Source organism: Prionailurus bengalensis, chromosome A3 (genome assembly GCF_016509475.1).
Source record: "Prionailurus bengalensis isolate Pbe53 chromosome A3, Fcat_Pben_1.1_paternal_pri, whole genome shotgun sequence".
NCBI classification, from domain to species: Eukaryota; Metazoa; Chordata; class Mammalia; order Carnivora; family Felidae; genus Prionailurus; species Prionailurus bengalensis.
In genome coordinates, this window is record NC_057354.1 from 27665981 (window position 1) to 27809028 (window position 143048).

Genomic DNA, 143048 nt, shown 5'->3' on the forward strand with positions numbered 1-143048 from the left:
ACCGACTGAGCCACCCAGGCGCCCCATGAAGTGTATTATGTCTTCAAGACACTACAATGTAGGCTCTTCTCCCAGAGAAGGATCTTTCCGGCCCAGGGAGCCATCACCCAGATGAGTGGCTCGTTTGTCATTCTCATAGGCAGCCGGATTCTTCCGCTTGGCTTTCACAAACTCCTGGGTCCCCTGTGTGTAGACAGGATAAAACGCTACAAATGGCGGCACGACATCCAGGATGCATGCCCGAGTGTGGCACCGCATGCTGGGGATGGCCTTGCCGAAGTTGTGCGGGAAGGCGGTGCTCGCAGGGCAACAAGGCTGTAGGTGGTCACGTGCTGCACCCGTGTCAGACCCCGGAACTCGTGGCCCAGGGTTGCGGCAATGCCTCAGTCCCGCACAGGGGTCACTCTGCCCTCCCCGGTCATGGGGACCACTGTCCGTCTGAAGGAGGGAGGCTGGGCCATAAAACATACCATGGCTCCTGCCTTGCTCTCCAGGATCATCTGCTCTTGGGAAAGCCAGCAGCCATGTTTCAAGGACACTCAAGTAGCCCTTCGGGGAGGCACAGGTGGCAAGGAATTTAGACATCCCGCAAAGCAGCGCCAACCAGGTATAGGCGTAGCTTTCTCGAAGGCCGATCTTCCACCCTGGTCAAGCCTTCAGATGACTGAAGCCTCAGCTAACATCTTCACTAAAACCGCTGAGAGACTTTGAGCCAAAACCACCTAAGAAGCTCCCGAATTCTTAAACCCCGGAAACTGTGTGAGATCTACATGTTTGTTGTTGTTCTGAGCCCCTAAATTTTGGGGTAACTTGTTAGACATCAATAACCAGGAACTGAGACAGATCCTCAAAAGAGCCTTACGAAGGAGGGACCATCACGATCACCATTGTACAGAGGAGGAAGCTAAGGCCCAGAGAGGGGGGATCTTGTCCAGGGTCACGTACATCATGAACAGCGGGGCTGAACCCAGGTTTGAATGACCAAAGAGTCTCCCCACGGGGTTGAAGGATGTCCAAAGTGACTGCCAGCTCTGCCCTTGAAGGCCCAAGGGTAGGACAAGAACACCTGAAAGAAAATATCTGCCCTCAATACACATTTGTGCAGGTAACCTCAGGGCTGAAGGGACCACGACCGTCAAAACCCAGCAATGGTCACCAGAGGAAAACAAGGCAACAGAAGTGAAAATCAGCAGAAACAGACACTCAGAGTTCAGATGGCAATATTACCAGACACAGATCAGGGGCAGCTGGGTGGCTCAGTTGGTTAAGTGAAATCAAGAGTCAGCCACTCAACCAACTGAGGCACCCAGGCACCCCAGTAGTATATGCTTTAGAAAAAAAAAAAATGAAGCCAGGAAGGAGGATATAAAATGCTGGAAAGGGGAATCTGGGTGCCTCAGTCGGTTAAGTGTCCAACTTCGACTCAGGTCACAATCTTGTGGCTGGTGGGTTCGAGCCCCACATTGGGCTCTGTGCTGACAACTCAGATTCGGATTCTGGAACCTGCTTCGGATTCTGTGTCTCCCTCTCTCTCTGCTCCTCCCCGCTCACACTCTGTCTGTCTTTCTGTCTGTCTCTCTCAGGAAATAAACATTAAAAAAAATTAAATGCTGGATGTATGTGGGTGTATGAAACTTCAGATAGAGTGACCAGGGAAGAGTTTTGGGTAACGACTAAACTAAAGGGAGAGAGCAAGCCATGACGATACTGGGGTTATGGCACATGCAAAGATCCCGAGGTGGAGTGTGTCTGCCTTATTCCAGGACCTAGGAGGCCAGTGGGTTTGAGTGGGGTGAGCCATGGGTTGAACATTCCTCCCGGAAGTGGAGTGGGGAATCCAGGAAGGGGAGCTCTGACAGGTACCACTGCGGAGGTCTATTATGGGAAGAATTGTCAATTACATACCCCAACAGAGTCCTCAACAGGAAAGACTCAACTACAAGCCCAACAGGGAAAAGATGTGCATTGGATCTCCTACAAGAAATTCACTACCTCTGTAACTCAGCCAATGAGAAAGTGTCATCACCCTGAACTCTTGCTTTTCTCCAATGGACTTTGGCTCAAAACATGCCTCCCAATTCCCTCCATCTCAGTAATGTTTCTATGCGTTGTTAGATTTGCCCATGGCTTTTCACAGCTTGAATGTCCCAAACTGCAACTCTTGGCTATTCCTGAATAACCCCCCCCCTTTTTTTTTTTTTGGAAAATAACTGGCTATTTTATTTTTTAGGCTTAAAGTAGTAAGAGGAGGGGAGGCAGTTTGCAGCTGTGGAGAGGATCTCGGTTTTTACTTTGCTATGAGAGTGTTGGAAAGAATCGGGAGTGTTTTGAGGAGTGACGCGGTTTGATTTACACTCTAGGGACTGTCTGGCAGCAGGCTGGGGCCCTGTTGGGGCCAAAAGGAGAAGCAAGAAGCCTAATGCGGATAGAGCCTCGGTTTGTGTTTCGCAAACGGAGCTGAGGATGGGGCTGACCCTCCTGGGTGCCGGTGAGTATGCAGGGCTGAGCCCCGCCCCCATCCCGTCCAATCCCCGCCCCCGGCGGCCACTGCCCCGCCCCTCCCCTCCAGACCCTCCCCCCGCCCCTTCCCGCGGCCGTGCGGGCGCGGCCTGCCGGGTGAGTGAGGGTCAGGGAGTCCCGGATCAGCCCAACAGGGGTCACCCCGGTCAAGGTCCTTGAGCACCCCGGACCACCGCGACCCCGGCGCAGGACGGGCGCCGCCGGGGACTGCGTAGGTGCCAGTCGCCGCCGGGTGTGCCGGGCGGTTGGGGGGGAGGGTGTCCGGATGTCCCGACAGTCTGCTGCCCCACTTCCGGGGCCTCCACTTTCACTTTCCCTTTCGCTGTAGCTGCTCCCCTCCCCTCCCGACTGTCTGGGGCCGCCCCGCAGGGGAGGGAGTGTGGCTGCAATCCCTGGCGCCAGGGGTGTTCCCAGAAGCGAGAAGTTGGGGGGAGGGCCCTCCCCAGGGACTAACAGCGCCCGGCTGTGCGGCGTCACCCTCATCCCTGCACCAGGTCTGTCCCGCTTCCTCTGTCGCCCATTGTGGGCTTGGCTCGGTGCCCTTTGCCCTTTCACCTCCCACGCAGGGTCCCAGCCCGTTCCCATACCCGGTCTCCGGTGCTTGTGATGTTACCCGATCCCATCCGGGGACACCAAGGCATAAAGAGGGTTCGGGCCGGGCCGGAGGCCACCGGCCGCGACTGAATTACTTGTGGTCATCCGCCCTCTCCCAGGTGACCCAGGGATAACATTTCTCCGGAGCTGCTGCCCCCGCCTGGGGGCATGGGCGCAACCACACCAGATGGACGAGAAGACCAAGAAAGGTGGGCACAGCCTGGAAGCGGCTGGGAAACTTCCTTTAGGCGGTGGGCCCCGGCAGGACCTGGCCTCCCCTGCCCTGAAGGGTGGGAGAGGTGGCTTTAACCGCACCCTCCCTCTATCCACCTGCCCCTCAGTTTCCTTCTTTGGGGCCTGGTTGCTTCTAGGGGCTGGTCCTTCAACTATGGCGTGTCCCTGAGGCCACCACGAGCCAGCACTGTGTTGTGATGGTGTGGAGAGCTCCCAGAGAACACAGGAGATCTCTCAGGCCTGGTGCAGGAGACAGATCTCAGTTGACCTAAATACCAGGGGTCCTTGCGCCCCCTCTTGCCCCCTCCACCCAGCATTGTAGAACATGTCAGGTCATGTCATCACCCTGCTCAAAACCCACCCTGTGTCCCTCTATGTTCTTAGGCCAGAGCCCTCGGTTAGCCCACAGTTCCCTTCTGGCTTCACTGACCTCACAGTCTTACCCCATTCACCCCCTTGTTCATTCTGATGGAGCCCCACTGGCTTCTTTCTGTTCCCATCCAATCATTTCTGGCTCAAGGCCTTTGCCCTGACCTTTCTCTCCACCAGGAATACTCTTCCCTAACCGGGTTTGGACACATCTAGCTTTTCCTGGTCTCAGCTTCAGTGTCCCCTCCTCCTAGAGGCCTTCCCTGATCTCCTTATGCTGTTTATTTCCTTGCCAGCGTGGTTCACAACCTGAATTCTTTTCTGTTGTCTATCTCCTTGCTGGGCCGGGAGGTCCGTCAGCACAGGGACCCATTTATCTTACTCACTGCCGAATCCCAGTTTCTGGGACAGCAGCTGGTACACAGTAGGAGCTCAGTAAATCCTTGTCACATAAATGAATGGAAGTTTGGGGGCCTGGGAGTCTGAAGGACAAATAGAACTAAATGAACAGGGAGGGGGAATGGGGAGTATCAGAGAAAGGGATTTTTAAGCTGGGTGCTAAAGGATATGTAGGAGTTCACCAGGGAGACAGAGGAAGCAGTAGGTGCAAGGGACTACCACCTCCCTCTCCCCCAGCTCCTGGAAAATAAACCGTGTGCTAACCTGCTTCCATTGTACTGGATTTCAGCCGAGGAGATGGCCCTGAGACTCACCCGAGCAGTGGCAGGCGGGGATGAACACGTGGCAGTGCAGTGTGCCATCTGGCTGGCAGAGCAACGGGTGCCCCTGAGTGTGCAACTGAAGCCTGAGGTCTCCCCAACACAGGACATCAGGTGAGGAGGGCACGACTGGCCTAAGTCTTAGGGCTTCCTGAAACCCAGTGGGCCGCAGTATATTCTTGCCGGTTATTCTCCTTTTAAAAAATTTTTTAATGTTTATTCATCTTTGAGAGACAGAGCATGAGCGGGGGAGGGGCAGAGAGAGACGGAGACACGGTATCCGAAGCAGGCTCCAGGCTCCGAGCTGTCACCACAGAGCCCGACGCGGGGCTCGAACTCACGGACCGCGAGATCATGACCTGAGCCGAAGTCGGAGGCTCAACCGACTGAGCCACCCAGGCGCCCCTCTCGCCAGTTATTCTTAATGGCAGGTTCTGGTGTCAGGAGACCTAGCTTCAAACCCGAGCTCTGTCTGTCATCCACTGTGAGATCTATAGCAAGTCACTTCACCTCTCAGAATTTTCAGAGGTTTTTTTATTTTAAAAATGAGGCAATAATAGTAAGCCATCTCATAGGATTGTTAGAAGGTATATTAGAATGTTAGTCCTCGGGGCTCCTGGATGGCTCAGTCGGTTAAGTGTCCGACTTCGGCTCAGGTCACGATCTCGTGGTTTGCGAGTTCGAGCCCGGTGTTGGGTTCTGTGCTGACAGCTCAGAGCCTGGAGTCTGCTGGGTATTCTGTGTCTCCCTGTCTCTCTGCCCTTCCCCTGCTCGTGCTCTGTCTCTCTCTCTTTTTCCAAAAATAAGTAAACATTAAAAAAAAAAACCAACACATATAGAATGTTAGTCCTCATATAACAGAAAAAACATAGTAACGGTGGCATAAATAAATTTGATGGCAGGCAGTCTGTATGTGGGGGCTGTGCTTCCTGTAAGTCCCCGGAGACTCAGGCTTCTGTCTTGTTGCTCTGCCATTCATGGGCTCCATTCTGCGGTTCGCTTCATGGTCTAAAATGGCTGTTCCAGCTCCGGCCATCCCATCAGCATTCTTGCCGGTAGGGAGGAAGGTGTGGTGTCTCCCAGCCAGATGGGGGCCCCCAAATGTGGGGCGACCCAATTGGGTAGAAGCTGGCTGTGCAGGTGCAGAACAAAAGAGAACTGTATTGAAGACACCACCAGGGAGCGGTGGGCAGGACAGCAAAGCAGGGACTGTCTGTGGGGGGCTAGAGCTACAGGGGAGAATGAGAGAATATGGGGACGTTTGGAGTTTCCCCTTTTTTGGCCACTGTGCCTGGTGTGAGTGACCCCTTTGTCAGCGGGGGCTTAGGGATATTTCGAGGTGGGTCGCTTAATGAGCCTGTTTGCATTCACCGCGGTGATGGTCGCTGTGGCCCCTTCTGTCTGTCTTAACTCAAGTTGCCGTTCAAGCCTGTTGGCCAAAAGCGGCCTTGCAGAAGGGAAGAGGGACCCCCGCTCCCACCCTTGAGGGCACAGCTCAGAGAGTTGCACACACTTCTTCCACTCAATTCCTGCGGACCAGAAGGTATTCTCACAGCCACGCTTGGCTTGAAGGGAGGCTGCGAAACACGACCAGGCATCCAACTAGAACTCAGGGTTTCTTTTTTTTTTTTTTTTTTTTAATTTTTTTTTTCAACGTTTATTTATTTTTGGGACAGAGAGAGACAGAGCATGAACGGGGGAGGGGCAGAGAGAGAGGGAGACACAGAATCGGAAACAGGCTCCAGGCTCTGAGCCATCAGCCCAGAGCCCGACGCGGGGCTCGAACTCCCGGACCGCGAGATCGTGACCTGGCTGAAGTCGGATGCTTAACCGACTGTGCTACCCACGCGCCCCAAACTCAGGGTTTCTGTTAGCAAGTAGAGGCAAGGGAGAACGAGACCGAATTGCTCTCGGAATGCTTAGCACAATGCCTGGCACATGTCACTCAGTGAATCGTGGTGCTTATCTCCCCCCCCCCCCCCCCCCCCCGCTTTTTCATTGCTGCCTAGTAACTTTCTATCGCCTTGTAAAGGACCCCGGTCAGTGCTTTTATTTGTAGTCTCTGCTCATCTCCCTCCCTTTCCCCAACCCCAGCCTTATCTCCAGGGACTTGCCTCGTCTGGACATTTCGCAGAAATGGAATCATACTGCATGTGGCCTCTTGTGTCCGGCTCCTTTCACTTAGCATCCTGTTTTCTCGATTCATCCGTGTGGTGGCACGTATCAGAACTTTATTCCTTTCTGTTGCTCGATGATAACGTATTGTACGAATATACCACATTTTCTCTATTAATCATTTGCTGGACATTTGGGGTTTTCCCGCTTGGGGGCTAACGTGAATAATGATGCTGTGAACATTCGTGCCTAGTCTTCTTTTTGAGTTTTACCGAGCTGTAATGGACACAGGACATTGTATTAGTTTAAGGTGTTGTGATCTTGTGATTTATAATAAGGAATATTTTCTTGGTCTTTGTCCTTTCCTGGCACAGAGCTCCTTGGAACTTCTTACGTTTTTTCGAGTGGTAAAGGTGCGTTTTGTTGTGCAAATGAGGTGACCTTTGGAATCTCCCTAGATCACCTAAGGATGGGGGCCGCTGCTCACCAGAGAAACCAGCCAGTGTGATTAGAGGGTTGGAGTGTACAGTCCCATCCCCCTGACCTCCTGGGAGGGGACGGGGACTGGAGGTATAGAATCAGTCCCCAGTGGCAGTGGTCTCATCAGTCACGCCTATGTAATGAGATTTTCATAAAAACTGAAAAGGGCGGGGTTCAGAGAGCTTCTGGGTTGGTGAACGCGTGGAGATCTGGGGACGCTAGAGCACTCCAGAGGGCAGGGAAGCTACCACCCTTTCCCGGATGGTGTGCCTCGCACTGTGCATCTCTTCCAGATTCTTCCATCGGGCTGTCCCCGAATTATGCCCTTCCATAACAAACCAGTGGTCTCGTAAGCAAAATGTTTGAGTTCCGTGAACTGCTCTAGCAAATTAATGGAATCCCAGGAGTGGGCTGTTGGAACTCCCGATTCTGTATCCGATGACGCAGTACCGGCTTACGACTGCCATTTGAGAGGGGGCGGTCTTGTAGGACTGAGCCCTCAAGCTGCCGACACTGCTGCTGTTTCTGGGTAGATCGGGTCAGAATTGAGTTGAAATGGAGGACGCCCTGCTGGTGCCTGAGAATTGCAGGAGCCTCCCTCTTCCCATCCACACGTTGGAAATCGAGTCTCGGAACCAGTTTAGATGCACAACATAATGACTTGGTACATGTATGTAATTGGGCAGTGATGAACACAGCAAGTTAACATCCATTGCCTCACATACTTACGTATTATTTTTTTAAGTATTCTCTATACCCCACATGGGGTTTGAACTCACCACCCTGGGATCGAGAGTCACATGCTCTACCTGAGCCAGCCAGCCGCCCTTATTATTTTTATCGCCTGCAGTTTCAGATACATGAGGCAGAAATGTTAATGATAGTCACCATGCCTGTACATTACCTCCCTGTGACTTGCTTATTAGCCTCAATACCATTATCACATCTAAAAAATTAAGAGTAATCCCTTAAACTCCCCTAATACAGTTTATAGTATAATTTCCCTGATTATCTCATTGACAGTTTTTATAGTTGGGTTATTCCAATTAGGAGCCAGAGAAGATCTACACAGATCCTTTCTTTCTTTCTTTCTTCTTTTTTTAAACACTTATTTATTTTTGAGAGACAGAGCATGAGCAGGGGAGGGGGAGAGAGAGAGGGAGACACAGAATCTGAAGCAGGCTCCAGGCTCTGAGCTGTTTGTTAGCACAGAGCCCGATGCGGGGCTCGAACTCATGAACTGCGAGACCATGACCTGAGCCGGAGTTGGACGCTCAACCGACTGAGCCACCCAGGCGCCCCGACATGTATCCTTTCTTAATCTTGTCTTTTTAATTCCTCCTCTTTATTTTTATGCCATTAATTTAAGAACCTTGGTCTTGGACCTCCAGAATTCCCCCACATGCTGGATTTATTAACTGCCACCTCGGGGTGTCATTTAAGTATCTCCAGTTTTTCTTGTGAACTTGTAGTTGGATCTAAAGGGTAGGTTAGTCCGGAGTCACTTTGTACATTTCCAGGAACTCGTCCTCATTTACTGATTGTTTCTTGCTGTTCTTGTTCTGTGCTCTGATGTGTCTGTGTCCTTTGGGATCCAGTTCTGGTTTGTTTCATCGTAGCCCTTCCCTTTCGTGCTTTTGATCTTCCAGAAATGTTGAAGGGTCCTTCCTTGAGAAAGCTGGTGTTTCTCTGGAATAACACTGGGTTGAAGTCCTGCCTCTCACAGTCTCAGTGTTACTTGGTAGCCTCAGCGTAACCTGTCCGTGCCTCGTGTTTTTATCTGTAAAACAGCAGTGACAACAGTATCTGCCTCCTGGGTTTGTGGAGAGGATTAAACGGGCTAAAACATACTAAGTGCTGGGGCGCCTGGGTGGCTCAGTCGGTTAAGCGTCCGACTTCGACTCAGGTCACGATCTCGCGGTTTGTGCGTTCAAGCCCCGCATCGGGTTCTGTGCTGACAGCTCAGAGCCCGGAGCCTGCTTCGGATTCTGTGTCTCCTCCTCTCTCTGCCCCTCCCTGCTCATGCTCTGTCTCTCAATAATAAATGTTTAAAAAAATTTTTAAAAAGAAACATATTTAGTGCTTTGAAGCATCGTGGCATATAGTAAATAACAACGATTGGTGGTTTGGCTAAAGAGCAAAGGCTCCAGGAGGCTGGAGAGTAGGGAGGGGCTCGGATCACGGAGGCCCTCGTGTGCCGCAGTGAGTCCGGATTGGATTCTCAGAAGAGCGTGGAGCCACCGCAGGGGTTTAAGCAGCGGGTTCTGATTCAGGAGGAAGCACAGGGCTGCGGGAATCCAGGAAAGGCCCCCTAACCCAGACTGGGCGTCTGTGGGTGCGTGCGCGTGTATATGTACACGTGCAGCTGCGTGCACAAGCGTGCAGACAGGTACGTGCCAGCAGCTGGTGGCTGAGGTTGGACCTGTGACCTTCTCCGCAGGCTGTGGGTGAGTGTGGAGGATGCTCAGATGCACACAGTCACCATCTGGCTCACAGTGCGTCCGGACATGACAGTGGCTTCCCTCAAGGACATGGTGAGTTTGGGGGGGGGGGGTGCAGGCGGAAGTGGAGGGGGTACACGAAAGGGAAACATCAAGGCAGACGCTTCCCATTTTACGTCCACTTCTCTTTACTCTGGTCCTCCCTTTCCCCTCTCCCTCTCTCCATGTCCCCGCCAGGTATTCCTGGACTACGGCTTTCCACCCGTCCTACAGCAGTGGGTCATTGGGCAGCGGCTGGCCCGGGACCAGGAAACCCTGCACTCCCATGGGGTGCGGCGGAATGGGGACAGCGCCTACCTCTACCTGCTGTCAGCCTGCAACACCTCACTTAACCCTCAGGAGCTGCAGCGGGAGAGGCAGTTGCGGATGCTGGAAGGTGAGACTCTGCCTCTGAGTGGCACGGGACTCATCTGAGGTCGCAGGGCAAGAGGGAGCAGAGTCCGTGGACTTTTGGTCAGGAACTCTCGCCAGGAGGACCTTATCCATAGTGCACAAAGGACACCCCCCCGGAGGGAGCCATTTCTGAAGCCGGTGGTCTGGGGGAGAGGGGCTGAGTCCAACCCCCGGCCCCAGCATTTATCAGCTGTGTGACCTTGGGCCAGTCCCTTCCTGTCTCCACTCCTCAGCTTCTAAATCTGTAAATTGGATACCATGATAATAATAGCATTTATTCTCAATTTTTAAAATTTTTATCTGGAAATCGTTCAGACAGACAGAAAAGGTGCAAAGTTGTACGAAGAATTGCATAACAAATTCCCAAGGACCTCTCGCGTGTATTCCCCCAAATGTTAACATTTCACCACAGCTGCTTTGCTTTATCATTCTCTATACACAACTGTTTTTATATGCATAAATACTCCTGTTTTCTGAACGGTTCTGAAGTGCAGACATGATGTATCCCTCTCCCCTAAAAGTTTCAGTGTGCATTTTCTTTAAAATAGGGTCATTTTCTTACATTACCACATACAGCTACCAAATTTAGGAAACCAACAATGATAAAGTACTGTTATCTAATCCACACATGTTACCCAGATTTGACCAGTTGTCTCACTAATGCCCTTTATAGCAGGAGACCTGGCCGTGGCATCGTGTCTCCCAGGGTCTTTCAGTCTTTGGTGCCCTAGTCTTCCTGTGACTGTCCTGATACTTGAAGACTCCAGCCAGTTGTTTTTTTTTTTTTTTTTTTCCGCTTTTCTGTCCGATGGCCCTTCATGAATGGATGCAGATTCAGGATTTGGCAGGAGCAGGACTGAAGTGTTTGTCCCTCTAGGTGCATAACTTGAGCATAGGAGGCCTGTCTTTAGGCGGTGGGGTTTTAAGCCGGGAGCACGCGGGAGCATTCACGGGTGGAGGAGGGACTCTGACTTTGTGGGAGCCCGACACTCAGCCAGGTCTGGGCTCACCTGGCGAACCGAGCTGGAGACTCCCCCAGGGAGGAGGGAGAGGACCGAGGAGCGGAGCTGTGCGGGGCGCGCGGCCGGCACAGAATGTGCGCCAAGTGGGCTGCGTGGATCTGCCACGCCCTAAATCCTCCTCCCTAGATCTGGGCTTCAAGGACCTCACGCTTCAGCCCCGGGGCCCCCTGGAGCCAGCCCCCACCAAGTCCGGAGCCCCCCAGGAGCCGGGGCGGGGCCAGCCCGAAGCCGCGCCCGAACCCCCGCCGGTAAGCCGCCCCCACCTCGGCGCGCGCCCTTGACCGCGCGCCCCGCCCCCCGACTCCGCCTCCACGCTCCCGGACCCCTCCCCGCGCCGTGCTCAGCCCCTCACCCTCCGACTCTGCCCCCAGGTGGGCTGGCAGTGCCCCGGCTGCACCTTCATTAACAAGCCCACGAGGCCTGGCTGCGAGATGTGCTGCCGGGCGCGGCCTGAGGCCTACCAGGTTCCCGCCTCGTACCAGCCGGACGAGGAGGAGAGAGCGCGCCTGGCGGGCGAGGAGGAGGCGCTGCGCCAGTACCAGCAGGTGGGCGCGGCGGCCTCGGACCAAACACCTGTGGACCGGGCGGGGAGGCGTACGGTGGGACGGGAGGCACCTCCGCATTGCCGCTCCAACCCCGTGGCTGCCTTGCCCCCTCCTGACCCCCCCGCTGCTGTTGACCCCGCACTTGACTGTGGCCCGCCCTCTCCTGGAGGTCTTAAGTGCTGAGACCCTGCTCCCAGGCTGTGATCACATGCCCCGCCCCCACTTCGGCTGTGGCTCCGCCCCTAGCTTTGACACACACCCACTGTGCACACGACTGCCCCAGGCTGTGACTCCCGCACCCTGTTTCCGACCACGCTCGTATCCACCTTCCCCTTACCCACCTGTGATAGTTACTGCTCCACTTAGACATGACCTCACCCTGGACCCTGCTACTCCCGACCTCCTCCCTCCCTGTTGGGGTTCACCCCTGACTTCCTAGGAGCCTGGACCGGGCCCTTCACTGCTCCCTGTAAGATTGGCCCCGCCCTCTGTCCTGCCCCTTCCGTAGTTATGCCCCCCGATCCTGACACAAGCCCTGATTACACAGATGCCAGACCCTGAGTGTCCCCCATTCTGATTGGATGCCCCCCACCTGCTTTCTCCTCGGACCCAGTGCTGCCCTTGCCCCACCCCAGCCATGACCTCATTCGTGGTCTTACCTACAACCTTGGCCCAGACCCCGTCCTCTCTCCGGTCTTGCTTTGCTCTCTAGCTTTATCACCACCCGCATACCCCTGACCCACTCTGTGACCTTGACGGGCTCCGACTCCACCACCCCCCGCCCTGCTTCTGGGCGGGGATGTGAACTCTCTTAAGACCCCCAGACTACCTCCTCAGACTCCTTCCCTTCACTATTGCCATCACTCCCTCTCGTGGCTTGACCCCTGGTTGCAGCTCCAACCTGCCTCTGCCTGGCCCGCCTCCTGTCATTGGCTTCCCCGCCTCCCCTCCTGCCCTGGCCCCATCCTTCCCATCATCTCGTCTCCCGCCCACTGCCAGGCCACCTCCACCCCCACCCAGGGATCCTGACTCTCCCCCAGCTTTGCCCCGCCTCCGGGGTCTGACCTGGCCCCCTGGTCCTGCCCCCTTCCTGGTCTGACCCTCCCCCGAGACCCTGACCCGCCCCGCGGCCCCGCCCCGTGTGCCCAGCGGAAGCAGCAGCAGCAGGAGGGAAACTACCTGCAACACGTCCAGCTGGATCAGAGGAGCCTGGTGCTGAACACCGAGCCCACCGAGTGCCCCGTGTGCTACTTGGTGCTGGCGCCCGGCGATGCCGTGGTGCTGCGTGAGTGTCTGCACGCCTTCTGCAGGTGCGGCCCCCAACCCCACCCCCAGCAACGCAGCGTTTGTCGCAGCCGCCGATTACCGGAGGGCTGAGAGTGGGTGGGGCCTGTGCGCTTACATCTCATTGGACGCTCACAAAAACCTGCGAGGTAGGCGCTGTCTCCCCATTTTGCAGAGGGGGAATGTGAGGTTCGGAGGCCAGCCGCTTGCTCAAGGCCACACTGCTCAGGCATTCTGGTTCCAGAGCCTGCGCCCTTTGCCGCTCTCTGCGGCAGGCCCAGCCAAGGGCACTGAGGCCCTAGCGCCGGCAGACTGAGCCAGCCCCGCTCTCCGCCTGGCTGGTGGGCAGACCGTCCTTCTCTGAGGCTCCGCCAGGCCACCGGTCCTGGGCTGTGCAGACCATGTCCGCCTTCACCACAGCGGACATTCGCACGGCCCCTGGGTGCCAGGGACTGTGCCAGGCCTGGGGATCCAGGAGGGAACAAAGAAGCTCAGTTCCTGCCTCCTTGGAGCTTACGTTCCGGTGGAGAGAGTCTGATATTAATCGAATAATCGCTGATGGAATTGTAAATTGTGTCAAATGCTAAGCACCAGCGGATTGTGATTAGTGGATTCTGATCAAAGAACAGGGGCCCTGCTCCAGGAGCGGGTCAGGAGAGCCCCTAAGGGGGTAGCATTTGAGCAGAGACCCGGGGGTCTGCTGCAGCGGTGTGCCCGGCCTGTCTGTGGCCAAGCAGGTGTCGGTGTGGCTGGAGCAGAGATGGACCGAGAGATTAGTTAGAGAGGACAAGTCCTCAGGGCTCTTGTAAGCCATAGCGAGGCGAGCAGGTTTGTTCTGGGCGGATCCGGATGGGGGGCTGCTGGGGATTGTGAGGCCAGTGTGTTGGGAATGGTGTCGGAGGGCGAGGTGGGCCCAGGGAACCCGGGAAGGATGCTTCTGCTCTGCTCCAGGCAAGGAGTGATGGGGGCCTGGACCAGAGCAATGGGGGGTGGCTGTGGGGTGCACAGAAGTGGACGCTTTGGAGATGGGTTTATGGGAGGGATATGAAGGAAGAGGGGAATTGAAGAGAAGCCCACCTGGGGTCAGGCCTCACTACGTGAGGGGTGGAATCCAGGTGGATGGGGTTCAGATGACCCTAACCTCCCCCTCCCGCCCTTCACCCCCTCCAGGGAGTGTCTGCAGGGCACCATCCGCAACAGCCAGGAGGCCGAGGTCTCCTGCCCCTTCATTGACAACACGTACTCGTGCTCGGGCAAGCTGCTGGAGAGGGAGATCCGGGCGGTAAGGCCAGGGGCGGAGGGCGCACCCTGAGCTGGCAGGTGGGGATGGGGTTGGGGGCACCGATCTCAGCACACATTTATCCGGAGCCTTCTGTGTGGGCTGCTGAGGGCCAAGCAGTGAACAGGACGGGACTTGGGGGAAGTAGGCGGTAAAGAAAGCACTCTTGGGAAGGAAAGACAGCAGAGCCATTAAGAATGGGGAAATTCTGGGGCCATTGGCCTGGGTGACCTCCGGTCAGATCCTCACCCCGTGCCTTGGTTTTCTCATCTCAGCTAGGGTCGCAGTTAGCTTCTTCGAAGGTTGTGAAGAATATAGTAGAGTGTGTGTGTAAAAGACTTCAGAGTAATGGGTGAGCCCTCGCATCCGTTTGCTTTTGCCGCCTGACAAGTTATCCCAGACGTAGTGTCTTCAAACAACCACTGTTTATTTAGTTCACAAATCTGCAAGTGAGTCATCGCGGTTGGACTTAGCCAGATGATTCTTCTAGCTCCAGCTGGGCCTGGCTGGTCCCATGTGGGTTTAGCGGGTGGATCTGCTGTCACGGGCTGATTTATGATGGCCTTATTTGCAATGGCGGGGCGGCTGGGCCTGTCTCCGCTGTGCTCTGTCACCCACCGGCAGGCTGGCCAAGGCCTGCTCCCGGGCTGGTGGCCTCCAGGGTCCCGGAGCAGCCAGCAGGGAGCTCCAGTGCAAGAGTCCTTGCCACGCGTCTGCTCTTTTTACTTGCTGCCATCCCAGTGAGCCTGCTCGAGCCCATAGTCCCCGCGAGGGCACCATCCAAGGGTGTGGAGTCAGGGAGACACGAATAAATCGGGGCCCTTTCTCCAGCAATCCATTCCGGTGTTGCACACATCTGCACGAGTGTGTTCGCTGTTACTATTATGATTGTCATCAAGATCCCACCCTTCTCGGAGTCTCCATTTCCCCCCCTGGAAAATCGACTGCTGGGCCTGATTCGTGGTTTTTAAACTGCTCGGGACTGGCCTTCTCAGAATTGGGCATCTTGGGGTTCCCAGACCAAAACATGGAGGCAGGGTCAAAGTGGCTGAGGTCCAAATGGGAGACCCCCCCCCTCCCCGACAACAAGCATACAGTTGGGTGAATTTTGACAGACGTAACTCTCGTAATCAGCCCCCAATCAACATGGGGAATGTAGGCATGATTTTTACTTGTGACCAGCATAGATACACCTTTTGCTATGTTGCTATAGAACTTTTCTGAGGATTATTATAAATCTCTAGAGCATGTATCCTGCTTATATCTCTTCTCTTAATAATTCCAGTTTCTCAGTTTGTAACGAACGCTTCAAGAACTTTTTGAATGGTGTCTCTTCTTGTACATTATTTTCTTGGCATAAACCTGTAGATGGGGAGTGAGTCCTAAAGGGTCAGAGAAGTTTTGTTGAAACATAATTGCCACACGGCTGTCTCCCAGTGTCATATACCAGGATACTAGTTTAACCACATCTTCGCCAGCATTGCTGGTTATTATTTTTGTTCACTTTTCCTTTTTTTTTTTTTTTAAATTGTAGAATATACATAACAGAATTTCCCATTTTTACCGTTTTTCTTTTCTTTTTTCCCCCCATTTTTACCATGTTAAGTGTACAGGTCTGTGGCATTAAGTACACTCACATTGTGCACCTATCACCACTGTCCATCTCCAGAACTTCTAATCCACTTTTTGAATGAGAGTTTTTATTTAAAAAAAAAGTTTTTTTTTTTAATGCTTTTATTTTTGAGACAGAAAGAGACAGAGTGCCAGCAGGGCAAGGGCAGAGAGAGAGGGAGGGAGACACAGAATCCGAAGCAGGCTCCAGGCTCTGAGCTGTTAGCACAGGGCCCGATGCAGGGCTCAAACCCACGAACCGTGAGATCATGACCCGAGCCAAAGTTGGATGTTTAACCAACTGAGCCACCCAGGCGCCCCTTGAATGGAGTTTTTAAACACGGAGCAGGGCTGGGTTGGACTTCATGGGTCGAGGGCTTCCTGGAGGATATTTGGTGGCTGGGAGGGCCCTCGTCAGCTGTTCTGAACCCCGAGCAAACAAGGTTGTGGCCTCTCGGCAGCTGCTGCCCCCCGAGGATTACCAGCGATTTTTGGACCTGGGCGTCTCCATCGCGGAAAACCGCAGTGCCTTCAGCTACCACTGCAAGACCCCGGACTGTAAGGGATGGTGCTTCTTTGAGGATGATGTCAACGAGTTCACCTGCCCAGTGTGCTTCCACGTCAACTGCCTGCTGTGTAAGGTGGGGACAGGGGCCCACGCTGTCCAGTCACCCTAGTCCTGCCAGGAGCTCACTGCACCTCGGTGCTTGTTCTCCGGGCAAGGGAGCTGTGACCCCAGCCTGGTCGTTTCACCACGGACAGCCGCACGTCGATGGCGGGGCCTGGTCCGGGCCCCAAACTGAGCCTGACCCTTGGACCGAGCCCTGGCTCTCGATGGAACCTCAGCCTAGCCTGAGCCTCGGCCCGAAACTGAGCCCTGACCCTGGCCTCCTAGTCACACACCAACCCGCCCCTGGCCCCAGACTGATGCTCAACCCCTGTCCTGAATTGAGCCCGGACCCCAAACCCAGACTGAGTCTTGCCGGACCCTGACCTCAGGCCGCTCCCCGCCCTCATCGGCTCAGTGGCTGACCCCTAACGAGACTGGTCTCGAGGCCAGACGAGACGATGCCCGTCTCTGGTCTCTCCAGACTGGTCTGGAGCCTTCTCACATCGAGCCCCTCGCCCGCCACAGGCCATCCACGAGCAGATGAACTGCAAGGAGTACCAGGACGACCTGGCCCTGCGGGCCCAGAACGATGTGGCCGCCAGGCAGACAACAGAGATGCTCAGGGTGAGGCAGGGTCAAGGCTGAGGCCTGGGGATTTGGGTTCTGGGAGGGTTCGGTCCGTGGGTTGGGGGCTTCTCAGTTCTCAGAAAGGGCTGCTCACTGCCATCCAGAAGCGGGACTGCTTTAGGACAAGCGGTCACGGGGTGAGCAGCGGGGAGCACGTCTACGAAAGGCAGGAGAGCGCAGGAGAGTGACCCCACACCCCCAGAGGGCCAGCCGGTTTGTCCCTGCGGTGGGCCGGGGGTCAGGGAGGGCTCCGGCCGGCAGCCGCCCCAGCCCGGCTGAAGGCTGGCACCTGCCGTGCCCCAGTCCATGCTGCAGCAGGGCGAGGCCATGCACTGCCCACAGTGCCGCATCGTGGTGCAGAAGAAGGACGGCTGTGACTGGATCCGCTGCACCGTCTGCCACACCGAAATCTGCTGGGTCACCAAGGGCCCACGCTGGGGGCCTGGGGTGAGTCTTGGGGGCGGGCGGGCGGGCGGAAGCAGAGGCTGGGGAGCATGACGGGGAGGCGCCCGGGCGCCTCCCCCCAGAGTGGGGCACAGCCCCTGGGCCAAATCCAACTCCCTGCCTGGATCCGTCCAGGTTGTAAAGTGAGGACGGTTTTTACACTTTTTTAAACGGTTGGAAAGTATCGAGAAAAGAAGTTGTTTGGTGCGACACGTGAAAATGATGCGAGACGCGAGTTTCGCGTCCACAAAGCAGCGTGTTCTGGGAGCACGGCCGCGTGCATTCGTTGTGTACCGTCCGGGGCCGCTTTTGCACTACAAAGGCCGAGACCCGATGGCCCCAGACACCTGATGGAAGCGGCACTTTGCGGAAAAAGTTTGCTGACCGCACCCTAGAGGGCAGTGAGTGAGGATTCAGTCTGGGCTCAGAGGCAGAGCGGGTCCCCGGCTCTGGTGCACGCCGGCTGTGTGGTTAGGCTGTTCTGAGCCTCGGTTTTCTTCATCTGTGAAATGGAGATGATGGCAGGCGTCTTGCAGGCTTGTCCTCAAAACCAAATGAAAGCATGCAAGGGAAGGGCTCCGCCAAAGGCAGCGGTGTTTATCAGGGCTGAGTTCCTGGGGTCGGGGGCTCGTAGTTGTATCCGGGTGGACCCCGGGACGGACGGAGGCAGAGGGAGCGTCTCTCAAGCTGCCAATGTGCCGACCCACCCAGGATTTGCAGACAGCCATCACGTCCCTTGCCTGCTCTGGGTCTAGGGGAGCACAGACTGGGACCCTGTAATTAGGGGTGCTGCGGGAGCCCAGAAAGATCTTAACTGACTGCCTCCGCCAGGTAGCTGAGGCCAAGAAAGCCATTCGTGGCAGGCGGCCCTGCCCGAGCGAAGAGCCGGAGTGGGGGTGTGCAGGGGTTTGAGGGTGTGATGGAGCAGCGGGGCGGGCCACTGTTTTCACTGCCATGACCTTCTCTCCTCCCCATCCTCTAGGGCCCAGGAGACACCAGTGGGGGCTGCCGCTGCCGGGTGAATGGGATTCCTTGCCACCCCAGCTGTCAGAACTGCCACTAGCTGAGGATGGTCCGGTTCCCACGCTGACCCAGCCCCCCATCCATCCCCATGCTGCTGTGGGACAGGGCTGGTGCTTTGGCTCTCATTTGTGGCCTGGGAGATGCCCGTTGTGCTTGGCTGAGACGGAGGCCTTGTGGAGACCAAGGCCCCTGAGCTACGTGGATGGCTTTGTTTGCAAGGGATGTTGCAGCCTGAGCTCCCAGTGCGTGTTGTCCCTGGCTGCATCTGCCCCAGTGCCTTTGCCCTCCCTCTGGGGCTTGCTGGCCAGACCTCTCAGCTCTTCTCTGTGGCTCTTCGGAACTCTGCCTGACCCAGACTTAAACACGGCCCTGGCCAGAGGTCTTGCAGGATGGAATCTCCGAGAGCCTCGTGTGAGTCCACACTCGCTTCCACCACCCTCGTCTGCTGAACACGTGTAGCCCACCGCTTCGCCAGCGGCGTTGTGGGGCCGGCTTTTCCCTGCCTTTGCGGTCAGAGGCCTGGGGCCTCTTAAAGAACTGCTGCTAGTCCTGTTCAGAGCCCCGAGAGAGACCTGGCGGTTTCTAAAGCACAGCCCATCGGGTTCATCGTCCATGGCTCCCTCTCTGCTGCTGTGTAAGCTAATTAAAATGGCTTTTCAGGAAGGGATGAGTATGATGTGAGAGGGAGTGAAAGGGTGGTGGGCTGGGACTCTACACGCAGGCGGGATCCCCAGCCATCTGGGAATTGCAGCAGGAAATTGATAGGTTGGCCTCTGTCAGTGGTGGAGCGAAGGCGTGACGGAGCATTGGGGTCCTCGCTCCGTCTAGGCGCCCCTGTGCCCACCTTGAGGGGCAGGATGCTCTTGGGCCAATCGCAACTGGACAGGCAGTTTGCAGGGTGGCAAGGGTGCACAGAGCAGAGCCTGACTGCAGCCAAGCAGAGAGGGTCAGGAGTACAAACGGAGGGGTGCAGGGCTGGCCCAGGTTCCGGCCTCCAGCACCTTCCGTGCCAATGGGTGAAGGATCCTAGATGGGCAGGCTGCAAGTGCTCCCTACTGTGGGTCAAGTGCAGATGCCTCTACTCCCAAGGGGACAGCCCATTTCCGGGGGCCCTGACCACAGACAGCCCCGTGCCAGCTCACCAGGGCGGACTTGCAACCAAACCCCATGGGCTTTGGACTCGAGCCACCTGCCCGAGGAAGCAGCAGGAGGCCCCGTGGACTTGTGGGACTTGCGGGACAGCCTGTCTCTCCCAGAGCAGGGGAAGACAAGAGGAAGCCCGCTGCTAAGAGCAGCTGCTGCTGGTATGGGCAGGAAGCGGAGGATGGGCTTCACAGCCCCTGCCGGAGGCCACACATCTTCCTTGAGGGTCTGGGGCGGGCATCAAAGCCACTCGCTTAAAAGGCAGGAAGCTGGAGGCAAGCCCACAGGCCTGCTGGCTCACAAAGGCTGCTGGGCAGATCCCAGCACATGGAAGTGTGGAGAAAAGACTCCGAGCAACTGGAGGGCCTTTGTAAGGACAGGAATGAAGGCTGCAGGAGAAGGCGGGGCAGGGAAAGAAGATAAAGCCAGGCTGAGCCTCAGGCCCCATGGTCTCTTGGTCGGATTTGGCAAAAGCCTCCCGCCTGTTCTTCCCTGCAGGCACCGCCCGCTCCCTGGGTGAACTTGGGGGTCCTAGCTCCGGGCTGGCCAAAGGCGTTTATGGATCAATAAACGTTCACCCCCACCGAATTAGAACACTCCCAGCGCCTCACAGTTTGTACATTTCCACAAAGCTCGTCTCATTAAACCGCCCATGTGGGATGGGACTATCCCTATTTTACTGTTCTTGACATTGAGTCTCAGGGACGGTGCAACTCAGAGCAGCTCACACTGCCAGGAAGTGACACACCAGCCATCATGCCACCACTAGCTCTCTCACACCCAGTCCCAGCTCCCTTCTCTAGGGCTCAGAGCTGTCCCTGGCCTGAACCCCAAGTCCCCTTCCACTGGCATGACCTACTTCATCTCTATAAAACCACCACACTTTTCCCCAGTAAGCTCCACACCCGATGTGGGGCTCCAACTCACGACCCCTGAGATCAAGAGACGCACGTCCTCTAGCGGAGTCAGCCAGGCACCCTCCACCCACACTTTAGTCGGCTGTTGTTTTTACACTATTTCCCCCTCTACTCGCCTATCACGTGGCATTTTCTGACACCGCTTCTCCAGTTCCCCAACACCAACTGGCCCAACAATACAACTCAATTCTGACACTACCTGGAGACCTCACAGGTTAACTGGGTCCCACTTCAGATGCAGCTGCAAATGGGGCGCCCAGGCTGCCCACACTTCTCTCCGGTCAACCACAAATTCAAGGGTTTCTACAACACCCCCTCGGGTTCAATACTTTGCTAGAAGGGCTCACAGAACACTTTACTTACATTTACCGACTATAAAGGATACAACTCCCCAAACTAAAATGGAAGAGACGCAGGGGGCAAGGCTTAGGGGAGGGAGGTGCAGCGCCCCCAAACCCTCTGGGTGCATCGCCTCCTGGCACTGTGAGGTGTTCATCCAGAAGTTTTCCAAATCTCTGAATCCGGAGCTGGTGTAGCCATGGCTCCCCAGCTACTGCCCCCTCCCCCCGCCGCGCGCCCCCCCCCCACCCCCCGCCAGTCCCCTCACCTCCTTGGAAGTCAGTGGGAAGGGTAAAAGTCCCACCCTCCAAACCTGTCCATTCTGGAAACTCTAGTGATCCCACCTCATCCCCTCATTAGCAGAAACTCACAGGGAATCAAACGGAATCACCGTGAACAAAAGACGCTCCTATCGGGAAATTCCAAGGCTTTTAGGGGACAAAACGCAGTTATTTCTTCTTATGCCACACATACGCTTCCTTCAATGTTGGAAGGACCAAAATTCTCCTCTTTATATTTAACCATCAACTCTGATGAAACGGACGCCAAATCTGCCTCTCAAAACAAGTTGCTTGTTCAATGTAGCGGTCTGGTGCATGAGCTCCCATGGGCGGGGCAGTTCCCAGCCAGCCCCGTGCTCCGCATCTCGTTGGGTCAAGGGGCAGCTGGCCCGCGGTGGTGGGGCAAGGTCCAAGAGCTGAGCGGTGCCTGCTCCGTCTCGGGTGCCCCTCCCCTCTGGGCCAGGGAAACGCTAACGAGCATCCCAGACAACTCAGATGCTTCCTCCAGGATGGCCCCATCCTCAAGGTGGAGGCCACAGGCACCTGGCACTGCCCTGGGCCCCCACTACCCAACGGCTGGGAGTGTTGAGGATGTTGGAGGAGCTTGGCAAGAATAGCTCTCGATGGCTCCTCTGTGGCTGGAAATCACATGTGGAAATAAAGTTACATTCACATCAGACTCCGATGAAGGTCCCAAACCAAATGTCAGCCTTGCCTTTAGAGCCAAAGGCATCTCCAGAAATATGTGGAGAATAGGCAAGACAACCCCAGACTAATACCCCACGTGGCCTGCGCTGCTCAGCGGTGACCAGTACCCCCAGGCAGCACCTGGTGTGCGGCTGAGAGAGAAACGGCGGCAGGTAATCCCCAAGCTCCCCAGGCAAGTCAAGGCCAACCAAGAGTCTGCAGACTACAGCGCAGTCCCAGGCCCGAGGTGGAAGAAGGGAGCGCCCCAAGGCCAGGTGCGTAAGGCCAGAGTCTACTCCCCACAAGTGGTATGCAGGACACCATGTCAGGAGACTGATTAGTAACCACGTATGGCTATTTATTTTATACAGGGCACTGTACAAAATATTTACATGTATTCTTTACAGAACAGTAAACCACCTGAAGGTAAAGGATAATGCTTTCCTCTCATTGGCAGGGGGAACCCTGATATCAGCAAAGCCACAAAACAAACGAACCCCCTCCTTAGGCCACGGCGGGAGCATATGACACTTGCTTCCTGGCATCTGAAGGCCGTGGCCCTGGGACCCTGATCACATGCCCTCCTTCCCTCTTCCCCATCAATTCCTTCCAGGCCCCAGTGCTGGGGCAGGAGGCGCCCGTGCTGCCATCTGTCCGTAAAGATGACAGGGGACAAACTTGCTGGGGGGAGAAGACTGGGACTATCTGTCACATCACCACCTCAGGGTCCTGGAAGAATTTCCTTGGTCTTCACGAATCCCCCACTGTCTAGATTAACCCACCCACATTACACTCAAGCCCCAAGTGGGGCTCCTGCTACAGAGAATGACCCATCACTTTGACCTTCTGTTTTAAAGTGCTTAGTGTCACTTCACGTGACTTGGCGTAGACACCACTCCCCACTGCTCTGGGCCCGCTGGCTGCCTGGCACACTACATGCACTCCACTCTGTGGTCTGGGTACGCCAAGGGAGAGGACTTCTGGCATGTTCACGTTAAGAAAACACCTGCCAAGAGAACAGTGCCCCAGAGACCAGGGAAATGAAAGGACATTGCTGCTTCATACCATACGCCTCAACTCTTCAGAGCAGCAGAAGGCACTTTTGTTTTCAAGCCAGAGTTAATCTCAAAGAAACTTGGCTTCGCTTACAGGAAAAGCCGTCCAGGAAGGACCGAACGATCCATCTTGTCCCTTAAGTCCTGGAGGGTCCCCAAGAAGCTCAGGGCGGGAGCTGGCTGCTCTCGGCTTCCCCCAACCTCTGCAGGCTGCAGTGTGTCCCTTTCTGGTTGCTGACGAGTTTCCAGTGACATCTCCAACCAGGAAAGAGAGACCAGCAGTCGAGGGCATAAACTGAACCCCCCCAAATGAAGCCAGCGTGGTGAGCGGGTGCCTACATGGGAGCAGGAAAGTGGTCTGAGGGAAACAGGAAGGAAGGAAAGCTGGGCACGTGGGCACTCCGGAGGAGCGGGGCTGTTAGCACACAGCAACTCGAGCTCAAGGGAGGTGTTAAATAACTGGGGAGAAAGGAAGTTCAGGGTCTTAGAAGCTCATCCTTCTGATGAGAACTATTTTTCCCATGAAGGAACTATCATTTTTAAAGTGAGGGCACTTTACACGTTGGGTATGTGTAATTCTAAAAACAGTAATAAAAATGTCCTTTAAAAGCAACATCATGTGGCGTGTGCAAGAGAACAGACAGGAAAAAAAGAAACAAGGCAGGCAAAACCAGTTTGTATCTGGGCCCTACAACTTGATGTCCCTTCCTGTTCGACTGGAGATGCCCAAGTGCCTTCTAGGTTGAAAACAGGCAGGATTTACCTAGGAATCTAGTTCACGCCTGTCTGATCTCTGACCAGCTCCGCCAGCTAGCAGAGCTGCTCTTGAGAGGGGCCGGTCTTGGTCCCGGCCGGCAGCCTCTGTCCTCGCCTTTGCTCCAAGGTCCGACTTCCTCAGCAGCGGCTCCCTCTGTGTCTGACCGGCCGCCGCAGACAGAACCGGAGGAGCCGCGAGGCGGGCGCTCGGTGGCCCAGCTTACTTACCACTGGGCAGCCGAGAGGGTCCCCAGGCACCAGGCCCAGCGGGTTCCCACAGCCGTGGGCAGCTCAAGAAACCCAGTTCCTCCAACACGAGAGGTGGCAGCGGGAGGGGGTGGGGGGGGGTGGGGTGGGGCGGACGCTGAGTAACCCCCCCGGAAGGAGAGGAGTCCGCAGCCAGGCCTCCAAGTGCCGGCACCAGATGCCAGGCGGGCTCCCCTCTCGGCCTCTGAAGCAAAGGCAAACCACAGGCAGGGAGGGAGGGCCGGCAGGAATAGAAAACCCTTGACAGAAACCCTTTTAATAAAGGAAATTCCACCCCCTCCCAATCCTTCCATGGAAGGGTGAGACCTTAATGTCACGGAAGAGGAAGCGTCCTCTCTGGTGTCTAGGGGAAGAGCTGCAGTTGAAACTTCGGGGCCCACTCCAGGGCGCTCTTCACCACGGCCAGGGCGGCCGCTCCGAGCGCCACCGTCAGCCCCATCACCGCCAGTTTCACAAAGTGGTTGGTCCTTGGTTTGGTCAGGACATCTTTCGTTCGCTCCTCAGGCCGCAGAAGGCCCCGAAACCGCTGCCGCAGCACCGTGTCAGGCCTCTGCTGGGCCGACGCCAGCTCGAAGTCTTTGAAGGTAGAGGCTGCCGTCCTGCAGAGGGAAGGAGACGGAAAGAACGAGATGGCTCGAAAGAAGACAAGGAAAGAAAAACTGGATTATGAAAGAGGCTGAGGGCAGAGCCACCCACTGCTTCGAAGGCTCTTCTTGATAAAGACTCACGAAGACCAAAGTGGGGGTCCTGCTGGCGTAAGCTTAGATCTCTAGAAACACGGCCCGGCCCTGTCCCCAGCAGACACGGTCTTCACCGCTCCTGCTCACGTACGAACACCCCCGGTTCAACCGGAGCCTTGGCCTCACTCACTTCTCGGCCTGCTGCTGGGCAGCTGCATCCAGAGCCAGCTTGGACGGGGGAAACTGAACGAACAGGTCTCCGGCTCTACTGATCAGTGTCTCGTAGGGCAGGTCCTGAGGGATCTGGGACAACAGGTGGTGGACCGAGGCCATGTCGCAGTCGCAATCCAGGACCTCCTGCTCTCGATGCAACACGATCTGTGGGGAGCAAGGCCTTGCGTCAGAGACCAGAACATACGGGGCCTTCGCCACTGGCACGTCATTCTCCTTAGCGATGAATTTAAATTGGTGACAGACCGGGCTGGCCCTGCACCTTCAACAAAGTCTCGTGTCCATCTAGGAAGCAATAACGCACGTATCCGAGTGCTTTTCCCGGTGAGCTCGTCCTTCCTACAACCGGCAAACTCCCACCCCGGGATGTGGAAGGCTGACCAATAAAATGAGCGAGGTTCTTTCGGGGGGAAGAAGAGGAAAGGGGTATCGGGGAGATCCCTGGAGCTCCAACACGGAAGAAATGGATCAAAGCAGTAGAAAGAACAGGCTTGCTCCCCTCCCCAAAACAGCGAAGGGTTCCCGTGTGCTCCCACTTCCACTCTGACCTCCACGATCCAGGCCCTCCTAACTGGAGCCCCCACCAGGCCACGTCAGTGTCCTCTCGTCATACCGCACCTCGCCTCTTCCCGAGTCTGGAGCTGCGGTCTATACCACTTCCGGAAGACGTCAACAGGAACACTGACCATCCCTAACGCACGCGAGCGTTTTAAAGGTTCAGAGGAGACATGCGGTCAACAGACTGGTTTCACTTGGTCCAACCAAGCATTTAGCAAGCCTATTTTACACAGAACCTTCGTTTCCCATGACAGTCCCATTAACAATGCACGGAACGGTGTCCAGGGACGTCAGTCTGGGAAATGCTGTTTTTCCCATCTTTCCCTCGTCACCAGGTCTCCCTTGAGGGAAAATGATCATGGACGGTGAACCTAGTTGCCGGCTCACGGCCTGTACTTACCACGGCGGCAAAGTAAATGGGCATCAGCGGGTGGCAGGCGAGGAAGAAGTCGTATAACCGCACAACGTGCCTGAAGTCAGACAGGACATGCCCAAACCAGGTGATGAGCCAGCTGAGGGCAAAGATGGTTCCCACCTCGGCACTAGGGGCAAGGAAATCCAGATGTTAGGTTCCCTGCTGGGCTGTCCCTTCCCACTGTCGGGGGTGTCTTTGTCCTCCGCGCTTATGAGAAGAATTTGAGAAAGACACTCTCTGGAAAATTCAGCCACCGAGGAATTCAGCGTCTTCTCACAAAATACAAAGTCCTTAAAACATACCCACCATCATGACACTAATACTATGACAGGGTCCTGGTTGCCTTATCTCACTGGGTGTTTTCTTAATGGCCAAAAAATGTCATATACAGGAAGAAGTAGCTGTTTTCACAATGTACCATCATTTTCCTTCTGAGAAAGCCATATATCCGTCTGGGGGCACAGGCAATATACATATTCTCAGGCTTAAAGACATAATTGTATTAACTGTTCAGTTAAGAGATCACTGAAACACCTTAAGACACAGATACTATTTAAAAAAAAAAAAAAAAAAAAAAAGGGTGAGGTGCCGGTCAAAGACACATTGCCAATTACACAGAAGAGAAAAAAGTCCCGTGAGATTTGCAAAGAAATATTTCTTCTCCTTGGTATCTGGTGAGTAAAACAACCCACAGCTGACTTTGTCTTTCACGCCTGGGCATCCCACAGTAGTTATGTACTTCTCTGGTGGCAGTAACCTCAGAGTCTACCTCGGCACGCGGACCTCACCGACCTCTCCTCACCAGATGTAAAGTCCTCAAGGGCCTGTGCTGTGACATCTCTTGTATCCCCACAGGAGCACGGTACCCCCCAAATGCTCCCAGAATGTACAGAACTGGATTATCCAGGTCGCTGGCAGACAGAAAGGACGACCTGGAAGAACTTAACGCTCATCAACATACGATGATGGGGACACTGAGCCAGACTCGCGGGGAAGACACACGGGCCAGGAGAAAGCCGAAGGGGTGCGTCTGTGCGTGCACGGAGGGGCGTATATACCTCTGCATGAAGTCGTGGAGCTCTGGATTCACCTGGTCGATGATGGGCATCAGACAGTTTAATATGTGCTTGGTGTTGTCCATTGTGGGATCCATGAAATCCCTAGAGGGAGACAACGCACTGAGCTCTGTCCAACCGGACACCGGATCCGGGCTGAGGGGGCAAAACGGGGCTCCCACGCTGAAAACAATGAGCGGACACTGGGCCACTGGGCCGAGGAGTTCTCCCGGGGGCGGGGCGGGGGTGGGGGTGGGGCTCGAGCAGAGATCGCCTTCCTCCTCTGTTCCTCTGCACCGGTACCTGAGGTGGTGGGTGGACAATTTTTCTACCAGAGATGTCGCCAGCCCCTCGCCGACCACCAGCAGAAACGTGACCACGATGTCATGGTAGCCCTGATAGTAGTGCAGCTGGGGGTTGCGCTCCAAGATGAGCAGGATGATGTCGATCAGCTCCTCCTGCAGCCCCTCCCTCTGTTCCTCTGGCATGCCTGCGGAGGGGGGAGGGGAGATGCACTTGAACACAGCAAGCAGCCTGGTAACCAGGAGGTTAGGACGCACAGCAAAGGAGTTCCAAAGCGTTTAATTAAAAACAAAAACAAAAACAAAAACAAAAAACCGAATTAGGAACAATTGGGCAACACGCTGGAATCCACACACCATCGATAGCACCTGGCACACGGGAAAGAGCCAGAGAGCAGCCACCGGACTCCTTCCTAACCAGGTCCCCGCAGCGGACACTGCCAGGGGTGTGGCTATGTGACGGCACGAGCCTCCTGATGTGCGCGCCGAGAACACAGGATCGCTTCCGTGGAATTCCCATCGAGAGCGCATAAACCTGGGGCGCCTGGGGGCTCAGTCGGCTGAGCGTCCGACCGGCTCGGGCCAGGATCTCAGGGCACGGGAGTTGGAGCCCCGCGTCGGGCTCTGCGCCGACAGCTCGGAGCCTGGAGCCGGCTTCGGATTCTGTGTCTCCCTCTCTGTCCACCCCTCCCTCGCTTGTGCTCTCTCTCAAAAATAAATAAACAACAACAAAAAAAGCACACAAACCTGAATCTAATCATAAGGAAATACTAGACAAGCCCAAACCAAGGGAAATTTTACAAAAATAACTGAGTCATAAAACACAAAGGAACTCTTCCAGGTTAAAGAAGGCTAAAGAGAAACAATGACTAAATGGGAAATGAATGCATCTGTATCTCCTTTTCCTGTGAAGGACATTATTGCAGTAAACGGTGAGACCTGAATAAGATATACACGAGAAGCAGTATTTTTCAGTGTGTTACTGACTTTAATAAGTGCACTGTGATTATGTAAGGGCCTTGTTTTAGGAACCACACCTTGAAATATTTAGGGGTAAAGGGGCAGCAGGTCTGTAATTTATTCCTAAATAGTTCAGAAAAAAAAAGTGTGTGTGTGTGTGTGTGTGTGTGTGTGTGTGTAAGAAAGACACAAAGCAATATGAAAACAGATATAGTAAAATGCTAACATATAAGGACATCTGGGTAAAAGTTATGAGGAATCATTTGTCTTATTTTTGCAACTTTTCTATAGATATGAAACTACATAAAAATAAAAATTTAAGAATTGTGTGTTCCCCTTTAAGCCAACCTAAGCATCACAGGAATCTAACCTTTTTTTTTAAATTTTTTTTAATGTTTATTTATTTTTGAGACAGAGAGAGAGCATGAATGGGGGAGGGGCAGAGAGAGAGAGGGAGACACAGAATCCGAAGCAGGCTCCAGGCTCCCAGCTGTCAGCACAGAGCCTGACACGGGGCTTGAACTCACAGACCATGAAATCATGACCTGAGCCGAAGTCAGACGCTCAACCGACTGAACCACCCAGGCGCCCCCCCTTTTTTTTAAGTTTATTTTTGAGAGAGAGAGAGAGAGAGAGAGAGAGCGAGAGAGAGAGCGAACGCATGCATGTGAGGCAGGGAGAGTTAGAGAGAGAGGGAGAAAATCCCAAGCAGGCTCTGCACTGTCGGCACAGAGCCCGACACAGGGCTCGAACTCTTGAACCGTGAGATCATGACCTGAGCTGAAATCAAGAATCACGACACCTGACCAACTTAGCCACTCAGGCACTCCCCCAGGACTATATCTTGATCTAAGATATTCCAGAAATGGGGGCGCCTGCCTCAGGAGATAGTGCAGATAATGCAGCTGGTTCTGGCAGTGGTCAGTATGGCTCCTCTGCTCATGTGACTTTTATTTTTTTATTTTTTGGAAGTTTATTTATTTTGAGAGAGAGAGAGAGAGCTTGCGTGAGTTGGGGAGGGGCAGAGAAGGAGGGGGGAGGAGAGAGAATCCCCAAGCAGGCTCCCTGCTGTTACTCAGAGTCTGAGTCGGGGCTCAAGAACCATGAGATTGTGACCACAGCCGAAACCAAGAGTCAGACCTTTAACCAACTGAGCCACCCAGGCGCCTCTCATGTGGCTTTTAGTATGAAAATGCCAAAAAAAAGCGTCTGGGTAGCGGGGTCGGTTAAGCCTCCAATTTCAGCTCAGGTCATGATCTCGCGGTTCGTGATTTCGAGCCCTGCGTGGGGCTCTGTGCTAACAGCTCAGAGCCTGGAGCCTGCTTCTGGGTCTCCCTCTCTCTCTGCCCCTCCCCTGCTTGCTCTCTCTCTCTTGCTCTCTCTCTCAAAAATAAACATTAAAAAAATATATAAAAATAAATAAAAAAAAGGAAAGAAAGAAAGAGAGAGAGAGAAAGGAAGAAAGAAGGAAACTGCCAAAACGTGGCCTTGTGAGCTGCTTTGGAGGAGTGGCCCCAGCACCGCTCTCCCACACCATTAGCCCTTCCAGTTATGACAGACATTGAGAGAAAACAGTTCATGGAAGCGCCCAAACGACCCTGAACAAAGGGTTTAAGGTAAAAGCAAATTCATCTGTTGCTCGTGTTTACACCACCTCTTCTCAAAAAGGCATACTGTAAAAGATAAGCCAAAAAGAAAATGGAGCAGACCAGCTACGATGGTTAGGGAAAGTAATCAAGGCAGAGAGACTGACCTAAACTCTGAAGTTTCAGAGTAAGAGAGGTCGGCTAAGCGCAGAACAACACGGACGCGAGAAGAATACGAAAGCACGTGGAAAGGTCAGCCCATACAAAGAGCCTCACGCACCATCGGTCCACAAACGGAAGAAGCAGAAAGGGTTCCAAGGAAAAGATTAGCTGGGGGGAAATGGGGCCTTGGCCCGTGCGGTCTGATGTGGACTTGTAGCCCAGGGAAAGGGGACTGGGCCACGGGCACACGTTCTTAAAAGCTACCGGCCACACAGGGATGGCGAGTGTCACCGCCTTGGAGCAAGGCTGCAAGCGGCGAAGAAGGCGCTTTAATGGGCAAAATCTGAGCCAGAGCACGGTTTTGGAAGAGGGAGGCAAGGGGTTTAGAGGCTCTCGTCCCCTGCAGCAATTCTCCTTCCTCCCCGGACCTACGCAAAGGCGAGGCCGCCAGAGGGAGAGGACGGGATCAGAAGCACGAGGTCTGTCGCCCAGCTTCCTCTGTGGCGAAGACAGAGACCAGAGCCGGCCACTGTTCTCCTTCTCCCCAGCGTGGGAAGCAGTTTCTCAAACAGCCCCTTTAACCACGCAGGGAATGGCCTCCCTTCCAGTCCAGGGACCCAACAGAGGCATGTGGGAGAAACCCCTACTTAGAAATCCAATCGGATGAAGGTATGCCTGGCTCTTGTTAGCGCCCACTGGTCAGCCAAGCTGCTCTTTAAAGCCAGACAATGGCTACAGCGGTCCCTACGGAGTCTCTCCCGTGGCTCTGAAGGGGGAAAAACCCCTAGGGTTTTCACCCACCACCTCTAGGCCAAGAGAAAGGACTTCTGGCTCAGACTTTGGCAGTGCGGGGTCTGAAGGTGACCCAGTCGTGAGTACAAGGTCCCCGACCGGGTCCCGCTGGGTGCAGTTGGGGCGGGAGCTCCTGGGGCGGCAAGACCGAGGGAGCACTTGCTTCTCACCGGGCGGGAAGCGCCGTAAGGACCGGCGGACGTCCAGCAGCACTTGCTGGTAGTCCTTGCTCACCTGCCGCAGGTCCTTCCCTGTGGGAGGAAAAGGAACGCGTTACCGCAGCAAAGTCTGAGAAGCCGGAGCAGGGACAAGAACATTCTGCTATGGCACCAAAGGCCGGGAGGGCACACTTAAGCTTTTTCCTCAAGAGGACATATGACACGAGAGACAACGTGGGGAGAGGAACCCCCAGGTTAGCTCCAAACCCGCCGTTTCATTCAAGCTAAAGTGACCGTAAGCGGAGGGACACGGACTGTCCAGGAGGCAACCCTGAGACAGAAGGAGCAGTGCACAAGGAGTCAGGAGGCCAGGGGCCTATCGGAGGCTGCTACCGTGTGTCACCAGGGGACGGCCCTGAACTTCAAGGTCCACGTCTGTAAAATGGGGATATTTCCTTCCATATGCACCTCTCAGGTCACTGCAAGGATCAGTTGAGATCGCGGATGGGGAAACCACAGACTGCTGGAGAAACTCAAACATCTGCACAGCCTAGGGAGCACTGAGCTGCTCAGAAAGGAGTATTAAGATAAACGCACACAAAGAAGTACCTCACCTCTCTTGACCCTGAAGTTCTAGGACTGAGTGCAAACAGGAGCGGGTCCTTGTGTTCAGCTGCCAATCCAACACTGAAAATACTGCGGCAGCCTCTAGCTGCTGTATATACGCAGCAAGCGCACACTTTCCTCAACCGAACCGACTGTTCTGTAACAAGTGCGCATTTCCATCACAACTACAACCGAAAGCTACCGAGGAGCAGGTGTAACACATCCCCACATACAGACTTCATCTTATAAAGATCTGGGAAGTTTGCGATCTGAGAGAAGGACATCATCCCAGGAGTTAAGAGTGTGAATACGGTGATGTCTCTTCCTTCCAACCCACAGCTGACTGCGCCGAGGCAGCCGGTTTCAAAGAGACTAACAAGAGGCGACTTAACACCCACTCGGCTGCAGTGTGCACCGTGACACTGCGAGCTTTTGATCAGCAGAGGCTGTTTTAATCATCTCTAGTACCTGGCGCACAACAGGAGCACAAGGACCACCTGCCAAACGAGTGGAAGAATCTCCAGCACCTGGACTTCTGCTATACACGGCAGGAAAGCCACCAGTGTTGAGTGAACGAATGACAAAGCGGATTCTTTATTTCACAGTACTTTCTTCGTATGTTGTGCTATATTCCAAGAAACTCCTTCGACTGCATGGGCCTTGCAAACTAGTTAAGGAACAGCTTTTCATACAGTTACAGAATTTGAGCTTTCAAAAGAATCTTAGTATTTCCCAACAAAAAAGTTTCGTTTGGCCTTGTTTTTCTTAAGGACCGGAGAAATATTCTCTCTCCCCATGGCCTAAAGTTTCTCAAAATGGAGTTCATTTGCACCAGAACCAGCTGGGGTGCTTGTTAAAATACAGATTCCTACAACCCACCTCTAAGTGAACACAGACCAGAATATAAACTCCCCCACTTAGCCGATAAAAGCTACCTATCAACCTCGTAAAAGCTCACTCCATTTTTGAAGAAAAGTCTTATCAGTTTGGCCTTATTTTCAGAGTGGGCCCAATTTTTAGAGTGGGCCCTAAAATGCTTCAGATTTACTCATCTACAACTGGTTTAAAATGAGCATTAAGAATGAAAGATCCTGAAATTCTTTTGTCCTCGCATCTTAGACAAGTTCCCCTCACAAACACTCCCCACCATTACCTGATATAGGAGGTGGGTCATTGGTATTGACATTGAGGAGCTTGGGCCACACTTTCTGCCTGATCTCATCAGTCAGGAGCCCTCCTTCACTGATAGCCATGCGTCTAAGGGCAGCCACATCAGTGGGATCACTGTTCAGAGCCTGGTAAATCTCTGCCACTTTCTTTTTCCTTTTGGCGGTGAAGTCTGCAAAACAAAGGGGAAAAAGGCATTAGGCACGTATTCAGCATGTGTACATTTTCTGCGCAGGGCTCAATCTCCTTATTTGATTTGGGGTACAGGTATTCTTAAAGTCCACCTACAAACATGTAATTAGCACATAATGTGCAAAACACTAAGGAGATATACCATGTAAGTAACAAGCAAGGAATTACAATTACAGTAAGTGCTCATTAAACTCAGGCACATCTAACATTTACTGTTAATGTTTTAGGATAAGATAGAATAGGATAGTATAGTATAAGATAGGATAGGATAGGACAGAATAGAATACAATGCTTGTTCTTTCTTAATCCCAAACTTCACAGAACATACATATCTCTTTATATAATAATTTTTCCTGTTTATATGCATATCGCCAAAATTCAATACTGCATTTTAAAATAAAACCACGAGACAAAAATTTTCCAGTTACATGCTAATACAACTGGTAACATTTCAGAATTACACAGAGACATTTTCTTTCTTTCTTTTTTTTCCCTAAGTTTATTTAAGAGACAGAGCGAGTAGGGAATGGGCAGAGACAGGGGAAAGAGAGTGCCCCCAAGCACGTTCCACACTGTCAGCGCAGAGCCCGATGTGGGGCTCGAACTCACGAACCATGAGATCATGACCTGAGCTGAAACCAAGAGTCCAATGCTCAACCAATGGAGCCATGCAGGTGCCCCTTTCTTTTTTTTTAAGCTCCACACTCAATATGGGGCTTGAACTCATGACCCCGAGATCAAGAGTTGCACAGTTTATTAACTGAGCCAGACAGGAGACCCTACATATTTTCAAAAACAGATCAAAGGGTATACTTGGGTCTCCAGCGTGGCTGGTGATAAGACAGGCATGATAGTTGCACACAAAGCAACTGTTTCCTGATGACCATATTAAGTAAGGGTGATGTTCTAAGCATCTTACATCCCTATGTGATAGTTTATTTATACACTGGCATTTTACTGTGTTTAAATTCCTTTTTAGGAAATTGGCTGAGATTTGTGGTTGATGTGTATCATATTATAATTTTTCTATTGAAAATTATGTGGAGGGACACCTGGGTGGCTTAGCGGAAGCATCCGACTTGGGCTCAGGTCATGATCTCACGGTTCATGAGTTCAAGCCCCATGCTGGGCTCTCTGCTGTCAGCACAGAACCCACTTCATATCCTCTGTCTTTCTCTGCTCCTCCCCTGCTGGTATGTTCTATCTCAAAAATAAATACATCAACCTAAAAATAAATAAATAAACAAATAAATAAATAAATAAATAAGCCATCTCCTTAAAAGAAAAAAAAAAAAAAAGGAAAAGAAAATAACGCAGAAAACATGCTTTCACAATTTAATGTGGAATGCCTAACTTTCGGAACTGTGAACTGCAGACGCAAGTTAAACAAGCCAATACCAAAGAGATGTTACAAAGCAGTGTACCATAATTGCCCCAAAAAAGGGATGTGCGGACACCAAGAGCTCAAAGAGACCGTTGTAGGTCAGGCTAACTTGAGAAGGCACTACCGGAGAGTGCAATTTCAAAAGGAAGGGGAGGATTTCAAGAGGCAGGGGGCAGGGTAGAGAGAAGAAAGGCCGAGAGATAAGAAACACAAGTCCCTTCCATCTAACGTAAATCGACTCCTTAAAAAATGTTTACGTAGCAAATACGAGGTGCAAGACACTACACTTAATGTAAGTGGAAGGTAACACTGGAAGGAAGTTTGGGCTTTAGAGAAGATGAACGCTGGAAGTCGGTTAGGCTTTAGAAGGGCCACAAAGCCGCTCTCTCTCAACTATAAACATTAAAATAAAAAAAAAGGGGGGGGGATGCCTGGGTGGCTTAGTCGGTTAGGCATCCAACTTCGGCTCAGGTCATGATCTCACAGCTCATGAGTTCGAGCCCTGTGTCAGGCTCTGTGCTGACCGCAGGAGCCTGGAGTCTGCTTTGGATTCTGTCTCCCTCTCTCTCTAGCCCTCCTGGCTTGTGGCTTGCGTGCTCTCTCTAATATAAACATTTAAATAAAATAAAAATTAAAAACAAAAAAAGGAGAGCCACAAAGCAACTTTCCTGAGTAGTAGTTTATTCTGAGACAACAGTCCACAAACTGTTTCCGGGACAAAGACGCACATTATTAACACCAATGAAAGGTGGTCCTGGTTACCTACCTACCACAGTTGTGACACACTAACCACATAAACAGGTATCACTGCACTGCGGTCACATGCAACCAGAGGTGCAGCTACAAATGCAACACAGGTGACTCTTCACCCGGGGAAACCTGTCCTCCTGGCTAGACTGTTATTTTCACCTAGTAGGATGACCGTCTGCTCCTGTTTGTCTGAGACATTCCTGGTTTGCGCCTAGAGTCCCAGTATAATCATCCACGTAAATCCTTCCTGCCAGCTGCACTCTCAGAAACGTCCCAGTTTGGATGCTCAGTTAAATGGTTACTCTACCTAGAAATCATGAAAAAACAAGTCCTAATGCCCTCTGTTAGCAGAGCACCTAGCTAGTCAGACGTTTGTTTATAAGGTGCTTTAAGTTCTTGGCTTGAGTGTGTGTCCGTCTGTCCGTCCGCCCTTCCCTCCTTCCTTCCTCCCTTCCGTCTCCCCAGCCACTCATTAGTCTATCCATCCATGTATCAGTCCATCACCTAATGAGCATCTACTGGTAGTTAAGCACCACACTGGGATAAAAAGATGAATATGACCCCTCAGCCTTTGAGAGGCTCACGTTGGGGAGGAACACAATTATGATAGAACAGAATCATGACGAATTATGAAAATCCAGAGGAAAGAATGCCTACTCCTGGGGCAATCAGGAAAGGCTTCAATGAAAATATATTCTGCCACCTTCTTAAAGCAAATTTTGCACATGGAAGACTGTGCTGGAGAGCATTCCAGGCAGAGGAAAGAGTACGTGCAAAGACCTTATCACATGAGAGAAACACCACCATGTCCAGAAAACACAGAGAGAGTCTGTGAGGCTCAAGTGTTAGGTAAAGAGAGAAAACAGAACCTGGGAGGACTGCAGGAAATGTGGGTCATAAATGAGTCTGGGTTTTATCCTGCACTCAAGAGGAAGACAAGGAAGGAATTTTAAACTACGGGTCAAAGGGCCATCCTTTGGAGGAGAAGACATGTAGACATGTGGAAGAAAAGAAGACTTTTTTTTTTTTTTAAGTTTATGTATTTATTTTGAGAGAGAGAGAGAGAGGCTGAGCACACAAGCAGGGGAGGGGCAGAGAGAGGGGGAAGAGAGAGAATCCCAAGCAGGCTCTGCACCACCAGCACAGTGTCCAATTGGGGCTCAGACCATGAACTGTGAGATCATGACCTGAGCCGAAGTCAAGAGCCAGACGCTTAACTGACTGAGCCACCCAGGAGCCCCAAGACTTTTTTTTTTAATGTTTATTTATTTAAAAAAATTTTTTTTAAATATTTATTTATTTATTATTATTTTTTAATTTTTTTAACATTTATTTATTTTTGAGACAGAGAGAGAGGATGAACAGGGGAGGGTCAGAGAAAGAGGGAGACACAGAATCTGAAACAGGCTCCAGGCTCCGAGCTGCCAGCACAGAGCCCGATGCGGGGCTCGAACCCACGGACTGTGAGATCATGACCTGAGCTAAAGTCAGCGCTTAACCGACTGAGCCACCCAGGCGCCCCTAAATATTTGTTTTTGAGAGAGAGACAGAGACAGAGTGTGAGCAGGAGAGGGGTAGAGGGAGAGAGAGACACACACACAGAAACCTGAAGCAGGCTTCAGGTTCCCAGATGTCAGCACAGAGCCGGACATGGGGTTCGAACTCACGAACTGTGATCACGACCTGAGCCGAAACCAGATGCTTAACCGACTGAGACACCCAGGTGCCCCGAAAAGAAGACTTTTTATATAACAACATAGGCTGGGACGAAATATGGCAGGGATTGGATTAAGTTCTGGCAAAGAAAGAAAAAGCAGCAGATATAATATATATATATATATTTTTATATATATATATAAATTCCCCCCCCCCCCAATTTAGAGTGCCCTTGTACTTTCTACACATCACAAACTAAGAACACTTAGAATGATAACACTGAATACTGCTTGAGGTAAGCTGACATTTAGAAATCTTGTTAACCTACTTGTTAAGAGTGTGGAAAGATTTCCTCAATTTGTTTAGATATCTATCCATATCACCCCTCTTCCCAAGTAAGCTGCTTGGCAATCTGAGGGAAAGGAAAACTGTTGCTAGTAACTTGGGGGAAATAACACTGTCTGCAATCAGCCAGATTCCCATTATGCTTTGGCAAATAATCTGCCAGAACTTTAACTAATTCGGAACCACAGCTCCAACACTTATCTCTCCTAACACTCTACTCTGATTTTGTTTTTAATCCTGCATTTCAAAATGCACTCCTGTCTTCTTGGTTTTTGGCACTCTGTGGGAACCCAACAAATATGTGCAGAATAAAATAAATAATTTAGCTCAGCCACTGCTCCTCTGGAAAAACTGGGCTACAGCAAATGACATTCTTTTTCCCCATGCTCCTGTTAAGAACGGGCTCACTGCACAACTCTACATAGGTTTCTAGACTCTTTGGCCTTTTTCTAAAGTTACTGGTACTTCCCAGAGTAGGATACTGCTCCAATGTGGACTTTAGCTGCTGATATTTAGGGTCCAATATCAAAGGCACGCCTGTGTGTGCCACTCCCCTCCTTCAACAAATATTTACTGCACCTAATATATAGGCTCTCGTTGTGATGTAAAAAAGGAGAAACGAGAAAACTCAAGTGAATTGCAGACGGAGAAAGCACAGAGTGATAAGGTCAACTGCTAAGCTACACAACAAGGAAGAAAAGGTTAGTGGTGTCAGCTAAACAGCTAATTTGACCTCAGAGAGAAAAATCATAGTCCTATTCTGGGGATGTGCAGGAAAACACCGAGGTTTAACATCTACGATCTACTTCAAGAGAAATTTTATGTATGGATTTTGGGGTGAGACGCACATTGCTACACTTGAGACATCTGCATATAGGTCATCCAAAGTCCCCTGAATCCTTTCTTCTCCAGTTTCGTTTTGCCCCCACTTAAGAGAGAGATGTATTATCTATATATTCCGAAGCTGATACTTCCAAATTCCTTTACAGTAGAGGTCTTGGCTATCATAACCATGACAGAATGAAGTAACTATCCTACAACTGGCTGCAAAATGTAAGACATTGCTACTAAAAAAAAAAAAAAAAAAAAAAAAAAGCCTGATATCTGAAAAGTAATTCCCTCAACAAAGGGGGAACAATGATATAAGTGCTATTTGACCTGTTCTCCGTGAAAATTATTTTAATAAGAGAATTGAAACAGTGGTTCTTAACAGTTCAGAGAAGGATGGCTGAACCCATTACTTTCTCACACCTCTCTCAACTCTGGCTGCAGAACCCAGGTAAAGATCCTCTAAGCAATAAGTATCTCCCAAAACCATCTGATGTATACAGATGGTATATTAAGATGTATCTTAATATACAGGGAAAGGACAATGAGAAAAGATAAACAAACACTAGCTATGCTTCCTCTAAAAGTTTTTCCATATCAGCACAATACATATTAGTGACTTAGATGAGGTAAATGATGCTAGACACTTAATAACGAAATCTGTGTGAGAGTACAAAATTCCATACCGATTATTCGGTTTAAGTTTGCATATCAAGAATGCTTTAGCCTTCTTCTTCTTCTTTTTTTTTTTTTAAGTAAACTCTACCTCCTCAAACTCACGACTTTGAGATCAAGAGTCTCATGCTCTACCGACTGAGCTAGCCAGGCACCCTGAGAAAGCTTGACAGCTTTTAAACAGAAGTCAAACTCAAATCAAGCAACGCTAGCCTTAATCAAAACAATGGAAGGCCCGGCCAGAGGGGATAGAGAGTCCCCCTAAACAGACACGCCCCTGCCCCATCCCTTGAACTCCTAATGTTGACACTGGAAAATAACTTAAAGTTTTATGTTTGAACTTCATATCTGTACCAGATAAAGACAGTGGGAGAGAAACGCCTTACCTTACTTGGAGTAAGGTTCCTATTAAAAACAAAAGAAAACAAAGTAGCCTCTGTTTCTGGAAGTCCTAATTAGTTTCAACAAACAGTATCCAAATTAGCAGAGATCCATTAACTACCTGAAACATGAAGACAAGTATGTATTAAGAAAGACTGCTTTACCCTAACAATAAAGAAAAAATATTCTAGAGAGTAAACCACTCTGATCGTAAAGTCTACAAAGGGGGGCTTCCAGTATTAGTAACTTTGCCACCAAGTCTCCAATAGGATTAAAAACAGAACAAAAACATTTAACAAAAACAAAAACTCTCATCTCTAAATTCCTCCCATTCATCCAGAGAAGCAAAACATCAAGGAAACTAGGTCTCACAACCTAGGCACAGCCACACGATATAACAGGTCACAAAACCCATACGACTTGGGGCACTACTACGCCATGAGGACAGATGCCAGTCATACTAAAACACCAGCAAAGGGTTTACAAAGGCCAAAGAGCCCAAAGAAATAATACGAGTGAGCTCCACTTCCATCCAGGATTAGAACAGGAGAAAAAGAAAATAACAGAAAATGAGCCCAGAGAAACAAAGTGTGGACACCAGGTGCTTCACCAAAAATGTGGGTTGAATACCTGGTTGGTTCTATTCTGGGCAGCGCCCATCAGAGGACGGAAAGGTGGGAAAGTTACCTTAGTCTTAGGGGACAAAGAGATTATTTTACTCGGTACAGAGTAAACGTGAATAATTTTACGTGCCGTATTTTAACTGTCCGTAAAACATATTCAAAACCAGTGCACAATGAAACCATGGTTTCACAGAAATTACTGCTTGGTATGAAACTATGAAAACTTGGGAGAATCGCTTTCTCCTACAAAATTAAGTAACATTCAAATAGGTGGCACAGGACTGAGGCAGAAAGTAGATTAGTGGTTGCCAGGAGCTGTGGAGACTGGGGAATGGGGAGTGATGGATTTCTTTTGGGAATTAGAAACGTCCCGGAATCAGACAGCGGCTATGATTGCACAACACTGTAAATGTGCTAAGAACCAGTGAACTGGACATTTTAAAAGGCTGGATTTTTATGGCAATTAAAACAAATAGGTGGTACACGTACACCGCGTAAATCAAGCGGGTGAGCGATGAATGAAGTTTGGGAAACTTGCCTTACAACTAGGGAGGAGGCACCAGGAGCGTGCGGACGTGGCCGGACAGCCTCGGGCCGGGGGTGGAGGCTTGGCCTCAGTTCTCCGGGAGACCCAATTCTCTCCAGACGTGACGAAGCCGGACCAGATTCCCCCGCCCTTCCTTCGCACAGGGGACGCGAGTCTGCCAGCAGGGTTCCTGTGGTCTCAGCATCCGCTGACTCCCCAGTTCCAGGATCGCTTCCCTTTCAGACGTGACCGGGCCCATCACCCTTTTCCTCTCCCGCCGTCCCGACCCCGGCCCGCGGCGCTGGGCGCACCCCGCGCGGTCCCTCGGGCCCCTCCTGGACGCCGCCTGCGCCCGGGGCCGCTCCTCCGACAGCTGTTCCTTGCCTCCCCCCTTCTCCACCCGCAGGGCCGCCCCTGCCCCTCTCGTCGTCCCCGAAGGCCGCTCCTCGGCACCCCCGCCGGCTTCCGTACCTGTCTTCTCGGCGCCGCCGTCCCAGCGGCTGGAGGTGGGGCCGTCGCCTTGCGCACTCCGAAGGGCCATGTCCCGGGGGCCCGGGCCCGGGCCCGAGCCCCGGCTGGTGGCAGAGCCGAGAGAAGACGCGGCTATGGCCGCGGGACCCAGCGCCGGCTCCGCCGGACAGGGTAGGGATCGGTCAGCCCGCGGCGCGCAAGCGCGCAGGCGCGCAGGCGTCCGCGCGGGCCCCGCCCCCGCGCCTGCACGTGACCAGCCGCTACGCTAGGCCGACGGCTGTCGGGGGACACGCGCGCGGGCGCCCTAAGCGGCGAGAGGAAGCGCGCGCCCCGGAGTTCTAGCCGAGCTATAGCGCGCGGCACACTTGAGTAGGTGTGTACGGGACCAGATTTTGTCATTTCTTTTGCTTTTCCTATCTGTAAAGTGATAATGATGATAAAAGTACTGTCTTAACCAGGTCTTTGAATATAGAAAATCCCAGAAACCGAGACTCGTGATTGAGTGTAGAGCACAGGGACACAGCTCAATTCTTGTCTGCGGGAATGATGGGACCGAGACAGGCTCTCCTCCCCGTCACAGCTCTAGGGCTAAAGTGTGTGGTCCTAGCAAGGCTTGGGCCAACTTTGATGCTCTGTAAAACAGGGGAGTGGCTGGCTCTCGGGGAAAAGGGAAAGGGAAAAGCTACTGTCAAATGCTCAGCAACTGGAACAAGGTGTCCCAGAGGAGGTAACCAGTTCTTGTCTCAGGCTGGTTCCTCATCTCTGGGCAGCACGTTGTCTAACTACAGTTCGTCACCGTGAAGCTCTAAGTGAGAGCAGGACCAGAAATACCAGCCTCATAATTCCCCATGCCTATTCTTTTTGAAAGGAGCACTAGGTGGTGAACGAGAATTTTTAAAAAGTCTTCCCGGGCCAATAGAAACCAGCCTGTCGCTTGAACATTGTGATGGCCAATGCCCATTGGCCTTGGAACCTGTAGGTAAGCCAGGGCCTGCTAGGCTGGCCTGCCACGGGGCCCAGGACACCGAGAAGTATGAATATCTTGAAAGACCCTAAATCACAAAATAGAGATGGAACGCATTTCTTTGTCCAACAACTATTCGTGGTCCTTACCCACACCAGGCCAGTGTTGGGACCCCAAATAACGAAGCTTTGTTCTCTGCTCTCCAGGACAGCTCAAGTTGGTAGGGGAGGTGGACTCAACTTACAAGAGATAAGTTCTAGGAAAGCGGGAAAGAAGCTTAGAGGGTTATAGAAGCCCAGGGAGGGGCATCAGCCACACACAGAGGCAGGAGAGGGTGATGAAGAAAAATCTCCTGGGGTGGTGATTTCTGTTTATTTAGATGATGAACAGCAGGATTAAGTCAGTTGACGTAGGGAAGAGCGTTCTAGGCTAAGGAAACAACTAAGCAAACCATAGCCTAGAAATGAAGTGGTTTAATGTTCTTTCTTACAGCATAGTATGATAGGGAAGTGGACTTTGACCGTGGTGAGGGCAGAGAAGTGTGCATGGGGCAAGTCAGTAGGACCTCTTAAACCATACTTGAGTTTGGACTGGATGCAGTCAGCAGGGTGGGATTAAAGAATTTTCACAATCAGTGTGGTCCTTAAAGCCATCTAGATTAATCCGCATCCTCAGTGTAAGAATCGCCTCCACTTATCCATACAAATGTTTATGGAGCCAGGTTGTGAGCTGGGATGTAGAATGACGAATATTCGTTCGATTTTTTAGCTTCTGATGGGGAAGAGAGACAAGTAACCAGGTAATTGTAAAGCCAAGTGAAAAGAGGTCAGACAGGAAACAACCTTGAAGTCTAGTAGAACATGGAAAATTCCAGAAACGGATTCATGACGGAGTGTAAGGCACAAGGGCATCAGGTGTCTGTGGTATGCAGAATTCTAAAGTGGTCCCCAAGATTCCCACTCCATGGTGTACGTGGCTGAATAATCCCTTCCCTTTGAGTGTGGGCAGGACTTGTGGATATGATGGCTTTTTCTCTCATGAATACACAATGTTACACGGCCAAGGTAAAGGGATTACGCAGACATGATGAAGGTTCCAAATGAGTTGACTCTGAAGTAGTCACAAGGGAAATTGGCCTGGGTGGACTTCATCAGAGAAGTCCTTCAAAAGAAGGTGCAGGCCTTCCTGCAGGAGAAAGTCAAAGCAGCAGAGACATTCTCTTGTTCACCTTGAAGACGTAAACTTCCATGCTGCGGGAGAGGGACACGTGGCAGGGAGGCGAGCAGCCTCTAGGTAGGGAGGGGCTCCGTTCCACACCACAAGGAACTGAATTTGGCCAACAGTAAGCTTGAAGAGGACCCTGAGCCTCATTTGAGATCAGAGACTTGGTGGACAGCTTGATTTTAGACTGGTGAGACCCAGGGCAAAGGACCCAGCTAACCCGCACTCGGGTGCCGGAGCCGTGGGAAAGAGAATACATTTGTGGTACTTTGTTACACAGCAAGTGACTGAAAATCGCAGCCCAAACAAACTCAGGCCAAAAGCCTTATTGGCTCACAGAACTGAAAGGTTCTTGCCCTTCTGTGTCCTCTCTCCATCTCTCAGCTGCTCGCCCCTTCCTGTTGACTGCACTCACCTACAGGTCTTGGGTCACAACAGGGCTCTGGCAGTGCCTCTGGCAGGGTCTCATGTACTTCTACGTCTGACTCTGTGAAATAACAGTGGATTTGTCTTTGTCCCAGAATTCCCGAGAACAGCCAGAACATGTGTCATTGGTGCTGCCACCTGCCTGGGCCTGGACCAGTCACTGTGGCCTCTACATGCTGATTGGTTAGGCCTGAGTCTCCTGCTCCACCACTAAGCCAGGGTGGAACCCTGTACCAAACTCGGGCTGAGAGTGGGAAAGAGATGGAGAGACCAATTTTAGTGATTGACCTCGGATTTACAACACACCTCTTTAACCAGTTTGCCTTCAAAGGATATCCTGCTTCGTGTACAGTATAAGGCCTTAAAAAGTGGATTCCCATTTCTTCCCTTCTGTTCTTCATGCTGTGGTCATATACTTTATTCTTTATTACTAAAAAAAATTTTTTTTTAAAAAAAAATTTTTTTTTTTCAACATTTATTTATTTTTGGGACAGAGAGAGACAGAGCATGAACGGGGGTGGGGCAGAGAGAGAGGGAGACACAGAATCAGAAACAGGCTCCAGGCTCTGAGTCATCAGCCCAGAGCCTGACGCGGGGCTCGAACTCACAGACCGCGAGATCGTGACCTGGCTGAAGTCGGACGCTTAACCGACTGCGCCACCCAGGCGCCCCTAAAAAAAATTTTTTTAATGTTTATTTTTGAGAGAGAGAGAGAGAGAGAGAGCGCGTGCGACTGAGCACGAGTGGGGGAGGGGCAGAGAGAGAGAGGGAGACACAGAATCCGAAGCGGGCTCCAGGCTCTGACCTGTGAGCACAGAGCCCGACGTGGGGCCCAAACCCCACGTGGGGCCGTGAGATCATGACCTGAGCTGAAGTCGGCCGCTTAACCGACTGAGCCACCAGGCGCCCCTATTCCTTAAAAAAAAAAAAAAAAAAATTATGTTTATTTATTTTCGAAAGACAGAGACGGAGTGCAAGGAGGGGAGGGGCAGAGAGAGAGGGGGACACAGAATCTGAAGCCGGCTCCAGGCTCCCAGCTGTCAGCACAGAGCCCGACGCGGGGCTCGAACTCACAGACCGCGAGATCATGACCGGAGTCGAAGTCGGAGGCTCCACTGACTGAGCCACCCAGGTGCTCCTGTTCTTTACTACTTTAAATTCCTTCCTTCTCTTCCCCTTCTCCCACCCCTGGCCCCCTGCACTTGCAGAGAACTACTTAACCACATTCTGTCGCTGGAGATTAGTTTGCATTTTCTAGAATTTTACATGGATGAACTCAAACAGTACATACTTTTGCCTGGCTTTCACTCAGAGTTATTTCAAAACCAATCCATGTTATTGGATAAGGTTATTCCTTTTATTGCTCAGTATTTCATTGTACAGATATACCACCATTCATGTATACACATTTTTTATTTTTACATATGCTATAAATACACATTCTAAAGGGTGGCCCATGAGCCAAGAATGGCTTTAAAACAATTTTAAATGATTTGGGGGAAAAAGTCAAAAGCATTAACTTGTAGCACATAAATATTACATGAAACTCAAATCTCAGAGTCCACAGTTTTATTGAAACACAGCCATGCACATCTACCTATTGTCTAAGACTCATTTCATGCCACAGCGTTAGAGTGCTTACAAGAGGGCACGCAAAACCTAAAATATTTACCTGCTCCTTTATAGGCTTGCTGACCTCTTTAGACTTAAGGCAATTCAAAATTCTGAAATTTTGCTTTCATTTATTCCATTTCCGGCACTCTGTATTTCATGGTAGGCTCGCTCACATTTCTGTCTGGTTTCATATTCCTTCTGCCTGAAGAACTTCAATATTTCTTGTAGAAACAGATCTTCTGGCAATGTATCCCTCCAGTTCTTTTTTAGTTAGAAAAGGCTTTATTTGTCCTTTATTTTCAAGGATATTTTCACTGGGTGTGGGGCTCTGGGCTGATAGGTTTTCTTCTTTCAGCACTGGTCACTCCATTGTCTTCTGTCTTGCATCATTTGGTAATTTTTGGCTTCCCCGGTATATCATAAGTTATTTTCCCTCTGGGCTGGCCTCTAAGATTCTTTGTTTTAGCATTTTTGAAATGCTTAGTGTGTGTATAGATTTGTTTGGTGTTCTCTGAACTTCTTGGATCTGTGGCTTGGCGTCTGTCCTTAATACTGGAAAATTCCCAACCTTTATTTCTTCAAGTATTTCCTTGCTTGTATGAATTCATTTGGCCTCTTGTGCTCCAACAACCCACCGTGAGAAGAGCATACCCTGGGTAGCTTCGGCATGGGTCCCAAAAGGAACCACATGGAGCAAACCAGAGTCCAAAAACACAGGAACCCGGCCCAGCCTTAACCTGAAGCAGAGCTGTTTGGCTGAATCCAGTTTAGATCAGCTGAACTATAGTTACAGTTGACCTAGAGATCTGTGTGAAGAGTTAGTGTTTTTGGTGAAAGGAACAGAGAGCAAAAGAGAGAAAGAAAAAGTTTATAATGACCGGCTAGAAACCTGGACAGAGATTCTCGGCAGTGCAGCTATGGAAAGGCAGTCCAGGAAGAACTGGGCCGGGAGACATGGGGTCTGATCCCAGGTGCAGGCCGTGGTAGCTCAAACTTGCTCAGGCTGAGCCGCTTTCCTAACCAGCTCCAGCAGCCCTACCTCTGGGAAGGCTTCCTTGACTGTTCTCTCTGCCCCAAGTGCTCAGGATTCCTTTCTGCAGATTGAGTTTTTCTGACATTTATCTTAACCTCACCTCCCAGAGGCGACTACAGCTAGTATTTTATTTTCTTCCAATCTTTTTCTTAGGGGCAGTCTGTTTCAGTTTCTACCTTGAAAGGCCCTGAGGCTGTCTCCTATCTCCCTCGGGGCATTCAAACCCTACCCCCTAGCCTCTGTGGCCCATCTGTCTCCATGCCTGGGGTCTTGGGGGTCACTGTGACTTCCAAAATCCACTTACCTTCAGAATGAATGGTCTTCCCTTCTGCCACCTGGGAATTTCCATTTCTTTCTTTGAAATTGGCTATGTACTTGAAAGTAAAGTGTTATTTTAGTCAGCATCCTCATGTATTTAGAACAAGAGGCAGTTAGCTGGGTCTACTATGTTGATTGGCAATGTGATTTTTCCTGGAAACATTTTGAGTACAGGTGCCCCATTTGCACAGTTTTGTTTCCCACTTTTCTGTTTGACAAGAACACATTTCCCCTTGGGCTTATGTCTCATCTCTTTCAATCTCCACCGTTTAGCACAGGGCCAGGTTCACGAACACCAACTAATGTTTGCTGAAGGGCCTCTCATATAAACACATGACGTCTGGAAAGACCAGTCAATCAGGTGAATGTATAAAGGACACTGGGCTGAGGGGGACGGAGCTGAGTGGGTGAGCAGGGAACGGAAGAAAGTATTTATCAGAGTGTGGAGAGCTGTGGGTATGTAAGCTTCTTCGTGGGAAATTCACCGTGGGGTTCCCAGAACTGTTCATACAGAGAGAAGCAAGGTCCTCCCTTTCTGGGGACGACTACAAATCTGTAGCTGAGACTGACTCACAGGGTGAGACCAGGAAATCATTTACCAGCTGCTGCTGCTTTTCCTTTTTCTCATTAGAGAAGGCAAGAAAACTCCGTCAAAGCGGGTGATGCAAGAATGAAGTTGACTCAGAAATACCCAATCCCCTCAGGAACTTCTCCAAGAAATGGATTGGCCATTTTATAAACTCCCATCTGGAGACATTATAGCGAGACCACGAAGAATCCCTGGTGATTATCATGGCCACAGGGAGGCAAATCCACACTGAAATTTGCTATACTGCAAGATTATTTAGCTTTCAGAAGATTAATTAAAAATTCAAAGACGACAGAATGATAGTCTTAGAGGGAAATGAGTGAGATGGGGTGGGCGCAGACAAGGTAATGCTGGCCTACATGCTAATTAGAAACGACTTACATTGTTAAAAATCTGTCACATTTAATGCATGGATTTTTTTTTAATGTTTATTTTATTTTGAGAGAGCGAGCGAGTGAGCATGAACAGGGGAGGGGTAGAGAGAGAGGGAGACACAGAATCCGAAGCAGGCTCCAGGCTCTGAGCTGTCAGCACAGAGCCCGCCGTGGGGCCCGAACCCACAAGCCATGAGATCACAACCTGAGCTGAAGTCTGACACTTAACCGACTGAGCCACCCAGGCGCCCTGGATTTTTTTTTTTTTTTCCTTAAAGAAGACACTTTACAATCATCTACTGTGAAACTGTAGGGATGAATGCACAAATCTATGGCCTCCCTATACATGTGACATTGTCTTTCTGCATATGAATCTGCACAACTGTACAATTCAGAGTGGAAAGGAGCATGGAGTTCGCCTGCAGCGTGTGCCAGGCACTTTCCAAGCACTGACTGTTGAGTCTGAACCACCACCCTATGAAGCAGGTATTTAGACCTCAATTTTACAGATGCAGAAAACGTTAGGACTTCTGGGGCAGAGGGGAAGAGAGGAGGATGTGATCAGGAAATAAAGGGCAAAGGGGGCTTCATCTGTATTGGTAATGCAGACCTAACCTGAACGGTAGGCTCACGGGTGTGTTATAGCTTCTTTGTAACTGGCACAGGTCCAAAGTGTTATATGGTAATTTAAATCACTTGTGAAGATTCAGAGATTAACTAACTGACCCCAAACCATACACCCAGACAGAACTCTGTTTAGAACCAGGACACTTAAGTTCTACTAGGTTATTTCTCTGATATTTAGCACAGCCTCATAGTAAAGTATAAAATCTAGAAAGTACTTGAATACGTGAAGATTGATTCCAGAACCAGACTATCTTGTGACACCCACTATACATCTATTTTACCCAGAGAACAGCCTGAATTTCCTATTACTATATACAATGGTGGAAAGCAGGACTCCCTTAGCATCCAAGTCTACTAAATTGGTAGGGATCACTGCTGAGTCTTCAGCCACTTACGATTTCACCAAGGCCTCATTAAATAAACATTTTCTTGTCACGTTAGTTCAGTCTGGCCTGTGGCTTATAATTACAGCCGCAAACTTAAGAGCCAGATTCTTCTGATCTGAGATGCCCTTTATGCAGTAGTACTTTTATTACTTACTGTGTGTGCGCGTGCACACACGTGTGGTGGAATGTGTGCGTGTGTGTGGGAAGGTGGAAGTGGGAGCCGAGGATGGAATTACCATTTACTGAGCATCTATTATGAGCCTGGTATGGTGCTAAGCATTTTCCCTGTGCTACTCTATTCAATCCTCTTCCATCCTCAGGGATATTGGCATACTTTCTGAAAAGTTTTTATGAGGATACACAGATTAGTAAGACCTACAAGGTCAGCGGGAGTTTACGTGTAGGCCGAGAGAGACAACAATACAATCAACGTTCAGGTGTAACCAGGCAGAAGGGCAAGGGGATAGTTATGGCAGTGGGGGAAGCAGGCTGAGGGCACTTGAGACAGGGTGGAACATCTGCTCAGATCAAGGTTTTTAGACACGTGTTTTTTGAGGAGGGAACCGGGGACTTCTTTACTTCAAAGTCTTCTGGTTACTAACTTTTTCCTTAAGCAGGAAAAGGCCCCGGGGAGACAGTCTCTCTAACAAGCATGTCACCGGGGACCATCAGCCACAGTCCCTATCGCTTCGGCACAAGGTAGGAGGGGATTACCAGCAGGGTGGGTAGGCAAGGACTGGTGACTGCACAATCACCCAACCCAACCCTAATCTTGGGAGAGAATCTGCTGGTGGGAATCTGCAGGCAGCGGTGAACAGCCAGATTTTTCCAAGAGATGTCCAACGGTCAGTTCTAATTATAACCACACTTGACAACAGGTGAGGCAAGATGAAATTTAAAGACTGAGAGGAAATTAAAATCCCCCAGTCTGTCAACCAATCTCCAGTTTTCTCAACTATTTTAGGACTATGGTAATTAGCCATACTCTGAAGACAATTTTAAAAACTAGATTGCTCTGTCTCTAACGGGCCCACTCCAGCAATTTAGTCTTCCTGTCTCCTGTATAAAATGGAAATAAATTCATGAAATGAAGTTCAGGGAAATAAAATAAAGTTCATGAAAGTTAGACATTTCAGATACAAGGTATTACACAATAGTTCCTTTCACCTAAACCACACGTTTCAACGCCCAATATTAATGACATGTGGATGTCATAAAATAGTATGCAGTGAACATTTAAAGGAAACTAGAAGTTTGGGATAACAGCACTTCCTCTGATTTCAATTTTTTAAAGTTGTGGTTAAACGAGAAAGATCGAATGGCAATTCAAATATATAATCTTACAGAATTTACTCATTTGGCAGTGGTAAGCAAGTCAACTAAATTTCACCTCTTTTACCAGCCCTTTGAGTAGTTTCTGCTTAAGCTGCCAAATATGTTCCTGTAAGCTCACCAGAAACATCTTCATTCCAGGCCCCAAGACTGCAAGTTGCCTCCAGGGCTAAGGTTATCTCCAAGGCCGACCTTCCACAGGGCTTACTGCCATTCACTCAACACCGATCTTTTCTGCTAATGAACAAGCTGTCTCCATGGACCTTTTTATTTAAAACATCACTCAAACCTTCTAAAATCAGTGTTAGAGCTGAAAAGGAACTCTGAAGACACCTCACCCAACCTCACCCTGACTGAACACACAGAGGTCCCAGGAGGTCCCAAGGATGGACAGTACTGTGAATCACTTGCAAAGTCAGGACCAAGGACCAATCCTCCATACCAGGGGGCCAGGGAAACTAGGTTTATCAAGGGCGTAACAGGTGCCAGATACTTGACATTTACTCTCATTCAATCCCAAGGCAGCAGTGGCCCCATTTCATAGATGATGAAACAGATTCAGAAGTTAAGTAACTTGCCAAGTGGCCAAGTATGTGACAAGGGCAAGAATGAAACCAGTCCTGTTTAGCAACAACATCACGCCCTCTTTACTGAATCTTGATGTCAAAAACTTCCAGACTTCAGTGCTCCTCAACCAATCTTAATCCATCCCATTTCACATCTCCATCAACCCAGTATTAAATTCAAAACACACGAGACCTAAGCCATCTAACACAGACGGTGTCGGTTTTTGAGAAGCATATTGCTCAGGCTGCAGGGACATTTCATGTTTAAATGTTTTTATTTAAAAAAAAAATTAAAGACCTTCATGGCACAACTTCTTCCCAGCACAGTTATGTTTTAGTTATACCAATTACAATACAATTACAACCAATAAATCAAGGGGACGAGGGGGAGCTTCTGACTTCAAACTTAAAAAAAAAAAAAAAAAAAAAAGAGGGGGGCACTTCAAACAAAGTTAAAAATTACTTAAAAAACCTTTCAGAGTAATTGCCAACACAACTGTCTTATACTGGCATTGCGTTTCCTGCCATCTAGTCACTGCAGACACAGGCAGCGCTGAGAAATAAAGTGTCCCAGTACAAGGTATACAGATGAGGTAATTTACAACAACACAGAAGTTGTTACTCTGTAAACCCTTGCCCCCCCACCCACCCGCCCAACTGGGTCTTCTTTTTTTTCATGCTTCTGCAGTGACTCCTTAAGTAGCATTTTAAAAACTTCTATTTATTTTAAAAGGCTCTTGGGTGGCATTTCAGAGTCCTCTGCATTCACCTTCCGTCTCTTGCAAGGCCTGATGCGTGTCAGGAGGTCCAGCTGTCTGCAGCTCCCCACATCAGCCTCAGCCACAACTAGATTCTCTGAGCTACAAGGGTGGGATGTGAAGTCTCGATTTACAACCCTCCTCCCCACCTCAAAAGAAAGAATTCATTAGTCGTAAGTGTCCTGTTCAAATCACAATCCAGTGCAAACGTAATCACAAATTGCATCTCTGGCACATCCGGTGCTTTTAGCTTCTGCACAAATTCCACATGGTAACCCCCACAGCATTCTAGGGCATAAAAGGGTCAAGAACAATAAATATCCACTGTAAGTGGCCACAAGAAAGAAAATCACCCTGCCACACTGTCAGAATGTTTTCCCTATGGTCGAGAAGCGTTATAAAAGGAGGCTTTAGCTTCCTCTAAAGTTTACCATTATATTCACGAAAGCCACCACCTTGATAAAGTTACTAGAGCCAAGATGGGTTATAAAGTTAGATAAGTTCATTAAATTCAACTCCTGAAACAATTATGTTTGTCTATGGCGCCCAGGCGAGAAAGGCTTATGATCTATAAAGGTAGGAGAAAAGGGAACTAAGACTTTAGGCCTTAAAATATGTTGGAAGAATTTTTCCTAGTTCCCACAAGCAGCTACTGTAATGAAAGAATAGGAGAAAATACAGAGCTGATGGTTTTGCTATTGTGCTTAAAAAACTAGGCTTCCTCAGTGAAGCACCTGATAAACTTAGGTGGTTGGATTACAGTGGAAAATCCACTTTACACACACACAAACACACAAAAACTGGCGACTTTTCCATCCCCAATCCCTGCACTGCTGAGACACAAAATGAGTTTTATGGCAAAGGATCCTTAATCCCCAGAGACGCTTTGGCTTGTGGTGCTTTTTTAAGGCCTCTCTGCCCTGCCCGGTACCATGGGTCAAATGAGGGGTGTATAAAAATGGGGGCCTTGGGAAGCCTCCACGGTACAGGGCTGCAGGCCCCTCAGATGTGAACGTGAGACACCCACCCAGCGAGACCTTTACACAGGGAACTTAAATCTAACCTTGATAAATAAAACCAAACGTTTATTTACACCAAAGAATTCCAACACTGGATCTTTCACATGTGAAGGACAAAGTATTATATATATACACACAGCAAGGGGTGGCAGGGCTGTAACAAGAGAGTTTATAGTTTTCCCACAATTACAGGTCTACCATTTCAGTTTCACTGGAGATAGTGGCTCTGCTCCTACCTCTCAGATACATTTACAAGACTGAGGGGCAGGTCTTCTCACTGGATGGCATGTGAAGGAAGGGGAAGAAAGGAAGAAAAGAAGGCAGGAAGCTTAAAATGAAACTCCGTGTGGCCACATCTTCCATTAGCTCTGAAAGAGTTGCTAGCATGAAACCTATATAGACAATGTTTGTTTCTTTTGCAAAAAGCAATAAGTTAAGCCCAGTAACTAACTGAATTCAAAATGGCCAAGTCAAAGAAAACTGGAAAAGATTTTGCCTCCCCCTCCCACCAGCTACAGAGCATGTGGGGAGATGAAGGCGGAGAGGACCAAGGTAAGGAGACTGGGAGGGAAGGTATTAACATTTTAAACTAAACTGAAACTAGAAGTCTAAGTGAGTTGGATTTAGGGCTCGGTTAATAAGACATGATTCAGATTGAAGTTTTCAGGACCTGTCTGCACTTTGGGTAGGTGATATTCAGCATCTCAATGAAACTAAGACATATTTCCACTAGATTCACCATGACAACCCCACTGAAGCACTTGGAGTAAAGTGATAAAAGTGACCAGCAGCACAACGCTCTTGTAGGTTGGGTCCTCCCTTCCTTCTTCCTTCCCACCTCCCTTGAAGAAGCTACATTTTTATAATCTCTGGAGAAGAGCATGAGATATAAATCCCCCAAAGTGTGGGATGGTGGGGGAGCAATGATGGACATGGGAAGAGATCTCCACCCAAATGCAGCAGCCGGGATTGAGGCTGGCTCATCTTTGTTCTTTAGTGATGAGAAATTAAATTTAAAAGGGGGGAAAAATTTTGTCCGTGAAATATTCCACCTGCAGGTAATTTTTCAGGGAATCCCCTGAGTTATGAAAAGTTCGAGTTACAAAAAAAAAGAAAAGGAAAAAAAAAAAGGAAAAAAAAAGAAAATCAGCCTATTATAATTTTTTTTTTTTTTTATGACTGAACTACTATAAATCCACAAGCAACGGTTCAGACACGGTGCTTCTGAAGTATTTCACCCCTCCCCGCCAGGCGCAAGCTGCATCAAGGAGAGCGTCGACTCCCCCACCTCTGCTTAGGCATCAGGAGACAGAAGGGGCCGTTACTGCTGAGCGCCAGCGGCAGCTGGAACAGGCATCCCAAGGGGGTTGGCAGCAGCAATCACTGGTGAGCCTGCCAGAGGTCCAAGGGGTGAAGGGGTTGGCACTGAAGAAATCCCTAAAAGAAAACAGCTAACAATGAGCCAGACACCAACCATGGAAATCTTAGCCACCGGTTTTTCACAGTACCTGTTTCAAAAGTGACACAACAGTTATTCTCTTTTTCCCTTTTTTAAGTAATCTCTACACCCAACATGAGGCTTGAACTTATGACCCGGAGATCAAGAGTCACATGTTCTTCCGACCGAGCCAGCCAAGCGCCCCAGTAATTCTTTTTTTTTCTGAAGGCCTCTACACAGCCAGATTTTTACAAATTAAATCTAATTTCAAGTTACAATTAATTTCTAAGTCAATTGAAGAGACAGGTAAAGAAATCTAAGCTGGGGGAGTTTAAGCAGTTTGTACAAAGTACACAGCTGGTAAGTAGCAACTCTTCTTGAATTGAAAACTGAGGCCTGTCTCCAGGGCAGCGCTTTCCAACCAAACTTTCCGCTCTGTAATCTCTGTGAATATGGTAGTCACTAGCCACAAGTGGCTAATGAGAACTTGCAATCTGGCTAGTGCAACTAAGGAGCTGTGTTTTAAACTGTATTCAATTTTAACTAATCTAAATAGCCACATGTGGCTAATCTCGGCTCTACTGAACAGCACGAGGCTAGAGCCAAAGCTCACGTGTTCTTACATCATGACGCCTAGTTAGCTGGCAGCTTTCCAAATTACCAAAAGTCATTTTCGGTGGGGAAATGCTAAAATGGTGTTTTAGAATTTATTTGGTTTCTTCTACTCATCTAATGACCAGAATTACCAGTTAGATTGCCTTCCTCAACCATCCAGTTAATTTTCAAATTGTTACAGATACACTTCTAGAACGGGTAATAAATTCTCATGGTTCAAAATACCAAAAGTGCAGAAGAGTATGCAGTGAAAAATTTCTCTTACCCTTTTGCTTGGCCAACTTATGGTACCATTTTGGGGGTGTATCCTTCCAGAAATATTTTATGCATATATATGAATATAATTATGTAAGAATGTGCATATAAAAATCACATATAAAAATGTGATTATGTATTCTTGCCACTCCTGGCCTTGGACATGGCGCTGACTCTTGTTTTTATTCCACATGACTATTTTGGAATTAGAGGTAAAAAAGAACATGAAACATTTATTCTTTTCTCTGGCCATATAGCTTTCCACTGAATGGATATCCCATAATTCATTTTATTAGTTCCCTACTGAAAGCTGGAATGTTTTGCTCTTACAAATAAGGCTACAATCAGCAGCCTTGGATTTGGATATATATCATTTTGCCCATAGGCAAGATACCTTGAGGATACCTCAAGATACCTTGAGTTCTAAAAGGTAGCTAGTTCTTTAAAAAAAGAATTGTGACAACAGTTCTTTGAGGGTGTCTGACTAAATGTCCTGACTACAAGTACACCCATATGGATGTTACCTACATGTCGAATTCTCAGGGGATAAGTCTATTGTTTCTTTTACAAAAGTGTGTATTCTACACACAAACTTGCTTTCAATCAAGAAGACTCAACAATAATGAAAAATCATTTCATACAAACCTTTACAATTTGCTAGGCACATGACAGATGCTCTGGGAGAAAACTGGAGAAGCATCCTTGTACACATACAGATCTATACACCTTTCCCCCCACCCTCAATTTCTTAATCTTGTTTCTGGGAATCATGCAACTACTGTCACTCTAAACTGTGAGACAAAGATCTCCTCTTACTTTTCATAGTTTACTGGGACTTTCAAGCCTCTCCGTGAGAAATTTTTGGGACTCTGGCCTAGAAGCGACTGTTGATACCCTACTCAAGGCAGTGTCACTAACATAACCAGGTGTCAAAAAAGCATTTGGAAGCCTGGTGAGGAGACCACACAGGTCAGTACTGTCAAGAAGAAGATAAACATTATAGAAAAGAGAAGAGCCATAAGAAATCAGGCCACAAAGAGGGAGCAAAACTAAAAATAACTGATTTCTACTCCCCCCCTCCCCACCCCCCCCCGGAAAGTTAGCAGAGAACTGACCTGACATCATATTGGCGCTGCTGACAGGCGTACTGCCCCCCGGCATGCTAGATGAGCCCATTCGAGCCTGGTCCTTCACAACAGTATCTAGAGAAAACAAAAAGGGTTAAGTTCTGTTACACTTGAAGGTAATGGTCTGGGGCCTTAAAGCAGCCATCCTCACTCTCTGTATGTATTTTATTTATAGTCCATGTTATTCCCAGAAGAACATAAAGTGGCAAGAACCTTCACCATGAATTAAACAACTAACATGAAATAGGATTATCTTTCCTATCAAACTGTGGTAAAGGCCAACTCTTAAACCAAATGGAAGGAAGATGTGGTCATTATCCATAGAAAAGCTAATTTAAAACAAAATGATCCTGTTAGTTTTTTTTTTTTTTTTTTTTTTGGATCTTGTTAGGTTTTAATGAGACAATACAATCTAACCTGGCCAAGACAGTAATATTTTATCAGAGTAAATTGCTTTTATTTCAGTCCGCAGCTCAGCTGGTCAAGCATGGTGCCAAATGGGCAAAAGCTACAGGTTTGTGCAGGTTGATGCTATTACCACAGACCTCACTCTCCACCTCAATCAGTCCGTCCATTTGCGTCAGGCACAGAACAGTGGGCAAGATTATAATCAGTTCACTATAAAACCATCCCACCAATCCCCAAGGAGTGATCCAACGTTAAGGCTAACGTCACAGTAAGGATGGGGTGGGACTAAGTGGCATTTACATTCAGAACAGCACAGTTAGCTATGCTCACAAACCCAGGTCAAGATGTTCATACAATAAGATACTCAAACCTCCTTGACTCTCTCCAGTGAACGAGTGCCAGACAAGGCCAGATAAATGGCTGCTGTTCTAATCCAACTACTCCAGACTAGCCACTGAGAAATATCTCCCACACAGGAAGTAAAGCAGTTTGTTTAGGAGTGATCACGGGTCAAGTAGCCTGTGAAACAACCACGGTCCTCCCAACAATTCTGCAAGACTATTGCCATTACTGTCCCCCATCTGAAGAAACCGAGGTTCACCGTTGAGTCAAGTAACTTGAAGGCAAGCTAAAGGCAGTTGGGATTTCAATTGTTGGGCCCAGAGCTTTCTTCACAACATATATTCTCCCCTGCCTTGTACAGTCTCCTGGGTGGGCCTGCACAGGCTCTGTGGACTGGACAGTTAGACTCACAGAAATAGGGGTGCTCCATGGCCTCTCTTGCGGTAAGCCGTGACTGGTGGTCATATCGCAGCAGCTTGTCCAAGAAATCCAAGGCCTCGGGGCTGACAAGGTGCTGGTTTTCACTGTGGACAAAGCGTTCCCATCGCTTACGGGAGTGTCTGTAGAGCCAAAGTGGGAATGAGAAATAGACCGAGGGGCACAGAAACCCAACATTTCACTCCTACATTTTCTTTAGTGGCTAGGAGCCCAGCCAATAGCAAAGAGAGATCAGAATTCCAGAGAGTAGGTCATGTACCCTCTGCCACTAGGGAGACAACAAAGCTAATTGGAGAGACTGGAAATAGCAGTGTTGCAGAAAAGAGATATCTGGGTCCTCACGATTCTACAAAACATAATTCAGGTTACTTGATAGGATTAAGGGCTCCTGTCCTGTGTAGCAAAGAGGTCAGGTGGCTGGGTCACCAGGCCTCTTTCCCACCCCCACAGCAATTCCTGGCATCTCTGCCACTTGGCCAGCAGAAGCCTTTTTTCATCAGGCAAGTCCACCTCCTCCAGTTAAGTGGCTAATCGATTCGTATTGTGTCTAATTCCTATTGTCAGCGTTCACGGTTTGCAAATCAGTCTTGAAGTATGCATTTCCTTTTCCTATTTCTCCCTTAGAGAGGGTTTTTGTCATTTGGAGAAACAAGTTAAATCAAGAGATTTTGGTTTTTGACTCTAAACATTTCATTCACTTGACAGCAATCTGTAACCATAATCTCCACGCTCAAACTCCTGGTAAGTGAATCTGGGAAATAGGCCATTTGGTGCAATCCTTTTACAACAGACCCGTTCATGCAGCACCCTGCACGGCCAGACCACCGACATACTTGCAGAGAAAACTGTGTTGGCAAAGAAAATGTAACTATTTTGTTTTAGGACTTACCTGCCCAAGATATCATTGAAACGTGGATCTAATTCAATGTTGTATTTGTCAATATAGTCATATAAATCTTCTGTCCCCAGAACCTTGGCTATCCTCACCAACTAGGATTGAAGAGACACAAAAACCCACACCACAAACACATTACATAATTAAATCAACCGGCTTTAACTGAATTAACAGAAAGGGGTCACCATGACTACAGGCATGAATGCTAACTTCTAACAATATATTTCAAATTTCTTTGCATGGCAGGAATGGATTTCCATATAAAATTCCCTAAATTATCACTCAATGTGAAGGTGTCAGGAAAAAAGCAAAAAAAAAAAAAAAATTTTTTTTTTAACGTTTATTCATTTTTGAGGGATAGAGAGACACAGAGCGTGAACGGGGTAGGAGCAGAGACAGAGGGAGACACAGAATCCGAAGCAGGCTCCAGACTCTGAGCTGTTAGCACAGAGCCCGATGTGGGGCTTGAACTCATAAACCATGAGACCACGGCCCGAGCTGAAGTCGGACACTTAACGACTCAGCCACCCAGGCACCCGAACAAATGGTCTTATAACCTGCTTCCTTCCCCTTGAAATGTCTCCTTGATCAAGCACTGTCCTGCCTCACAGCCCAACTGAAGATGTCCCTTCTTCTGGGAAGCTGCTCTTGTACATTCAGACCACTCTCCCACCACAACTGCCTTTTGTACCTGGTCTATGATTCTACTCTGACATTTATGGCTAACTTATTTCCTTATATGTTCAGTTCCCTTACTGGATAGAGTATGAACTATTTGAGAGAAGTGACTATTCTTTTTTTCTGTATTGCTTGGACTGCATGGTCCTGAGAATAGGGTTACTGATTTTTAACTGAATTCAGGTGGTATTCTTTGACTCATTAAAAATGGTCATTATGCTCAAATAAGGCAACAGTACCTTCCACAATGTCCTAGAATCATTCCAGGTTCTTTTGAAAGAAATGGCCCCTTGTTCTTTATGGGGAAGTGAAGCTAGTATAAAAAACATCATCTACAAACATCAACTTAATCCGTATAAAGAGACAAAAGGATCACAGAAACACTACATATAAACCCAACACGTTGGAGGAAATATTCCCAACATGTTGGGGGAAACAACTCTTTAATGAAAGCTTACACTAGGAGATTCTAAGGTAATGTTCTATTTCTTAAACCAGTATTCTTTTAATTGTATATGTTTTATAAAATAATTTTCAGGGGCACCTGGGTGGCTCATTCGGTTAAGCATCTGACTCTTGGTTGCGGCTTAGGTCACAATCTCATGGTTTATGAATTCGAGTCCTGTGTCGGGCTCTGTGCTTATAGCCTGGAGGCCGCTTGGGATTTTCTCTCTCTCTCTCTGCCCCTCCCCTGCTCACACTCTCTCTCAAAATAAGTAAACTTACAAAAATAAAAAAATAAAAAATTTACACGTATATTTTGCAATAAAGCAAGCACTGCAAATTAAGACAACTAAGAGAAAAACTCTGATTTCAAAAGGCTCCCAAAACACCAGTCTGAAAATCAATGTCAGTTTGGCTGAATAAGCAATGAATTGAAAATATTGTAGGGCCCCCCCTTGGAGATTCTGAATTAACAAGTCTCAAGTGGGGGCTGGTCATCTGTATTTTAGCAAGATCCGCAGTAGTTTCTAAATGGGTAGGCAGATCTAGCCATCATTAAGTTAGACCAGTAAGTTCCCTAATAGGAACAAAATTATCACCTGATCATAATTGTCATGTCCATGGAAAAATGGCTCCTTCCGGAAGATCATACTTGCCAGCATACAACCCAAGCTCCACATATCCAAACTATAATCATACATCTGCATTAAAGTAAAAAAAAAAAAAATTAGTTATCATACATGAAATATCTTGTAATTCAAAAGAAAATACTGCTCTTTACTATTAAAAATATATATCACTCCACTGACCCAAAGTCCAAAAGTCCAAAAACCAGTTAACACCTTCATTTATTTCTTTTTAGTCTTTTTTCTATATACCCTCCCCACCCCCGTTTCAAAACAATCTGTATACTATTTGGAATCTACTCTTTTCACTTACCTAAGAAGGTCCCAAACTGTTACAGGCCATGGAACCCTTTTAATGTGTAGCATTATTTTAGTGCATAAATGTTCCAGAATTTAATCTTTAATTTCTCCTATAATTAGATAGTGCTTTGTTTTTCATCACCATTATAAACAATGTTGTGAAGAATATTTTTATGCATAAAATGTGTTTTGGGCTCTGCATTATAGCTTCAAGATCCCAGAAAAGCCATTTCTAGGACAAAGTTTGAACTTCTCAATGTGTCTGATAAAAACACCTGCGAGGAGCGGGCATGAAAGGTACTCCCAAGGATTTTGTTCCTGTGAGGAGAAAGAGGGCTTTTGTTCTTTTTTGGTCAAGGGGAAGGTCTTTAAAATACAATTTAGGAAAATCACAAGAGAACATTTTTGAGTTTATTTTAAGGTTGGTTAAACCTTACAATTCTCAATTTGACTCCAAAAAGTATCTCTGGTGTACCTTCTCTTCAGTTAGGATCAAATGCAGATCTATTCATATTCTCCTGACGTTATGAAAATAAGAACAAGTTATGATGGATGAACTGAAGTGATTCATGTTTTACATTCATATAAAAGGGACAGCCATGTATGTGCATAAACGGCCTACTCAAATGCACAAAACGACATTTTTACAAATTATGTGCAAAACACAGGACCGAAATTTTATCCGCCCTTCTCTGCTCACCTGATAGTCTACAAGTAGCTCAGGACCTTTGAAGTATCGGGAAGCAACTCTGACATTGTATTCTTGGCCAGGATGGTAAAACTCAGCCAAACCCCAGTCTATTAGTCGCAGCTGAAATTAAAAAAAAGGGAAGAATAAATCATGCGCAATTTTATCTTTCATGCTACCCCACACACTGCCATCAGAATACTCTTAAAAGGGGCGCCTGCGTGGCTCAGTCGGTTAAGCGTCCGACTTGGCTCAGGTCATAATCTCGCAGTTGGTGGGTTTGAGCCCCATGTTGGGCTCTGTGCTGACAGCTCAGAGCCTGGAGCCAGCTTCGGATTCTATGTCTCCTCCTCTCTCTGGCCCTCCCATGCTCATGCTCTGTCTCTCTCTGTCTCTCAATAATAAATAAACGTTAAATAATAATAATAAATAAATAAATCGGGGGAAAAAAGAATACTCTTAAAAATACCAGCCATGTCACTACTGAAACCTTTCCAGTGACTACCTATTTAAAGCATTTAGAATGAAAATCAAACTTCTTAGCTTGGCATACAGGGTTCTCCATGATCTAGTTCCTGTGCTCCAGTGAGACTTCTAGTTTCCGAAAAACACCATCTATTCTGCATTTCTGCACAATTTCTCAAACTGCTCTTCTGACTAGAATGTCTTCTGCTATCCAACCTAGACTCCTACTGAACATATCCCTATTTTTTGAGATATTTAAGTTAGCCCTTCAATGAAGTCTTTTCTAATTATCCAAGTAGAACTAACCCATGCCTTTAGTCCCCTGAACCTCAAATATATTTCTTTAATAGAACCTACAACTCTTTACTGTATATTCATTTTCTTTCTTTTTCAATATGCACTGTAAGCTCCTTAAGGGAAGAGACTGTGTAATTCATTTCTGCAATTTTTAGAATGCAACATAATGCCCAGTACACAAAAGAAAAATAAAAAATATTTGCTGAGTGAACAAAGTAAGGGAAAAGCCACACAAACAATTCTGACCAAACTGTATCCTCAAAATGGAAAAAGCAGTAGGCAAGCCCAAGAGGCAACCTTATTTGCTCACTGTGCAAAGCATGACCATGATCTCAAGTATAAGCAGTAGGGCCTGAGTAATGCCCGATCACTCTGGCCCTGTCCATGTAAGTTCACTGTTAACTAGGTACAGCGTTTACCTTGTATCAGCAATGAGTGGAAACGTAATAAAAAGTACAAAAGAAAGCATAACATTTTTACGCTTTTTCTTTTTAACCCCTTAACATTAGTGCCTCAGAGCTCTCCTTGACTTTTTTTTTTTTTAAATCAACAAGTACTTCCAGATGACCATTTCTGGTCTATGGCTTCACACACAGCACCTCAGCCTTTCCCCCCTAGACTCCCCAGCCTGTGCCTCCTGCCAACTGACTCTTTTAGCCACCCAACAGACATATCAAACAAAACCTCTTGAACACTCCCTGCAAAACCCGCTTCACCCACAGCCTCTCCCCTCTCAGGTAACAGTAATTCTAGTCATCCTGTCATTCAGGCCAAAAATTTTCACCCTGGGTTCTTGTTTCCCTCACACCTCACAGCAAATCTGACAAATGGCTCTACCATATTCTGACCGTGATCATCACATCCACTGCCACCACCATCTCTTGTTTGACTTCCTGGAACAGTCTCTTTTCCTAACTGGTCTCCTTGCTTTCACTCTTGCCCTGCACCTCTGTTCTCTACTTTTGAAAGAGCAAAAGCTTTTCATTTAAAAATGATTATGATTCAGGAAGATCTTATTTTTCAGTTTGATATACATGCATTTGTGTGTAGTTCTTGCAATTTTATCACATGTAGGTTCATGTCACTTCCAGAAGACACTGACCTGTTTAATCACCACACACATCCCTTGTGCTATCCCTTCCCCTCACTTCCTAACCCCTGGTGCAACCCCTGTTTTCAAGCTCCAATTCTGTCATTTTGAAAATGGACCCATTAATGTAACTTTTTGTGACTGCTTTTTTTCACTCAGGATGAGATTCACCAAGTTGGTGCATTACCAGTAGTTCTTTCCTTTTTTAAAAAAAGATTTTATTTTTAAATAATCTCTACAACTAACACAGGGCTTGAACTTACAACCCCGAGCCCAAGAGTCACATGCTCCACCAACTAAGCCAGCCCCAGGAGCCCCCAGTTCTTTCCTTTTTAATGCTGAAGAATACTATTTAGTAATCCTACCACATAATGCCACAGTTCAATTACCCATTCACCCACTGAAGGACATTTGGGTTTTTCTCCATTTTGAGCTATTACAAATAAAGCTATGTTCACATATAGGTTTTTGGGTGGACCTAAGTTTTTTGTTTCTTTGGGATAAATGCCATATTCCCAGACTGTTTGGTAGGCATACGTTTAGCTTTTTAAGAAACCAACAAAGTAGGGGCATCTGGCTGGCTCAGTTGGTTGAGTGGCCGACTTCGGCTCAGGTCATGATCTCGCAGTTTGTGAGTTCAAGACCCACATCAGGCTTGTTGCTGTCAGTGCAGAGCCTGCTTCAGATCGTCTGTCCCCCTCTCTCTGCCCCTCCCCTGCTTGCACTCTTTCAAAAATAAATAAACGTTAAAAAAAAAAAAAAAAAAAAAAGAAACCAACAAACTAAGAAACAATAGTCTGATATTTTCCAAAACGGCTGGGCCACTCCATGTTCCTGCTGGCAGTGCATTAGAGATGGAGTTTCTCTGCATCCTTGCCAGCATGTGGTATTGTCACTATTTTTAATTGTTCTAAAAGATGTGTAATGAATTTTTAAAAATTTAAGTGACAGCATGTCAACCCTCTGCTCAAACCCTGCAAAAAAAGCTCTGCATCTTCAGAGAAAAGGCCTGACAACGATCTTTAAGGTTTTACATGATGTGGTTCTCTATCTCTTTGATCTCATTTTGTTTCGCTCCCCCCTGTTCATTCTATCTAGCTCTATCTATCCAACATGCCAGGCACATTCTTGCCTCAGGGCCTTTGCACCTGCCATTTCCTCTATCTGGGACACATTTGTTTTTGAGATTACATGGCTGGTTCCCTCCAAATGTCATTCAAGTGTCACCTTCCCAATGAAACCTTCTCTTTTACAACCATATTTAAAACCCTAACACCCTTTACGATTCCCTATTTATGATTTCTCTTCCACATCACCACAGAGACCATCAGCAGGGGGGGGCAGAGAGAGGATCAGAGGGAACAGAGGATCCGAAGCGGTTTCTACGCCGACAAGTAGTGAGCCTGATACAGGGCTCGAACTCATGAACTAAACCGTGAGATTATGACCTGAGCCAAAGTCAGCACCAGCTGGGCCACCCAGATGCCCCTCTTCCAGGAACATCACTATTAACTTTCTATCCCACCAGCCTCCTGCAAATGCAAGCTCCCTACGGACAAGAATTTTTTTGTCTATTTGTCTCACACATATATCCCCAGCCTCTAAAACAATACTTATTAAACAGTATGAGTCTAAATGAATATTAGTTGAATGAATAAATCAACTATGTCCCCAAAGTATACAACAGATAGCTATTACTGCCTATAAAAGGTGAGCTTGGTCACCTTAAGAAACTGATTATAAAGTCATGTGGTCAGTGCAGCTCTCATTAAAAGCATTTGTAAAGTTCGGGGGCCTCATGACACTTGCTAACAAGCAGCAGCATTTTCTGAATATTTTACCTATGTCACAGCCGTGTATACTTAACTCTCATAATAGTCTAGTGGCATGCAAAGCAATTATTATTATACCCATTATAAAAGAAAAAGGAGGTAAATGAGTTTCCCAAGAGATTAATTATTTAATAAATGAAACTAGAAGCCAGCTTCCCTGCCCAAAGTTAATGTTTTGGCCACTAACCTGTTGTTGTTGTTTTTCTAATGTTTATTTCTTTTTGAGACATAGAAAGACAGAGTGCAAGCTGGGGAGGGTCAGAGAGAGAGGGAGACACAGAATCCAAAGCAGGCTCCAGGCTCTGAGCTGTCAGCACACAGCCCCACGAGAGGACCAAAACCATGAACCATGAGATTACGACCTGACCCAAAGTCGGACGCTTAACCGACTGAGCCACCCAGGTGTCCCCCTCCTTTTTTAAAAGTAATCTCTACACCCAACATGGGGTTTGAACTCACGACCCTGGGATCAAGAACTGCATGCTCCACCTACTGACTCAGCCAGGCGCCCCGAATCTATTTCCTTCTTGATAGTATTCTTAGGAATATGATAGTGGTTTCAACATTATGATTTGTTAATGAGTTCATTCATTTACCAAACATTTATCAAGTGCCTAAACTCTATCATATTGATAAATAAGACTTGTTGGTCTATCGCTTTACCTTTCTGTGCTCGTGATCAATCATGACATTATGGGGCTTCACATCTCTGTGCATAATTCCCATGCTGTGACAATAATCCAGGGCCTGTAGGAGGAACAGATAAGAAAGAAAGTTAGCCTGCTTAAGAGTGACTTTCTTAAAGTCTTCTACTTTTTTCACCAGAGGTTTCCTTGTAGCCTCACAAAACCCCTGTGAGTCAAGAACAGGACAATCACTCCCACAGCTCTTCTTCAGAGACTTCCCCAAGATCCCATAGTCAAGAAAACTCAGAGCCTCTGAACTTCAAGTTCTGTCCCTACACTGTTGTTTCAACATCCTTTCTGTTGAAAAACACCGAAAGTATATACCAATTGCAACACTTCCAGTATCTCCCCCTTACCCAAAGGCTGGATCATTTTCAGAAACACAGGCCCCTCAAAACAAGAAAACCGGTCTGTTCTACAAACCTCTCATTCAAAGAACTATAATCTTCTAGCAGCTAAGAGCACACAACAGAGGTTGGCAAATCACAGCCCATGGACCAAATACGGCCTGCTGCCTCTTTTCGTGAATGTTTTATTGGAACACAGCCACACCAATTTGTTTACGTATCATCTCTAGCTGCTTTTGTGTTACCACAGGGATAGTGTGAGAAAGAACCTATGGCCCACAAAGCCAAAAATTTTATTGTTTGTCCTGTACCTGATTTATTACATCAAATCCGATTTGAAAACCATGTCCAATCTCAAACTAAGGTGAACTGAGTAGCATAACCTTTGGGGTTTGCTAATCCCAGCCTTTAAGCCAGCTGATGTCATTGGCTAAGTTCTTGTCCTTCCTGAAGGGCAACTTCGGTTCCTATGGTTTCCAGGGCTAGACAAGTATATCCTTTAACTTTGTGAAGTCACGCTTGTCACAATACTGCAGGAGCCAATGGAGAAATCAAGTATCTCTGTTGGGACAGCCTCTTTAGGGTACTACTAAAATTCAAATGCAGGCTTTATAGCAACCCTCATTTAGTAAGAATCTTTAGCCACCTCTTCACAATTTTCTCATCTATAGAGATGATCTTAATGCTTACTAGGAGCAAGACAATTGGTGATCTCATGTTAGAAATCAAAGTCCACTCTAAATCAGCAATCTTTGAGCAGAGATTTACATAATCCTTAGGACGATGACCCTTTGAGGGCTGAGTTGGAGTTTACTGTTTTACTTGTAGAATTTTAAGTAAAATAAAGTATACCACAAGCCAGCATATCAGAAGTTATTTTTGTTGAGTTTTGACAATCTAATTGTAACTTTCATAGGAGTACGATGGAGATTACAAGTATTTTTTAAAGGGGCCCCAGCTCACTTCCAAATACCATTTCCAAAGCATTCTAAATTACGTTCCTACTAGACTCTATTCTGTAATGCTTACATTAGCACAGGGTTCTGATGCTATTAACTAACTAAACACTTACATGAAGAGGCCCCTTCTTTCAACATACTTTCCAAAGTTAATTCACTGGCTTCTCCACAGTTAACTGGACCATTTAACAAAAGGAAGAGCAAACTAAAGATATTTAGTATCCCAGGTTCCCTTACCTTCAGAATCTCATACATGTAAAATCGAATATCATAGTCTGTTAACGTCTGGTACAATTGCTGTTAAAGACAAATGCAACATATAAGCCGCGAAATAATGCTGATAGGAAGGCAATTTCTCATCTTTGTTTGTAGTAATTCAAACCAAGACTTGGCTCGTTTGCTACAGTTCCGGGATGTGTCTGTTCATCAGTCTCTACTTCTCCAACAGAAACTTACTTTTTAAAAGAGATACTTTGGGTATTTAACTCTATATGCAAAAGTGAAGACTTAAACTTGTATTGCTTAAGCTATAACCCACTGTTGGGAACGTACCAATTTACATATGCAACATGCACTGATACCATACATTTGAAGTTTAGTCTGCTTTGCATTTACCTCCAGACCTTCCAATATAAGGCATTTTGGCAAATACACACCTTCCTCAGTAGGGAACTAACCCACCTTTGATGTATAGAGTTATATAGGCACTATGGGTCACCAGCTGGTATGCAAGATGGCTTCCCGCCAAATCTGTCAATTTGACAGAACTATTCCCATCCCAAGTTGAAAGTAAACTCTGAACTGTTGTGTATCCTTTCCAGGTTCCAAGAAGCTGCAGATTTTTTTTTTTTAAATCTATGTATCATTCAGCTGTTAGTGATATCCTGACAGTTTTCCTTGAAGTTATCATTCTGCTTCTAAAATACTTACTTTCCTTTTTTTCATCCTCCCAGCAAAGGGTTCACAGGATTCACCCATTTACTGATACATAGCATTCTTACTACAGGACTGTGAAAAGGCAAGTCAAGTACCTTTACAGCTTGTAACCCAAGAGAGTGCCCACATTCCTCTGCTGTACTCGAATTGAGAACTGTTTGAAATAAGGAGGCTACCAGATGGGCTGGAAGTCAGAGATCTGTTGTAGAGGTCTGTATTATACCAGAGTTTGTACCACGCTTCTCTACCCACCCCCTTTTTAAGATCTATAGCCCAGAATTTCTGAGGGATCCCAAGGTATAAGCAGTCCTTGCTTGTACACACACAATGTATTCCTTCTTGAATACAGTTGTTTTAACGTGAAATGCCCTACAGCCAGATCCTGACTGAACACGTGCTGTGGCTTTTATTAGGTTTGACATCTGTAGAAACTGTCAAATGAATGGTAAAGGTGGTGAGAAGTAAATGTATTGGTAATTAAAAAGAGCACAAAACAAACAAAAGAGTGAAATACCAAGATGTGAAAAGTAGACATTGCTTCTACGTGAGTTTCTCTGTCTTAAAATAAGGATAAATTCTCTATCTTAAGTAAGGATGAAAAGCTCTTTTTAAGCATGTTAGAAGGAAGCTCTTCTAATAGTAACATTGCTAAAAGGCTTTCTATGTGGTCTAAAAACCCAACACCTTGAAATGGTTGGTTATATATTATACCTTGAAGTCTGTGTTGTTTACGTGTTCAAAAACCAAGGCAGGGGTTCGTGACTAGGGGAAAGAAAAAGAAAACACACATTAGCAATAGCCCTGGCAGCTTTAGTAGGCACAATGTTTGCAGATACTACGTGGTGAATTTGGTAGTCCTTGCCTCAGTAGTAGGAAACCCTCTATTGCTACAAGCCCTCCCCACTCTGATCACCACCACACTTAGGTCATTTTTGGGATGGATTTCAAACAGAAGACATGGAGCTGAAGTCTCACCAGGCTCTAGGCAGCCCGACAATGCGCCCATCGCCCATCGGCATCGGACCTGAGTTTGCAAAATGGATTAACACATTTCAGTTTCCAGTGCTATCAGTCTCTTAGCCTAGAAGAATAAGAAATAGTCTGTGGGTGGAGGTCTCTTTGAAAGAAAGACCCAAGCTAGTTAAATGGTATAACTGATTAAGCACTTTTAAAGCAGGACTTAACGGTAGAGGGAGAAAATAAAGAGGCCAGTTGTGCTCCAGGTCAAACACCACCTCAGCCCTGGTGGGCCTTGCCAGCGCCTACCATACTCACCACAGGGTCTTTTACAATGTCTGCCAGTGTGATGATATTGGGACCGCCTCGTAAATTCTCCAAAATCTTTATTTCACGCTTGATTTTCTTCTTCTTTACTGGCTGAAAGGGTAAAAGTACATCAGTGAAATTATTTCAGAGTATTTCAACATGTAAATGTAATACATAAATGGCTATTTAGGAGCTCTTTGAAGGAAAGGATATGTGTCCATCTCCTCTCTGAATCCCCTTCTCCTAGCCCTGTGCCAGGGATTCTGCAGGGACTCAGCAAATGTTGAGTTGAAAGAAAAAAGAGTTCATCCCAGAAAGCAAACCTCTGCAGAACTAGCATTTAATTCGTCATCAATCATAGCATGTTAACTTTTTAAATTTTTTTTTTTTTAATGTTTTTATTTTATTTTGAGAGAGAGACAGAGTGTGAGCGGGGAAGGGGCAGAGAGAGAGGGAGACACAGAATCTGAAGCAGGTTTCAGGCTCTGAGCTGTCAGCACAGAGCCCGACGTGGGGCTCAAACTCACAAACTGTGAAACCATGACCTGAGCCGAAGTTGGTCCCTCAACCAACTGAACCACCCAGGCGCCCCGCATGTTAACTTTTTAAAACTATACAAACTAGGACTGTAAGTTGTTAGTAATACTAAGACATAGCTTGTAAAAGTCTCTGACAATTAGGATGAAACATGGGCGCTTTCCATTCCTTCCTTTAAGTCTATCGACTTCCCCCACCCTACAGAGAGGAAGTCAGGACCAACAGCAAAGATGACCAAATCATCTTTGTGCAGCATAACTTTGTGGTTAAATGTGGGACTTGGAATCAGACTACGTAACGGGAATCTTACATTCATTGCTGGCTGTGTGACTAGGGGCAAATTACCTAAGTTCTGTAAGCCTTTCATTATGGGTAAAAATGATCGACAAGAGCACATATCTCAGAATATGGCTGGGACACAACCCATAGTATCTGCCTAGCTTTATCACCCATATTCCTATAAATGAGCTGCTGCGTCCATTTTAAAAAGACCACTCTGCAGAGTCCCTTGAGTATATCTCCCATGTGCCTTTGTCCTCACCCATCATTTCTACATCGGTTCCCGTACAGAAATCCTTTTCATTTTTCTGGGGAGGGCTTTGGTCCAACTGCACTTCCTCCACAAAGCCTTCCTTCTAAATAGTCTAAAACAGTGATAGTCCAAAAGGAATACAATACAAGCCACATGTGTATTTTAAATGTTCTAGTACCCACATTAAAAAAGTAAAAAGAAAAAGACCACATTAATTTTAATATATTTAACAAAATATATCCAAAATCTTATCATTTCAACCTATAAATCAACATAAAAATTCTAATAAATAATTTATATTTTTTTTGTGCTAAACCTCTGGAATCAATTGTATTTTATCCTCACAGCATATCTCCATTTGTACTAGCCACATTTCAAATGCTCAAAAGCCACACGTGGCCTGTATCTGCTACACTGGACCACAAGGTTTTTCGCAGGGCATCGGTCACCTCAGACTATTGATATTCTGCATAGAATTCTTAGAAATTGTTTTAAGTATGTTTTGTCTCTTCATCAACAAGATCAGTGGTTACCAAACTTCATGATCAACAGTCACCTGGATTTTTTTTTTTTTTTAAGTTTGAGAGAAAGAGAGCAAGAAGAGGAGGGATGGAAAGAGGGAGAAAGAATCCCAGGGAGACCCCGCACTGCCAGCACAGAGCCCATTACGGGCCTCGAACTCACAAATGGGGAGATCGTGACTTGAGACGAAATCAAGAGTCAGACTTTTTTTTTTTTTTTAATTTTTTTTAACGTTTATTTATTTTTGAGACAGAGAGAGACAGAGCATGAACAGGGGAGGGGCAGAGAGAGAGGGAAGACACAGAATCTGAAACAGGCTCCAGGCTCTGAGCTGTCAGCACACAGCCCGACGCGGCGCTCGAACCCACGGACCGTGAGATCATGACCTGAGCCGAAGTCGGACACTTAACCGACCAAGCCACCCAGGCGCCCCAAGAGTCAGATGTTTAACTGACTGAGCCACCCAGGTGTCCCTAATAGTTACCTGCGTTCTTAAATATACAGATTCCCAGGTCCCACTTAGATCTGCTGAATCAGAATCTTGAGAATGGAGTTAGAGAGCTATTCTTAGATACTTCCTAGGTTGATAATCCAGGTCTAGGAACTACCAAACCATACTGTAAATTAACCTTGTCTTAAGTTCTAAGCAGGAGCTACAGAAACAAGCAAGTCTTGGAAACAGACCATCCTCAGAATCCAGCTTTGTAGTTATGCAGCTTTGGGAAAAGCACTTAAATGTATCTGAATTTTTTTTTTTTAATGTTTATTTACTTCTTGAGAGAGAGAGACAGAGTGTGAGCAGGGGAGGGGCAGAGAGAGAGAGAGAGAGAGAGAGAGACACACACACACACACACACACACACACACACACACACACACACACAGATCTGAAGCTGGTTCTAGGCTCCGAGCTGTCAGCACAGAGCCCCACATGGGGCTCGAACCCACGAACCTAGAGATCATGACCTAAGCCAAAGTAGGATGCTTAACCAACTGAGCCACCCAGGCACCCCAAATGTATCTGAATTTATAACTTGCCTTGTAGAACTGTTGTAATGTAAATATCACAGATAGAATAGGGCCCAATGCAAAGTAGACAATATATGGAAACTGTTACTAATAGAGACTCCCATGGTCTACATTTAATTCAATTCACAGCTTTTAGCCTTGCTTCTGTTAGAACTCAGTACACTGACTGGGAAGCAAGCTGATCAGAAGTTTCCTCTTTTTGCTTCAACTACCAGATCTTTGTGATCTGCTAGAGTATCTGGGAGATCTACTTTCCAGGGACTAACCCATCAATCTATCACCTGTTTTCCACTAAATCACTATTTCCCAACCGCCAGCTATAGCTAAGGCTTATAGCTAAACTTATAGCTAAGGCTACTGGTTAATGAAATTTTTTTTCGACAGAATCCTTAAAATCTGTGAACTTACACAGCTGGTTTGTGATAGACCAGGCGGGTGACTTAAACTCTAATTTAATGTGATCAATGCAACTATTTTGTCTTAATAAATAGGTAAGAGAGATCAAAAATTTTAAATAGAGTTTATGAACGAACTTCATCTATATTTACAACCATCTTTCTATATAATTACAGTGAAATATACAGTACAGTTAGGAAAAGACTGGAGTACAAAAAAAAAATCTTTCCAAACCCCCCTTCACTCAAAATCATCAATGACTCCCAACAACCTAGAAGAGAGAAAAATCACGTTACCTTTTTTTTTTTTTTTTTTAAAGAAAGAGCGAGAGCATGCACGGGAGCAGAGGAGGAGGCAGAAAGAGAGGCAAAGGGAGAGAGAGAATCCCAAGCACGCTCCACGGAGCCTGAGGCAGGGCTCAATCCCAAGACCGTGAGATCATGGCCTTAGCGGAAATTAAGAGTCTGAAGCCCAACCTACTGAGCTACCTTTTAAGACTTGAAGGAAATGCAGAGATTATCTTTTCCAGCTGACCACCAATTTAACTTTCCTTTCCAAGTTCACCTTCCATGCATGGTCACTCAACATCTTCCACAGGAAACATTTCTCTCACTTATTTCTTCCTCTTTTCTTATCTTGTGGATTCTTCCCTTCTCTACTCCCACCCATACCTATCCAAATCCTCCCCCCCATTCAGAGCCTGAAAACAGCTCCTGGGAGCTTTCCCTAACCACCAGCTTCTTCTGAACTGTGAGACCAACTATTTGTGCCTTTTATGACACTAGATAACACCTCACTTTATTTTACCATATCCCTTTCCACATACATATCATCCTACAATTTACACAGAATTTCAACCTCTAAAGTATATTTCTATATACAAATTTTTTTTTAAGTTTACTTATTTATTTTTGAGACGGGGGGAGGGGCAGAGAGACAGGGGAAGAGAGAATCCCAAGCAGACTCTGCACTGTCAGCAGAGCTCAATGCGGGGCTCAAACGCACAAACCATGAGATCATGACCTGAGCCAAAACCAAGAGTTGGACACTTAACCTACTGAGCCACCCAAGTACCCTCTATATAATTTTTTATTTGATCCCCATAACAACTGAGAAAGACAGAGAAAGCAAGATTATCTCATATGCACAGATGAACAAAACATCTTAGGTTAAAAGGATTACCAAGGTTAATTACTTTTAGAGTTTGGGTTAGAATCCACATGTTCTAATTTCGGGCTTAGTTCTGTTCCTACATGTGACATAAGACAGATAAACTTTCCGGTTCCCAAAAGGTATGCCAAGGCATCCCCCACAAATTCATAGGGGTTCTGTGAGATTTTTAAGTTTTGAGGGAAATATCAATATCCAAATCCGCCAGGGAAGGAGTATACTACCAACCTGAGGTTGTTTTTAGTTTCAACATTAGATTGCACTACATTCCTTTTGATGGTGTATTTTTGCAAAGCTGGGTTTTCAGCCCTTCCTGTGACAAAAAGTAAGTACTACACAAAAACCAATGTTGAAAAGGAAATGAGTCTATTAGTGTCCAAATGATTCCAACATTCGAGAAGCTGTGCAGTGATCAACAGATGTATATATCCCAAAGCTCATCAATTATGGTCATATAAACATAAAATAAGTTATATTTTCTTTCAATTTCTGTGTATAACAGTTTAGTTTTTAAAATTTTTATAAAGTTATTTATTTACTTACAGAGAGAGCGAGCGAGCGAGCCAGGGTGTGCACATGTGCTCGAGTGAGAGAGAGGGAGAGAATCCCAAGCAGGCTCTGTGCTGTCAGTGCAGAGCCTAACTTGGGGCTTGATCTCATGAACTGTGAAACCATAACCTGAGCCAAAATCAGGAGTTGGACACTTAAATGACTGAACCATCCAGGTGCCCCAGTGTATAACATTTGAAATGGCACCAAGTTAAACATTTTTTTGTTTTTTGGACTTAACTACTTAAAAGTTACTGACACAATATGGGTGGCTATAAATTGATGAAGTCTGGGAAACTTTGCTTCTCAGTATCAAATATGGGAAAGTTCCTATAGCAAGGAACTATATGCTAAGTTCCTGGCATATGACAGTGCACAGTACAGTCGTAAGTAACTTCCAAGTTGCCTGTTGGTAGCCCACTGGCCAAACCTGGCCTACACAGTGTGTGTATGTATGTATTTGTTTATATATTTATTTTAGAATGGAAAAGAACAAGTGGGGGAGGGGCAGAGAGAGAGAGGGAGAGAGAGAATAACGAGCAGGCTCAGTGCTGTCAGCTCAACCTCACAGACCAAGAGATCATGACCTGAGCCAATATCAAGAGTCAGATGCTTAACCGACTGAGCCACCCAGGCACTCCTGTAGTGTTTTTAAAAACTCTTGAGCCAACATTTAAAAATCAGGGGAATTCATATATAAATACAAATTTTTACTTTCTTTTTGGAGAAGAGTATCAAGCAACACTGGACCTGCACTACTGCGAAGTAATTACCAGCCGGAGCTGGAGCACACACAGCAGTACCCGTCGCAGGCACTTACATCACACTAGCTGCACAGACGGCAACTGCCTGCCATTTAAAGGCCTGCGTTTGGACTCCTTATCCTCACACAGAAAAGGTAACAACTTATTGAAAACAAAAGGATGGAATATAACTGAAAATATAGGAAATCAGTATTAGGCAAGACCTAGGAGAGAGAAGATTGAACCTTTACTCCCTTCCTCTGCCACAAACTCGCTGAGCTGTATGACTTGAGCCAAATTGCTTCTTTTGCTTCAATTTCCTGATCTGTCAAATAAAGACAACCTCTTCTGGGCGCCTGGGTGGCTCAGTTGGTTAAGCACCTGACTTCAGGTCAGGTCATGATCTCACAGTTAGTGAGTTCGAATCCCGCTTCGGGAGAGCCCCACTTCTTTCTCTCCCTCTCTGCCTCTTGCTCACTTGAGCCCTCTTTCACAACAACAACAGATAACCTCATCTATCAACTTCAGAGAATACAGTATAAAAGTGTTAAAGCATTACAAAAACCTTTTCAAACGCTACTTTAAAAAAAAGGTATCACTATTACTTAAAAATCTAAATCCCATGGGGTGCCTGGGTGGCGCAGTCGGTTAAGCGTCCGACTTCAGCCAGGTCACGATCTTGCGGTCCGTGAGTTCGAGCCCCGCATCAGGCTCTGGGCTGATGGCTCAGAGCCTGGAGCCTGCTTCTGATTCTGTGTCTCCCTCTCTCTCTGCCCCTCCCCCGTTCATGTTCTGTCTCTCTCTGTCCCAAAAATAAATAAATGTTGAAAAAAAAAAAATCTAAATCCCAAATACTCCTGAAATTATAATCTCTTTCTTCTTATACTCACCTTGAGAATTTTAACAACAACTTTTTCATTATTTGTGATGTTGATGGCTTCAAATACTTCACTGTATTTACCCCGGCCTAATTTTCGAACGAGTTGGTAGTCATCTTGATTACTGTGAACAAAAAAAGTCAAAGTCACAATGATTTTAAAAGTTCAAACTATAAGGCACTAAATAACTTTAAAAACTCTACTACCAGTAGGAGTAAAAGAAATAAAAGGCATTTCAAATAATTCCCAAATTGGTTTCTCTGTATTTTAAAAATCGGGCCATTAATTAAAAATGTGTGCTCTAAATCCTAGAATTAGAAAAGTTTAAGCCTTTCAATTATTCTTTCAAATCCCACACTGTTTACATTTCTACTGGCATGCCACACATAGCTACCTTATATTAGGGTTTGTTATGTGTTTATATCCAACAACAGACAGCTTTCCCTTGGAGGGTAATTTTTATATATCTCTGTCCTCTCGTGCCTGGCCCGGTGTTGGCACCTAGCAGGAAGTCAATTCATGTTGTAAGAATATTTCAATTCAGCCACACATTAGAAGCAGATTTTTCATGGACCTTTTTGCAGGTAAGTGGCTTTCAAACATATAGGCTTGACTTCCCACTTGCCCTCCAAGGCAAACTCTGAGGACAGTCCATGTAAAAAGTTTGCAAATCACACTACAGATCATGAATCATAGTCAGGGGCCCCTTCCTCTATTTTTACCCATATTCCATGACCACTAGCAACATCAGAGGTAAAAAATAAGGGAAATGCCAACATTTTATCCCTGCCTCTGATTACAGTTTAGATGACTTTGCTTTAAAGAGTAAGTCAAAATTCTATTTACTCCTGCTGGGGGCACTGAAAATCCAACATGTAACAAATTAGCCATCCATTGTCCTCAAGCAGCCAAAAAGAAAGTGAAATGAACAGACAAGGCAGATGTACTAAGGACAAGGGACACTGTATTAAGGCAGGTCTGGGGGAGGAGGCTCTTAATTCTGGTGGAGTTCTCCTGTGGCAGACACAGAAAACAAATGCATGTGAGCCAAAAGTGCCATGCCAAACCTCGGAAGGGCTGTTTAGTGTTATTTAAGCAGAACTAAGTGCAAAGCACTCAATTCAAAGACAGTGGTTCAAATTTTGTTAGCAAAACACAAGTATTCCTAGAATTTGAAGCCTGTGATAAGTGAGGAATTGTTAGGTTATCAATAACAACATTTACTGATATTGTACCACTGGTTCTTGATGGTAACTCCTTGTGCAGAGGCAATGCATTTACTGTTAAGAATCATGGCCCAATCAGGATTACATACCCCCTTATGTCAATATTGGGAGACTATCTTTAACCACTTACAGGTTATATACATCACATGTGAATAGATATAAAATGTAGCATGTGGGAGCTACTGCTTTATGCATTTCCAAATTGCTTTCTTTTGCACTGGATGTCAAAATGCTTTTATCACAGTTAGTATGACCTGATCAATTAAATACCTACATGTTGGGACAAGAGATACAAACATCCAAATGAGACTGCAGAGAGAATAGGGGCAAACACAACTACGGAGGTAGACTGCAACTGTTCAAAATGGAATTGGGGCTTAAATCCACGTTACACATGGCTTGCTTCATGGTAAGAGTAAACGCTGACAAGGGTTTAATTTTGTTTCTATCAGAAAGAGGACATCTTTCTGGAGAACTGTTTCATCCTTCAGTATCATCATGGGACAACATTCTCTGACCTCAAAAATACTTTACGTAAGAGTATGGTTTTTAAAATCTCTCAAGTATTAATTCTCACCTAACTACAAAGCCCTTAGGTGAGACAAGCTGACATGTAACTCTTTGTTACCACCCTTTTATCCAGAATATGTAAGTCCAAGGAAAGAATAAGAGACAGAAGTAATTTTTAAATGGTAAGCCCAACAAAACTGTTAATTTGCCAAAGCAATACGTTGCTTCTTCACTGCAGAAGAAAACACAAATCAGGTTTTAATCTTGAGGTTTATAAATGCAGTCAGGAAGGATTCCTAACACAAATTACTCAACAAGTACACAAGAATCAACCCTATGAGTGAGGACAGTGAAGTAAGAGGAAATAATTACCCCCACTCCACCACATGTGACTCATAATCCCAGTACTCTCGGGGTCTGTGCGTATTAACATCTGTGTAAACTCTGGCCCTGCTTGGCACGGGTCCCGACATGTCAGACAGGTTGGCGAATGAAGGTGGACTTGATGTTTGGAGATCTGGCAGTCAATGTGTTCAGAAGCAGCTGGGGGTATGACCTTGTTTCAGACCTGTTTTCTTCAAACTGCAAACACAAAATGCATAAAGTCCAAGGAATTATTTTTAAAAAGCATGTGTGAAGAAAAAAAAAAACCATCTTATAATAATGGCCTCAAATATACCTCTGACTCTGGGAATGCAAGCTGGTGCAGCCACTCTGGAAAACAGTATGGTGGTTCCTCAAAACACTAAAAATAGAACTACCCTACGACCCAGCAATTGCACTACTAGGCATTTATCCATGGGATGTAGGTGTGCTGTTTCGAAGGGACACGTGCACCCCCATGTTTATAGTAGCACTATCAACAATAGCCAAAGTATGGAAAGAGCCCAAATGTCCATCGATGAATGAACGGATAAAGAAGATGTGGTATATATGTGTATGTGTACACACACACACACACACACACACACACACACACACACATTGGAGTATTACTCGGCCATCAAAAAGAATGAAACCTTGCCATTTGCAACTACATGGATGGAACTGGAGAATAGGTATTATGCTAAGTGAAATTGGTCAGAGAAAGACAAAAATCGTATGACTTCACTCATATAAGGACTTTAAGAGACAAAACAGATGAACATAAGGGGAGGGAAACAAAAATAATATAGAAAAAGAGAGGGGGACAAAACAGAAGAGACTCATAAATCTGGAGAACAAACTGAGGGTTACGGGAGGGGTTGTGGGAGGGGGGATGGGCTAAATGGTTAAGGAGAACTAAGGGAAACTACGCCTGAAATCATTGTGGCACTATATGCTAATTTGGATGTAAATTAAAAGAAAAATAAAAAATACAACAAGTTAAAATAAAAAAAATATATACCTCTGACTCTTCTACCTATTAACCAATGACTAGATCCCAACTGTGTCAACCACAGTGTTTCCTATTTCCCAGAAAGTAAAAGAAAAAGAAAAAAAGAGAAAGAAAACAAAAACAAAAAACAAGAAACATACTTAAAACCATGCTGGCCCTAATTCTGTTCTGCATCATCTAAAGTTTGGATGCTCTTTATAAGACAGCCTGGAAGGGAAAAATGGCATTGAGGACAGACCTATCAACATTACTACCATTTATACATTCCACAGAAATCATTGGCAAGAGTAGCTTTCCATAGCTCAAGTAGGAGTGCTAAAAGACTAGATAGAACAGTGGCAAAGCCGGGAGTACCAACTGTTAGCCTGACTCTATGAAACCAGGAAGGGAATAAAGACATACATCAAAGTTCAATGTCTTTTTGTAACAATCCAAATCATTCAGGAATCTTGCATAATAATCAGTAGATCCTTAATTATAGATCCTTAATCCTTCAAATTGTGCCATTTGAAAGTCATACTTGATTTCATTAAATTTAAAAACAAATAATTTCCTCCTGATTTATTTAATACAGGAGGAAACTTAATAGAAACTGGTAGAAGACAGTAATATATGTTACCTGAACTAATGCAAAATTTGACATAAAGGGAAAAGTGGTAAACTTTTAGAAACACGCTTTCTACCAAATCAGTAAACTAAGTCTACATAATAGGTAAACTGTGATGTCTTCCCCTGACCATTCCAATCTATTTATCTTTTCAGAGAATCCTACAGCATTTGCTGATCCCCTTTACTCTGCATTTAATTAAAAATGTATTGAGTCTCCAGATTTTATAACCTGAGAACATATCACTTATGTAAGTTTCTGGCTAAGGTTGTGTAACCTCAACTTAACTACAAGGAAACATTGGACAAACCGAAAATGAGGAAGCTTCTATTAAAAAGGGGCAGTGAGGGAATGGGGCACCTGGATGGCTCAGTTGGTAAAGGGTCAGACTCTTGATTTCAGGGTCATGCGTTCAAGCCTCATGCTGGACGTGAAGCCTACTTTACAAAGGTGGGGGGAGGGACGCTTGGGTGGCTCAGTGGGTTAAGCACCTTACTTCGGCTCAGCTCAGGTCATGATCTCACAGTTCATGAGATGGGTTCTTGAGTTTGAGCCCCATGTCAGGCTCTGTACTGACAGCTCAGAACCTGGAGCCTGCTTCGGATTCTGTGTCTCCCTCTCTCTCTGCCCCACCCCTGCTTGCACTCTGTCTCTTTCTCAAAAATAAATATTTAAAAAATTAAAAAAAAAGGGGGGATACACTATATCCTCAAAAATGTCAATACTATAAAAGAAAAAAAAGAAGGCTAAAGAGACATGACTATATACAATGTCCTACCCCTAGACTGTATCCTGTACTGGAGCAGGAGAAATGGTATAAAAAAACAATACTATGAAATCAAATGATAAAAACATTTACATGGTAGATTACGTGTGCACAAGAGTACAGTCACATAATAAAGCAAATGGGGTAAAAAAATATTACAGTAGGTAAATCTGAGTAAAGGGGATACAGATGTTCTTTGTACCACTTTTGTTTTTTGTTGAAATAACGTGATTTATAAAAACTGGTAAAATACACATAACATAAAATTTACCAATTTAACCATGTTTTCTTTAAAAAAAAAAAAAAATACAAGAATTGCAGGAGGTATAGTTAACTCCCAGCCTCAGAGGGCCAATCATGGGTGGACATGACATTACAAAATGAGACCTCATTTTTTTCTCTGGGAAATCACCTGAATCACGTGGAAAACATTCCCCAGTTCCCATTTATTAGTCCATGTATCTATCAGTCTTATCACCCAGTCTTCCTCTGCTTTCTTAAGGCCTTGGCATTCTCTGTGAAGAGGAGAGCAAGACTACTCACTAATGAAACTCCTGAGATTCTCAAGTACTTGTTTGACCCTTGCAGCTTTGTGCCTCATCAGCTGGGACCTAATTAATGAAACGGCGGACTTGATTCTCCAGTGGGAGGACTGCTTGCAGTTTTGCAACACCGGGAAGAGGTGCTTCACTTTACTATCATGCATACCAAATAATCTGTTTATAGTAAGACAGTCATTCACAGGAATTTCAAATGGTTGGCTTTCATGAACTATATAGGGAGAAGAAAAGAGAGAGAGTCCTTGAACTGTACCTCAGCAACCTCAGATAAATAAAATGGCACAAAGAGGGACAGAAGATCAGTGACAGGCTGGGGATAAAGAGGGGAAGTGAAAAGACAGGAAAGAGAACTCATTAAAGATAAACATTTTATTTAGAAATAGTATTTCACTTGCAACCTCTGTAAATATGTATGTATGTTCATATACAGCCTAACAAGAAAGAAATAAAGGGGCAGCCTAATTTTCTCAATTACTGATTGGTTCTTTCATACATTCCTTCCTTTGTCCATCCCTTAAGTATATGAGCATCAACTATGAAAAAACATCCTGCTAGTCCTTGGAAATAGAATAACAAGCAAGGAAGAACAAGGGTGAGACAAAAATGCCTTTAAGACTTTATCTGCAAACTAAGGATAATGGAAACTCATTGAGGAGTTGTTTTTTAAGTAGGTTACATTCATGCCCAATGCAGGGCCTGAACTCAGGACCCCAAGATCAAGACCCAAGCTGAGATCAAGAGTCAGACATTTAACTGACCAAGCCACCCACACACCCCTCACTGTTGAGTTTTAAGCAGAAAAGTGACCCATGTGTACATTTTGAAGAGTTCACTCTGGCTGGATGTGGGACAAGCAGAGGAACAGATTTAGGGAGAAAGAAGACTGTTAACAGTGACTTATGCAGGAGCAATGACGAAAGCTTGCCCAATTGTGGTAGCAATGGAGATAAGTGCACAAATTTGAGGAACAAAATGTGTGGTGTAAAATCAATAGTTCAGGGTCGTCTAGATAATGGGGTAAAAGTGGGAGGTGACTTTTAGATTTCTGTTGATACCATTTATGGAGACAGAAAACATTCTGGAAGAGAGCTCATTCATCAGGTTTTGGACTTAAGGTTAAAATGGAGGAGACATTAAAAAGGATACTGAACAAGGAATTAGATATTCCAAGTCTGGAGCTAAAAGAGCCTCTCAGCTTTAAATATCTAACCCTCCCAGTAATTCTATGAGGCAGGCATTTCTCTCCCTAATCTACAGATAGGAAAACAGCCTAAGTAAGTTTAGTAGCTTGGCCATAAATATCTAGGAGAGAGTTGGGATTCAAAGCGAAGGTGGCCGACCTACAAGGTTCAAGTGTTTTCATTCCCATAGAACTGGTCACTTTTATCTCATATACAATAATCTTCAAACCTTAACTTCCTTGGGGCACCTGGGTGGCTCAGTCGTTTAAGCATCTGACTTTGGCTCAGGTCATGATCTCAGAGTTTGTGGGTTTGAGCCCCATGTCGGGCTCTGTGCTGACAGCTCAGAAACTGAAGCCTGCTTCAGATTCTGTGTCTCCCTCGCTCTCTGCTCCTACCTCACTTGAGCTCTCTCTCTCTCAAAAATAAACACACATTACAAACAAACAAAAAAACCCTTAACTTCCTTATTAGACACTTAGCTCTCTGAAGTCAAGATGCATGTCTGATTTATCTTTTGACTTTACAGTAGCCAGTTCAAGGCTCTGCATTTTGTAGGGTGTTCATGAAATATTATTTGTTGACCAAATCAAGGCTGTTTCTTTTCAAAAAATGAAATGTAATGAAAATGAAATTTGCCTCCAAAAGGTAGGGTAGCCCTATTCTGGCTATCTGGTACAAAGCTAGGAGAATCGGGAGACCAACTCAAGGGTTCCTGAGTTGCTGTTCCCTTTGCATGCACGTTCTCTCTCTCCCAGTATTATAGTTTCCTCTGTTCATAACAGGGCCACAGTTAAAATTAAGAGAATATTGGAGAAACTTGATGTTAGCAATTTTTACAACAGCTTGTTTAGAAGTTGGTGAAACTACCTGAGTCCTAGATATCCTGATGATCAATCGTCCTACCTAGTGTTCATAATACAAGCATATCCTAAGAAAATCTGACTTGAAGAAAAAGTATTAACTTTCTTAATAATTCCATTTTAAATGACCTAACTTCATCCTTACTGTCTCATATGATTGCATAAAAGGAGGTGTAATTTTAGCTGATAACAATTTCATAGGACTAAAAAGCCTTCAGAATGACTCTGAATACATGGCTATGTTTTGTTTGTTCATCCTTAGCCTAACAGAAGCCAATTAATCAACTGAAAAATTATCTTGTTGGTAAAATTTTCTCTATTAAAGTCAGACCACACCTACAACCAAAGCCAGTTATATGGCTCTGTTTGACCTATTCTTTAATAAGATGCAAGTAAATGAAAACTCCATCTAACTATGAGGCTAAAACATGTACTGCCAAAATCATAGGTTTATCAACATAAATGGAATATAGAACTAATTAATTTCTATTAAAAACTCCTCTCGCCTTCCTCAATCTCTCCCTCTAATCTCTTCTACTCCATGTGATTTCTGTTTTTCAATCTGGCAACTAAAAAGAAAACTGGAGGCTTAGTAAATGATCCCAAACCAGGAAACTGCATGTCTGATTAATCATCGTACCAATGTATTTTTATAAATAAATTTCCCAGCAGAACTGGAAAAGATTATTCTGGAACCTTAAATTTAAAAAGCTAAGTCCATCTTCAAACTACAATACAGTTTTACCCTAATGTTTATGAGGGTCTCCATCTTAAAAACAAAACAAAATTAACCCTCCCAACCCTAGATAAGCCATAGTGAATGAGTAATATCTCATAATCATCTAGACGGCAAAGATTTCTATGGTAAAAAATGAGGAATGCGCTTATATTGCACTGACTGCATGATTTAAGAATGCTTGTTCAGAAGAAGAGCAGTTGTATAAGGAAAACAACACCTTTTCAGCACTGCTGCAGAGAATCAACTCTTCTTCCTAGCAATCAGGCAGCATACACTGCAAAGAGATGATTTGTGGAACAAACTCAGGAAGAACACAACTAGATACTTGTGACTTGCAGAAGCAAAGACAAACAGTCATAGAAACTTGCCTTTTCCCCTTTCAAAGTGGCTATGAAATGAACACAAAAAAGCAGGAGTTAATACAATCGGAATTACTTGTTTCGTACGTCCATAGTTCCCCTTAATTTCCCATTCTCTCTTCCTTTCAAATCAAGAGCAGAATGTCCACTCAGCAAGCATTTATTAAACAATTATTATGTATCAGGAAATGTGTGCCTATTACTGGGAAGGGATTATTTCTCTAGGCCTTGGAGAATAAAGAGAAACTATCTCTACCCTTGACAAAGAAAACAGACCATCACACTCTCAAGCGATTAGTGCTTGAAAGAATGAAGTCTAAGATGCTCTGCAGGAATTGAAGGGAATTTAAGTCACCCACCAACCCAGTGTCATTCATTCAACAAATATTTATGGAGTACCTCAAAGTCTGGGGAAAGCTGCCAGGGAAAAAATAACATCTAAGCTTAGTTTTGAAGGATGCACAGAAATTACTCAGATGAAAAACAGTAAAACAAGAAATTGAAAAGCACAAGACTTTAAACAAGTTAAGAATTTTAACGACCTGTAACGTTATACCCTAAAATTACCAAAGGCTGGCATACCTTGTCATTCCCTATAAGAAGCACACCAGATCAGCATTCCTTTTTTTTTTTTAATTTATTCTGGGGGTGAGGGTGGGGGCGGGAGGGCGAGCAGGGGAAGGGCAGAGAGAGAGAGAGAGAGAGAGAGAGAAAGAGAGAGAGAGAGGGAGAGAGAGAGAGAGAGAGAGAGAGAAAATGAATCTTAAACAAGCTCCACACTCAGCGCAGAGCCCAACACAGCCCAACGCAGGGCTGGATTCCATGACCCTGGGATAGTGATCTGAGCCCAAATCAAGAGTTGGATGCTCAACTGACTGAGCCACCCAGGCACCCCTCAGCAATCCTTTTATATCTGGTTTGAAGAACACTAGAGAACACTCTACTCGACTATTACTATGTGTGCCTTAACAAAAAATTAACTCATAACCACTGCAGTTCAGATCTCATTCTCTTCCTTTCTCCACTCATACAAATAAGTTCTACTACAGAGGTCACAAAGCAAAATGCCTACAAAGGACAAATAAAGAGCTAGCGGGTGTAGATCCACGAAAGTGTAATTGGAGCTTCTCAAAGTAAGAAACCCAGATTTTTGCAGGTAATTTCCCCGTCTTCAGTAATGGTGGGCTAGGTTATTTGGGTCAATCTTTCCACTGAGAACCGCTAAAGAGAACGGATTAAACACACACACAAAACACACTCTCTCTCTCACACATACACACATATATACACATTCTTGTTTTCTCTCTCTTAAATAAAACAGATAAACAATTATAGCCTACAGTGAAGAGAAAATGAGAACCCAGAGAAGCAAGCAAGCCCAAAGGGTCTTTGTTGATCCCTGAAAATTAGAATTTTGTTCTGACAGGAACCAGAGCACAGGGCCCTCAAAGGGTGGAAGTCTAATAGGAGACCTTCATAACAAGCTGACTTCAGAGGATTAAAACTTTAGGGTGAGAGTGAATGAGAAGTGGAAGATCCAGGAAAGAAATACAATTCTATGGAGGGAATATCAGATTAAAAAAATTGTTTTCAGGTGGTTCTTGGACCTGTAATGTCCAGATACCTGACATGAACAAGCTCTCTGTGGAGGGAAAAAAAAGCACCTTGCTATTATAGGCCTTGAATGATTCCTACAAATAATTTTTCAAATAGAATACACAGCCTGTACTCAAAGATAACTAGGTATTGACGGAAAAGACTACAAGGGTAAGACCTGGCAGAAAAAAACCGAGAAAAGACATACAGAGACTTCTGATCTTATCAAACTCAAACCAACCACGTTGATGATCTCACGGTTTGATGATGAGTTTGAGCCCCACATCAGGCTTTGCACTGAACACACAAAGCTTGCTTCAGATTCTCTGCCTCCATTTTGCTTGCGTGTTCTCTCTCTCAAAAATAAACATTAAAAAAAGTTTTTTAAAAATTAAAAAAAACATGTTGATTATGCTTACAGAAATGAGATAAGCTTCAGAATACTAGCAGGGAACAGGATACTCTAGATTTCAAAAAGTGAAAAGAACAAAATAGAATGTTTAGGAAGAAATAAAAAATAACAAGTGAATTGATTTAAGAGTAAATTCAACAAAGTTGAAGACAAAACTAAGAAATTGGAAAATAGGCCAGTAATTATCCAAAATATAGCAGAAAAGTCAAAACTATGGAAAAGCAAGAAAGGAATAATACTGTGAAATGGTTTAACCTACTTTTGATCAGTACCAGAAGAAATTGAGAAAATGGGAGACAGCAAGGGCAATATATATTTGAAAGAGGTGTAACAGCTGAAAATTTCCCAGAAGCAATCAGACACAAACACATTCCAGAAGCCAACAAATTCCAGACAATAAATAAAAAGAAATCCACAACTAAACATACAATAAAACAGCAAAGACAAAGACAAATCTGAAAAGCAAACAGAGAAGTTAGATTACATTCAAAGAAACAACGGCAGAACAGCTGATTTTCCAAAAGCAACAATGAAGCCTAAGACAGTTTAATACCTTCAGCATGCTAAGGGAAAATATCTGCCAAATTAAAATTCTACATCCAGGGCGCCTGGGTGGCGCAGTCGGTTAAACGTCCGACTTCAGCCAGGTCACGATCTCGCGATCCGTGAGTTCGAGCCCCGCGTCAGGCTCTGGGCTGATGGCTCAGAGCCTGGAGCCTGTTTCCAATTCTGTGTCTCCCTCTCTCTCTGCCCCTCCCCCATTCATGCTCTGTCTCTCTCTGTCCCAAAAATAAATAAACGTTGAAAAAAAAAAAATTAAAAAAAAAAAAAATTCTACATCCAGCAAAGATCTCTAAAGAAAGAAGATAAAAAATAATCCCGGGAAGTCCGCGTGGCTCAGTTGGTTGAGCATCCAACTTCGGCTCAGGTCATGATCTCACAGTTCATGAGTTTGTGCCCTGCGTCGGGCACTGTGTTTACAGCTTGGAGCCTGGAGCCTGCTTTGGATTCTGTGTCTCCCTCTCTCTCTGCCCCTCCCGACTCATGTTCTGTCTCTCTCTCTCTCAAAATTAAACATTAAAAAAAAAAATGGGTATATATAAGTACACACACACACACACACACACACACATATATACATCCATCCCATTTGGAAGGTCTGTGTTGAAGGAGAAAGAGCAAAAAAAAGAGAAAAACTATGGAAAAGTTCAAGCAACCTTTGACTATTAATATTAGACTTTGGTCAATTATGGCTCCAAGTTTAATACCTACAATGGTATCTACTTATATAACAAAAATACCATGTATTTCAAAACTAGAAAGGTGGGAAATAGAATGATAAAAAGAACCAAAAAAAAAAAAAAAAAAAAAAAAGGGAAGAAAAAAGAAAAACCCCAGAACATAAACAGAGAAAAGTTAAACTGAAATATGACTAATTATATTCCATATAAACGAAACAAACTATTTAGAAAAAAATAAAGACTGTCAGACTAATAAAAAAAACACATCCAAATGAACTAGAATAACGAAAACAGTTCTGAGAAAGAAAAATAAAGCTGGAGGAATCACACTACTTAAGTTATTTACTACAAAGCTACAGTTATTAAAAGTGTGGTAATGACAAAAGGATAAAACAGTGGAGCAGAATGGAAAGTGCAGAAATAAATCCCTACAAATATGGCCAATTGATTTTTGACAATGGTACAAAAGCAGGTCAATGGGAAAAGGGTAATCTTTTCTCTAAAAGGTTTTAGAACATTTTAACATCCATATGCAAAATCATGAACTTGACTCTAAACCTCACACACCTTATACAAAAAACAATACATAATAGAGGCACCTGAGTGGCTCAGTCGGTTGAGCATCCGACTTGGGCTCAGGTGAGCTCCAGGTAGGGCTTCGTGATGATAACGCAGAGCCTGCTTCAGATCCTCTGTCTCCCTCCCTCTCTGCCCCACCCGTTTGTGGGCACTTGCTCGCTCTCTCAAAAATAAACATTAAAAATAATTCATAATAGATGGTGGATCTAAATACAAAATGAAACATTTTCAAAACTTTAGAAGAAAATATTGTGATCCAGTGGCCAGGAATTAGGATTAGGCAGAGGTCTTAAAACGTAACAGCAAAATACAACCCATAAAAATAAAAATTGATAAACTGGACTTTATTAACATTAAAGTATTTCTCCTCTGTGAGAAGCACTGTTAATGGAAAAATAAGCCAGATGGGGAAAATACATTTGCAAATCACATATATGATAAAGGACTTATATGCATAATATATAAAGAATTCAACAATAAGAGAACAACCCAATTAACAAACAGGCAAAAGATCTGAACAGACATTTTGCAAAAGAAGATCTACGGATAAGCATATGAAAAGATACACAATATTGTTAGTCATTAGGGAAAGTCGAATTAAAGTAAAAATTAAATACACTACAGACCTACTAAAATGGTTCAAATAAAAAACTGAGAATACCAAAAGCTGGTGAGGATGCAGAATAACAGAAACTAATTCATTCCTGATGGGAACACAACACACTTTATAGCCATTTGGGAAAACAGTTTGGTTGTTTCTTACAAAATTAAACACTTACCATACATTCTCTTAGGTATTCCCACTCTTAGGTATTTTATTCAAGTGAAAACCAATGTTCACACAAAAACCTACAGGTGAAAAGCTGATAGCAGCTTTATTCATAATTGCGAAAAAATTGAAACCACCAAGATGTCTAACAGGTGAATGGATAAACGAATGGTGGTACAAGCACACAGTGGAAAACAAACTACGATTTAAGCAACATGGATGAATTTTAAATGTATGTTTCTAAGTGAAGAAGCCATATCCAAAAAGCTACATAATATATATTTCCATTTGTAGGGCATTCTAGAAAAGGCAAGCCATAAAGACAGAGAACAAAGGAGTGATTGCCCCAAGCAACAAAATTATTCTTTGTAATACTGTAGAGGTGGATTTATTGCTGCTCTAAGCATTGTCAAAACCCACTGAACTGCACACCACAAAAGAGTGAATATTATTGAATGCAAATTCCTAGCTCTGTCCACTGACAGCACCTAGAAGCAGTGTCAACAAGTAGCAATGACAATGACTACGCCCAATCTTGGGTTTCTCAATAATTTTCTCCAATAAAAGAAATGACAGCTCCTTGGAGAAATGGCTGATTCAAGAATGGGGCAGGAAAAATACAAGATAGCCTGGCAAATCTTGCAGTCGAAGGGACATGAAAACCAATGTGAAAGAGCATCATTGCCAAAGCTTGAATGATAGAACGACAGAATTCGATCATAACCCTAAAGAGTAAAATAAATATCCATGAGTCCGCCCTATATAAATAATTAAATAAACTTTGAAAATCTTCCCTACATAAGAATTCCAACTTATATATACATTCAGGAAGAAATAGAAAATCACCATTAGGACCAGCAACAGTAAATTACTGCGGCCAAGATCCACTGACAGATGCTTAACTTGGGGAGCAAAACTTTTAGGAGAAACAGGATTATCTGCATAGCCTCTAAGTATCTCCTCATTAATCTCTTTGGTGGTTTTAACACAGTCCACAAATATTCCCTCAAAGAACTGGAACTTAATGTTTCTCCCCTGGAAGTTGGGTTGGACTTAGAAAAGACCTTCTAATGAAGAAGTATGTAGAAGGAGAAATAATAACTCTAGAGTAGAGAAGCATGGCAGACACGACATAAACATCACTAAAGATAAGTTACGTTGGCATCATATAACCTTGATGCAATGTGATAAGAAAAGACATGCCATCTCTGTGGTATTCTTAAAAATTCATAACCATAATCTAATCATGAGAAAACATTAGTCAAACCTAGACTGAAGGACATTCTACAATTTTACCAGTCTTTTCCAAAAGTGTCAGTCTTGAAAATCAAGGAAAGACTGAAAAACTGTCACAGACTGGAGAAGACTAAGGAGACATGACAACTAAATGTAATGTGGTATTCTGGATTGGATCCTGGACAGAAAAAGCACATAGCTGGTAAAATCCAAATAAAGTCGTTTAGTTAGTAGTATTGTACTGTAGTTAATTTTTTTAAGTTTATTTATTTGTTTTGAGCGTGCATACACCAGCAAGGGAGGGGCACAGGGAGAGACAGAGAGAGAATCCCAAAGCACCATGGAGCCTGACACAGGGCTCGATCTCACGAATCATGAGATCATGACCTTAGCCAAAAATCAAGAGTTGGACACTTGCTCAACTGAACCACCCAGGTGCCCCTTGTTAACGTCTTAGTTTTAATAAAGTGTCACAGTTGTGTGAAATGTTAACACTAGGGGGAACTGGCAACTCTTCTGTAAATCTAAAATTATTTCAAAATCAAAAAAGTTAAATACTGGGGTGCCTGGGTGGCTCAGTCGGTTGGGCATCTGACTTCAGCTCAGGTCACGATCTCGCCTTTTGTGAGTTCGAGCCTCGCATCGGGCTCTGTGCTAACAGCTCAGAGCCTGGAGCCCCCTTCGGCTTCTGTGTCTCCCTCTCTCTCTGTCCCTCCCCTGCTCATACTCTGTGTGTGTGTGTGTCTCTCTCTCTCAAAAATAAACATTAAAAAAAAATTTTTTTTTAGTTAAATACTGACAATACTTGATGTTACAAAGGATGTGAAACAACCACTCTCAGAAATGTTGATGGGAATGCAAAATGGTATAGTTGTTCTGGAAAACTATTTGGCAGTTTCTTATCAAGTTAAAATTACATTTTTCAGATGACCCACCAATCCCAATCATAGATATTTACCCTAGATAAATAAAAACTTATGGTCATAATAGCCCATACATGTACATTTACAGCAGCTCTATTCATAATCAGCAAAAAATGTTAACTAAATGGATAAACTGTGGTTCATCCATACGATGGAATACTACTACTCAGCAACGGAAAGGAACCATTGATCCAACTTCAATGAAACTCAAAAGCAACAATGTTGTGTAAAAACCAAACAAACAAAAAATCCAGTTTCAAAATATTATACATTGTTTGATTCCATTTATGTAACATTCCTTTTCTAAATTTTTAAAATAATTTTTACAAATGTTTGTTTATTTTTAAGAGAGAGACAGAGCATGAGTGGGGAGGGATAGAGGGAGAAGGAGACACAGAATCTGAAGTAGGCTCCAGGCTCTGAGCAGTTAATACAGAGCCCAACATGGGGCTTGAACTCATAAACCATGAGATCATGACCCGAGCCAAAGTCGGACACTTAGCCACTGAGCCACACAGATACATTTATATAACATTCCTGAGAAGATAAAACTATAGTGACTGAGAACAGAATAGTGGCTGCCAGAGAATACAGGTGGGTGGCTGGGAGTGACTACTGAGGGTACATGACGGAAGTGATAGAACTGCTCTATGTCTTGGTTGTGATGGTGGTTACCTGAATTTCTGTGTGTGTTAAAATCCATTGAAACTGTATGCACAAAAAGGGATCAATTTTGGGGCGCCTGGGTGGCTCAGTCGGTTAAGCGTCCGACTTCATCTCAGGTCACGATCTCACGGTCCGTGAGTTCGAGCCCCGCGTCGGGCTCTGGGCTGATGATGGCCCAGAGCCTGGAGCCTGCTTCCGATTCTGTGTCTCCCTCTCTCTCTGACCCTCCCCCGTTCATGCTCTGCCTCTCTCTGTCTCAAAAATAAATAAACGTTAAAAAAAAAAATTAAAAAAAAAAAAGGGATCAATTTTACTTATACTGATATTAAAAATAAAAATTTTGAATGGGTAAAATATCATATGCTGTATACTAAAACAAATTTAACATAGCATTAGTATGAACAACTTTATGCCAGTAAATTTGAAATTCTAGAGGAAAAAGAGTTACTAAAACTAATACAAGAAGAAATGAAAACCCCAAGTAGTTCCATAACCAGTTTAATCAGTTACTGTAACTGTAACTGGTATCAGTTTACAACCTCTAACATCTTTTTTACTATTGTTTGACATTTCTAACACTTTTAAAAAGTTAAAAAAACTTGAGCGCCGACTTCAGCTCAGGTCATGAGTTTGTGAGTTCGAGCCCCGCATCAGGCTCTGTGCTGACTGACACCTCAGAGCCTGGAGCCTGCTTCAGATTCTGTGTCTCCCTCTCCCTCTGCCCCTCCCCTGCTCACACTCTGACTCTGTCTTTCAATAATAAATAAACGTTAAAAAAAATTTTTTTTAAGTTAAAAAACTTTTAAAATGTTAAGCAAATGCGTACTGAATATGCTTTTTCCTCCTTCTCTGTGCCCGTAATTTTACGACCTCCAATAATGCCGGCTAGGAGAAACTCTACTCACCCTTTAACAATCAGCCAAGTTTTATATCCACGATGAAGCCTTTCCATGCCTCTCCCAAACAAGCCAAACGTTCCTCTATTAGACCAAAGCACCCCCATATACTCATTACATTATCACATGTTTTGTTTATGCAATTCCCTCTCCTCAACAAATTATAAAACCAAGAACCTAGACCATAATTTATTTCTCTTGGTATACGCCTTATATTTATCAAAATGCCTAGCATGGTAATGTATTCCATACATGTCTGGCAGACTGAATATTAGGACAGTAACAAACAATATTTTGTCAAAAATCAACTTTGCTTGCGTATGGACCTGTTCATGCTCAAAATCGAGGAAAGAAGTTTGGCTCATCAAATATGATGAGTATTTGATCTACAGCTAATTTTATTTTTTAAATGTTTGCTTATTTATTTTGAGAGAGAGGAAGAGAGAGCATGTGAGTGGGGGAGGGGCAGAGAAAGAGAGAAAGAGAGAGAGAGAGAGAGAGAGAGAGAGAATATATATATCCCAAGCAGGCCCAAAGCTGTCGGCACACAGCCTGCCATGGGGCTTGATCCCACGAACATCATGACTTGAGCCGAAGAAAAGAGCCGCATACTTAACCGACTGAGCGACCCAGGCACCGCTACAGCTAATTTTAAAGACGCTCTTTAGTCTTACAGAAATCACATCCATCACCAACACCAAAGGTAAAATAGTAATACTATTATTTCCCAATGAGATATGAAACCAGTCAACATGTGTGAGAGATGTTTCTTTGGAACCACAAGCTTTTATGAGGCTGTGTGTTACCCATGTGATGAGCACAGTGCCTGACAATCTGTGATAGATGGAAATAGTTCTTACTGAAAGACCCGAACTTTGGATTTACAAGGCACCATGAGGTTACAGAAAGAGCGAGAACACTGGAACCACTAAGACTAAATATGACCTTGGATCTATCATTTAACTTACCTAATTTCAGGAAGGAAGGTGCAGAATGTAAGGAAGAACACTGGCTGGCTTCCAACTCTCAAGATACGTGAATGCTGTTTCTTAGAATTTATATTTGTCACTTTTAAACCTAACAAGTCCAAGACCTAGGTAATATCTTCCCCATTTTACAGAAGGCAAGTCAGAATAATCTCTATAAAGTCACAAAGAGATGGGGATTTATTGTCTAGATTCACAGCCTACTCATTCTGTTCTATAGCAAACGATGTCCCATTTGGCTCACACAGTATTTTTTTCCCCAATTTTAAAAACTGATATAAAATCCACATGACAAAGGCCACCATTTTAAAGTGCACAATTCAGTGGTTTTTAGTAAATTCACAATGTGCAACTGTCACTACTATCTGATTGCAGAACATTTCTATCACATCAAAAAGAAACCCAATACCCCATAGCAGTCATTCCTGATGCCCACCTCCCAACTAATCTGTTTTCTATCTCTATGGATTTGCCTATCCTGGACATTTCATATAAATGGAATTGATCCTATAATGGGATCTTATGTGTCTGGCTTCTTTCATTTAGCATGTTTCCAAGTTCATCCATGTTGTCGTTTCTGTCACAGTAATTTATTACTTTTTATGGCTAAATCCACCGTATGGAAGCACTACATTTTGTTTATCCATTTATCAGCTAATAGACATTTGGGTTGTTTCCTCTTTTTGGCCACTATGAACAATGCTGCTATGAACATTCATGTACAAGTTTTTCACACAGTGTTTTAAAAAAGCAATTAGCTATCTAGTTTAATTATGTGTTAAAATTTTTCATTATAAATAATTAAGTGTGACTTAGCTGCCAACACACACACACACACACACACACACACACACACACAAATTAACCTTCAATTTCTCAAAAGAAGGAAGATGAAAAGGTAGGTAGATCTGTCTGATAACAATAATCCTGTATTCCCGCGCTGATAAAATCACTTGGCTAGGGACGCTTGGGTGGCTCAGACGGTTAAGCGGCTGACTTCGGCTTAGGTCGTGATCTCACGGTTAGTGGGTTCAAGTCCCGCGTCAGGCTCTGTGCTGACAACTCAGAGCCTGGAGCCTGCTTCAGTTTCTGTCTCTCTCTCTCAAAAAAAAATAAAAAATAAAAATAAATAAATAAAATTAAAAATTTTTTTAATTTAAAAAATTTTTTAAAATTAAAAAAAAAAAAAATCACTTGCCTCAGCTACGTTATCCAACAATGGGATCTAAACCCAACCACTGGAGATGCCACAGGTAAACCTGGACAGCTCTATTCATTTATCTTACTGGTCTGATTCCTGTAGGTATTTGAGTTAGCAATCCCTGCTCTATACTAAATACATGTATAAGATTAGAAAATTAATCAATACTACGTATTTTACAAAGGTAACTGGGGGGTGGATACAGACAAAGAAAATGTTCAGCATTATTACATGCAATGGCAAGCACATTTACGTTCTCAATTTCAGACCATTTAGAATTCCAATTCACGAGACGCTTTTTGCCAATTAAGAAATGCAGAACCAGGGTGCCTGGGTGGCTCAGTTGGTTAAGCACCCACCTTCTGTTCAGGTCATGATCTAACCCCATGTTGGGCTCTGTGCTGGCAGCTCAGAGCCTGGAGCCTGCTTCTAATTCTGCATCTCCCTCCTCTCTGCCCCCCACCTCAAAAATAAACATTAAAAAAAAGAAAAAAAGAAATGCAGAACCAAACATGGATTTACAGAAAAATTCTAATGGCCGACGCCCTTCCTCTGCACTTCAACAGCACTCTTTGCTTACCCCTTCCATCTAGCATGGTCATCGTACACATCTTTTTAGCTAAACAAAACTCCAAGGGCAGAGAATAGTGCTTCTGTATCCTCAGGAATCTAACACTAAAGCTGACATATGGTCTAGAAATATTTGTTGAAAGACTAATAGTGTGACAAATGATAAATCAGGTAAATTGGTTACAGTACTAAAAATAATGAATGAAAAGGCGAAACTTATTTGGGCTACATAAATTATGGCATTGAAAATGGAGTCCATCAATGAGATCAGAGGTAAATGAAACTCCTAAAAGTATATACAAAATAGCATGTGCAGGTATATTTTTGTGAAGAAAAGGTCTGTAGTTTCTATTACAGGCCCAGAGGAATCTGTAAACCCCAGGAGAATTAATAATTTCTGAGTTAGGGGCCCTGGGTGGCTCAGTGGGTTGAGCATCCTAACTCCTGATTTCGGCTCAGGTCATGGTCTCATGGTTCATGACATCAAGCTCCATGTAGGGCTCTGTGCTATCAGCTTGGGATCCTCTCTCTCCCTCTTGCTCTGCCCCTCCCCTACTCACTGTCTCTCAAATAAATAAATGAAACTTAAAAAAAAAAAATCAGAGACAAAAGGTAATGTCCCCTTTAAACATTGTAAAATATACATTTAAAAAGGTTAACTTGATAATTTTCATAAGTATTAAACCATTAAATTTCTCAAACTAAGTACAATATATTATCCCACTCTTTCCTGAAGGGAGAGAGGAAGACAATGTATCCTAGGCTCCAATTTATGTTCTAGCAGGAGACCTATGCTTGATGAATGATTAACAAACTGTCAGTTTCAGAAAAGATAAGGTGGTATTCAGAGTCAGGTGAGGACAACAGTTCTAAGCAAGGACACTTTAGTTTTGTTTCACTGTATAAAAAAGAACCTGAAATTTTTTTTTTTTTAATTCTTAATGTTTATTTATTTTTGAGAGACAGAGTGTAATCAGGGGAGGGGCAGAGAGGGAGACACAGAATTCCAAGTAGGCTCCAGGGTCTGAGCTGTAAGCACAGAGTCCAATGTGGGGCTTGAACCCACGAATCGTGAGATCATGACCTGAGCTGAAGTCAGTCGGAAGCTTAACTCAGGTGCCCCAGAACCTGAATTTCTTTCAAATGTCTAAATTTGAGTCGTTTATGGTTGTTCATTTGTTCATTCATTCAGAGAAAGAGAGAAAGAGAGAGAGAGAGAGAGAGAGAGAGAGAGAGAAAGTATGCCAGCAGGAGAGGGAGAGAATCCCAAGCAGGCTATCAGTGCAGAGCCCAAGGTGGGGCCAGAACGCATGGGACACACGTACCATGAGCTCATGATCTGAGCCAAAACCAGTAGTCAAATGCTTAACAGACGGAGCCACCCAGGCACCCCTAACTTTTAAAAGTGTATCTCTTCAATTGTATGTGGAAAGAGAATTACTTTAGATCTGAGAGATACTTTAAAATAGTCTTTTCTAAATTTAAAGCCAAGATTATCTTAAGATTGGCGGCCTTTTGCATCTTAAAACTGTTAAAAACCTCAATTACCAAACTTCTAAATCAGTGCTTATTGCCTTTTTAAAATTCAAAACACCAAGAGAAAGTAGTATTTGTATGGCACACTGGGATGAGTGATCAAGACTTTTGGACCTAAAGACATTGGCTTGGATGCCCTGTATGTAGCCTGCACAAATGGCCAGAGGGCTGAGGGGACCAGTACCTCAGCGCATCTGTTAACTCACGCTAATACAGGCTAATATAGCACATTGGCTGAAAAATCCAAGTTTAAATAACATAGAGATCACAAGCTGAAACTGTCAGAATCCATGCAGTAAGTTGAAAAAACTATTTCATAACTCCCCTTGTTTCAAGGGATATACATATAATCATCTTTTCCAACCTCTTAATCCAGATATAACCATTAATGAACAATGACTTCTTCTGAAAGACCACCTACTTGTATGTAGGTCATTGGCACAAAAACCAAAAACAAACACAAACTAAACCTCCTAATCTGAGTCACCTGGCTGGATCAGTCAGAAGAGCGTGCAACTCTTGAACTCAGAGTCGTGAGTTTGAGCCCCATTCTGGGTGCAGAGATTAATAAAATAAAATAAAATAACATAACATAAGCTTCATAACCCTAACTTGGAAGAATAAGCCAAAATAAATAAACAAACAGGTTAATGGTAAACATGAATGTAAGATTAAATGAAGTTACCTTTCCAGCTCCACTTTATAATGATTCTACTTTCTTATCTCAAGGTCATGGACAATATTCTCTCTCATCTATCAAGCTAATGCCATGTAAGTAGTGGTGTTTTGTTTCTTAAATTGGGGGAAATATAGACAAGGTTAACAATTAGCTCCTTGACAGTTCCCTTAACCCACTCTGACCCTCAAATCCTAAGACTCCAAGTACACACCGAATAAGCAAGAACTACCCATTCAAAGTCAACAGCCTAAGTTTCTTCTGGCCCTGTTAAGGATCCAAATTTGAAATATAAATATTCACAATAATACTCGATAACTCACATAGTTATTGCTTACATAAACCTGCAGGATATTTAAGACATTACAATCCTAACACAGTATGGGGCCTCCTGTCTTTATTCCCATCTACAAAATTTACAACATTTCTGTTTTAAAAGGCAACACACTCAAGCTTTCCCATAAAGCAAACCAGCAAGTATGAAATAACAAAAAACATTAGCATTTGGGCTCTGTGTGAATTTCATTTCTCTACCTTTAAGCCAGAAAAAGAATCAAAGTGTCAATGTTACATAAATAACATAGCAACAGTGGGAGGTCTTCCAATGAAGGGAAGTATCATAAGAAAACCCAAGCAGTTTGACTTACTTGAATTAAGGCAGCTCTACCTCAAACATCTGACATAAATTTGAAGTCCAGTACTGTCTCCAATAATACAGAATAAATGATGGGCAAAGAAGTCTTCATCTGTATATCATTTTACCAGGCAACACAATCAAAATAAAGTCACAATCTGAAACTTTGTTCCACTGGCCACAACCCTCTGGAACCCAAAGACAGAAAACTTCATTTGTGATCTAGAGTAAAGTATAATCCAGCATTTATGTATGTAATAATAACTACTGCTTTCCATTTGAATGCCTCTTATAAACCAAGCATGGGAGGAAATGTTAACTCCCATTTTAGAAATAAACAGGTTCAGGGGCGCCTGGGTGGCTCAGTCAGTTAAACATCTGACTTCGGCTCAGGTCACCAACTCACAGTTCATGAGTTTGAGCCCCACATCGGGCTCTCTGCTGTCAGCACGGAGCCTGCTTCATATCCTCTGCCCCCCTCCCCCGCCCCTCCCTGCTTGTGCTCTCTCAAAAATAATTAAACATTAAAAAGAAGAAGAAGAAGAAGAAGAAGAAGAAGAAGAAGAAGAAGAAGAAGAAGAAAGAAAGAAAAAAGAAACAGGTTCAGAGGTTATATGACCTGCCAAAGATCAAAGGATTACTAGGTGAAGGAGGCCAGATTTTAATCCTACTCTGTTTAGGATTCAAAGCGTAAATAGGTTATTTTCACTAATTAAACACTACTTCCCTAATTCTGCACACTGATTTAATAACAGCCTATGATACATACTACAACGAAATGGGTTGCTTTAAATTTGGAGGCAAGGTGAAGGGTGGAGGATGTGAGTTTTAACAATCAGGAGCCTTCATTAGTCTCTTATCTGAATGGGATGGTCACCAGGAGACAATGGTATAAAAATCGGGTTTTAAAAGATGGAAGAGGCACCTGGGTGGCTCGGTCAGGTGTCCAATTCTTGATTTTGGCTCAGGTCGTGAGATGGAACCTCGGGTCAGGCTCTCCACTGGGTGTGGAGCCTGCTTAAGATCTTAAGGTTCTTTCTCTCCCTCTCTCCGGCTCGAAGATATAAGACCAACTCCAAAGCAGATGGCTATATATATATTCAGTCTATATAGTCATAAATACGTAGAATGATTTATGTACTTTAAAGTACTGATAAAGATAGGTTCCTGCTTTGCCTACCAAGTGTCTGATCGCAAAATTCAGAGCAAACAAGAAAGTTAAGATCATACCTGAGAGAATAGGACATAGAGAAAATGTTAACACAGGAAAAAGTTCTCCTCCAAACATATTCCTAACACATAATACGCAAGTACAAGTAAACTGTGATCAAACCACTGGGGAATAAGACCTCTGATCCAGGTCCACAAGGCTACAGGTGAGCAAACCTTGAACTTTCCCTGAGTATGAGCTAGGCAGATTCACATCTCTACCTAGAAGAGAACCCTAGATTCACCAAGACTAGATAACCACTCTGGCAGTGTATGCTGTACCCGAGCAACCGAGGCAATCTACACTGGGTGTAACTTACATACCCGACCCACCCCTAAATAGCAATTCAGTACCTCACTCACCCAGCAGGACACACCAGAAACAGGAAGTACGGGTCAAAAGGCCTCATTAAAAAATAAGAACTCCTGGCAGCAGAAAATGAAAATAAAGAGCAGTAGCACTGCAATGAACACATGGTCTTCACTGACAGCAAAGAGAAAGAACTCACATTAGTCAGGCATCCAGTATTTTATAAAATAACTCTTCATCCTCACAGTAACTCAGAGAAAACATTAGCTGGTACTTTAGTTATTAATCCTCACAAGAACATCTGAGGTAAGTACTACTAACCCCCATTTAAAGATGAAAAAACTGAAGGTTAATAAATGGCTCAAGGTAGCTGCTACCCTAATTGGATAGCAAAATCCAGGTTTGAGAGGTTAAGTAACCTCCAAATATGGTCATCTCACTCCAAAGATGGAGTTCTTTCCAGCTATCCTGTTGCGCCCCCCCCCCCCACCCCTTCCCGCAGTCTCGGTTAAAGAATTCCATTAAGAATGAGAAATTCTCAATCCCTCCCCCACCCAGATTTCTGTGTCTATACCTAAGACACAAAGCCAGTAGGAGTTTTCACAAGAAAACATTTCAGAAAGGTACTACATTGTGGAATGATATAGGATTACAAAATGTCATTCAACTGTAAGCTTGGGAACAGGGACAATCTAGAAATTCTTAGGGGCACGTGGGTGGCTCAGTCGGTTAAGCATCTGACTTTGGCTCAGGTCATGATCTCACTGTTTGTGGGTTCAAGCCCTACATGGGGCTCTGTGCTGACAGCTTGAAGCCTGGAGCCTACTTGGGATTGTGTCTCCCTCTCTCTCTGCCCCTCCCTTGCTCACACTCTGTCTCTCTCTCAAAAATAAATAAAATACTCAAGTTTTTTTTTTTTTAATTTTAGAAATCCTTATGATAGCACCTACCAGACATGTAGCAGGCATTCAGGATCTGCTGAACAAGTAACACCTTTTCACTGGTTATAAATTCAATAACCTAAAATGGCTATTTTGTATTTTCTGATAGGACATGATTCAATTTTTTAGGAAAATAATTTACCCACTCATTTTTCACAGGGTTGCTTTCTTAAAATTTATAGCACATTAATGAGATAGCTAAATTGAGAAATGCCCATTAGTACATTAGTCATAACTTCAGAAAAATTCCAAGTGTTCACTTTTCCAAGCAGATTAAAATGTTTCAGCTGGTAAAAACCTGTCAGAATAATCCAAAAGATCAGAAAGTATAAAAGGAAAAGAAAAAAGTAGCCAATACAAGGGCAATTAAGATGTGACACATATAAATTATAAAAGATTATTCTAAATGTATCTTGGTATTTAATGCTAAAACCTTCACTTCAGATAACCCGGTATCTTCTATGCAAGAAAACACTATTACCACTAATGTAAAAAAAAAAGCTTGCCCACCATAGCAACTGTTGCTAAGTAGGCTTCTCATGTCTAAGGCTGAATGACACAGAATTTGTAGAAACCAATGAAATACCGCTCCTAGCAGGGTTCTGTGAATGCTTTCACCTTAAACTTTTAAAAAGACTCAATCCTTGATTCCTATGTGGGAAAAGAAGGGTATCTGGTCAACAACTAGGTCTGTTGAAATCTATCCCAGAGCATATCAAATATTTAAGAAAAACTACCAATTGTCTATAACCCAATACTATACCAAATGTCTATAACCCTATACCCTTTGTTACAATGACAGCAATTCCTTTTCCTTAATCCTGAAGGAATTTCTTTGTTTGAAAAGCTAGCTGGCCCAGATTTCTATTAAAAAATAGCTAAATGATATACCACTTTTGAAATTATCCATCTTAGGAGTTCAAAAAAATTCAGGTATACAAACACACTAATACTCCTGGGAAACAAACTTGGCCCAGGTCACTCAATGAATTTAACAGACCAAGGATCAAATCCAGTTTCTCATTTCTTTTTTTAAGATTTTATTTATAAGTATGCTACACCCAATGTGGAGCTCCAGCTCACAACCCTGAGATGAAGAGTTGCATGCTCTACCGGCTGAGCCAGCCAGGCACCCCAACCAGTTTCTCATTTTAAATCAACTATCACAAACATTATCATTCCCTTAAAGTGCTAAGACCTTATACCTAATCCAGTGCTAAACTTCACCAGTTCTGTTTCTAAATTTATACAAACTAATGGGACTATGCAGAAGTTGTCATATAGTTGCCAAAACAACTATCATAAATGTTACAACAGTTAACATCCTTGGGGCACTTCATATGGTAGGTACTGTTAAATGTGTTACGCTATCTCAATTCTCACAATGACTCCACAAGGAAGGTGAGGCAGAGAGAATCTGTCCAAGGTAAAACCTAGAAAAAGGGCAAGGCAGGGAGTGCACAAGGAATACAGTTCAAAAGCCATGTATCTCCACTGCCTGGACCAGGATTCTAGGCCAGCTCCAGGGCTGATACCAGGTTGAGCTACTTAACCTTCATGTGGCCCAATTTCCTTTACTCTGAACCCAAAAGTCAAATACATAATCTTAAAAAGGCCTTCATACCCTGAAATGTTCTAATTTTGTAATCATCTTTCTATTCAGGTAACTAAATTGAAAAGAAGTGGTCTCCTTTCCTCCATCCTCTGAAGTCCCCACTAAAGTTGAGAGTCTACATTTTATGAATCAAATCAGCAGGATACTGCGGCAGGACAGCCTTTCTTAAAAGTTAGAACTCCATACTGCAATTATAATTCCCAAATGTGACTCTTAACCTCAAATGACAAAGACAGGGAGAAAAGACGTTACAACAACTTCGGGTTGGGGTGGGAAGGGTAAAAAGAACAGACTACTGTGTATAGGTGGTTATCAATTCACAAAAAAAGATCACCCATTTCCATCTCCTCTAAAAAGTTAGAAGTAAGTCTTTAAAAGGCTGTCATATAAACTTATTGCTTTATTCAGCCAATAAAAATTAATGAAGAAATTATGTCATTTATTCAAGACATTTATTATAGGCAAGGAAAGGTCATCAATTTATAGAAATCCTACCAAAATGGCCTAGAGCCCCAGAATCCACATTTTTCAATGCTAGTCATCTAGCCAATTCCAATTGTATTTAAGGGCAGTAACAGGATATTTAAACACTAAGGAAAAGGCATAGGTTCTACTCAACACAATTACTCTGTGAAGTCTTCTAGAACCAAATCACTTTGCAGAATAATCTTTGCTACTTCTGTTCTTTAGAAAACAATCCCCCTGAAATTTTCTTTTTTTATTTTTATTTTTAATGTTTATTTATTTGTGAGAGAGAAACAGAGCATGAGTGGGGAGGGGCAGAAAGAAAGGGAGACACAGAATTGGAAGCAGGCTCCAGGCTCTGAGATGTCAGCACAGAGCCCAAAGTGGGGCTTGAACCACAACCGTGAGATCGTGACCTGCGTGGAAGTCAGACGCTCAACCAACTGAGCCACCCAGGTACCCCTATCCCCCCGAAAGTTTTAAATAAAATCAGCAAAAGGCCTCTATTCGTTTTCTACTGTTGCTGTACAAATGACCACAAACATAAAACAACACAAATTTATTATCTCACAGTTTCTATAGGCCAGAAATCAGGTGCACTTGGCTGGATCTTCTGCTTAGGGTCTCCCAAGACCAAAAAAAAAAAAAAAAAAAAAAAACCCCTCAAGATGTCCACCTTGCTCTGTTCCTTGCTGACACTTGGGGCAGGGACAGGAATCTGCTTCCAAGCTCATTTAGACTGCTGGCTGAGTTCAGTTTCTTGTGGTTGTTATGATGGATGCCCCCATTTCCTTGCTAGCGGTCAGCAAGGGGCTGTCCACATGCTTTCCATGAGGCCCCCTCCAGTAATGGTGGGTTGAGTTCCCCTCATGTTTCAAATCTCTAACTTCTGACCCATCTCTCTGACTCCAGCTGGAGAAAGTTCTTTGCCTTCATGTTAGATTGGCCCCACTCAGAAAATCCAGGATAATCTTCCTATCTTAAGACACTTAAACCATAATTACATTTGCAAAGTCCCTTTTGCCATATAATGTTAACATATTCAGATTCCAGGATTAGGGTACAGACATTTTTGGGGGGAGAGGGAAGGCAGGGTGTCATTTCATCTACCACAGCCCCCACCCTCTGACCTCCATTGATTCATATCTTTCCCAAATGCAAAATACATCCATCCCATCCTAAGGTCTCATTCCATTATAGCATCAACTCAAAATCCCAAAATCTCACCTAAAGGTCATCAATTAAAAAGTCCCAAATCTCATCATCTAAATCAGGTGTGGATGAGGCTTTGTGTATAATACAATAAGAACTCCTGGGGCACAATTTCTGAAAACAAAAACCAAGCTACCTGCTTCCAATACACAAGGGTGGGACAGGTATAGGGCAACAGTTATAGAATTCCCAGTCCAAAAAAGGAAAATGGAAAACAGATCCATTGGTCCAAAGCGGTTTCAAAATCTGGGCAAACTCCATTCCATTTCAAAGGCAGGGAAAAATCCTCTGTAGCTTTCAGCTCCACCTCTCTGGGCTCTTGGTTCCAGCTTCTGAGTCACCCACATTTTAACAAAAAGCAGCACACTCACACCTGAGTTTACCAGCCTGTTTCCTGCCTAGACTTTGGGGGGTTTTAACAGACCTCTTTAACTTTCATACTATGTCTTTCAATCCAAGCTGGCATCGTTTCTGTCAGTATAAAATCCTCAAGGACCTCATGGACTTTACGTAAATTTCATAGGGGTTCCCTGTTGTTAGTCAGACTCACAGGCACAAATACATCAGGCTCCACCTTCCACACTTTGCTTGGAAATCTCCACTGGATAGCCAGGTTTATGACTTACTAGTTCTCTTTTCCACATAACCACAGGATACAATTCTAAACTTACTTGCCACTAAGTAACAAGGATCCTCTTTCCTCCAGTTTCTAATACCTGCCTCATTTCCCCCTGAGCCCTCCCTAGGAGTCAACATCCATATTTCTACCATCTGTTGTAGGTCTTTTCTACCATGCTCCTCAAAAATGTTCTGGCCTTCATCCACTTCCACATTTTTAGGTAACAGTACCCCACTCCGGGTACCAAAAGTCGATACAAGGTTCTACTGCCGCCGTAACAAACTGCCACAAACAGGAGTGGCTTCAAACAACAGAAATTTATTATCTCAGGTCACAGAAGTTTCTGTAGGTCAGAAGTTACGCGGGCTCTGGCTAAGTCTTCTGCTTAGGGCACCAGGCCAGAATCAAGGTATATTCCTTGCTGGAAACTCTGGGGGAAGAATCCACTTCCTAGCTCATTCTGGCTGTTGGTCACAATCAGTTTCTGGTGGTTGTAGGACTGAGGTCTCCATTTCCTAGCGCCGGCTGTCAGCTGGGGCTGGTCTCTGCCACTGGAGCCGACCATATTCCTTCCCATGCTTTCCCTGTGGCCCCCTCTAGCAACAGCAAACGGAGTCCTTCTCACGGTCGCAATCTCTGTGTTCACCCTTCTGCCCTCCCTTGACTCCCAGGTGGGGTCAAGTTCTCTGCTTTCAAGGTCTCGTGTCAGTAGATTGGGTCCATCCATGAAATGCAGAATCATCTTCCTATTTTCAGATTCTTGACTCTAAGGAGATCTGCAAAGTCCCTTTTACCATGTAACACATTCACAGATTCTGGGAATTCGAGTATGGACATCTTTGTTGGGGAGGGTATCATTCTGTCTACCCCACACCCAAACCCTAAGGGAAGGCTTTCAACTCAGTTCCTGAAGAAAATTTCCCCTTTCTCCAAAGGAGTATGTGAAGTTAGGGTATCTGTTCAGAGACAGAGACAACAGTAAAATCAACGACTCAGCCTGTAACAGTGGCTAGGCAACAGGAGAACTAAAAATACACTGTGGAAAAGAAGCTGCCACTTGTTTCATCCCCAAACAGCAAGGCAAGAAACCCATTACACGGAAACTAACCTAACGTTCCCCTTCAACGTGTGCTTCTCTTCGCTACTGTATTCCATACAGGAGGACATAACCGGGCATGTCGGGGTTTAAAAAAAAAAAAAAAAAAGTTGCCCCAGGGTAACCTAACTTTGTAATCAGTGGATACATCAACCCAAGCAAACTTCAAATCTTTTCTTTCTTCAAGTTGTACACCCTCCCCCAATAGCAAATGAAAGTCAAGTATTTCAAAGTCACAGAAGGATGAGGGTGCCCAGGTCAAACAGCAGTTGACGTTTTTTGGTTTTTGGTTTTTTAAATGGCACGAGGGAGACCTGCTATTGGCCCTGGTCTTTCAAGGGCCCACCAAGCCAGTTATGCCAAATCGACTTACAACGAAACAAAACACTGCAGCAATTTCCACAAGGGTAATATTCTGAAGTCTCGCCCACCGTTTGGTTCCTGACCACACATTTTACGTAGAACAGAGGACCCCTAAATATAGCAGCTGGTCCCTTTAACCTATCAAGCGCTTACTACCTGCCAGGTACTGCGGTAAGCACTCGACACAAAGTATCCTTTTTTTTACCGCTCACCGTAAACGTACGACCTAGGAAATACTACGGCCCCCACTTTACAGATAGGAAAACCAAGGCTTACAGAGATCGGGGCGCACAGCTAAGTAGCAAAGGCACTGACATTTGAGAACCCAGGCCCTCTGGTTCCTTAGCCCTGGCCGACACCGCCACTCCTTAGGTGTAACGCAGCCTCCTAACTCCTGCTGAAATCGTCCCCTTCCCGTTTTCTTGGCACGTCTTCTCCCCGTGCCCCCTTCCCACAGACCTCAGCAGCTTCAAGGCAACCGAGTCCTTCCCAAGTCAATGCACCACCTTCGTTTCGGAACTCTTCCCTCCCCACAATAGCCAAGAGTCAAGAAGCGACTTCTTCCCACCCTGACTTCGCTTTCCAAAAACAAACTACCGAAGCTCCACCCATCACCTGCTTAGACTAGAAACGTTCCGACGCTGCAAAACAACAAACAACAACAACAGCAGCGGCAAAAAAAAAAAAAAACAAAATAGAAGTCCTACTCTTTCGAAAGGTCACCAACTAGGCTGGGTACTGCTGGCCAACCTTCCATTCTACATACTTCTCTACCACCCAGGCTCCCAACTAACCCTGAACTCCCAACTCCACCCATCCTGCCCCACTTCGCGGTCCCTTCCCCCCTTTCTTCCCAGCGACCTCGCGCGGGGTTCCCTCCTCTTGGCACCCCAGTCTGCAGGTGGGAAGCCCGGCCCGGCCCACAGGGACCCTTGGAAGGCCCCCACTCCAGCTGCTCCGCTTCCCGGGAGGGTTCACCCCACCCTACCCATCAAGCACCACTCCCCTAGGCACCCTCCCCCAGCATCCCCCTGTGGCCCCACCCCTCCAGCTCCCTTCCCCCTCGGGCGACCCCCTCCTCCAAGTTGCCCCCTAGTCCCCGCCCCGGTCCAGCCCTCTCCCCCGCCGTAAGCGGGACTCCAGAAAGCCAGTTCCCACCCTCACATCAGCCTCTGCCCCGCAAGCCTCGCTCGCGGTCCTGAAGGGTGGCCCCAGGCCTCCCCGATGGGCTGCAGGGGCCTCGGCTGGTGTGTGTAAGGGGGGGGGGGGCAGGGGAAGGCGATGGGCCGTTTGGGAGTCCGCTGGGAGCGCGAGGGCCGACCGCGACCCGTTGTCCTATCCCGGGCCCACCTCCACACACCAACGACCTCGCCTGGCGGCTCCCACAGTACCTGTGGTGGAAGCGGCAGCGGCGGCGGCCGCTCTCCCCTCTCCTCACACAGACAATATGGCGGCGGCGGAGGAGGAGACACACGGCTCGGCCGCCAGCCGCAGGGACCAGAGCGAGGCTGCAGCCGCCGCTGCCGGAAGCGGAAACCCCCTTCCTACCAGGAGGCGGGGCGGGACCGCTTCCGACTCCGCCCCACGCAGACTCCGGCAGAGTGCGGCCATGCTGGGATGTGCTAAGGGGTCCCTGCAGGTGCCGTTCCGGACTGGGGGCGCGAAATGGGAGAATTTGTCGCCAGAAAGCATACTAACGAGATTTGCAGCGATGAAGCGCGTTTTGTCTCAGCACCTGGTAGGAACTGACGACAGAAAGAAGACGAAACTCCCGTACGTGTACAATTGGTTTGCCCCAAGCTAAGATGGCGGTCCCTATGTTTCCCGCACTTCACCCCGCTGACGAGTCGCCCCAGTGGACGAGCCAGCCGGCCTTTCCTGAAGCATGCGCGACCTGCAGAGCTGTAAAGCAAAGCATTTTGGGAGTTGAAGTCGGCTGCTCGGACCCCTCGTCTAGGGTTAGGGTTCCAGCAGTACATTTTGTCTACTCAAACTTTGAGTTCGCGACAAACGAACGGAAGTTGGACCCTCGGGGTGGTGTGATGCAGGAGTGGAGCGAGTGACGATCCAAGCCCTGTAGAGACTGAGACCTTATTCCTGCCTCCTGCAGGAGACCTATTTAGAACTACCTATCTAGAATGAAGTGTATTCTCTCCCTTCAGTCCGCCACCCGTCATCCTCCCCGCCCGCCTGGGCAACTTCCCCCAAAGCAGCTACAGGGCACTTTCTATCTTGCAAGCCTGATCACGGCGTCCTCGTGGATTAAAATCTTCCAGGTCTCTCCTTTGGTGCACCAAAGATAGCCCAAGTTCTCTTGACATCCGAATTCCCGCATAAATTGGTCAGCCCCAATTCCCCACCTTTTTTGACACTGCTCCCATTTCTAGCCTCCTGTTCTGTGCCTCCACTCTCAGATTTCTGATGCTTCTACCCACGAAAGCTTGCAAACTATTCCTGCAGCTCATCTGTGTTGCCTCTCTCCCTTTGCACTGGCGGTTACTTCTGTTACTGTCACCTCCTGCACTGGCTAATCAAATTAATTCAGGGGTCCTTTTTTCTGGGGATCATCCCTCCCTTGAACGTCCCCAGACGTAGGTGCGGTCACTCTGCAGCCTGACAGGTCCCTAGCCTGCCTCCTCCATCAGACTGTGAGCCCCCAGTGGACAGGGCTGGGTCTGATGATCACTGTCCTCTGCGCAGGCCCTGCTAAAACCTCGTGTGTTACTGAGAGGAATTCAAGTGTTAGGCTCACCTCTGGTGGGGCAGAGGTGTGAGGGCTGGAACAAGGGTGAGGAGACTGGGTTATTTTCGTACCAGCTATTATCCCTGAGCTGCCTCAGAACAGCTGCCTGGCCCAGGAATGGGCCTTCCCACCCTCTCCAAGCCCTCCTTTCACAGTTTGTCAGCTTACTGGCACCTCTGTTCCCAAAGAGACGATCTCCTCCCCTATAGGATGGGGGTGGCCACAGCTTCAGATGTACAGCGATGGCCTCAAGGAGGTGGCTGTGACCTTCTCTGGGCCTCATTTGCCAGACAGGTCTGCAGCATTTGACCCCCAGTGGGCTGGGCATCTATGGTAATGGCTCTCTGGGTGCTCTCAAGTGGGCCGGTCTGTTATCTGGGCCTGTTTCCCCACCTGTGGACTGAGAAGGTTGGAGAAGCTGATCCCAAGATTTTCATGAAGACCTTTTTTAGGAAATGACTGGCTTTCCACTTAGCTCTCGGACCATGGTTTTTGTTTTTTGTTTGTTTGTTGGCTCTCATGGCTCCTTTGTTCACATTTATTCAGTTCACAGCTAGCGATTCATCACTTGTTCTGAGCCAGACAGTGCTGGGGGTGGGGTACGAGCAAGACAGATACCAATTCCTTGTGGAGCCCACTTTCTAGAGTGAAAAACAACACGCGTGTAAGCCAATGAACAAATGTAGTTTCACGCAACAATAATTGCTATGAAGGAAAAAGATAAGTAGCTGTGAAAACGAATAGAAGTGGGAGAGCCATAGCATGAGTGGTTCAGAAATTCCCTCGGAGAAGAGAGCAGTGAGTACAAAGATCTGCGAGCAGGAAAGAGTTGGATAAGTTTGAGGAAGGAGGCCAGGATGGCTGAAGTGCAGCGAGTGAGGGGGAGAAGGGGAGGGCATACGGCGGGAGAGATGGGCGGGGCTTATGCCGTCCAGGGGGAGGAGTCTGAGATTTCACATTGAGAAGAATGGGGATATTTCCCAAGGCTTAGCCCTCACACCCTTCCTATGGTCTCAGGCCCTCCTACAGTGTCAGTTCTTGGTTCTTGCACCCAGTTCCAGCCTCCACCCGTGACCTCACACAGAGGGCTCACCCAGGCACGCACATACAATCCTTGGCACTAAGCAGGGCAGAGATGAGCGCCAACCGCTGCCATCTTCCTGGCCAGCCTGATATAGATCTCTTGTCCCAAGTCCCATTCTCCGGTGTTCATCTAGTTACGGAGCCTCCAAAGACCAGCTCAGTTATCTTCGTCACTTATTCTTCCTGACACCCCACATTATAACCGTTCAGTGTAGACTCCCTGCAAACAACAAAAGCAATAATCACAGTTAGGAGTTGAAGTACTTGCCCTGAGCCTCACAGTGAATGTTCATCATCTCATTGAATCCTCACATCAGCCTGATGAGGTAGGAACTAATGTATTCCATTCTCAGATGAGGAAACTGAAGTGAAGAGAGGTTATAAGACGTGACAAAAGTCACTTGCATTCCAACATGGGTCGTCCTCTCTGCACTAGACCTAACTGTATCAGCTTTCTGTTGCTGCTTAACAAAGCACCCCAAAACAGAATGGGTTAGACTAATTATTTATTTGCTTGTTTATTATAAGAGCAGAGAGAGGGGGAGACACAATATCCGAAACAGGCTCCAGGCTCCGAGCTGTCAGCACAGAGCCTGACGCGGGGCTTGAACTCACAAACTGTGAGATCATGACCTGAGCCGAAGTCAGACGCTCAACCGACTGAGCCATCCAAGTGCCCCTTTACTGAGCATATTGGCAAGCCGGCTGGCCCAATACAGGCTCATATACATGTCTGACAGTTGACTGGGCCTGTTGGCTTAAGGGCCTTGGTTCTTCTTCATGTGGCTTCTTCAGCAGCTAGCTCAGGCTTCCTCACATGATGGCCTCCAAAAGGGAAAAGAACAAAAAGCAGCAAGGCCCCTTGAGGCCTAGGCTCAGAAGTGCTGGACCGTCACTTTCGCTGCATTTTATTGAGCAAAGCCCATCACGTGGCCAGCTCAGAATCAAGGAGAGTAGAAACAGACTCCATCTCTAGATGACAAATGCACCGAAGTCATATTGCAAAGAGTCATGCGTACCAGAATGGGAGGAATTGTTGTGGCTGTCTCTGCAAACATACCACACTAAGTGACCGTATGGGTGGAACTGGTTAAATAAATTATCATGCAGCTAAACATGGAGTTATTAACAACAAGGGTTACTGTTTTTTTGAGTGCTTAGTATGTGTCCGGCACTATGCAAGATGCCTTGTATATATGAACGCATTTAATTCTCATAGTCACCCTGTGGGACCACTACATTTTATTTTATTTTATTTTATTTTATTTTATTTTATTTTACTTTACTTTATTTTACTTTATTTTATTTTATTTTACTTTACTTTACTTTATTTTATTTTATTTTACTTTACTTTATTTTACTTTATTTTATTTTATTTTACTTTATTTTATTTTATTTTACTTTACTTTATTTTACTTTATTTTATTTTATTTTACTTTACTTTATTTTATTTTATTTTATTTTATTTTATTTTATTTTATTTCATTTTAGTGCCACTACATTTTAGCCCCCAGTTAGAGATTAAGCACACCAAGATTCAGAGAGGTTAAACAACCTGTGCAGGGTCACACAGCTAGTCTGTGACAAAACTGTTAAAATGAATGACAATGTAATGTCCTGATGTGGAAAACTGGCTCTGTCATACTGTTATGGGATGAAAAGCAAGAGGTGAAACGAAAATTTAGGGAGAACACATTTTATTTTTTTTTTAACTTACAATTTTTTTTTTAATGTTTATTTTTGAGAGACAGGGAGAGCATGAGCAGGGGAGGGGCAGAGAGAGAGGGAGACAGAGGATCCAAAGCAGACTCTGTGCTGACAGCAGAGAGCCCCATGTGGAGCTTGAACTCACAAACCATGAGATCATGACCTGAGCTGAAGCCGGACTCTTAACCGACTGAGCCACCCAGTTGCCCCTAGGCAGAACACATTTTAAAAGCACCTTTAAAAATGGATAGATGTAAGAGTGCCTGGGAGACCCCGTCGGTTGAGTATCTCGCTCTTGATTTCAGCCCAGGTCATGATCTCATGGTTATGAGATAGAGCCCCTCCTTGGGCTCTGGGCTGAGGGCAGAGCCTGCTTAAGATTTTCTCTCTCCCCCGCTCTCTCTGCCCTTCCCCCACTCACGCGCTCTCCCTCTCTCTGTCTCTCTCGAAAATTAAAAATAAAATAAAGTCAAATAAAAAAATAAAAATGAGTAGATGTTTGCGTGTTGTATAGTTGCAGACAAAGTTCAGGAACGATTTACCACAAACTATTAATGGAGCTTATCTCAGAAGAGAGGAAGAGGAGGGAACTTTTACTTTGAACGCTTCCGTCTGCGCTGCACGAATTTTTTTGCTTGAATTTTTTTTTTTTTGGTAACAAACACAAATGTTTATTTCGACACTCCGTAAAGAAAAAGTGTTTTTAAAATGTCCTTCAACTTGTCTCTCACCTCTGTCTTCTTCTATTTGGTTTTGACGTTTACTGTTCCCCACCCCCCCCTTTTTTGACACTGCTCCAGCCCAGTCCCTTATCAGTTCTGGCCTGAAGTTTTGTAACTACCTCCAGGAGCCCCTCCTCTCTCCCTCTCCCACACATCCTGCACACGCACTGCCACTGGAGGAAAGTTTATTAACCACTATGTTCCTTTCTTGCTCAAGAGTTTTCAGTGGTATTTCATTGCCTTCAAAGTAAGTCCAAACCGCTTGGCCTGGTGGCCATGACATTGATAAATTTGACTCCAACTTGGTTGGGTTCCAGCTCTGTCACTTACTAGCAGTGTAACCTTGGACACGTTATTTGATCTCTCTGAGCCCTAGTTTCCTCATCTGTTTAGAAAGAAAGGAGGAAAGAAAGAAAGAAGAAAGGGAAAGAAAGAAAGAAAGAAAGAAAGATGGAAAGGAAGAAGGAAAGGAAGGAAGGAAAGAAGAAAGAAAGAAAGAAAGAAAGAAAGAAAAGAAAGAAGGAAAGGAAAGAAAGAAGAAAAAAGAGAAAGAAAGAAAGAAAGAAAGAAAGATGGAAAGGAAGAAGGAAAGGAAGAAAGAAAGAAAGAAAGAAGAAAGAAAAAGAAAGAAAGAAACAGAGGAAGGAAGGAAAGAAAAAGAAGAGGAAGGAAAGAAAGAAAGAGAAGATATAGCATGAAATATGGCAAATTAGGTTACTGTTCAGTGACTGTCGTGCTCCCCCCCCAGTGAGGATTGGTTACACTCGCTACTCCATTGATACTAAGCTTGACCATCTGATTTGCTTTGGCCAGTGCAACGTAGCTGAAAGTGACCAAGTGCAAGTTCCAGCCTGGGCCTTAACAGGTTTCACCTTTTCACTTGTCCCCCTGGGGAATCTCCACCTCTATCACAAGGATGGGGCTATCAACAGTGCACTGTGTCTTTTGAAACAGCGTCCCAGTTGAAGGTTCTGTAGGAAAGTCTGGGTGAAGAAAGTTTTGTGTTTTGGTATTTAGTTGTATTAAACTTTGAATTGTTTTTCTTTTCCCCCCATCAACGCTATCACTTTTGAATGACAGAAAGCTAAACAGCCGGGAAGAGAATGTTCTGTGTCTGTTTAAGGAACCTAGAGCTTCTATCCAAATCCCCAGCACCAAGCAGACTGGTGTAGAGGAGTGGAAGAAATATATAGCAGACGTGACATGGAACCAAACTCAGCAGAGCCCAGCCAAGATCGGCCAAAGCCCAAATGACAGCAGGCAAGGGAGGGACAAATCAATATTTGCTGCTGTAAGCCACAGACTTCGAGGGGGAGGGGGTGCTTTGCTATGCAACATTATTATAGTGATAGCTAACTGACATACCCAGTTCATAGGGCTCATGTCAGGATTCAGTGACTGAATATAATAAAGCCCTTAAAAATATGCTCCTGGGTGGCTCAGTCGGTTAAGCGTCCAACTTCAGCTCAGGTCACGATCTCATGGTTTGTGGGTTCAAGCCCCGCATCGGGCTTTGTGCTGACAGCTCAGAGCCTGGAGCCTGCTTTGGATTCCGTGTCTCCCTCTGCCTCTGCCCTTCCCCTGCTCGCACTTTGTCTCTCTCTCTCTCTCTCTCTCTCTCTAAAATAAATAATAAAACATTTTTAAAAATTAAAAAAAAATACGCTGGAACACAGCAAGGATGAGCAAGGATGCAATTAACGTGAGCGGTCACGAGTGGGGTGTTACCGTGAACAAAACAAAGGGCCCGTTTTCACCATCTCACTTTCCTTGGAGAGGTGTGTGGCACATCAGATGGTGACGAGCTCCGTGGAAAGAAAGAAGGCATGGGGGGGACAGGGAAGGGCTGCGGTGCTGTTCAAATAGACAATCAATGGAAGCCTCGCCGGGAAGATGGTTCTCGGGCAAAGAGCTGGAAGAGGTGAGGCAGGGAGGCTCGAGGGTGTGAGGGAGAAGACTGTTCCAAGCAGAGAGAACAGGGTGGGCCAAGACCTTGAAGGGGACTTGTGTCTGGTGGGTTTGAGGAACAGCCAGTAGAGAGGATGCTTGAGCTGAGCTGAGCAGGCAAGGGGGAGGTGACGTCGGGGAGACTCCCCTGGGGCCGGATCAGGCACAGCCTTGTGCCTGGTGGTAGGGACTTTGGCTTCTGCTCTGCCTGAGATGGGGGTTGTTGGAGGGTTTTGCCCCGACGGAGGACAGGCCCAGCTCTGCCTTTTCACAGGGTCTTGCCAGCAGCTGGGTGCAGAATAAATGGAATGGGAGCGAGGGCCGAAGCAGGGAGACCAGGTAAGAGGCCACTGCCACAATCCAGACCAAAGATGGCGATGCTCTGAATCCAACTTAGACTCCGGGGTTATTTTGAAATACGTTGGGGGTGGGGTTTTGAGAAAGAAAATTGATTGAGGTTGATCCCAAGGTTTTAGGGCAGAGGAATCGAAAGAAGGAGTTTGCCATTAACTGAGATGAGGGAGGCTATGGGAGAACCTTCTCAGGTAGGGAAAGGAGGGAGGGATTAGCAGTTCTATTTGAGACTTGTTCAGTTTGAGGCGCCCATCAGACTTCGGAGTGGACATGCTCCGTTAGAAGTTGCACGCGCGGTGGGGCGCCTGGGTGGCTCAGTCGGTTGTGCGGCCGACTTCAGCTCAGGTCATGATCTCGCGGTCCGTGAGTTCGAGCCCCGCGTCGGGCTCTGTGCTGACAGCTCGGAGCCTGGAGCCTGCTTCGGATTCTGTGTCTCCCTCTCTCTCTGCTCCTCCCCTGCTCATGCTCTGTCTCTCTCTATGAGAACACAAGGAGAAGAAAGTCAACCAGCAAGAGAGCTCTCACCAGAAACCAACCCTACTGGCACCTTGACCTTCTAGACCTGGGAGAAATAAAACATATGTTTCTGTTGTTAAGTCATCATTCTGTGGGGTCTTGTTCTGGCAGGCCCAGGTAGACTAATACAGGAGTCCTCGCCATGACACTTGTCCTGGGAACCGAGTAAGGAAAACATCTCAAGGGAGAATTGACGGTCTGTGTCTAATGGCGCGGAGAGAGGTCAAGGACGTCGAGACCCGGGAGCTGATTTAGCAAAGTGGAGGGCGTTGTTACTTTGACAGGAAAGAGTTTAGGTGGAACGGTGGGAGCCCAAACTTGACCGGAGTGGGGTTAAGAGAGAGTGGAAGAAGGGGCGCCTGGGTGGCCCAGTCTGTTAAGCGTCCGACTTCGGCTCGGGTCATGATCTCACGGTTTGTGAGTTCGAGCCCCGCGCCGGGCTCTGTGCTGACAGCTCAGAGCCTGGAGCCTGCTTCGGATTCTGTGTCTCCCCCTCTCCGTCCCTCCTCCACTCAGGCTCTGTCTCTCTCCATGTCTCAGAAATGAATAATTAAAAAAAAAATTTTTTTTTAAGGAGAGACTGGAAGAAGATTTATTTTTTTTTAATTTTTTTTTCAACGTTTATTTATTTTTGGGACAGAGAGAGACAGAGCATGAACGGGCGAGGGGCAGAGAGAGAGGGAGACACAGAATCCGAAACAGGCTCCAGGCTCTGAGCCATCAGCCCAGAGCCCGACGCGGGGCTCGAACTCGCGGACCACGAGATCGTGACCTGGCTGAAGTCGGACGCTTAACCGACTGCGCCACCCAGGCGCCCCATGGAAGAAGATTTAAATGCATACATACAGGAAGATGGAAAGGAAGGAAGGAAGGAAGGAAAAGAAAGGAAATTAAAAAAAATTTTTTAACGTTTATTTATTTTTGACAGAGAGAGAGACAGAGCATGAACGGGGGAGGGGCAGAGAGAGAGGGAGACACAGAATCAGAAGCAGGTTCCAGGCTCTGAGCCATCAGCCCAGAGCCCGACGCGGGGCTCGAACTCACGGACCGCGAGATCGTGACCTGAGCCGGAGTCGGACGCCCAACCGACTGAGCCACCCAGGCGCCCCGAAAGGAAATTTTTTTTTAAAATATTTTATTTTTAAGTAATCTTCACATCCAATGTGGGGCTCGAACTCACAACCCCAAGATCAAGAGTCACGTGCTCTACCAGTTGCACCAGCCAAGTGCCCCAGAAAGCCCTTTTTAAGAGTAGGAAGTTGACTAGTAAATGGGGAAGAGTAGGAATTAGAAAATCACCATCTGGCAACTCCTATAGAATAATTATTTCAGGGGAAGAATCATCAAGAAATGCTACCATCACGGATCAATGTTTGACAAGAAACAGGGTATTTCCATAGCCTTAGTCTCCCCTCACAAGACACTTTGAGTTCCAAAGGGCAAGAGAGTAACTTTCCAGTGGAGAAACTCAGCAGACGCCCCATCAACCAAGTGGTCAAAATAAACATCCCTCGTATTGGGGCGAGTGCCTCCCCGTATGATGCACTGAGAGAGACACGGCATCGTATATCTGCCAGCGATGTTTGACTGAAGCATTTGACCCATGACTGAGCGCTAGACGAGCCCAAAGCGAGGGACATTTCTACCGAATGACTGGCCTGGGCTCTTGAAAAATGTTAAGGTCGTGAAAGCCAGACGGATGAGCAGTTCTGGACTAAGGCGTCCAAAGAGGCATAAGAACTAAATGCAGTGATGTGAGATTCTGGACCAGGAAAAAAAAAAAAAAGTTGTTTTCACTTTACTGTGAAGGGTATCAGTAGGACAATTTGGGGAAACTTGAATGACGTCTATAAACTAGATAAGAGTATGATATCAGTGTAAAAATTCCCGACGTGGGGTGTCGTAGCAGAGTGCCCTTCCTTTAGGAAATACGCACTGATTTTTTTTTTTTTTAGGAATAAAAGGAATCCTGTCTGCAACTTACTGTAAAAGAGTTCAGGAGTAGGGGCGCCTGGGTGGCGCAGTCGGTTAAGCGTCCGACTTCAGCCAGGTCACGATCTCGCGGTCCGTGAGTTCGAGCCCCGCGTCGGGCTCTGGGCTGATGGCTCAGAGCCTGGAGCCTGTTTCCGATGCTGTGTCTCCCTCTCTCTCTGCCCTTCCCCCGTTCATGCTCTGTCTCTCTCTGTCCCAAAAATAAATAAATGTTGAAAAAAAAAATTAAAAAAAAAAAAGAGTTCAGGAGGAAAGGAAAAGGGAGGGGGGATGGTAAAGCAACAATGGTAAAATCTGGGTGATTGGCCTTTTAGCATTCTTGGTACTATTCTTATGCCTCTTCTGTAATGGAAGGAGAGCAAGAAGAGATACTGAGGCAGCGGGTACAGACGACTTTTTGAGGTGTTTTGCTGTCGGACTGAGGATAGGGTGGTAGGGGGAAGGCAAAGCGGGATCGAGAGAAGTTATTTGAATGCAGAAATATCAGCATGTGTGCGCGTTGGTGAGAATGACTCAGTAGATCGGAAACAATGATGACCCGAGAAAGAAGAGGCTGGGATACACAGGAGAGGGTGTGACCATGGCTTGGAGGACAGATGGCCCATCCATGGTCATAGAAGACAGAGCAGAGTGTTTGGGGACCATTGAGGGTAGTGGAAACTCCTGGAAGTATTTTCCGATGGCTAGAATTTCCCCTGTGAAATAGGAAGCAAGGGCCTCAGCTAAGAGTGAGGATTAGGGGGGAAGGCGAGGGTCATTTGAGAAGATGGGGAGGAACCGTCTGGGGAGACAGCGGGCCAAGGATTGTCAGGCAGCACCGAAGACCCCATTGAGGCTAGCCATCATATAAATACGGTGAGACCAGTGCTCATGGTGGCCGCCATGCTCCAGCCCCCTGCGTGGGAACAAGCCCAGAGGGACAGAATTGGTGTGAACCAGTGCGTATTTAGCCAGAGAGGGGCAGGGGCACCTCGGGGACGGGGTGCAGTGCATGGGAATAATGATGCCCGTGGCTTTAACTGGCAAGGTGGGGGGGGTGTGAGGACATGAGGGAAAAGGTGGTAGGTTCCATGGATTAGAGGTCCCAGTGGAACTGAAGGACTGTAGGGGTTGGGGTACCAGAGAGAGTGAGCTAGAAAGATCGGAAGTGATGGTCACCTAGGTGGCTGCTTGAAACTGAGATCATGGAAGGGGTGAAGGTAATAAATGTAACAGGTGGACTGCCCGGGACCACCATGGTGGAGAAGCCACATGTTGGTGTCCCTGGCCAACGGGCGGCCATTGAACCTTCAAATAACCACAAGCTTGGCCAACATCTGACTGCAACAGAGCCAGAACTGCTCAGCTGTTCCTTTCCCAAATTCCTGACTCGCAACGGTGAGGGGGAAAAGGGTTGTGTGAGGCCACCAAGTCCCTTGGTGGGACCAAGGCCACTGGTTCCCTTGGTGTTTCAATAGTAGGTTAAGTCTTAATGCCCTAAGGCTGGAATTTTCTTTAGCGAAGTAACTTCTTCAATTCTCCCATTTGGTAGTTGGGGACATCAAGGTTCAGAGACGTTCAGTGACTTGCCTACACTTGCACAGCTGGGCAGGGTGGCCCAGACCTTGTTTTGTCACTAGCCTAGCATCCATATGCCGTCCCCCCAAGGGGGTAGCACAGTGTCTGGGCAAGTGTAGGCTCATGCTGAACAGTGAATTGAATTGTGCCTGGGATGCCCTCTGCCTTCCCCCTTTCCCCCCGGGGTTCCCCCCTCAGGCTTGTCCTGGAGATCTCGGTCCACTTGGTGGAGGGAAGGGGCCCATCCCTCCCTTCTCTCAGGCTTCCCTGAGCACCTCTTCTGGGGCAGACACTTCTGGGTTCTCAGTACACGGCAGGAAACGAGTCAGTGTCTCTGGTCCCGGTGGGGCTCAGTCAAGCCGGGTAGAAGGTGATCAGACAAAATCTGTCGTTGCAAACTGGGATCATTGCCAGGGGAGATAAGAGGGCAAGCTATGAACGTGCGTGGCAGGAAGAGCTGTCTCGGTGGAGGGAAGGAGGGAAGGAGGGAAGGAGGAAGGGGGAGTTTGCTCAGCAAAAGCAAGGACGGGGCTGTGTGTGGGCTGGCCAAGGAGGAGGGAGCGTGTTGGCACGGGTCCGAAGATAGGAACATGGCTGGTGCATTCAAGGCATGTGGTTATTTGAGAGAGAGAGAGAGAGAGAGAGAGAGAGACCGCAAAGTGGGGGAGGGGCAGAGAGAGAGATGGAGAATCCCAAGCAGGCTCCGTGCTCCCTCATGAGCGAGTGGGGCTCGAACTCGCGAGGCCATGAGACCGTGACCTGAACTGAAACCAAGAGCCGGGCGCGTAACCGACTGAGCCACCCAGGCGCCCCGTGGTTTTTTACATTCATAAAAGATCTCCCTGGCTGGTGGGTGGGGAGTGAGAAGTAGGGAGGCAAGAGGTGATTATGGCCGAAACTGGGGTGGCAGTGGTAGGAGAGATGGAGAGGAATGTATTGATCTGGGATCTGTTTCGGAGCTGGAGTCCAGTGCAGGGAAACTGAGGCCCGGTGCTTCCAAGGACAGCACTCCCCAGCCTTCGTGGCTCTCAGATACTTCGGCACTATAGGAGTCACGTGAGGGTGGATGGAAGAAGGAGTGGCAAAGTGACCCCTGACCTCTGCCTAGTGTCCTGTAAATCTGGAATTGGGCTTTGAAGGAGCCTCGGGGACCTAACCGGGTAATGGAGTGTGTCCTTACCTTAGAGGACCATTCCACCCCCCACCCCACCCCCCATTTAACAGTGGGTGCGTCACTTCTCCTCTATGAGCCACAGCTTCCGTATTGGTGACATGGAAAGGGACAGTACCTACCACGCTTTTGGTGACCCATTTTACAGATGAGACCGCCGAGCCTCAGAGAGGGGCGAGTGTCTGTCTCAGGGTCACACATGACACAGCCAAGATTGGAACCCAGGCCAGAACCTCTGCCCTTGACTTCTCTGCCCTCCTATGTGGGTCTCCATACCTTCCGGGGGGTATTTAGGGCTGGGGACGCTCAGCTCACCCGACATGGTCTTTCCAGGAGCCCTAGGAAGTCCAGGGCTGGACGCTGGGTGGTTAGGAGAGTGGGTTGGGATTCAATTTCCAGCTTCATCCAGGGGACTTGTTCAGTCGGCACCTCAGTTTCCCTCTCTGTAAAGTGGGATGGCCTACACATTGTGTAGCACCGGGCAGGGGAACTGTGCTTACGTACTCATTCTCACGTGAATCACTCAGCCAGCACGGTCCCTTTTGAGGGGCCGGCTCTCCCACCTCTGTGACTGTCCTGCGGAGAGACCCTGGGCTGACCCCTGTGGGAGCCAGTGTTCTTTGTAACGATTACCGTGCTTCTTTTCTTTTCTCCGTTGACATTCATAAATGACATAACCTACCCAGGCACATAATTTTTTCAATGTTTATTTACTTTTGAGACAGAGAGAGACAGAGCATGAGCAGGGGAGGGACAGAGAGAGACACACACACAGAATCCGAAGCAGGCTCCAGGCTCCGAGGGGTCAGCACAGAGCCCGACCCGGGGCTCGAACCCACGAACCATGAGATCATGACCTGTGACGAAGTCGGACACTTAATTGACTGAGCCACCCAGGCGCCCCCCCCCCCGCATAATTTTAAACAAATAATACCCTCACTGTAATATAAAAGAAAATAAATAAAATGAAAATAACTTAGAGTACATGAATATGTAAATATTCGGGCCCAATCCGTAGAAAACATCACATGGCTGAGGGTGGGCTCACCTCGAATCTGGGGGCTGCGTGAGCACCGCGATTGCGTGACGGTCCCAGACGCGAGCAGTTCTAGGTAAAGTTCAGAACCGAACACAACCTGGCCTGTTCCCAGCTTAGGCAGAGGTCGTTCTCCTGGCAGATTCACCGTGTATTAGAACTGAGCAAATACGCACTGTGCTGGAAGAGGCAAACTTCTAAAGACAATAAAAAGATCAGTGGTTGCCAAGGTTTTGGGGGGAGGAGACCGGGATGGGTAGATGGGGCGACAGGCATTTTTAGGACAGGGAAACACTTCCCTGTGATACTGTCGCGGTGGGTACAGGGCATTGTGCGTTTGACACAACTATAGACTTCAGTTAATAATGTATCGACGTTGGTTCATCGGTTGTAACAAATGTGTCAGGCTAATGCAAAGTGTTCATCACAGAAGCTGTGGGCGCTGGGGAGAGGAAGAAGAAGGGTCCTGCTGTGTAGTTGCTGCACAATTTTTCTGCAAACTTAATACTGCTCTAAAAGATCCAGTCTATTAAAAATTAGTAAAAACAGGGGCGCCTGGGTGGCGCAGTCGGTTAAGCGTCCGACTTCAGCCAGGTCACGATCTCGCGGTCCGGGAGTTCGAGCCCCGCGTCAGGCTCTGGGCTGATGGCTCGGAGCCTGGAGCCTGTTTCCGATGCTGTGTCTCCCTCTCTCTCTGCCCCTCCCCCGTTCATGCTCTGTCTCTCTCTGTCTCAAAAATAAATAAAAACATTAAAAAAAATTAAAAGAGCATCCTTCAGGCCTCACAACACCCTGCTTGCTGATCTTGGGTGATGGAGACGTGGCAGCCTGATTGAAAAGTCTCCCCGGCCTCAGGGACCCCAAGCTGCCACCATGGACACAAGCCCACACCTCAGCTTCCAGAACTGCTATTTCAAATCTAGATCCCAGCCACTTACTCACTGTATGAACTTGAGTGAGTCGCATTGCTTTGCTGAGCCTCAGTTTCCCCATGGGCAGGAAAGAGGGTGATGATACCTGCCTCACAGAGTGTATTCATTCAGTATGTATCTATGGAGCACCTGCTGTTTGTGCTGGGGATATAACGATGAACAGAACAGACTATCATCCCTGCCTCATTGGAACTTACAGTCTTATAAGGAAGATAGGCAAAAATCAAATAAATATGAAATAATTGGGGATGAAGGGGATGAAGAAGAAGAAGAAGACAGGGCCATAGTCAGGGTGTGGGGCTGGTGCTCCTTGGTGAGTGTAGTCACGGAAGGCTTCCCGGAGGGGGTGGCATTTGAACAGCGCTCTGAATGAAGTGAAGGAGTTCGCCGTACAAATTTTGGGGAAAGGGCATTCCAGGCAGAGGGAACAGCCAGGAAGCAGCAAGGAAGCCAGTGTGGCTGGCAGGGAGTGTGTGAATGAGAGGAGAGAGATAGAAAGAGAACAGGCTGTGTGAGAAATCTGGTGTTACCCCAAGTGTCGCGGGAAGAAAACTTGAAGCTAATCACTGGGGAACCCCTCCTATGTTGTGTGCCCTTGCTTGTGAGAAAAGCGGACAGGGACACTCTAAAGCCACCCTCCTGTCCACGAGCGTGCTCTGGGTCCTTTCGGTGGAAAGTGGCCTTGGGGGCATCAAAAAGGGCTGCTGGTTAGAGGCGCCCAAGCTGTATTCCCGAGAAGTAACACCAGGTGGCGACTCTGGGTCGCGTTCCTACCAGAGCCCTGGTTCCCAACCGTGTAGCATCCTCATCACCTGGAGGGCTTGGTAAAACACAGATTGCTGAGCCAAACTCTCAGAGTGTCTGATCTGTTAGGTCTGGGGTGGGGCCCAAGAGTTCCAGGTGATGCCGAACCACACTGAAAACCTCTGCCCTGAGGCAGAAACCGGGACTTTCATTTCACAGGTGGGGATAATGGACGTGTCTGACCCAAACACCCCATGTCTTCCTATCATATTTAGAATTAAATCTAGGTCCCTTGCCAGATCACCCTCCACCCCTACTACCCTGACCACCATCCAGGTCCTGCTGACCTCCCTCACATCATCTCCTGCCACTCTCTCAACAATGGCCGCACTGTTTCTCCCTGTTCCTTGAAACCTGTTACTGCCCCCAGGGCCTTTGCACATGCTGTACCCCCTACCTGAGATGCCTTTCTCGCAGCTTTTCCCATTGGCTGGCATGCTCTCTTTCCTCATGGCTGAGCTTGAACGTCCCCTCTTCAGGGAGGCTTTCCTCCGCTGGCGAGGAAGCCAGTGGCCCTGCCGGTGTTCATTCCTGTTCTTTGCCTTGTAGGTGCTTGTGGTTGATTTGTAATTATTTAACCTCTGCGTCGGCTAATTTTCTGTCTCCTGTCTAGATTCTAGGCCCTCAAAGGCAGGGATTGGTTTGCTGCTTCACACCAAGAGCCCGGGACAGTGCATGGCAGCGATTAGGCCCCCAGGAAATCATTGTTGAGTAGATGAAACTACAAAGACTTGTCCAGGCTGTCCCAGAGAGTCGGCAGGTCAGGGGGGCATTCCAAGCAGAGGATACTTATGGATTATGTCACATTCAGCAGCACCTACCCTAGCGTCAGCCTTATTGATTAGAGTGCTCTGGAAGGAAAGAAAAATTCATGAGATCACGTCTACAGTTTGCAGTCTTGTGAGCGTCCCTAGCTCACTGTTCACGTCACTTGGTTAGCGTAGGGGCTCCTGGGAGGGACTCCCTCAGAGGGCTGGTTGTGGAGGGTGGAGACACGACTCAAATAAGCGATGAGGCATTCGGTACTTCAAAACTGATAAATTGCAGGGGGCGCCTGGGTGGCTCCGTGGGTTAAGCGTCCGACTTCTGCTCGGGTCATGATCTCGCAGTTTGTGAGTTCAAGCCCCACAATCAGCTCTGGCTGACAGCTGGGAGCCTGGAGCCTGCTTCGGATTCTGGGTCTCCCTCTCCCTCTGCCCCTCCCCTGCTCGCGCTCTGTCTCTCTCTCTCTCAAAAACAGATGAAGATTAAACACATTTTTAAAAATTGAGAAATTCCTCCCACCTCCATTATCTCATTACATCCTCGGATTTAAAAAAAGTATCCAAAACTTGGACATCACGCAGGAGGAGGACTGTATATCCCATCGGGAACGTGCTGGAGCGCTGTCCCACAGGCCTGCCCCAGGGGGACCCAACTCTCTGGGGGAAGAGATCTTTGTTTCACAGGTCATACACTAATTTTTAGGGCCCAAGCATGGGGAAGTTGTATGTTCACTCGTAGATATAAGTTGCAAGTCATTTCTCTCCAGTAGAAAAGATCGCCCCAAAGGTTACAGCTCTTTCGTCCTGTAGGACATAACCAGTTCCATAGTCTTAGCATTTTGTCTTTTGTCACCTATCAACATTTCAGCCTCTCTTAAATGCTTTGAACTGGCTTCACCGTTCTCTTGATGGGTTTGTGCTAATGAATTGCCTGTGATTTGGGCATGTGCTCACTTTTTATTCACTTTTTGTTGGGGAGAGGGGCTGATCATCCCTGTTTTCTAGATGAGTTCAGTGAGGCTCAGAGAGATATGGAGTAATTGTCTCCATGAGCAAAAGTGGCAGAGCTGGGATGTGGCCCTAGGTCGGCCTGACCTCAGAGCCCCTAGTCCCTCAGCGATGCCTCACCCGTGTGCCCAGTGTTGTTCTGGGCACTTTATAAACTCGTGCAATATAATTCTCACGGCTCAGCAGGTCTCATGAATTCAGTGTTACTCTTCCCATTTCAGAGATGAGGAAACTGAGGAGAAGAGCTGGCAATGCAGTCACCCAATGTCACCGAGTGCTTTGAAGGCATTTGGAAGTCAGACGGACCTGAATTTCACCTCTGGTTCACGCTCCCCCCCCCCCCCCCCCAGCTATGTGACCTCGGGCGAGTTGCTCACTTAATTGCTCTGAGTCTCACTTTAAGGTGGGGATAAGAGCCCATCCTGCGTGGTAGCAGTTAATATTTATGAACTCATCTCGGCCTGGGGCCCCCAAGGCCCTCAATGACACCAGCCTCTGTTGTTCTGGAATCAGGAGGGAAAGGGAGGTTGACCTGGCATCGGCCGCTCCCAGCCTGAATGGAATCAGAAGGACCCTGGAAGGGCGGGCAAGTGCCTGGAGAGAACTAGGGAGAGGAGTTTCTGAGCAGAAGTCTTCAGGGCTCTCAGGTGGGCACAGTATGGAGGGCTGGACAGGAAGCCCTGTCCCAGGGACTTCAGACAGGGACTCCAGTCTGTCAGCCGGGGATAGCAATGGAGCCTAGGCTTCGGGGCCAGGCAGCCTGAAGCTCTCTGGGTTCCAGCTTTTGAATCTGTAAACTGGAATTATAATGACTCTTCCCTGTTCTGAATTACTGTGAGGTCCCCTGGGGGCTGGTGGGCTTCGCCGGAGGGGTTCTATTCTAGAATGTTCCCTGGCCTCTGAGTGGAGAGATGGGTCACACAGCAAGTCAGAAGCTGAGAGGCCTGTCGAGGGAGCCGGGTCTCCTGCCTGGTCCCCGTTCCCAGGATCTGTCCCCTGGAGGTGGCTGGAGGGGTGGGGAGAGGCTGGGGTGGGGTGCTGAGCCTCAGGGGGAGGCTTTAGGGCCCAGGCCAGGAGGATGGGGAAGGAGAGCATGGAGGGGGAGGTACTTGTACGCCCCAGAGCACGTGCCGAGCCCAGCTGAATGACCAGATAAGCACTGCCCAGGGCATGCATTCCTTCACTAAAGATCTATGGAGGGTTCACCCTGTGCCAGGCTGGGCTCCCAGGACAAAACAAAGTCCCTTTGAAGAGACAGGAAGGCTCCCATCTCAGGGGGAGATGGATGAAACATGGAACACAAATCAGTGTGCGATATCACATCAAGGTTGTACAGCCAGCGAGGGCAAGGTGAGTGGCTGGAGCAGAGCAATTTTATGAGGGGAGTCAGGGAGGGCCTCCCCGAGGAGGTGACACCTGGGCAAAGACCTGAAGGAGGTGTAGCAGCATCTGCGTGAATCGGGGAGAAGAGCATTCTGGCAGAGGGAACAGCCAGTGCAAAGGCCCTGGGGCAGGAGCATGCCTGGCATGGGTGGGGAGGGCAAAAGGCAAGGAAGCTAGTGTGCCTGGAGACTGGCCAGTGATGGAAGGTGAGGGCAGACAGGGGGTGTCAAGGGACAGGTCATGCCGGGCCTCAGCTATCTCTCCCATGGCATGGGGAAGCGTTGGAGAGTTTTGAGTAGAAGAGTCCCTGATGTGACCTGGGTTTCTAGGATACCCCATCCTTCTGACTGCCACTGGGAAAAAGATGGGGACGTGGGGCAGGCAAGAGCTGAAGCTGGGATCCCAGGAGGAGGCTGCTGTGGCTGGCTGGTCACGGAGGATGGCAGCTTGGCCGACAACCGGGGGCGCTAAATAACAACCAAAATAAAAACATGTCGCATGCTTCCCCGGGGTCAGGCACTATTCTAAGGGCTCGCCATTTATTGCTTTTTTTCATCCTCGCTGCAAGGATTAGGTAGATAGCCTGTTCCTGGATGTGTATGTCCATTTATGTCCACGCAGATGATCTCTCTTTCCTCCTTTTTCTTTTTTTATTGAGGTGAAATTCACAGAACATAAACCTACCCACTTAAAAGTGTATCGTTCAGTGGCATTCAGCACATTCACATTGTTGCATGACTGCCACCTCGTATCTGGTTCCAAAACATTTTAATCGCCGAAAGAAAACCCTGCACGCAGTAAGGGGGACCAGTATTTTCAGTCCTCGCTTTACAGATGAGCACACGGAGACACAGGCAGGTAGAGGCACTTACTTGCCTCGGGTCACACGGCCAGGAAGTGGAAGAAACCGGCTACAGGTGTTGGACGGAACACGCCCACAAACTCCCACAAACCTCTTCGGGCTCCCAAGATCACAGCAGCAAACTGCCTCCTAAGGAGGGTGGTGCCCACACCCCTGCTAGGCTTCTGTTTCATGGGAGGGGCGGGGGAACATTCGAGGCCAGAAAAAAGGGGACCCCTGGGAAGGCCGAACGGTGGCTCCAGCACCCTCTCTCCCAGAGCAGAGGGTGGGGAACCAGGGCTCTGGAGGCAGGCGGGGTTCAAATCCCCCTGCCAGCGATGTGCTCTTGAGCCAGAGCCCTCCCCCTCACCGTCCCCTCTTCTGTGAAGTGGGGCTAAGAGCGCCTGTCTCACTGGGTGTTTGGGGGCAAGTGAGTTACCCACGCACAGAGCTCAGTGCTGTCCACGCTACGTGTTCCATACACAGCAGGCTGCGTTGCCTCCACAGTGCCGTCTGCTCCCGGAAATAGCCAAGGCAGATACCTGTAATGCAGCCTGAGTGTTATGCCTTTGAACCTTCTGAGAGGAGGCACCCTCCGGTATCAGAAAGAATGCAGTCAGACTTGTAAGCGATCGTACATTCTCCAGGTTGACAGGAGGGTGCCAATTTTAAAAATCAAGGGTATCAGGATGTAATTAACATAAAATCGGAGGTACCCAAGGTTATCCACTTTAAGTGTATCTTTCCATGAGTGTTGACAAGCATACGCCCTGTGTGACCACCGCCCAGTTAGGATGCAGAATCTTTCCATCACCTCCCCCCACCCCCCAAAGCTCTCTTGTGTCCTTCACCCATCAGTCCCACCTCCTGGCCCTAGGCCACCACTAATCAGGTTTCTGTCACTCTGGCTTAGTTTTGCCTCTTCTAGAATTTCTTGTAAGTGGACTCAGACAGCGGGTACTTGCGGGCCTGGTTTCTTTCACTCATCTTAATGTCTCTGGGATTCATCTGTATTTTTGCATGGATCTGCTGCCTGTTTCTTCTCATTTGCTCAGCAGCGTCTCGCCATCCAGTGCTTGAATATCTCCAGGGGGTCACTTTTCATTCTGTGCAGAGCCTGCCCCACCCCACCCCCCCGCCCCCATGCACGTCTCCAGAACCCCCCTGCTTTCCCTGATCGTTGGGTGTAGTTCCATCCCGTGTGAAGGAGAACCCATCCCTCCAACCCCACCACCCCCTTCGTCTTTCAGCTGGACTGCTACGGCACGCTCGCAGATACCAGTTTCCAACTCGAGAGCTGGTGCCCGGGGGCAGGTGGGGGCCGGTGGGGACACAGCTGGGGACCCCTGGTCTAGACACGAGTGCTGCCTATGCTGCTGCTCACTGAGTGTGATCTTCAGTCCTTCCCTAGTCAGCTTTCTTCTCCCTACAGTGGGGGTGAATGCGTCTGCCTCACTGGGCAGGGAGGAGCTCCCAGAAGATAACTTCGTCCACGGTGAGGGGACGAGAGGCCTCCAGAAGGACGCGAGGACTTTATTCCATCCACATTTATTGAGCACTTGCTATGTGCCAGGCACTGTGCTTGGTTCTGGGGATGTGATGGCCAGCAAGAATGTCACTGTGCTTACTGTCAGAGCTATAATGGTGGCAGGAGGATGGGGAGGCAGAGGAGGGCATCCCTGGGGGGGGGGAGGCATGACATAACCATGGGCGCGGAGAGGAGGCATCTCCCAGAGTTGTCTGTGGCAGCTGGCAGCACAGGGATGGGGACCGGGAGGAGCAGTCTCCCACCTGAGCCACGGCACCACACATGAGAACCTCAGACATCAAGTTTGGTTCATCTTGCCCAGAAAAGCGGGAGCCGCCCCCACTCCCCGCTTTTTTTTTAATCGAGGCAAGGAAGAAGCCCTGCCTGGCAGGCTGTGGGGAACCACCTGCTCCTCCCCACCAGGGACCCACCTCCCCAACAGGCCAGGGCCCCGTAGCGTGACCGGGGTGCTCATGACCACATTTCCCACCTGGCCCCCCAAATTGATTCCTGCTTGGCCTCTGGGGGAATTTACCTTGTTGAATCCCTTGGGCCCAGTTCTCTGTCTCTGAGGCTGGAGATGAGGCCCTGCCCTGCTTAGAAGTTAACAAAAGACCCCTGTGTGTGTGTGTGTGTGTGTGTGTGTGTGTGTGAGTGTGAATATAGAGCATGAACGATCACTCCTGCCAGGGACCAGGCAGCTGGGCTAATGGTCCATTTCCCTCTGGTCTGGAGGCCTCCTCCAGGCCCCCAGCTGCCCTGATGGGCCAGGTTAGCCCCCCCCCCACGGGAGCCCCCAGCCACTCCCCACTAGGCTTTCCTTGTATTGTGCACGGCCTGGTTCCTCGAGGAAATGGGGCGGCTGCTGGGTGCGGGGGCGGCCGCCAGCAGCCCCACCCCCTTCCCCCCATTGTCACTCCTGGCTTCGGCCCCTAGCCCCTGCTGTGGACGCTAAAAATAGTCGTGTTCACATTGAGACAGGCCGCACCCCTGAGCGGGCCTCTAGACTCGGTGTGAGGTTGGGGTTGCCAGGACAGAGCTGTCCCCAGGGGGTAAGGTAGCCCCACCAAGTGACCCGGGTCAAAGCACATTAGAGCTGTGTGACCTCAGATGGCCTTCTTCCCCTCTCTGAGCCTCAGTTTCCTCATCTGTAAAACAGGGGGAAAGATACCTACCTTCTAGGGTTGCTGTTGAGAGTGAACAGAAGTGTGGCTGGGCCCTGTTTTTATCCTGCCTGGGCATCGGTTCTAAGTATCTGCAGAACCAGAGGAAAGAGGGCATAACACACCCCTTCATCCTCACTCCTACCTTCAGTGGCTGCCGAGGGCTTCCCGTTTTCCCCAAACAGAGGGGCTTCGGGGCTGGAAACGCCCACCTGCGAGTCCAGACGTGCCTGTAGGTCTACGGCGTGAGACCTGGCGGGTGCCTCCTTCTCTCTGAGATGGTCGTGAGCTCACACTGTGAATCGCGTGGCCGGGTTGGGACTTGAACCCGTATCTCCAGCCTCTGAAGGCTATGTTTTTTCCGCTTTAAGGGGCTGCTTCCATGCTGATGATTCCAAGGACTTCCTGGCTGGGATAACCCTGCCTTTCAGTCCACAAACACATGATTCATCCAGAAGGAAGATGCTGGGCAGTGGGTGTTGAGTGAGGCCTGAGCTGGGGGCTGGGTAGTTCCCCTTGACCCTGAGTGGGTGGACAGCTGCCCTCAGATGCACCCAGGGCCACTGAGCTGGGACTGCAAAGGAATATACCGGCGTCTGTCTACCGGGCTCTCTCTCTCTTTCTTTCTTCTTTTGTTCTTTTGTTCGTTCGTTCGTTCGTTCTTTCTTTCTTTTTTTTTTTAACCAGGAGATATTTCGAACATTCAAAAACTGTGTTTCCACTGGAGCCACAGACGTCTTTCCAGAATCCCAACTCTTTCTGAATGTACGTGTAGATGAAAAAAAAAAAATCAGTATTCAAGGTGTTGAGTGACAGGTCTCCCTCCGACGCTGTTACCTGTTGGGCGCCCCTTGTAGGTATTTTATGGGCATCAAGCAAATGTAGTTGCCCAGCCTGGTTCTCACACAGACACTGGTATATCCTGCTTTCATACGGCACTTAGCACTGTGTTTTGACACTTTTCCAAGTCAGTATCCAGAGGACTTCCCCATTTAAAAATAAAAATGGCTTCATATAAGGCAGGGATTTTTTGCTTTATGTACCACGGACTGCTTTGGGATCTGGTGATGCAATGGGCCCATTTCCATAATCATGTGTTGTTGTTTTTTTTAAGTGCAGAAAATAAAGTGCAGAGGATCACAAAGGAAACCAGTTATACTGAGATGATTATTACTGCCAGAGTGACCAGGCTTTGTGATATAGTGATACATGCGTTTCTTTATTAGCACATTAAATCGAAGATGTGGATACAGGTCTCAGGTCATGATGAGTGCTGACAACTTTTTTTTTTAATTTATTTTTGAGAGAGACAGCGTGAGTGGGGGAGGGGCAGAGAGGGGGGGACAGAGCATCAGGGCAAAGTGGGCTTTGCCCTCACAGCAGCAAGCCCGACAGGGGGTTCAAACCCACAGACGGTGAGATCACGATCCGGGCCGAAGCCGGTCACTCAACCGACTGAGCCACCCAGGCGCCCCGAGCCTAAACAGTTCGTGAGGCTGTCTGCAACCACCGTTTTGTGAGACCCGCGCGTCTTCGGCTCCTAGTGTGACAAGGTCACTGCCCACCCTGCCAGAGCTTGCGGTCCACATCCATACTTGAAGGAAATGTCGCGTTTCAGTCGGACGCTAGTGGGTGTGACGTTAGTTTTTCCCCCAACGTCACAGAATCCTTGAGTCCTGGACCCCAAATTAAGAACTAAATACTGGGACGGTCCCTCACTCCATGCAACGAGTCTCTTATTGAAAAGTCGCCACAGGGGCGCCTGGGTGGCTCAGTCGGTTAAGCGGTCCGACTTCAGCTCAGGTCACGATCTCGCGGTCCGTGAGTTCGAGCCCCGCGTCAGGCTCTGTGCTGATGGCTCAGAGCCTGGAACCTGCTTCTGATTCTGTGTCTCCCTCTCTCTCTGCCCCTCCCCCGTTCATGCTCTGTCTCTCGCTGTCTCAAAAATAAATAAATGTTAAAAAAAAAAAAAAAGAAAAGTCGCCATAACCCAGCATTTCTTGAGATCTTGACATTACACAGTTGAGGAAACTGAGGCCCCGGCTGGAGAATGGGCCAAGGTGTCAGAGCCCCGTGTCCTGACTCCTGGCCCAGGCTCTTGCCCAGCTCCTCCCCAGACAGGCTGGTGGCGGGGAGCCCATCCGCCCGCCAGGAACAGGTTGGCAGCTGATGTCCTGTCCCGAGAGTGACCTGGCCCCGCCTGCACCCTGCCCTGGCCAGCACAGCTGTGGATGTGACAGGAGGCTTGGCTCCAATTCACCCAGGCACATTCCTGGCCCAGCCACTATTTTTTTTTTTTTTTTTTTTTTGGTGACTCTTTCTCCCACACCCCGCACCCTCACCCCCCTTTTCCTCAAAAATGCTCCATCTCTCCCCAGAGGGTCCCTTTGGGCGGTGGCTCCTGGAGGGAAATGTGGCCTGGATTTCCTGGAACACTCGGAGCTGGAGTCCCAGCACTGGGAGGAGGGAAGCTGCCTGCAGCAGAACAAACCAGCCCCGCCCCCACCGCCCCCCCCCCCCCCCGCCCCCAGCAGGGGCGGGTTGGGTTCTCCCGAGCAGGGGGCGTGAGCTGCAGCCCCAGTAATCCCATCCCACTGGGCCCGCTGAGCAGTCCTGGGGCAGTGATGGGCTGTTACGTGCGGGGAGGGGGGATGCCCCCTCAGGAATCACAGCCCTGTGACCCTTGCAGTTCTGTGACTTCCCTGAGCTCTGATTTCCTTGCCCCTTAGAGTGGGGTCTGTGGTGAGGACCTGCGAAGGCTGGTGGACAGACCAGTGAGGGGGATGGCTGGCTGTGGGCCCTTCCAAGCCTGACATCTCGGCACCAGCAACTGAGGTGTTTGGGGGACGCAGTTGGGGGGGGCGGCGGTGGGGGGGGGGGACTGGAGATCTTGCGTCCTTCCTTCATTCGTCATGTGACCAGTATTTGTTGAACCTTTACCGTGGTGCCCAGCACTGGTGCTCAGTGGTGAACAGAAGGGACCAAGTGCAAGCTGCCCTCCCCGGGCTCACAGACAAACAGACAAATAAATGTCCCCTGTGTGCTCAGGTGGGGATGACGACTATGGGGAAAAGGAAAGCAGGTGCAGGTTTCTGGGGGGAGGGGGGGCTCTGCTGGGCCACAGGTAAGCAGAGGCAGGAGTGAAGCAGGAGATCATGCCTCATGGGTGCCCAAGCCTCCGACGTAGGAGCCGTGAGAGACAAGGACTAGGCTTCCAGTCGCGGAAAGGCACCGGGGCTCTGAGCGCACAGTGATACGGTCTGTGAAATGACCCGCCTGGGGGTCCTACAGGAGATGCATACCTGGAGCACCGGCTTTGAGGCCGACCAGCTCAGAATCTGGCCGCAACCCCCTCCTGGCCCTGCAGCAACGGGCAGGAATCTCCTCCTCAAGCCTCAGTTTCCTCCTCAGTAAAGAGGAGCTCTTCGCATCTGAAGGATGAAGAGGAAGGAGCACGAAGGTCCACGACGGGTGCTGCTTTCTCTGTGGGTCTCCAAGGAGTGAAGCTATCAGCTTGGAGGCAGGTGCCGTGGCAGAGGCAGAAGGCCGGCTTTGAACCTGGGTGTGGGTGTGGCTTTAGAGGAGGCTGCCTAGCTCTAAGGGACATGTGGGGTATGACCTGGGATGGGGATCTCTCGGAGTCATCCGTGGCTCTCTTTGTCTTCTGGGTGCAGAGCTGGATTTAGGGGAGCCTCTGGGGTGAGAGGAGAGGGCAAGGAGCCACCCTGAGAGGCATGGGGTGGGGGTGGGGGTGGAGAGTCTCAGATGTCCTTCCAGCTACTACCCCTCTTTAGAAGGGACGAGGACCCATCTAGTGTGCTGGGTGTCCTTTCCTCTCTCCCCTGCCCCGAACCTCCATTTCCTCATCTGTGAGATGGGCACAGCAAGTCCTACCTTTGCCGGTGAGGAGGTTTGGGAAAGCAGTGCTTTGTCACGCAGGAGGTGCTCGGACAGGACCCTGCCCTCGAGAAGGAGGGAAGCCACCTGCCGGGCCCAGTGCTAAGCAAGCCCACGGGATCATGTCACTTCGCGGACACCTGCAGTGGCTTCCCTCTGCTCTCCAGGTAAAGAACAAACTCCCGTTCCAGGCGCACAGGCCTCCTGGCTCTTTTTAATGCCAGCTTGTTTTGGCATCCGGGCCTTTGCATTGTTCCCTGCACACCTTCCCCCTGGCCTAGTAAACTTCCTCTCCCTCCCCGTTCAGCTCAGTTTAACTGCCTCTTCCTAGAGGAAGCCCACCCCGACCTGCAGAACCAGGTTGGGCCCAGGGTTGCAGGTCTTAATGGTGCTGCCTCCCCTCCTGGTAACTAACACCCACCACTATTACAATTTCATGTCCTGGCGCAATCCCCTGATTATTGACTCTCTCCACGTCAAGACGCTGTGTTCCATGTGGGCAGGAACACGGTACACCTGGACCCCCGGCATCCAACACAGTGCCCGTGTGGAGCAGATGACCAGTAAATGCCTGATGGATGAATGGAGGGATGGCATCCTCTTGACAACCAGGGGGAGATGGTGGCATTATTCCCCTTTTGCAGATAAAGAATCAAAGGCACAGAGAGGTTAAGTAACATGCCCCGAGGTCACACAGCCAGAACATAGCCAGAATCAGACAGTGTCTGTCTGGGGGGATGTCTTCCTGCCAGCAGGGCCCAGAAGGTGGGCAGATGAGATTACGCAGACAGGAGCCGGGACCATCCAGACAGAGAAGGGGGTGTTTGGGGGAGGAACCCCACCCATCCGTGTTTTCTCCTCGAGGATGGTGGTTTGTGGCTGTTTTCCTCACGAACGACTCAGGTGACCTTCAGGTTGGGGCCGGCAGCAGTCCCAGGGGCCAGCTGGGTGGAGGGCCCAGGCTGGCCGGGTTGCTTTTCTCGCCCCTTTGCCCGCCCTCTGGCTTCACGCACAGATTACAACTTCCCCTTCTGCGGCTGTCTTACGCAGGCCACCTCCGGCTGGCCATTGTCTCATTGTTTGCCGAGGGAAGCTCCAGGAGGAAATTAACCTGCTGCTCACCCCAAGCAGGGAGTTGTTGCACCCCCCGTCCCCACTGGGAATGCCTGGGGGCCTGGCAGGAGGGGGTGGGGAAGCTCGGAGACAATACAACAGGCAGCCTTGAAAGGGGTGAGCTCCCAGGCAGAGAAAAATGCAAGCAGAGGCTACATTTACCGGCAAAGTTGATTAGGCCCGTCATGGGCCAGGCTGCGTGTCAGGGACCTCGAGATGCAGACCTGAAACAAAGACCTTAAGGATCCCGTAGCTGATGCAGGGGACTCAAAGTCAAATGCCTCTGGGAACCAGGCAGGTGACGGAAATTTGAAGGCTTGTGAGCAATGGGGAGAGGTGGGGCGTGTGGCAAAATGAAGCCGGCATGAGTCTCCGAGATGCCTTTAGATTCCAACTTCATTTTAACAAAGTGCTGATGAAACAAAATAAGTCCCCCAGACTCAAGCAGCTTGTAGACTCCCAGTCGAGACCTTTGGAAGGGAATTCTCATCCTGGGGTCCTGTTGGATCATTAATTGTTATCGGTGTCCCACACCTTGTCCTCTTAGCTTACCAGCAGCGGGGCCTTCCCAGCACACTGATAGCATCCCTTTTCAAGTGCCTGTCATCGGGTTTCTCTGAAGCCTTGGAACCTGCCTCAAGCAGGACCTGGGAAGCGTTCGGTGCTCCCCATGGCAATCATCAAGCACTGGGGTTGGGAGTTGGTGGATGAATGTCGCAGCCTCATATCCATTGGAGATGGTTCTCCTTGGTTTCTCAGAAGGTCTGCAGTGAGATTGGGTACTTATTGCCGGTATTGGAAACTGGCTCAATAGCTCATCTTCTATTGCCTTTCCTCTCTTCTGTCTCACTCTCTCAGAATCCCTCTGGCTTCCTGGACTAGCGGCACCCAAATCCTTGTCTCAGGCTCTGCTTTCAGAGGAATCCAAACTAGGACAATCTCTAATGGTTTTGCTGAATACAGTTTATGATTCTAATCTCGTGATTCTTTTCTTTTGGGAGGGGTGGGAGAGTGCAAGTGGGGGAGGGGCAGAGGGAGGGAGACAGGATCTGAAGCAGCCTCTGCACGGATAGACTGACAGCAGTGAACCTGATGGGGGGGTTCAAACTCATGAACCGCGAGATCATGACCTGAGCTGAAGTCGGACGCTCAACTGACTGAGCCACCCAGGCGCCCCATAATCTTATGTGATTCTACGATTGACTAACTCTGTGATGTAAGTTTTCATACATTAACCCATCTGTGATTCCAGAATGACATCATTCTTTTTTTTTTTTTAATTTTTTTTTAACGTTTTATTTATTTTTGAGACAGAGAGAGACAGAGCATGAACGGGGGAGGGGCAGAGAGAGGGGGAGACACAGAATGGAAGCAGGCTCCAGGCTCTGAGCCATCAGCCCAGAGCCTGACGCGGGGCTCGAACTCACGGACAGCGAGATCGCGACCTGAGCCGAAGTCGGATGCTCAACCGACTGAGCCACCCAGGCGCCCCCAGAATGACATCATTCTAATGTGACTAAAACACATCTATCAGTCAGGTACTCAGTTACGCAAGGAATGTAACACCCCTTTTTCTAAGTATGTATGTATGTGTGTATGTGTGTATTTAACTTACTTATTAAGTAATCTTTATACCCAACAGGGGGCTCCAATTCATGACCCTGAGATCAAGAGCGGGATGCTTAACTGACTGAGCCAGCCAGGTGCCCAAACCCCCCATTTTCTGTAACTGACTTTTGCTTCACCCGAGGGCCTATCTTTCCTGATGCCAGAAAATGCAGAGGTCAGTCAAGTCTAGACAAAAATGAGTCATTTCAGATTTGAACACAATTGAGTCAAGCCCTTTTCTCCTGGGTTGATTTAAGTCCTGGATGGGTGGGGGCAGCTGGACCCAGGTTGGGAGTCGAGGTGGGGGTGCTTCTCAAGATGTAGTAGCCCATCTAGCCCCTCCGGCATGCCTCCCCCATTGGTACACACTGGGACAAGCCCCACCTGCATCGGTAACTTGACCCCTAGGCTCAAAGAACCACAGTTCGTCCTAGGCCACTGACCGTAAGTAGAGCCACATCCACTCTATTTTTAGCCACCTGGGAAAAAGATATGAACATTTTCTGCACCCCGTGGGACGCTGGTACGCAATGTCATCATTCAATCAGGTGAATTTGCCGAACATCTAGCACGTGTTGGGCATTGTGCTGGGCACCGGGGATGCCAAGATGGAAGGACAGAGGTGGTCCCTTCCTTTATGTCGTTCGTAAGCGTATAGATGTATAGCTTACATATTGTGAGGTGCGTTATAAAGGAAACAAACAGGGTGGGCCAAACATGCTTCTTGGAAGAGTTGTCCTTTGAGCCGCGACTAAGAGTCTAGGATCGGGGGAAGTCACCAAAATACTGAGCAGGAAAGAGAGATGCCTGAGTTGTATCCATAACTGTAAAACATTCTGTAACACGGACAGCATCTCTTGCATTTCTTTGCACGCGACCTTTTCCCTATTTGCTAACGGCCTCCATCACCTTAGAGAAGAGAGAATGAGGCAGAAATGGAAGACATTTTTGTCTGAGTCTCCAGAGGCCAAAGCCTTTGGTTTGCAAGTCATGGAAATTTCTTCAAGACCCTGAGCAATTTGAGGGTATACAGTTTCTGGCACAACTAAAAGAATGAGGAAAGGTGAGTCAAATTGCTTTTCTTGTTTAGAAAATGAGGTAAAGATTGTCTGGGAGGGGGGGAGAAGGAAGTGTAGCAGGGATAGTTAGTTGTCATGCAATGATCAGACTTTTTCCCCTAGAGAGGCAGATGGCCACACAGAGGAAGACTACATTTCCCAGTCTCCCTTGCAGGTAGGGGCGGCCACACGACCCGGTTCCGACAGGGTCTGTGAACCCAGTGGTGTGTGCAACTTCTGAGTCACGTATTTAAAGAAAAAAGGCACTTTCTCTCACCACTCCTCCTCTCCCGTTCCTGCCAGCTGGAATTTGACCCTGTGGTGGGAGCTGGGGCAGCCATCTTAGATCACAAGATGGAAGCCGCATGTGAAGGAGGCCAGAGCAACAAAATGGAAGGAGACAGGCTCCCTGACACCATGGGACTCCACATCAGCCTGGGCTGCTTCCCCTTTACTCGTTAATGATGGAGAAACCAACTTCAATCTTTGTTCGGACCCAGTCAGTTTGGCCTGTGTCACAACAGCTAAATTGGCATCCCAAGTAATACAGAGGGTCAGATTTAGGGAGCTATGATGAGTGGAGAAGCTGGTGAGTGACCCTGAAAAGAGAACACAGAAACTTCAGGTAATCTTGAGGGATTGGAGAGAAAGACCCAGGACCTCACTCCTGAGTCGACCTAAAGAAATCGCAAACCTAGATGTCTGAGTAGATGTGTAGGCCCCCTGGACCAGGTCCCTTCCTGCACGCACAAGAAGTGGGACAATAGGTGAACTCAGGGGAGGAAAAAGTGAAAGAAGTCACCCAGAATTGACCAAGATTAAGTTTCTACCACCCAGTAGAATGGAGGTTATGGACTGAGTTATATCCGTTTCTATTATTATTATTATTATTCCTAGAAACCAGCCCAGCAGTTCCAGAAGGCTGAGTTCTGAGTTTCACCAGTAAATGCTTGCTGAGCACCGAGGCCCAGGTCAGGTCCCAGACCAGCCACCAACTTGCTGGGTGGCCTTGAGCATGCCGCGTCTCTCCTCTGAGCCTGAGTGAGCTCATTGGGAACATAAAGGAGTCGAACTCCCCCATGTCCAAGATGGCTCTTCCTGCCATGATGGTCTGTGGTTCTTCTCTGTGTCTGACACTGAAAGAGTTCCAGATAATGTGTGACGAAGTGTCTCTGTTCCAGTCCATGGAGAGACAAGGCACAAACACACGGGCTTACACATACATACCCAAAAACAGACACGGATAATGGAACGTGACGGTAGCCAAGAGGAAATATAGCATTAAGGTTGAAGACGCAGACTTGGGAATCGAACTGACCAGAGTTACACCTTTAAATAACGGTGTACCTCACTAGCTGGCGATCTTGGGCAAATCACTGTACTTCTCTGAGTCTTGGCTTTCTCACATTTAAAATGAGATTAACAGTACCTACCTTCAGGGCCCTCACAGAAATAACGTGAGGTAGTACATGTGGAGCTCCAAGATCAATGCCAAGCATGTGGTGGGTGATCAGTAAATGGCTGCATTGATGAAGACTGGGAATCATGGTCGGAATCAAATGAAAGGTAGAGAAGGGCAGAGGCAGGAGGTCTAGAGTGTGCAAAAGAGGGATCCCCGAGGGCCAGGATATGGGGAGGCTGCTGGAAGAGGCAAGCCATGAACAGTGCAGGGCTGTGTGAAATGGTTAGCAGAGGGGATGTGGTACCACTGGAAGGAGAAGGAGAAAACAGAACACGGAAGCAAGGCTTCCACGCCTGAGCCTTATTTTCCTCATTAGTAAAGCAAGCATAACAATACCTGCCTTGTCAAATTGTCACAATGATTACTTGAGATGACATAAGTCAAGCACCCATGAAGACACTTGGCTCATGGAAGCTTAATCAAGTATCAGTTTCATTTCTTTCCTGAGTGAGGACTCATGAAATATCAGGGCTCGATGAATGTCTGCGGTAATGCCCACACCTATTCACGAACCGTTCACACATCACCCACCAATCTATCCCACTACCATTTATCGATTTTTCGTACATCCATTCAAATGCCAACAATCCATTCATCACCCACTGACCATCCATCTAGCCAAATATCCATTCACCCTTCACTCACCATCTATTTCTTATCCATCATCATGAATCCACCACCAACCCACTGTCTATCTACCTGTCCTCCATTCTATACCCATCCCTCATCAGTCTATTTATCATCCACGCATCCATTCAGCCAGCCACCCAGCCAGCCATTGTTATTCCATCTGTCTGTCCACCTACCATGCATCCATCATTCATCTGCCCACCGTTCACCAGCCACTAACAGCCATCACCGTCTCTCATGCATTCCTCAGTTCCTCATCCATCCATTATTTATGCATCTATTCATCTCTTTATTCCTCATCCGTCCATCCATTATACCCTTCATCATTTATCCACCCACCGTTTCTCATGCATCAAGTATCCACCGGACATCGCTCATCCATTTCTTTGTATCTGTCTGTCATTCACAAGCCCATCACGAACTCACCAATTTATTCTTCATCCATTCACCATCCATCCTCCATTCACTCTTTCATTAAGTATCTACAATTCATTAGCCACATCTACCATCATCTATGCACCTGACGTCAATATAACCACATATAATTTAGCTAATCACTTCATCATCCCTCTGTATCCACATATCCAATCCTCATCCATCCATTTACGTTTCATTTTGTCTATCACCTGCCAGGTAATCTGCATTAGGGATAGAGACCGTATAAGCTATACTCTGTCCTCAAGGGGCTCAATGTCTAGTCGAGACAGACAGGCTCATCCTGGAAGGAGGGAACAGGAAGTCGTTGTACATAGCCTGATGGCTGCTATAATAGAGGAATGATCATACCATGGGACAGACACAGAGGAGAGAACCACAAACTCTGACTGAGGGGTTGGGGGGAGGGGGGGGCTCACAGAGGGGTGTGGCAGTTGAACTGGGTCTTGAGCGATGAGTAGAAGTTTGGTAAGTTTTTGCGGGAGGGGGGGGCGGGGAATGGAGTCCTAAAGTGGGGAGGTGACTAGGCACAACCATACTGAGAGCTCACGATGGGCGGAGACTTACAGCCGGGCCCAGCTTTCTAGACTCGTCACTTCCCACTCCCACAATGCGGGAGGACAAGTAGTGAGGAAAGCCCCCCCTCAGAACGGTGAGCGAAAGCTGCAGTCTCGGGATCTGGCTGTAGACTGGGTGGAGAAGAGAATTTCCTTCGACCTCAGCTCCCCATTATTGAGTGCTATAAGCTGTCCATTCCGTAGCTCATTTTGTCTCCCACCCCCAGAAACCATCCAATCATCATCCACCCATTCAATCATAGTTGTTACTTTTTTAAAAATATTTTTCTTTAATCTTTATTTATTTTTTTTTTGAGACAGAGAGAGGCAGAGTGTGAGCAGGGGTGGGGCCGAGAGAGAGGGAGACCCGGAATCCGAAGCAGGCTCCAGGCTCTGAGTTGTCAGCACAGAGCCCGACGTGGGGCTCGAACCCACAGACTGTGAGATCATGATCTGAGCCAAAGTCGGATGCTTAACGGACTGAGCCACCCAGGTGCCCCTTGTTTTTTCATTAATTAATTAATTTTAAAATATTTATTTATTTTGAGAGAGAGAGAGAGAGAGAGTGCGCGCACGCGCGAGAGCAGAGGAGGGGCAGAGAGAGGGAGGGAGAGAGCGAAAATCCCAAGCACCCTCTGTGCTGTCAGCGCAGAGCCCCAGTGTGGGGCTCAGTTCCACAAACTGTGAGATCACGACCTGAGCTGAAATGAAGACTCGGACGCTTAACCAACTGAGCCACGCAGGCGCCCCTGTATACCCAGACTTTTAAACAGGACCTGGCACATACTAGGCATTTAACCCATATTTGTTCTTGCTTGAATTCTATGGCAAAGAAAATGGATGCACAATTAGAATATAGAGTATATAGGTTCAACTGTTCTACCACAAACTCAAAGTAGTAATGGCATAAAGAAGATAGACGTTTATTTCTCTCAGGCTTGGGTATAAATAACCCAGGACTAGCTCGGTGGAGATGGGGTCCTAGGCTTCTTCTCTCTTGTGGCTCAGCCATCCTTAGGATATTGCCCTGATCCCACGGTCTCGGATGGCTCCCCCATATCTACACCACAGCCAGAGGACACGGGGAGAGGCAAGGGGCAGCCATGACTTAGAAGAGGCACACATCACTTTTTGTTTGTATATCATTGGTCGGGGTTTAGTCACGTGACTACCGCAGCTGCAAGGGGAAGGCTGGGAAATGTAGTCTTTATTCTGTGCGGCTACAGGTCTAGCCAAAAGTCAGAAGAGGTCTTATTTCTACAGGAGAAGGGGAGAATGGACATGAGAGGCGACGGGTGGTCCCTGCCACATGTGTGGGCACCGGCATCCTCCATTGTGTGAGGACTCCATAGGGACAGACATCATCTCTCCCACTGGCCCCCGAGGAGGGCTATTTTAATCACTCTGATGTTTCTGGCAGCTTCTAGCACACACTTAAGGAAGATGACCTCTCAGGTCCTGGGCAGAGCTTCGATGATTCAATGGCATCAGAACAAGTGGGTTAGAAGGCGTTGGCCTGGTGATGATCAAGGTGGAGAGGGCTAAAGGTCAGGCCGGGCTCTGAGAGACAGCCAACAACGGTGGAGTGACACAGGAAGGTAACTTGCAAAAGGCCTGAATTGGGCAAAGGGGCAGAGAAGAGGCTGGAAAGGAGGAGGCAGTGGGAGGGGGGAGGAAGGGCTGGCTTAGTTATCACGACTCTTCCTCAGTAGAACGCTCAGCAGTCCACCCAGCATGTTGGCCTCTGGATGGTGCCCGAAGCTGGGGGTGGGTGTGGCTTCAAGGCCACTGGCACATTCCATCAGAGAGATCACCGGTTCCCTTCTTCTTTTCCTTCCTCCCTTCCTCCCTCCCTCCCTCCCTCCCTCCCTCGCCCTTTCTTTCTTTCCTCCTTTGTTTATTAAATTCATCCCAGAAATTTGAATCCTTCTTCCAGAAGGGATTCCATTGTATACTGGGAGCTTCCAAGAGGTGTCCCAAGTCTGCTCTAAACCGAACAGCACGTAACCCGTACTGTGTGTGTGTATGCACATAAACATACATGCACATACACATGGGTATATATACACACACGTGCATACACATACACGTATATATAACCACCTGCTATGCGTGAGGAGGTACCATGATAGTGTCAGTGGCAAGGAGATCCGATAAGGTCCTCGCCCTCATGGAGCTTATGGTGGGTCAGATAATACACAAATGAATGCACAGATAATTATGAAATTATTAAATTAGTGCTATGAAAGCACATTCACTAATAATTTCAGCATTCGTTGTACAAATATCTAACCAGACAGATTACGTATGTTAGAAGGCAGCGTTTACAAAACAATAAAACCATGCCTCTCATTCAAATATGAAAAGATCATGTTTTAAAGCTTTTATTTAAATCATTAATTTACGAGGCAACCAAGTCCCTCGCTTTTTTTTAACTAGTGTTAAAAAGCCAGTTCAGGGGCGCCTGGGTGGCTCAGTCGGTTGAGCGTCCGACTTCGGCTCAGGTCATGATCTCGCGGTCCGTGGGTTCGAGCCCCGCGTCGGGCTCTGTGCTGACAGCTCAGAGCCTGGAGCCTGTTTCGGATTCTGTGTCTCCCTCTTTCTCTGACCCTCCCCTGTTCATGCTCTCTCTCTGTCTCAAAAATAAATAAACGTTAAAAAAAAATTAAAAGAAAAAAAAGCCAGTTCAAATGAGAACCCAAAGAGATAGATAGATAGATAGATGTGCAAACGAGGGATGTTGAAGTTAATACGCTAAAGATGTAAAACTCTTTTCCTCCAGGAGCGCTGGGAGGGACACAGGTCAATTGCGCCTCGAGCAGATAAAATCTATCTGTACCTCTTTGCACAAGAATCCTTTGTATTGCTGTCAGTCTTGTCACAACTTACGGAGATGCACAACAGCTCAAAGACAGTGACAGGCATGGATCACCGTGAAATCCGTTAACCGGAAATGAGGTGAAGATAATGCATAACGTGTCATAGGATATCCAATGATATGCATATACATATACCTCTATATTTTTTAACTGTAATTTTAATTTTTTGCCATCTCAGAGCCTTTTAGAATTTTCCCTGATGTGAGTCAGACCTGGGCTGGGTACTGGTAACACAGAGGTAAACCATACATACCCAGTATCTCCCTCGGGGGAAGGTTAGGCTATTTCCCTTCTGTTCTAATAGTCGGCTGGAGGAGGGCTGGGGTACAGACAGCGGCTGGAAGCCAAACTAGGTCTTTCCCATTTTTGTCTAACAGTCAGACTATAGAAGCACTTTGTAGGCTGAGAACAAACAGGGCCCCTCTGTCTAGTTCTAAATCCCCAAATAACTGAAGCCTGAGCCTTTCCTGTAGGTTACTGACTCCTTAACAAAACAACGCTATTTCTTACTTCTGCAAAACGACGTCTGAAAATATGTGATTAGCTTTGCAGATATAATTATCAGAAGAGAAAATTGCTCCTTTGTCTACTTTGGACAGACTAATCCTTGGTCATTTGTTTTCCCTCAAAATGTCTGTTGTATTTTTTTAATGTTTATTTATTTATTTATTTATGACAGAGAGAGACAGAGCATGAGTGGGGGTGGGGGGGGCAGAGAGAGAGGGAGACACAGAATCTGAAGCAGCTTCCAGGCTCTAAGCTGTCAGCACAGAGCCCGACACGGGGCACGAACTCACGGACTGTGAGATCATGACCTGAGCTGAAGGAGGATGCTCAACCGACTGAAAAACTTATTTTTGGGTAAACTTTTATTTGAGTTCTAAATGTTGTTGTCTCCGAATTTTCTTGAGCGAAAACGACTAAGCACAGGGGCGCCTGGGTGGCTCAGTCAGTTGAGGGTTCAACTTCAGCCCAGGTCATGATCTTACGGTTCGGTTCGTGAGATCGAGCCCCATGTTGGGCTCTGTGCTGACAGCTCAGAGCCTGGAGTCTGCTTTGGATTCTCTGCTCCCTCCCCCCCCCACCCCTTTCTGCCCTCCCCCTGCTCATGCTCTGTCTCTCTCACGCTCAAAAATAAACATTAAAAAAATTAACAAACAAACGAACAACTAAGCACACCCACAGCAGGTGAGGTGATTGCAGATTGGTGCCAGCGGTGTGAAGTAAGTGGTGCAATACAACAGAGACGGACTTGGGAAGAGGGTAGGATTGCTTTAGGTCAGGGGTGAGCAAACTTTTTCCGTAAGGGACCAGATCATAAATACTTTAGCCTTTGAGGGGCGTCCAGTCTGTTACAGCTCTCGACTCTGCCACTGTAGTGAGAAAGCAATCAGAGACCACGTGTATGTGGATGCATACGGTTATGTTCCAATAAAACTTTATTTACAGCAGCAAGTGGTGGGCCAGATTTGGAATGCGGGCCGTTGTTTGACGACCCCGGCGTTAAACGACGCAGTTACGCAAGGCTTTCCTGGGAGGATGATGTTTAAGATGAAACCTGAAGCATAAGAGGCTGGCATTCTAAGTAGAGAGGACAGGATATACAAAGGCCCTGAGGTAGAAAAGACTTGGGTATACCTGAGGAACAGTAAAGGGGCCGGTGGCCAGAGTGGAGTGACTGAGGGAGAGTGTGGTAAAAGAGGAGGCCGGTGATGTTGGCGGAGGCCGGGTCGCACGACACTCTGTGGGCCACAGCAAGGAGTTTTGATTTAGCCTGATGGCATCTTCCGTTCTAGCCAACGGAAGCTATTGGAAGGTTTGAAGCTGTAACTCTGGCTACTGTGAATTGGAGGGGACGAGATAGAGGGGGGAGACTAGCAAGGAAGCTAGAGTAGCCATTTGGGCAAGACAGGAAGGCAGAAGGCAAAGACAGCACTGGAAATAGAATGGATCCAGGCGTTTCGTAGGGATTCATCTCAGCCAAAGTCACAGTGCTTAGCACAGGGCTCGCCGTCTGTGGTTTGTGCTAACGCTCATTGAGTTTTGAGGAGGTCACAAGAGTGAGTGAGTGAACGAATGAATGAACGAATGGACTCACAAGGCCTCGCATCAAGTCAGCTCACAGAACAGGTGCTAATAAACCTCCGTTCGTATTATTCAACATTTGAGGAAGTCACGGATGAAT

At 47.0% G+C, this 143048-nt stretch overlaps 3 protein-coding genes and 1 long non-coding RNA gene across 18 annotated transcripts; 2 read left to right on the forward strand and 2 right to left on the reverse strand.

Annotated features, from left to right (window-relative positions):
* The first annotated feature begins 2554 nt into the window (after positions 1 to 2554).
* Positions 2555 to 19033, forward strand: RBCK1 (RANBP2-type and C3HC4-type zinc finger containing 1). Of its 13 annotated transcripts, none has more exons than XM_043602678.1 (13): positions 2555 to 2731; positions 3234 to 3323; positions 4406 to 4550; positions 9472 to 9565; positions 9710 to 9908; positions 11074 to 11195; positions 11319 to 11492; positions 12642 to 12802; positions 13947 to 14058; positions 16128 to 16307; positions 16802 to 16900; positions 17207 to 17350; positions 18330 to 19033. In XM_043602678.1, the coding sequence occupies exons 2-13, from the start codon at positions 3302 to 3304 to the stop codon at positions 18408 to 18410; spliced, it is 1533 nt and encodes a 510-aa protein (XP_043458613.1). In that variant the 5' UTR covers positions 2555 to 2731; positions 3234 to 3301; the 3' UTR covers positions 18411 to 19033. The 13 variants fall into 13 exon arrangements, with proteins under 13 accessions (XP_043458613.1, XP_043458614.1, XP_043458607.1 ...); XM_043602679.1 differs by having other exon boundaries at positions 2556 to 2735; XM_043602672.1 differs by lacking the exon at positions 18330 to 19033 and adding an exon at positions 17530 to 18251 and having other exon boundaries at positions 2568 to 2731.
* A 3041-nt stretch (positions 19034 to 22074) lies between these two features.
* Positions 22075 to 40537, reverse strand: TBC1D20 (TBC1 domain family member 20). Of its 3 annotated transcripts, XM_043602686.1 has the most exons (9): positions 40319 to 40522; positions 39860 to 40083; positions 32474 to 32659; positions 30727 to 30807; positions 27058 to 27244; positions 26758 to 26859; positions 25685 to 25826; positions 24686 to 24873; positions 22075 to 24414 (listed from the first exon to the last, which is right to left on the reverse strand). In XM_043602686.1, exons 3-9 carry the CDS (start codon positions 32571 to 32573, stop codon positions 24159 to 24161), a joined length of 1056 nt encoding a protein of 351 aa, XP_043458621.1. In that variant the 5' UTR covers positions 32574 to 32659; positions 39860 to 40083; positions 40319 to 40522; the 3' UTR covers positions 22075 to 24158. The 3 variants fall into 3 exon arrangements, with proteins under 3 accessions (XP_043458621.1, XP_043458620.1, XP_043458622.1); XM_043602685.1 differs by lacking the exon at positions 39860 to 40083 and having other exon boundaries at positions 40319 to 40537; XM_043602687.1 differs by lacking the exons at positions 39860 to 40083; positions 40319 to 40522 and adding an exon at positions 38704 to 38816.
* Positions 40538 to 48134: 7597 nt separating this feature from the next.
* On the forward strand, positions 48135 to 50079 carry LOC122496439. Its single transcript, XR_006300811.1, has 2 exons — positions 48135 to 48569; positions 49344 to 50079. It is a non-coding gene; the product is annotated as an uncharacterized LOC122496439 (long non-coding RNA).
* A 1511-nt stretch (positions 50080 to 51590) lies between these two features.
* On the reverse strand, positions 51591 to 105519 carry CSNK2A1 (casein kinase 2 alpha 1). Its single transcript, XM_043602688.1, has 13 exons — positions 105365 to 105519; positions 76142 to 76351; positions 74046 to 74157; positions 67687 to 67788; positions 67123 to 67173; positions 65713 to 65772; positions 64147 to 64230; positions 59812 to 59922; positions 58785 to 58886; positions 57058 to 57158; positions 56142 to 56290; positions 54969 to 55055; positions 51591 to 52982 (listed from the first exon to the last, which is right to left on the reverse strand). Exons 2-13 carry the CDS (start codon positions 76240 to 76242, stop codon positions 52867 to 52869), a joined length of 1176 nt encoding a protein of 391 aa, XP_043458623.1. The 5' UTR covers positions 76243 to 76351; positions 105365 to 105519; the 3' UTR covers positions 51591 to 52866.
* Positions 105520 to 143048: the final 37529 nt, after the last annotated feature.

Coding starts and splice junctions, on each gene's coding strand:
- RBCK1 (XM_043602672.1), top strand. CDS start 3,302: ATGGACGAGAAGACCAAGAAAG. Junction 4,551..9,471: donor TCCCCAACACAGGACATCAG/GTGAGGAGGGCA, acceptor CCTTCTCCGCAG/GCTGTGGGTGAGTGTGGAGG. Junction 11,493..12,641: donor CGCTGCGCCAGTACCAGCAG/GTGGGCGCGGCG, acceptor CCGTGTGCCCAG/CGGAAGCAGCAGCAGCAGGA.
- TBC1D20 (XM_043602685.1), bottom strand. CDS start 40,388: ATGGCCCTTCGGAGTGCGCAAGGCGACGGCCCCACCTCCAGCCGCTGG. Junction 32,660..40,318: donor CGGCGGCGCCGAGAAGACAG/GTACGGAAGCCG, acceptor TTTGTTTTGCAG/ACTTCACCGCCAAAAGGAAA. Junction 26,860..27,057: donor TTGTCCACCCACCACCTCAG/GTACCGGTGCAG, acceptor GTCTCCCTCTAG/GGATTTCATGGATCCCACAA.
- CSNK2A1 (XM_043602688.1), bottom strand. CDS start 76,242: ATGTCGGGACCCGTGCCAAGCAGGGCCAGAGTTTACACAGATGTTAAT. Junction 64,231..65,712: donor ACATGTATGAGATTCTGAAG/GTAAGGGAACCT, acceptor TTCCTCCTACAG/GCCCTGGATTATTGTCACAG. Junction 56,291..57,057: donor TTCAATGATATCTTGGGCAG/GTAAGTCCTAAA, acceptor TTGGCTCTACAG/ACACTCCCGTAAGCGATGGG.